This window comes from Mirounga leonina, unplaced genomic scaffold, assembly GCF_011800145.1.
Source record: "Mirounga leonina isolate KUSES-001 unplaced genomic scaffold, KU_Mleo_1.0 Mir_174, whole genome shotgun sequence".
NCBI classification, from domain to species: Eukaryota; Metazoa; Chordata; class Mammalia; order Carnivora; family Phocidae; genus Mirounga; species Mirounga leonina.
Window position 1 is genome coordinate 24,994,693 of NW_023270451.1, and position 134,817 is coordinate 25,129,509.

Consider the following 134,817-nt stretch of genomic DNA (forward strand, 5'->3'; position numbering starts at 1 on the left):
ACAATCAACTGACTTTAAGTGAAGCAGATTACACTTGACAGTGTGAATGGGCCTCATGCCATTAACTGAAGGCCTTAAAAGCAAAAACTGAGGTTTTCTGGAGAAGAGTTCTGCCTCAAGAAATGTAGCATAGATATCCTGAGTTTCCAGTATGCTAACCTGCCCTAGATTTCAGACTTGTCAGCTCCATATAATCACAAGTTAACTCCTTAGAATAAATCTCTTTTCTCTCCCTCTCTCCCTGGAGAACCCTGACTGATACAGGTATAATCACCATTCCCAGTCTCAAGAGTCCCTGGAAAACATGGAAAATGTAATATGGCTTTCATTTTAACTAATACCTAAGCCACACTCAACTAATTGAATTTGGCCTAGCCAGCCTCCTAACCTTCCACTTTCAGCTGCCAAGTGTATCTCCCTAATCATCTGTCCACCCAGTGCCCAAATGCAGCCAGGTGTTCTGCACACTCTTTTTAGACAGGTAGCCAATTACATGACTTGGCCACCTATCCAGCCCCCATGCCAAGAGCCAGTCATCACCTTCCTTCACACAACATGCTGTACCCCCAAACTACACTTTCCCCTTTACCATCTCCCAGGTGCCCCATTCTTCCTGGAACCACTGTCACAATCCAATGCTTAGCATACTTCCTGGCATATGGAGGTGCTCAGTAAAAACCTAATGAAGGAAAGGTGATCACTTAGCAAGCTCAGAAACAAGAGGGCTTTTGAGAAATCTTCTGATGGGTCAAAGAAAGTTGGAAAGTCCATCCACCCCTCCCCCAAGTGGTAGACCGGTGGCATCTCAATGGAATGCTATACTGTCAAGGTCAACTTTCTCCACCTGAGTGTACTCATTGGTGTGCAGGTCAAGATTCTACCATTCCTACTGAGGGGGAAGGGGGGATGGGTCTTAAATGGGAGCAGGTAAATGGCCAAGTACAACCATATGGTATCTTGGCAATCATCCTGTCCACCTCCTGCCCCTGTTCCAGCCTCCTCAGTGCCATTTCTTTGGCTATACACTCAAGCATCCTGGATTTTATCCTATGTTTGGCCAGTGCTCTCTACCCAATTTCATGTTCTCACAAGTTGTAATTTTGAGAATCTGCACTTTAGAATCAGAGATATTCATTTTGGAATCCTGGCATTATTACTTACAAGCTAGATGACATTAAGTCTCAGCTCCTTTACCTGTCAAATGAAAACCACCTAACAACCTTCCACAACTGTTGGGAGGTTTAGATGGAACCAGAGAATTAGGCAAATCTAACAGTACATTTGCCACACAGGAGTTTTTAAATGTCAGCTATTATCATTTGAATGAAAGTGAATATTTGACATCCAGACATCACCACAAGTATTAAAAACAAACAAACAAACAAACAAACAAACAAACAGATCTTACACCTGGGCCAGGATACCCTATCCATCCCACCAGACATGAGAATCTGAGCAGAACACTTCTGAACTACTCCCATAAGTTTCCCCACAAACTGAAGGAAGGTATTAAGAGCTGTTAAAAATGTTTGTATTTTGAAATTGCAATTTTCTTCGTCATTTATAATCTTTAAGCTTAACTTTACTGTATGTGAAAGGAGTTGGCTTGTCAGCTTTCCATCATCATAGCTCACAAAAACAACTTTTCAAGGAAAACGCTACAAAACTGAATTAACTCCTGTGCTTCTCAGTGCTCACTGCACATCATAAGAAACACCTGTATAGCTTTACAAAACGTGCTCAGACTCGCTTTGCAGCCAAGAGAGTTCTACTTCTGTGGGTTTGCTTGTGGCCTGGATGAGCCCATCTTTTCAAAGCCCCCTTGAAGATTCTGCTCACCAACCAGGGTTGAGCACTACTGACCTACTTGGATTACAAATAAGTCAAAATTGTACAAAAGACGTGATGCAAAAATAGAAGCAGATTCGTGCCAAGGGGGCTGTAGGCAGCCCTCAACGGTTTCAGCTTTCTCCCTACCCCACTCCTCCATGTTGTTTGTCTGGCTATATAAGTGTAGACCAGACGTCCCCTCTTTCTGCGGGGCCCCACCTACAAATGGGTGGAGCCTCTGCTGCTGCTAGGCAGATATTGCCTCAGACCAGAAGCCCAGGAAACGAAGGAACATGGGGGCAGGGGCGGTGACAGGACAGGAGGCAGCTGGGTGTGGAGGAGCCCGGAGTGGGCAAGGAGTAAAGCTCCATCTATGTGCCTGGCTGTCAGAAAAGAAATGTGACCCAACAACAGAGGCGGTTCACACAGAAAACGACGAGCCCCATCCCAGCTATTCAGGGGTTTTCGGGTTTACTGCACTGTAAATAATGCTGCTTCCGCTTTTGTTCACAGGTCTTTTAGAGAAAATTATCGCCTAGCGTTGTTTCTGTTTTCCTCTGCATCTTATTCTTGTCCCCACTTTGTGCACATTATCTGGTAGGTTAGTTCTCTTCCTATTCTCAGATCTAGTATCATGACATAGTAGTTGCCTGACACAGATTTGTGGCTCCAGAGATTGGTGTCCAATTAATGAATGGTGAGCTGGTAGACTGCCCTCCCCACACGCAGTGCCACAGATTCTAGATACTAATTCTATTTTGTTTCTAGACAAAATGCATCCTTCTTTCCTCTGGGTCTACAGCACTTGACATTTCACTTAAAATTATTCCAACCTAACCTGCTGTACAGATCTTGGGTTACATCCATGTTTCCACCAGGCTGCGAGCACCTCAGATAAAGTGATTGCTCTATCCCACCAGCTCCCAATACATCATTGAGCAGGCTCTTGAATGTCTGCTACATGCAAACCGGTTTTCTATCTCAGTATTACTTGTCTGGTGTCTGATTTCTTCATCACCAAGAATGCAATCAATGCTAAAAAGGGGAAAAACAGGGTGGGGCCTTGCTCTTATAACTCCTTTTAATGTAACTGCAGATAACCTAAGGCCTCTGAGTTTCTTTATCTATAAACCAAGTGGACTAAATCAGCTCTCAGGACCCTTCTAGTCAGAAATTAAAGCACGAAACATAAAGAAGTTGGAGGCATAAGGTGGTAGAAAAGCAAATGAACCTGTATAAATTCCCCACAGACCAACTTGACTTCATATAAACCTCACCACAACTCTGAAGTCTGGATTTTATTCCTATTTGAAGAAGAAAAAAAAAAAAGTCTCAGAGTTTTGATTTGTTGATGGTCAGATGTGTGCGTAGGATTTGAACCCAAATGTTTGAACCCACAGGCCACCGTCTCTAACCTCCACCACTACTTCTCCAGTGCGAGAATGGCCACACAAGACAGTGTGCTGGAGGATCCCGCTGAAATACCAATAGGCTTCTTTAGAATGAAAATAGTTTTCATCTCCCCTGTTATCACAGGACATAAAGACAGAGTTTCACAGCATGACATTACTGTTTTATTCAAAGATGTATTTTTCCTGCCTCTACCTTTATTCCCTGATTGGAGTCTATTAAAAGACCCAGGGGCATTTTAAAAGTATTTTACCTGAATTGAGAAAGAAATAAGATCTTTCCCTGCTTTTTACAGGTCTTAGGGCCAATATTGCTCCACCATCCTACCATACCATCCTCCTCGTCCTCTCTGCAAATATACATTAAAAAACAAATGTATTTGTCTAGGTACATCCTTGAACTTAGAGCCCATACCCTTTTACCAGCTTTGGCTAAGATAGTTACTTGCAATAATTAAACTCTAAAACCCAGAAAAAAATATTTCATGAAAATGGGATCTAGTCGGTTCCCATTATTTACATTGTAAGAATCCTTTTCCTACCAAACATAAAATCGCAATTTTTCATAATAGTTGTGTTTTTTAGTACCCATTGATTGAGAAAATGTGTGATAAAAAGTCAAAATGAATTCAAGTTTTGAAATGCTTTTATATTCTGCACTTCTACAGCATCTATATCCATCTGAAAAATAATCACTTGTGTATATGTGAAAAATAGCTGACTGTAGGATAGGCTAAGCCAATTGTCAAGGGCCTTGGTGGGGGGGAGGGGCATATGAAGGAGATTGGAATTTATTCTGTAGGCAAAAGGGCATCAAAAGAGGTTTTAAAGCAAACTGACAGGACTGGATTGATTTTTTTTTTTTTTCCTCAGAAGATAATTTTGGCAGCAGTGTAAAGAGCCAATTGTGAAATGGAAAGAATAGTGGCAGGAGTCTAAGAAGGACATAGGAGAGGATATCAGGAACCACAGTGGCACAGAGATACCTCTGAGCCCAACATTGGAGGACATGGTGAGCAATCTGAGGTGAGCAGCACGGAAGATGGAGGGCCCAAAGAGGTTTCCTACTTCAGAAACTTTCGGAGATTGTTTCCTTGAAAAGAATAGGAATGCCAAGGGAGGTATGTGTATTTTGGATGAGGTTGGGAAGGTGGAATGGTTGGTGAGACTGATGATACTGACATGGATTTATATATATATTAAGTTTGAAATGATAGGGTACATTTAGGTGATATCTCTTTAGCAATGCCATTGGATATTTAAGTCTGATAATGAGATCAGAGCTGTATCTTTAGTCAAAAGTAAACCTTAGTTGTTATGACAATAGCTTACAAGTTAGACAGGCCTTGGTTCAAATCCACTTATTAACTGGCTCAAGCAAAATTCCTGAACTTTACCAAGCCTCAGTTTCCCCATTTGAAAATGGAGATCCTTAACACCCACTTTAAGGGTTTCTTACAAAAGATTATAGGTTTTTTATTTTTTTAATGATTTATTTATTTATTTTTGAGGGAGCGGGAGAGAGAGAGAGAGAAAGAGAGAGAGAGAGAGATGTGGGAGGGGCAGAGGGAGAGGGAGAGAGAGTATCTTAAGCAGACTCCCCACTGAGTGTGGAGCCCAACACAGGGCTTGATCCCAAGTCCCTGAAATCATGACCCGAGCCAAAATTAAAAGTTGGACGCTTAACCAACTGAGCCACCCAGGTACCCCTTTAGGTTTTTTTAAGGTTATATATATTAATAAAATGCATGGCATGCAGTAGTTACTCAAAAAAATACCAGGTGCTATTATACAGATGCAAACAATCAGAGTATTGGTCCCATCCCCTGAGATAGTGGAACTTCTCATTCTCAAAGAGAAAAATAAAAGGTGGGGCCCTGGGGATGCAATGCTACAGAAGAACTGAAGGAAAGGCAGGCAAAAAAGGCAGAGAAGGAAAGAAATGAATCAGAAAAAGAGGGTGACCTGGCAGTCACAGGAGGAAAGAGCTTCAACAAGCAAAAGATGGGTTTGATTCCTGAGGACAGGACCTCCACATTAATCTTGACTTGATAAGGGAGTCATGATGCCCGAAGAGTGAGATTTGGGATGGGAACATATGAGCAGATTCCAATAAACCTGGGGACCTTGAACCCCCAAATTCTGCTGATCCTCCTTTGCCAGCAGAAGCAGCCCTTTGACCTCTGTCTGAAGAGTTTAGTCTTCCCCAGCCTGAAGAATCTATCATGTTTTCTCCTAAAGTAATTGCCTTGCAGGAAACCACCTATCTTCCTCAGGAGCTACCCACATGCCTCTCATTACTTCTGTACCTATAACTAGACTCAAGTCCCAGCTGGCCTCAGGAAGGACGCTATAAAGCAAGACTCATAAGGAGGTCAACACACACACACACAATTGCAAGATTTTGTCAATTTATATTGACACTTTGCACTAAATGGATTTGAGGTTTCATAACCTTCTCAGTATACTGATGAAACGATCCCAAGGCTTAAGTGATATGCTTCAGTAGATTTATTACGTAGTACCCTCTATGTTCCTCAGAATGGTCCCAAGGATAAACCTTTTACTAAGGTTTTGAGAAATACATTAGGGAAAGAAGCCCTAGCATCCATAAAGAGCTCTGTGGTGGCTGTTGTCTAAAGGTTAGAAATGAAAGGAAGAAATGCTGCCATCAAACGCGGGGGTTCTAATGGGGATGATGAGATCATGCGGTGGCAGGAGTTACTTGGTGGCATTTAATCACAAAAGATGAGGAAGGTGTTGTTACCATAATGGGCAACACAGCTGAAAGGCATCACAAAGGTCTGACCCATAGAGACCTTTGACATTCAAAAGTTGACCACGATGTCCCTAGAACTGAAATAAATGATCACCCTAGGAATGTCTCACTCGATTATAAGCAGTGTGGTGAAAAGAAGTCATACCCTATTTAGCAATAAAGAATTGTGGACCCTCAGCCAATTGCCAGATTTAAGCCAATTCAAAGACCCAAAGCCCCTCAAATGAAAGGAAAACAGTCTCCTTGAGGTACACTACTACTAGACAATTTAAAATTTATACTCTAAGTCTTCCTCGCAGCCATGGTTGAGGGGTCTTCCTCCTGGGGCAATCTTACCCTCTGGAGAATAGTTGTTAACGTCTGGAGACATTTTGGTTGGTCACAACTCGGAAAGTCCTTCTGGAATTTAATGAGTAGAGGCCAAGGATGCTACTAAACATTCTACAATGTATAGGATAGTCCCCACAACAGAGAATTACGTAGCCCAAAGTATCAAGAGTGTTAAGGTTGAGAAACCCTGGTTTTCCTAAAAGAATTGTGACCACTGAGTTTCAACAAGCAGAAAGTGGGTCAACCTCAATTTGCAGTGATTCAAGACCAAAACTAAATATTATGCTTGGATTTGACATATATAATAAATCTGGGAGTCAAAACACAGATTGAAGAGTGATGTGAGCTCTGAGTGATGTGAGCTCTGAAAGTTTAATTATCTAAAGCATTATATAATTGCAAGAGAGAGATTTTATTCTATCTGGAATAAAAATATAAAGAATATAATTAACCATATTAACAGGTTTTTAAAAACTTTGTTTAAACCAAAAATGCTAAGCAATCCTTTCTTTCACTTACCAAATCCAATTCCATCAGCAACTGCACTCCAAAAATTAGTCCAAATACAACTCTTCTTGTCTCTTCTACTTCTCTTCCGTTCCCCATCCTAGAGGAAGCCACCATCATGTCTCTCCTGGAAAGCTGCTTTAGCAACCTTTTTATTGTTCCTGGAGAATCTATTCTTGATATGCTGCTGCCAAGTGATCCTCTTAAAATGTATATTACTTGCAATGCTCCCGTGCAGCACAGAGTCCATGGGAGGATGTGGGCCATACTATGAGAAATGAAATTGGAGTCTTTTTCCTACCTTGAAGGGAAGCCCAGAGGTATGAGTAAAGAAAACACTGATCTAGTTTGCTCTGTTTGACAGAGCACATGTGGAAGGTCTCCCTGCTTCCATGCCTGGTCCTGCACCACTTACACACACACACTGACAGACTACCCTTCACAGGAACATCGTGATCCATTCAAACCATAAATCAGGTCACTCAGCATAAAACACACTCCCCCAAGAGCCTGCTGGAGCAAGCACCTAATCTAAATTGTCCTGAGTGGGACCTGAGGATCTTAGAGTTTTTAATCTCTCCAGGTGATTCTAATGTCTAGCCAATGCTGAGAACCACTAGCTTACAGCTGTGCTTCTTAAAAATCTAATGTGCATACAGACCACCTGGGAATCTTGTGAACTTCGCTTTCTGACCCCATGAAGCTGCGGTGGGGCCTGAGAAGCTGCAGTTCTAACAAGCTCCCAGCTGTGCTAATGCTGCCTTCTGAGGACCCCATTCTGGATAGCCAGAGCCTAGGAGGGTAAAGCATTGCTCCCCTCTATCCAACTTCCTTGTTCATAATTACTTGCAATCATATTTTTCACCCTCTACCAGTCCTCCAGTTTCCCAGCCTCCTGTACCTACTAATAACTCTGCATTCGGCCTGCTCAGGACTTCCCAACAAGGACCTTCAGGACAGACTTTTGTGCACAAAAGATTGATAGAACGATGGCGCCCACTATGAATAGGCCCAGAATATTTGAATGGGAAACACTATATTTTTTCCCAAGGTACAGTAAGGCTTTCATTCAGGTAAAATTTAGCAAAATTCATGTTCTATTGGAAAATGGATCTTCAGTGACAGGTGAAAACCTAATCATAGTACCCTCCTCTCTCTAATTGTATCTAGAGCAGTGTTTCTTAATTTTTTAGTTATTATCACCTCCCTAGGAGCATTATTAGACTTTTTCCCCTAATCACAACCCCTTCCCCCATGCAGTGTTAATACCACAACTCCTTCACCTGTCAAACAGCAGTTAAAAAAAAAAACACCCCCAGGGCTATTATGGGGGTTGGGACAATTAACACTCAGCAGAGAGCCTGGCTCCCATTTGGGGCCTCTGTAGTGAGAGACTGCCTTGCAAAGATGGTTGCCTTGGTGATGTTGCCTGAAGAATTGGTGGCTTCCCTGGGAAGGGAAATAGTTTCCAGTCTTCCTTCTTTATTTCAGGATTCAACTGATGACCAAGTTGTATCATATTACAGTACGAACTTATCACTAAAGGATTATATTACTTTTTCCTGACTTTAATCTCTTTCCAAATTAGATCCTACCATCAGTGCCAAAGGCCTCTTGAGATTCTACCACATAAGAAAAAAAAATTCTTTAAAATATTTAGTATTTCAACAAATAATTAAAAATAAGTATTTCATAAAAAAATAATTTTTAGCCATTTTCATCATTTAACCTTATTTCTTGAAAAGGAGAAGGGTAATGACTTATGATTTTCCTACTAAATCAGTATATAAAAAGAAATTTTAAATTGAAATTCTAAATCAGAAATGCATTTGACATTGTCATGGTTCTCATCCCTGATTGGTCTTCAAAATCACCTGTAAAAGATCTTAGAAAGAAAGATGGGTGGCTCAGTCGATTAAGCGTCCACCTCTTGGTTTTGGCTCAGGTCATGATCTCACTGGCCGTGGGGAGCTCTGCGCTCAGCAGGGGGTCTGCTTGAAGATTCTCTCCCTCTGCCCCTACCCCTACTCATGCCTGTACTCTCTCTCTCTCAAATAAATAAATCAATCTTAAAAAAAGAAAAAAAAGTTCTTTGGGGCCATAGCAAATGTGCCTCTAAGAACATCTCATACTCGTCTTTTGCTGCATGTATCTGTTTCTGTAGAGTATATATCAGAGAATAGAATTGCTAAATCATAGGATATGCATGTGATCAGCCCTTGTAGATACTCTCAAAGAGCTTCCCAAAGCAGTTATACAAATTAGTAATCACATCAACAGTGTCTGAGAATCCCCTTTATTCCATACCTTCACCATCACTTGGGATTTTGTCCTTTCTACTTCAACCATTTCAGTGATTGTTTTAATTTGCATATCCTGAAACACTAATGAAGTTGAACATACATTTATTGGTCATTTGCATATTTTCTTTTGAGATGTGTCAAAGTATTTTTTAATTGAGTTGTGTTTTTTTTACTTACTAATATGTTCTATATATGTATTATATTCAAGGTACAAGTTCTTTGTTTTATATATACATACATGTATTGAGGATATTTTCCTTTATATCTCATGCTATTAGTGGTGACCTTTGTTGATCAGAAGTTCTTAAATTAATATATCTCAATTATCAGTTGTTAGCCATCTAGATGCCCATGAATAGTAAAGTAGATAAATTATAGTTTATTTGCAGAATGAAATATTATATAGCAATAAGAATGAACAAATCTACACTATCTGCAATAATATGGATGAATCTCATATAACATTGAGGGAAAGAAGCTGAGTATACGTTGTTTTAATTCTATTTTTTTTTTAATTCCCCAAACTATACTAATCCATGATGTTAGAAGTCAGCATGTTGACAACTTTTGCTAGGCTACAATAACTGGAAAGGGGCTCAAATGGTTCTCTTGAATTGCTGGGGATAATCTGTTTCTTGATCTGCAGCTGGTTACCTGAGTTTGTTCAGTTTGTAAAAATTCACCTAGGTTCACATTTGTTATATGCTTACTTCAATAAAGAGTTAACAAAAATGGAGGTACACAAGCCTAAGCCCCAGCCCAAGAGGGCCCAAGAGTCCATGTTTCTTTGTGATTCAGATGGGTAGCCAGGGCTGAAGACTTTTGAACAACACTTTGATTATAAATATATACAGATGTAAGAAGGACTGGAAGCCCCATTTCTGAAAAAAATGTCTAGTTTATTGGACTCAGTAAAATGATAGGATTATGGAAGTGTTTTTTTCCCTTTATCATTGCCACTTTGTATTCTTGAAATATTGTTTTGTGTAATTATTAAAATCCTGTGGATTATACTTCTCTGTCCTCTCATTCATTTTTTTTTTATTGTTGTTGTTGATTCTCCAGCAAGAAACATGTGCTTGTAGGTCCAGATGTGCGGCACAAGGGAGGAGGGACAGAAGCCAGGAGGAAGTGAGAAGATAAACACGACCCTCCTGGTGTTGGCTTTCTCCATCTTTTGCAACTCTGATTAGTTCCAGCCCTCCACTAAGCAGCCTCCTCTGACCAGGTGTTGGGGGACAGTGGTGATGTACACGTCTCAGGAGGGCAGGGTCCAGAATGTATGGGGCTCTGCATATTGCTGGAGGAGAGTGAGGTCCTAAAGAACGGGAGACACAGAGGCGGCTGCAGCTGCTGGGCACGGCCCTTTCATGCCCTGCTTGGCAGTTTGAATGAAGACTAGTCATTTCATCATTTTTTGCAAGGGCCTATGAAAAGGGGCATGGACTCTGATGCAGCTAGGCAGATTCTCATTTAGATTAGAGGCTGGAGAATAGGGCAGGGGACATGAGAAGGACATGTTAACACTACATTCGTGAGCCTGGAAAGAAAGGTGACTCTGGATAATGGAGATGTTGGCCAATGGGGTCAGTTTTTCAGAGAGAGAGAAAGAGCCTTCATTTCCAGGCCTTTGGTGGTTGACTGTTTTGTTTTTGTTTTTTTTTTAAGATTTTATTTATTTATTTGAGAGAGAGAGAATGAGAGAGAGCACATGAGAGGGGGAAGGGTCAGAGGGAGAAGCAGACTCCCTGCCGAGCAGGGAGCCCGATGCGGGACTCAATCCAGGGACTCCAGGATCATGACCTGAGCCGAAGGCAGTAGCTTAACCAACTGAGCCACCCAGGCGCCCTTGACTGGTTTTTTTTTTTGCCCCCTGTCATAAGCCCTCCTTTTTATTCCCAGGCAAAACAAATCCCTCCTTCTCCTGCACTTGGCACTTCTGAATATACCAGCTCATCTGCACTATGCTTAGTGGGTTGAGATCCATGACTTGCTCTAGACCCCAGGTTCTCCGAGTGTGGTCCCTGGAGCACTTGTAAGACATGCACATTCTTGGAACCCAGCCCAAACCCACTAAATCAGAAACTCCAGGTATGGGGTCCAGTGATCTGGAGTAAGGAACAAGCAAGCCCTTCAGGTGATCCTAATGCAGGCTGGTGTGGCTCCCAAACTCTAGCAAGTGGACTTCCTTTTGGGGAGAGCACCTGTGAAGTACATCCTTGTACTTGGAGATCAACTGAATGTAGGAAGGTAGAGAAGCAGTAAAAGACAAAGACATTTCTAGTTTGGGAGATTTGATTGATTGGTTGGACCATGAAACCAAATAAGGAATACAAGGAGAGGAGATATTTCAGCCTGTTCCTATTTGTTTGTAGGGTTCACAGAAGGGAGGGAGCAGGTGAGAAGTTTGGTTTCATGCCTATTTTCAGGTGTGTGAGCGACATGCATGTGCTGTTCAGAAGGTGTCTCCAAGTACAGATCTGGAAATGCGAGGTCTGAGCTGGGGCTCCAGGCAGCAGCAAGCCCTGGCCTGGCTTTCAGTCCAAGCCCTGCCTTCTAATTCTTTGAGCTTGGGCAAGTCTTACACCTTCCTGAAACTTTGCTCCTTCATCTGACAATGAGAAAAGTCATACCTGCCCCCGGAGTTCAGGGAAGAATGAAATGAGAGAATGCGCTTAACTCAATTAGCAAAGTCCCTGGCTTATAGGAATGGCTGGTGCTGCTATGTTACAGATTGCGAGAGGCAGAATAGAGCTGGGAAATGCAGACAATGGAGTGGATCTGATGACCCAGGTGGTGCAAGAGGAGAAACACCCCTGAGCCTGGAGGCGCTGGGGCTGGGAGGGCCACACAGGAGCAGACAGAGATGGATGAGAAAGCACAGGTTGAGAGGCAGGAAGGGGCTCAGGAGAGAGTGGGTGGAGGGGACAGAGAGACAACTGCATATGTGCCAGGACTGGAATGGAGACACAGCCATTTTATTAGGCACTAAGAAAGTCAGCGATGACCTGGAAAACAGCACCTCCATGGAGCGGGGCACAAAGAGGTGGAAGCCCCCAGCAGTGTCAAGCAATCCTTAAATGCTCTAAGTTTGGTCATTAAAATGGATGCATCATTAGAAGAGAGAAAGGGAATGTAATCCACCTTAAAAATGAGAAGAGCCTAATTAACAGCATTAATACACATGATGGAGTAAGTTTGATTTGCTCAAATCAAAAAGGATGTAGGCATCATCCTCGATTCCTTTTTTTCCTTCACATCTCACGTCTAAGTCATCAGTTACCTCTGTTGGACCTATCACCAAAATAATTCCGGCATCCATCCACTTCTCTGCTCTACTGCTCCCGCCCTACACCAGCCTACTCTCATCTCCCTCCCGGGCAACTGCAGTAGCTGTAACTGTTTCCCTGCTACTGCTCCCGCCTCTCCGGATGGCCTCCCCACCCTGTTCTCTGCCCAGCAGCCCCAGAGATCTTTTCACAATCAATCACTGTAGTTTCCTACTCCAAACCCCCCACGAGAGGCTTCTCACCACACTTAGCCAACGATCCAAACTGCTTACTTCCATGGGCAAAGGCTCCCTGAGCTGTCCCTGCTTTCCCTCTGACCCCATATTGCCCAATACGGTAGCCACTAGCCACATGGTGGCTACTGAACATTTGAAATGCTAGTGAGAGTTATTAAATAAATACTTAAAAATATTTATATTCATGGAGCCACATGTGGCTAGTGTGATTAAAGGGCTGAATTTTAGATTTTATTTAATTACTATAACTTAAATAGCACATGTGGCTAGTGGTTACCATAGCGTATAGCACAGAGGTAGAACATTTCTGTTATAGAAAGTTCTACTGGATGGTGCTGCTCTGGCCCAATCTCCCACTATGATCCCCCTTTCTTATTGGACTTCAGCATCACTGGCCAACCTTCTGTTCCTCACCCACCTCAAGCTCCTTCCCCCAGAGCATTTTCATAAATTGTTCTCTCTGTCTAGACTTTGTGGCCCATTGATCTTCACATGACAGCCTTGTGTCAGCTTCAATGTTACATCCCTTTCCACCCAAATGAAAGTCTCCCTATTGTGTTAGCGTCAAAGCATTTCTGGCTAGGTAAAAATATTTTCTATATGGATTATTTGTTTATTGCCATACCCCCCCTTTTGGCATGTTTATTTTCCCAAGGGCAGGGACCTTGACTCTCCAAACTTGGAGAGGCAGAATTTCTACTTCTCGAGAACAAGAGAGCGGAAAGTGAGCACAGGTGCTTTCCTTGGAAGAAGAAAAATGCATCAAATATTATGCCTCATGATCTCTAAGTTCTTTAAAAAATAAGAGGCAAGGTCATCTGCTGAATGTGAGCCTCCTGGGGATGAAGCAATTTGAGAATCTGGGAAATCTAGTAAGGAACTGCTGAAAAGGACTTAACTAGTTACAACTGAGGGGGACAGGGAGCATCACTGAGGATCCAGAAGAAGGTGGCAGTTATAAGCAGTTTGCGGTACCATCTGTAGTATGATTTTTCTCCAAAAGAGGAACAGCCTGGATGTGCTTATCACATTTAATCCTTATAACAATCCCTGAGATACATGTTAAAGTATCCCCACTTTATAGGTCATTAAACTAAAAGGGAAGTTAAGTAACCTACCTAAGACCATGAAGCTAATAAGTGGAGGAGCTACAATTTGAGCCCTAGCATTCAGAATCCAGAGCCAGAACTCTTAGCCACATTGCCTCCCTCCTTATTAGAGCCACACAGAGTAGGTATTTCATGAAAAATGTAATAAATGTCCACTTTAGGGCTCTGAGACTTCCCATTCCTTCCAAAATGGCAAACCAGGCGTAAGAAACAGGATGGGGTAGAGAACTTAATAACATTTGCATCCATTTACATAAAACAAAACTTTTGCTCACAAACAATACACATTATGCAAGAATGCATACACAAAGACATTACATACTTTAGCATGGTTACATATGGGGGAATTCAGGATAAACAGGAAACTGATCAATAAAACAAGAGAAAGGCCTCGCATGGATGGATAGTGGAAATGCACCATGAACTGACAAAATTCAGCACTCTGCTCCTGAGACCAGGTAGCCTTAGGACTGCCCGGCCCATTTCTCTACACATGAGGACCAGGGGCAGATGCTTTCCTCCTTCCCACAGAGGTTTCCCACCATTCTAACCTCATGGGGCTTGGGGTAAAGCAGGAAAGATTTCAATGCATGTGGAAATGCTTATAAATATGTATTTTTTTTTACTCTTCCTAGCTTTTGTCACTCAAAAATATGAATACTTAGCAATTTTAGGTGAGGCAAAATGTGGGCCTTCAAATCAAAAGCCTATAAATATTAATGTTATATACTTTGATGATTCTCATCCTTCGAAATAACTCTCAAATACACTTCCATATATTAGGAATCTGCAGCTCTGCAGCAGAGCCCAGGGATCTGGAGTGGTGTGTGAGTCTTTTAAAAGCAGCCCCCAGATGACTGTCATGACCAGCCACTCGGTGAGTGCCAGTCTTCTAGTCAGACGTAGGAGAGAGGGACATTCCAGGCACGGAGAAGGACAATATAGCATGGAAAGTTCTGGTGGGTTCTGGAAAAAGGCATCTACTGGAGCTGGGGTTTGTGGAGATCCGTGGTGGAAGCTGCTGCAATGGGGTCTGACTCTAGAGTCTCTAGGAAGCAAAGCTGAGGGCCCTGCCCCTCGCTCTGGAGACAACAGGGCTTGGCACCAGTGTCTAAGCAGGCGGTGACCTGATTGGGCGTGCTGGTTGTTAGCATAACCGGTAGCCACGTGGACTGGACTGCAGGGCGGCGGGACTGGTGCACACGCTAAGTAAAAAGGGAAGAAGGAAGGCAGCAGCATGGGCTTTCTGCCCAAGAGATGAGGCAGGTTAAGCATGACTCTGATGTTTCTATCATCAGAGACTGAGTGGAAAGTGGCACGAATAACAGTAGGTCCCCCTGCTTAATTTACAAACTGAACATAGATAAAATCAGGAGGAACCAGGCAGCTGAGCCACCCTAGAAATAAATCCTCTTCTTTTTTGAGTCATGTAAACAAGAATGTTTATGTTTAAACTATCGTGTTCATTTAATCCTGACTCTACCCCTGGGGTGAAAGCCTGGGAGGAAAATAACTATTGCAGCTTATTTATTCTAAATGCTGTGCAGAAGAAGCTCCGCTTACTTGGTATCTTATGGTTGATAATCCAATTTAGCCTTCTGGCTCCCTAGGCCTGTCTGGCCTCCCCGGAATTAGTTAGCAAATCTGCCACCTCTTTTCGCCTTGAATCAGCCTGGCAAATACCACTGACCTATCAGACGATATTGTCTGTCATGCCGGTTTCAAGCATCTGTGTCCCTTTGTGTTTCAGTAGCGTTTCCCTCCTGCCCAGATCGTTCTCTTCTCAACTGCCTTGTTAGACTCTTTTTCTCTCTGCTTCAGTCTAGCTGGATAATTATAAAAGCAACAGTTACAGTTTCTTGTATAAAGTACTGTTCTAATAAGCATGTTACAGTTCAGCTCAGAATCCTCCACAGCAGCGGCTGAGGAAGTCCCACGGGGACTGCTTCTAGAGTCTAGAAGTATTCTAAATGCTGCTTCTGCACAGCATTTAGAATAAATAAGCTGCAATAGTTACTTTCCTCCCGCAAAGACAGGATGAGGACCTGCCTGAGGAGGGCTCAGGGAAATGGGAAAAGGGGAAGAGGCCAGAGAAGTCAGGTGGAGAAGGCAAATAAGTTTGTTGAAGGGAGAGACAAAAGATATGCCAAAGATTAGGGATCATGATTCAAGAAAAAAGATGTGATGAAACAAAAGATGAAAAAATAACCACTGGGAGCAGGGGGCGCCTGGGTGGCTCAGTCGGTTAAGTGTCTTCCTCCGGCTCAGGTCATGATCCCAGGATTCTGGGATCGAGCCCCGCATCGGGCTCCGTGCTCAGCGGGGATTCTGCTTCTCCCTTTGCCCCTCCCGCTCGCTTGTGCGCACACTCTCTCAAATACATACATACATACATACATACATACAAACCACTGGGAGCAGAGATGTAGGTAAAGCAGATATTCCCCCCCACCGATTCTAGTATGGTAGAACCAGGCAACATCTCAAAAACTTGGAAAGATTTAAAAAGAAACAACCTCTTGACAGTAGCAATTCAGCCTATCTTAACTTCTGTGAAGAATTTCACAAGCTGAGGTGACACCCGTCAGACTCCAGCTAAGTTGCCCCTGCTCTTTATTTAGGACCCAAATTGCCTGCCGCCCCCACCCCGCTAAGACATCGACCTCCTTGTTTCTTGCACCCCTGGTGGTTTCCAAAGACCACCCATCTTCCTTTCACACCCTCAGACTTGTTCATCAGTGAACTTCTCTTAAACTTTTTCAGGATACTATATCCTGCTAACTCATTTTTGGGGAGTTTATCATGTGTTGAGCAAAGCACTAAGTACCTTACAGAACTTTTCTAATTTAATGAACACAGGGAGACAGGCTGTTGAACAAGATGGGTCCATACCTGTGGTTTAGTATGTGGCAAAGGTATATGCCCATCATTAGAGAGGGCTTTGAACAGTCATGGAGTCTGGGTGCTTTATTTAGTAAACATTGTATAAGAACCTTGTATAAGTTCACAGACTTCAGAGCAGGCGGCCTTGATTATAAATGTAAGAAAAATAAATCTTCTAAATATCAGATAGGATCTGAATCTTTCAGGAACATAGTCACAAATTTTGCTATTATGACAGGTTGATAGGAAAAGGTGAGTCCCCTGAAGGAAGTTAAGTGATTTAATGATCAAATAAGACATAAAAGGATAAGCCAACTAGGAAGTCCAGGACAGGGCTTTTAAAAAGTGCTCCAGGGGCGCCAGGGTGGCTCAGTTAAGCGTCTGCCTTCGGCTCAGGTCATGATCCCCGGGTCCTGGGACGAAGCCCTACATCGGGCTCCCTGCTCAGCGGGGAGCCTCTTCTCCCTCTGCCCCTACCCCCCACTCATGCACTCTCTCTCAAATAAATAAATAAAATCTTAAAAAAAAACTAAAACAAAAAAAAAGTGCTCCAGGTGATCACAATGGTGAGTTTAGAGGCTCCTGCTTTGCTCTCCTGTAGCTCACTTTATACATCTCCCAAATGACAAGAACAGAACAAACCAACAGAATATTAATTTATGTTATATGCAAAAAATACGAAGTCTGGAATATAGCAATGGAAGAAGGAAAATGAAATCAATGAGGGTTAATGTCATTAGGGTTGATGCCAGACTCACAGAACTTTGTCCAAATGTAGCATTATTTTCTGCCACATTTTATTTAAAAGATTTTAGTTGATGCATCCATGTCCCCATCTAGGTTATGGAGGCTCACAGGCATATACTGCTTTCTATTTAATCTTTGTATCCCTAGCAACTGATGGTGTACCCAGCACAGAAAAGACTCTCAAAACATATCTGATAAATGAATGTGGTTGGTTTCCTTGACAAAATAATAAAGGAATTTCTCAGCTAGAAAGAAACTCATTCCAAGAATCATAACTGTAGAGACTTAAGGAAATCAGGGTCTGTACACTGAGTTCCTGTCTCTTTAAACAGAGCAGACCCACCCAAATATCCTTCCTACTATATTTGGCCTGTAAGATCCAATTGCAGAGAAAAATTATTCAGGAAATTTCCCTGGTGTACTCCCCACTCATATACATATCCACTACTGCTTCTGCCATGCTTTGGCTTTCCAGACTCAGGTTTAGATCTCCAACTCTGATAGATGGCTGCTTTGGGCTCCTTCAGGTTTGAGGACACCAAATGTCCCCCCTCTGGTTCATAAAAATCTCTGCTTCCCACCTGGCTCTTGTCCCTACTTGCTCCCCAATGATTATGATTTTATTAGGCTCCAGAAATACCCTCAGGATAATCAAATCAACCCTCAGAGTGCTAAGTGAAAATGGCAGTGAATATACCATGAAATGAATTAATAGAGACACCTGACACCTGACATCACTGGGGTAAGTGACACTCTTCAGTGGTTCTGTCTTGGCTGTTCCTGGAAATCTAAAACTACTGACCCCTAGTTCCCACTCCCATGGATTCTGATGTGATTGGTCTGTGGTGAGGTCTGGGCATCAGAACTTCTTAAAAGCTCCAGGTGATTCCTATGTAAGGTTTTCAAATCATTGCTTTAGGTTGAAAAACAAACTAGTACCATTTCCCCCCCCACATTGCAGAGAATAGACATTACTAAATGAAAATGAAACAGTTTCTTAGCTTTGTCTTCTGTTCTCTTGTCTGAGTATACCATAACATCTATTTAAGTATTTCTATATGAATGTAGGTTGACTTAGATGGCATACTTAAAATTGCCCTGCAAATAAAATGAGGTAAGTTCCGTGGATAGCTTTCAGACTTCTTAAAACAAACAAAAAGCCTCCAAAATGTTAATACCATAAGGATTGATTCTTCTGTCTAAAGTAAGAACTAGGGTTGAATGTTTTCCCCACTTCCTATCTTAACTGAACACTGCAATCTGTCAATCCTCTCAGGATGTGAGCCAATATCCCCCAACCCCACAAAATTAAGAATTGGCATTCTCTCACTGGACCCTCTCCCACCTGCAGATCATGTGCCCAGGCACTGGCTGTTTTTAGAAATTCTAGTCTGGAGAGACATGGGTCTTAGCTCTTAACTGAGGGGACAAATGCCAGCCTTTGGGTTGGACTCATGCCTAAGAAAAGCAAAGGGAGCCCAGGGGCATGCAGGTCTCTTACATTAGCTGTTCTTTAAAGAGCTGACGGGAGTGTGTCCCTTCCAGATGCAGTAGCTGAGGAACTGTGCCAACTGTGCCAACTCAGCCTCTGTTCCCCAGGCTTCAGAGATAAGGGTAGAGTACACCCTGGATGCTGGCATCTTCCGTCTTAACTCCTATGTGTCGTGTCTCTCTCTCTAGACATAAGGGCCAGCTCATACTTGGTACCAAAGCAAAGCTTCAGTTTCTGGGGGAAAAAGGGGGGGGGGCTTATTAGTCTGAATAGAGTTGTTAACAATGCCATGAAATTTATACTATGTGTAATTTAAATAAGCCACACACAGTGTATTTGTCTTCTTTTATTATGCCCATTATAGAGCTCTCTTGGGACGCTCCTCAGAATCCCCCACCTGGGTAGTCCAGGTCCGAGGCTCGTCTCAGGACAGAGCTGGGAGGAGAGCGGTCACTGTTCACAACTTGCACCATCCCTAACAGAGATCCCGAAGGGGTCCTGCCACAGTCCAGTTCTCACGGCCCCCACGGGGTGTGGCGCTGTCGTTTAGGAAGACTCCTGGCTTTTCTGTGAGGACGCATTTGGACCGACGTTGTGATCGCCTGCCTACTTGCTGGTGGAAGAGAGAGGGCTAGGTCATCCGTTACTGGCTGGCGCTACAACTTGCACAGAATGAGCCAAGCAAAAAGAAGCAGGCAGGCAGGGGACGCCCAGATAGTCTCCACTGCCAGGACCGTCCAAAAGCAAGAGAAAGCTCCCAGCGGGGCTTGCGTGGATTATGGAGAGGGCGAGCATAAACAGCTGACTCCCCGGTATCTTGAACAACAGGCCCCAGCCTGCCTGGTCTGTGGAGTCAGGGATGAACAGGTCTCCTTGGCAACAGAGGCCCTTGCTCTGCGGGGCTCTGCGGCAGGCGTCTGCAAGCCTGGAAGGCGTGCTGTTCCGGCCTTTCCAGACACGCGTCCTCCCACTCCCCTTCAGCGCTGTCATCGACTGCCTTCGGGTCACTCTCTGTCATTGAGGAAAATCCATCCGCCCCCCCCCCCCAAAACCTAAGAGATTGCAACCCCTTCAACAGCCAGGGAGCAGTTTCACTTCACAAGTCCTGAATCTCCTTGGCTGCACTGCACTTCAGTCCCCCGATGCAAGGAGCCCATCCAGGATCTTAACATCCTAGAATCCTAGAAATGCCCCAACGCAGGAATTCTAAACTCCAGCCGTCAGCGCGCAGATCGTCTCCTACCCTCTCCGCTTCCTCTGCCTTCATCCCCGTCGTACTTGTTCCCCCAAACTCTCGAATTCCTTCCTGGCAGACTAGCCGGACCCTCTCAGCCTCTCCTCTCCAGGACTCGGCCCCTTTGTTCTAAATTACCAGCTCGCCGGAAAAAGCCACACCCGCGGTCCACACCACCCGCTGCCTTCTCTGCCACTGGACTCCGGGCCCTGCTGCAGCATTTGCGCACAAGGGCACGCAGTGACTACGGAATCTCGTGCTTTGCCCTCAGTTGAGCCCTGAGCACCGTTTATCAGCCTTTCTGTTGGTGTTTGACAAGCTTCTTCAGGACGTCTTCTCAATGACTGTCAGGTGATTGCTCCACTTCCTACTTTATCCACAAAACTGGCTGCGGCAGAAGCAGCACCATCAATGCCCTACCTCGTTTCGCGCGTACACACTTCAGACGGGCTAGCCAACTGCGCCCGGGTCTCGGTGGGCAAGGTTCCCCACCCCCCCAACCACCCAGGGAAGGCTGGCCCCGTCTCCCACCTGCACCCTCTGGAAGTGGCGTCATTGGCCTTCCTCTTGTTTTCCTTGACTTTCAACATCTCCCTCCCCACTGGCCCCTCCTCTTGTGTCTGCAGACCTGCTCCGGTTCCTCTCAACCTCATGTTCCACCCGTTGGCCCAGCAGACCCCCTCTGGGGTTTGGCAAGCGAGGACCCGCAGGAAGCCTGTATTGGTGAACAAAATCTGAGTGGGATATCACCATGCGCATTTGTTTATATAGTGTCTACGGGGGCTTTTGCACTACAACAGCAGAGTGGTTGAGTAAGTTGTGAGAGAGATCATATGGCCCATGAAGCAAAAAAAATCTGCTCCATGGCCCTTTACAGAAAAATTTGTCTGCTCCTTCATATTCACCCCCCACCTTCCCTCCTCTCTACTCCTTGATCCACAGCCACTGGGATCTTACTTCCGTGCCTTACCATCTTCTTAATCTTACCTTACTCAGGCCACTCAGATGATGCATAATTTCCTAATTCCAAGGCAGGGGAGATTTTCTCATTCTTTTTTTTTTTTTTTTAAGATTTTATTTATTTATTTATTTATTTATTTATTTATTTATTGGGGAGAGGAGTAGGGGGAAAGGGACAAGCCTGCTCCATGCTGAGTGTGGAGCCTAACATGGGGCCCAATCCCGTGACTGAGATCATGACCCCAGCTGAAACCAAGAGTTGGAGGCCTACCTGACTGAGCCACCCAGGTGCCCCAGATTTTCTCATTTATTTATTCCTTTGCCACATTGGACATTTGTCTATCACACCCTTCTTGAAATTCTATAGAAAGATCCCAAATTCAAATGCCCAGAGGAGCCATGCAGACCATGTCAATGAATGAAGCAGGCCACACTGAGATATGAGTATGTGGGGACCTGGAGAGTCTGTCCCCATAGCAAAAAGGCAGCTCCATGAACTCCTGTAGGTCCCATATACCCAGCTTTTCCAGTGCTTCAAGGGAGGCTATAAATGCAGATTTTTTGTGACATCTCTCGACTCTAAAATGTTGGCAACTATTTAAAAAAATATGAACCCTGATGAGCCAAATAAAACAAAATTTTTGGCCAACCCGGTCTAAAGGCTGTGGATTAGGCTGCCTAGATTCCAAGTCCATGCCTGAATTTCCCTGGTTCTCTTGGAGAATCTCTGATTTTTGCTGCTGGAGGTTCTCTGTGAGACAAACTGCTTCTGCCTTCCCAGGTGGTCATCCCCAGCCCATGGGTTTTTTATTCGCTACACAGGCTCTCTAGGCAAAATCCCAAATTTATATCTCACCCTCACCTATGCCCTTGCTTCTGACTCTCATTTCCAGTACCTGCTAGATCGCTCCACCTGCAAATCCCATGGACACTTCAACATCCACATCAGCCCTCCACCATCCTCAACCCATACCCTTTGCCAAGCCAACACCTATTTATCATTTAAGACTCAGCTTCCCCCCACCCATGAAGCTGCCCTTCTTTCTATCTTTCCATGGAAGGATTGGGGCCCCTTTCTCTATGTCTTTATAATATTTGGTAACTATACTTTCTACAAAATATTATAATTATTTGTCTTTGTGTCTCTCTTAGCCCCCTAGAGTGTGACCTTTCAGTGGGCAGGGGCCATGTCTCATTAATCTCTATATTTCCAGCTTCTAATAGAGTGCAGGCATATAATAATTTCCTAATAAAGGTTTGGCAAATTAATATATGCACAAATAAATAAGAGAGAGATGCACTAAAAATTAAATTGCCAAATTTTCTATGTCTATAGAACACTTGTGCTAGTGTTATTTTGATTTTATGGTATCTTTGGTACGTAACTAGCATTACTGTTAACATTTTAGTATTTATCAGGAAAAGATGTAATTTTCTCTTATGATTGTTGAAAGCATTTGTTTTCATGTTACAGTAAAACTTTATTATGTCCAACAATAAAAAATAATAAAGTTTAGTAAATGGAAGTCAATGAATAAAGTAGGATTTGCCAAATAAATATATCTTTAAGCAAAACATAGTGGGGACACATATCTTTTAATATGTGTGAGATTTACTGGGAAAATTTACTTCTGTACAGAACAGAAAAAATAGCTTTTTGATCTTCGAATCTTGTCATGTGGAATGATAGTTGACAATGAAACAGGTTTCTCTCAAGCAAATGGCAATGATTCCAGCTTTCAGGAGGCACTTACAGTGCCCTACCATGTCTTTGGTTTTGTGGCATACTTTTAAGAATCCTATGAGCTTTATCTCTGGGGGAATCTGTGGGGGCACAGCAAGGTGAAAATGCTGAAGTAACATTCGTTTTATTTTTGTCCATGGTTAATTGCCTGAGACTCCCCATCATTATTACCACTTGCAGATTAAACATTAAGGTAAAGTTCTCTTTTTCTACCAATAGGTGGCAGTATTGCTTTGGGACAAACAACTTTTTTTTTTAAGACTTCTAGATCTGTTTTATCTTTATTTCATTCCTGGACTCTAGGCCTCAGAGTGCCCAATATGAATAACAATGGAATAAACAAGACACAAACATGATATCTGAAGAAAATTGAAGAAGGCTTACCAATAACACCTCTTCATTCATAACCTTGCTTTTGAAAGAAATGCCCACTAATTTCTCTCCCCCCAGGAAGGCTTCTTTCTCATCAAGTAAACCTAGAGTGACTATTAAGGCAGAAGAAATAGGTTCCATACTGCAAGTGGTAAATTTGCTATCATAGCAAATTGGGTTATATCCAATTCAGTAATCTACTCCCCAGCCTGGCAAGAATCTACTCTGAACATGTATTCACTAAGTCTCTTTCTTACATTGATTGTTAGCATAGGACTAGAGTCAGACTGACCAATTTGTCGATTCTCTCTTAATTATTTTTAAATTTATACATGTATATGTGCCCATGTAACGATCACACTGATTAAGATTAGAATACTACCAACATCTCAGAAGGCTGTCTATGCACTCTTAATTTTTAGAATCGGGAAAACATTTTATTTCTCAAATAATGTGTTTAAAACAAAAGGAAATAAACAAACAAATTCACGAGGCAGAAAATTTGGGGAGAGGAGTTGCCCTGCTTTATACATCAGGTCAGGGTCTCTGTGCAGCCTTGAATGGAAATTCTGCGATAGATGCTTTGGGGCGGATGTGCTCAATGCGAGGCTGGGATGGAACATACCAAGTTACAGTAAGGATGTAGAGCAACTGGAACTCTTGTGCATCAGAGGTAGTTTGATAAATAGGTATAATCACTTAGGACAACTGTTTGGTAGTATCTACATATGCGTACCCTATGACCCAAAACTCCACTCCTGCATACATATGCAACAAAAAGGCAAACATACTTTCACAAAAGACATCTACTAAACTGTTCCAAGAGCAAATGGCCTGTCAGTAGTAGGATGTGTAACCAGATTGTGGTATATTCATGCAATGTAACATCATATAGCCACAATGAGTAAATCGTCCACAAATACATAGAACGATATGAATGAATCTCACAAACATATCAGTATCAGCAGAAGGAATTTAGATACAAAAAAGTGCATATGTTATGATTCCACTTTTATGAAGTTCAAAATTAATGTACCCTCTGAAGTGTGGATGGTAGTTACCCCTGGGTAGGAGCAGTGATGGGAGAAAGATTCCTGGGGTGCTGGTAATGTTCTGATTCTTGGTTACACAAGTGTGTTCAGTTTGTGAAACTTCTTCAACCTGTACACTTACATTTAGGTAAGTATGTTAAGTATGGAAGGAAGTAGATATACTTCAGTTAAACTTCAATTAAAGTTTAAAAAATTAAACTCTAGCCAAGTATAGATAGAAGTCACTTCTACGTAAAATGACAGTGCAACTTGCCCTCAAAGATGGGCAAGTCTTCTGAAGTAGAGACTGAATCCCTGACCATTCTATAAAAAAGCAACGTAAAAAACTGTGATGGTACAAGCAAAAGCATAGAAGGGGGAATGAGTAAGGAACATTTGGAAAATGACAAAATTAACCAAAGAGTAAGGTTGATATAAAAAGCAGGAGAAACATCTCAAAACTAGTCTGAGTCTAAAGAACTTAGTCTTTATTTATTGGGCAACATGAAACTAGTGAAGTCTTTGGTTTTGGTTTTTTTGTTTTGTTTTTAAATGGGAAGCAAAATGATCAAATCTCTACTTCTCGAAGAAAAATGTGCAGGATGCAGTGAAGGAAGGAGAGTCCAGATTGGGTGGGGGTCACATTCAAGGGCACAAAACCTCTGTAATCCAGCCCCTGCCCACCCACCTCTTCAACCCAGTCCTTCACCTAGCCCCACCCAGCTACAAGCCAGTCATCTAACCACTCGCAGCTCCTCAACCAAACCAAGCCCTCCTGGCTTTGGACATCAGGCTCCATCTCCTGGGAAGACCCTTTCTCTGATCCCTCACTACACTTACACTGGAAAAGAGCCATCTCTCTCCCAGCAGCATGCCAAGAACCTCTGCCATAAAATAAATCAAAGTCTGCAAGTACAAAACTTGTCTTCAGGACCACATAAAGAACACAAGATACAAATAGTTTCTATGGCCAAATCACCTGCAAACTCTGAAGGAAAAAAAATCTATTGATTTTCAACATATTAATTTATAAACAATGACGTTTCATCCACTAGTTTCTCAGCACTCCTGAGTCTTACTAATTTCAGTAGTTTGACGGCGGTCTTGATAACCACAGGAACTTGTAGTAATATCTATAATGATAAACCACCAGGATCACCGCAGAATATAACTGCAGCCCAATTTTGTTTTGGTGCACCACACGCTGTCACTCCCCCTTGCCATACTAGCAACCAGAAAAACGCACCCTGCTTGTTGGCAAGAAATTAGAAATTGGGTATTGAGTCACTGGATTTACCAAAAAGGTTCAAATTGTGAAATGTTTGAAGAGAATGTATAAGGGCAAAAGAAAATTATCCGGACATTGTCCAAGGTTCAGAAGGAAATAGGAAAACTTAAGTAGTTCATATCCTGTACACCTTCTAAGCAAAACACACCATTTAACATTTGTCCATTACAAATGCAAATATTGGCAGTGACTCACATGCCAGGCAGCGTAAAATGTGAGGCACAAATATTTGTAGGGAGGCTGCAGTGCCAGGACCCAATCCTGGTGAAGAGGAAGAATGGAAGCCAGCCATTGCCCTCTTGAAACAAGAGGGGCAGCAGTGAGCAGTTCAAATGAAGTGAAGGGGCAGGAAGGATGTTGAGTTTGAGAGGTGCTTTATAGATTTTGGATACTAACCCTTTATCAGGTATGTCATTTGCAAATATCCTCTCCCATTCTGTAGGCTGCCTTTTAGTTTTATTGATTGTTTCCTTCACTGTGCAAAAGCTTTTTATCTTGATGGAAGTCCCAGTAGTTCATTTTTGCTTTTGTTTCCCTTGCTACACACAAAAAACAAATAATCCAGTTAAGAAGTGGGCAGAAGACATGAATAGACACTTTTCCAAAGAAGACATCTAGGTGGCTATCAGACACATGAAAAGATGCTCAAGATCACTCAGCATCAGGGAAATACAAAGCAAAACCATGAGATACCACCTCACACCAGTCAGAATGGCTAAAATTAACAACATGGGAAACAACAGATGTTGAAAAGGATGTGAAGAAAGGGGCGCTCTCTTGCACTGTTGGTGAAATGCAAACTGGTGCAGCCACTCTGGAAGACAGTATGGAGGTTCCTTAAAAAGTTGAAACTAAAACTACCCTACAATCCAGCAATTGCACTACTGGTTATTTACCCAAAGGTTGCAAAAATACAGATTCGAAGGGGTTGCATGCACCCCGATGTTTATAGCAGCATTATCAACAATAGCCAAACTATGGAAAGAGCCCAAATGTTCATTGACTGATGAATAAATAAAGAAGATGTAGTATATATACGTGATGGAATATTACTCAGCCATCAAAAAGAATGAAATTTTGCCGTTCACAATGATCTGGATGGGGCTAGAGTGTATTATGGTAAATGAAATAAGTCAGTCAGAGAAAGACAAATACCATATGATTTCACTCATATGTGGAACTTAAGAAACAAAACAGATGAACATATGGGAGGGGGGAAAAGGGGAGGGAACAAACCATAAGAGACTCTTAAAGATAGAGAACAAACAGAGGGTTCATGGAAGGAGGTGGGTGAGGGATGGGCTAGACAGGTGATGGGTATTAAGGAGAGCACTTATCATGTGAGCACTGGGTATTGTATGTAAGTGATGAACCACTGAATTCCATTCCTGAAACCAAGATTGTGCTGTATGTTAACTAACTAGAATTTAAATAAAATTTTGAAGAAAAAAAGGGAGGGGGCAGGAAGGGAATTGCTCATCTTAGCACAAAGGTCTTAGCTGAAGATCAGGATACTAAAATCTTAAAAATACTGATCCTCAGCCCCTACCCTCAGATTAAATTTGTCTAGGGAGGGTCCCAGATATGGAGATTTTCCAGGTGATCCTAAGGTGTAGCAAAGTTTACAAACCACTGCAAAAGCAGAAAGGCAATAGAGTCAGACCTATGGGAAAAGTTCAGGTTGTATTACTTCCTTGATGAGAACTCATTCTGTTACTCACTCACCCCACCGCTTTCCACCATACCTCACCTCACCGCACCCACACTCACCTTACAAACACCAGCTGGGTTTTGACCTCTCTCAAATCAGGTCCCTGGGAGTTTCCATCTTTCTCTCCCGAACCCCCAACCCTCACCCAGCACAACTTTCTCAATCAATCAATCAATCAATCAATCAATCACCAAGTTCTGTCTTTTTCTGCATCCTAATTCTCAAATCTACCCTTTCTTCCCCATCTCTATAGTTTCTACCTTACTCTGGGCATTTGTTTGTTCAACAAATAATTATGAGTGCCTACTACTCTGTAGGTGTAGGTATGTATACTGTTTGGGTGAATAAAACAGACATAGCCCCTGCCTTGAAAGGCTTACAGTCTAATGGAGGAGAAAGACCATAACCAAGTAAGTTAACAAATTAATTTAAGATTATAAATGTAAGTACTGAGGAGGAAACAAGCAGGGTGTGGTGAAGGAGACTAGGGGAGGTGGAGGGAATCTGACTGGACAGGGAGGGCAGAAAGGACTTCTAGGAGAGTCACCTAATTTCCTTCTAAACTCTCAGCATTCTAAATAATCCCCAGCAACCACCAGAGTGATTTTTGTAAAAGTCCAGACATTTTAATAAGACTCACAGCCTCTTAGAGACCTAGCTCCCCGCTACCAATCCAGGCTCACATGCCCATGGGGCTCCAACTGCTTCAGGCCACCAGCAGCTGCTAGTGCCCTCTCTCTTTTTTTTGTTTTATAATGTTAAGTTAGTCACCATACAGTACATCATTAGTTTTTGATGTAGTGTTCCACGATTCATTGTTTGCATATAACACCCAGTGCTCCATGCAATACGTGCCCTCCTTAATATCCATCACCGGGCTAATCCATCCCCCCACCCCCCTCCCCTCTGAAACACTCCGTTTGTTTCCCCGAGTCCATAGTCTCTCATGGTTCGTCTCCCCCTCTGATTTCTCCCCCTTCATTTTTCCCTTCCTTCTAATGTCCTCCATGCTATTCTTTATGTTCCACATATAAGTGAAACCATTTGATAATTGTCTTTCTCTGCTTGACTTATTTCACTTAGCATAATCCCCTCCAGTTCCGTCCATGTTGATGCAAATGGTGGGTATTCATCCTTTCCAATGGCTAAGTACTATTCCATTGTATACATGGACTACATCTTCTAGTGCTGTCTTTCAAAGTCAGTGTATACACACTGCCCTCCCTCCAGTGCCCTTTCATGTCTTCCATCTGGCTTATTCCTATTTCTCCTTCAGAACACATCTTATGTTGCCTCCTATGAGAAGCCTCATTGGACCCTCCCTTTCAGCTGGTCCCGGTAAGTCTTAAAGGAAAACAGGGTGATGTTTTCTCATAAGCACTAAAGCCAGGGGTTAAAGCCAACTTCTATCAACAAAGCCCATATTTCTTTCCCTTAATGATGTCACAATTTTCTCTACACTGTTTTTAAAATCATTGATACTATCTACATTGCATAGCTACTTAATACATGGTCACATTATAAAACTTTGAAAAATACAGAGAAATAAAAAGAAAAAAGCCACTCAAATGTCATCTCTAACCATAATCACTATTAACCTCAGGGTGGGTATTCTTCCAGACATTGTCCCACACAAAGCCATCATATACAAACATGTACATTTTGTGACCAGGCTTACAGGTATATGTGCGCAGACATTGTTCTCTCCTATAGTTTCAAGGTTATGACTACAGTTGTTTTTTTTTTTTATCAGAAGAGACTATTCCTTGCTCAGAATTCAAAAGCTGGGATTCAAAAACAGTTGTGCTGGTTGGTTGTTTTGTTTTGTTAGTTTGTTTGTTACACTTCAACATTTGCTTAGAACAGGACATGTTGCTTTTGGACCATGTGCTCTATTCCTTTATTATATCCTCAGTTTTTCAAGCCACTGCAGTCTTATTCTGAGCAATTTCTCTCTGGGGTCCTCCATCCTTCTGCTCCAGTGTAGGCTGGGTGCCCTGTAGCCTGACGCTCAGCAATGATCCTGTGCCCCACACCCCCCTCTTTCTTAGCTCTCTGTCTTTTATGGGTGAAATCCATCCTCAAGTAACTTTTAAAAAGGTATTTTAGAGAAAAAATTCTAATCCTTAGATATTTGAAAATGTCCCCTTCCTCCACCCTCACTCCAACTTAATTCATAGTTTGGCTGAGCATAGCAATCTAAATCTACAGTTATTTTCCCCAAACTTTGAAAGTCTCCATGTTTTTCTCAGCATCTCATGAAGCTGATAAGAAGTTTGATGCAATTAATGGTAATTGTCCTTTGCAAATTTTCTGCTTTTTCTCTCTTAGATTTTAAGGTGTGGGAGTTGTGTTTATGTATGTAATTGTTGGGTAAAAGGAAATGTATATTTTATTGAGTCAGACAGAATAATGCTCCCACCCCCTCAAAGATGTACATGCCCTAAACCTCAGAACGTATGAATATGTTCTTTTCCATAGCAAAAGGGACCTGGCAGACATGATTAAGGTTACCAACCTAGAGCTGGGGAGATTATACTGGAATACCTGGGTGGGCCCAACCTAATCACATGAGTCCTCAAAAGCAGAGTGCCTTTTCTGACTGGGTCGGACCTGGGACAGGAGGAGGAAGAGATGTCAAGTGTGAGAGAGACTTGAACTCTGTCACTGCTGGCTTTGAAGATGGAAGAAAGGGGCCATGAGCCAAAGTTTGCAGGTGGACTCTAGGAGCTGGATCTGCCCTCAGCTGACAGCCAGCGAGAAAAATGAGGAACTCAGATTAAACAACTGCAAGGAACTGAATCTGCCAACAAGGGGAATAAGCTAGAAACGGATTCTCCCCTCAAGCCTCCAGAAAGGGACACAGCCCTGATGACACCTCGATTTTAATCCAGTGAGACCGATACTAGACCATGACCTTCAGACCTTAAGTTAATAAGTGTGTGTGTGTGTGTGTGTGTGTGTTTTAAATATGTATTGTTCAAAGCCACTGAAGTTTGTGGGAATTTGTTACAGCAGCAACAGAAAACCAATACATTTATATTTTGGTAAATGCTGCCAAAACTTCATCCCAAAAGGCTGGATTTATTTATACATACACCTATAGTTGTTGAACAAACTTTCTCAAAACCTTCACTAACAGGGCATATTTTTAATATCTTAATTTTTCCAAGCTGATCCTGAAAAATATTTCATTTTTATTTTCATTTATAGTCCTCTAATGTTTTTTTATTTTTTTATTTTTTAAAGATTTTATTTATTTGACAGAGAGAGATACACAGTGAGAGAGGGAACACAAGCAGGGGGAGTGGGAGAGGGAGAAGCAGGCTTCCCACGGAGCAGGGAGCCCGATGCGGAGCTCGATCCCAGGACTCTGGGATCATGACCTGAGCCAAAGGCAGACGCTTAACGACTGAGCCACCCAGGCGCCACCTCCTCTAATGTTTTAAACAAGGTCAACCATCTTTTATATATTTGTTAAACATGTTTTGTTTTGTTTGAAATTGTACTTTTTTTATCCTTAAATTGCTAACATTTCAACCCTGGCAATCAATGGGGTGACAGATGTCGCAGCCAGATCGCCCTCACATCCAGATTGCTAACATTTCAAATTGTTATGACTATGTGTATAAAAATGTATCCTGTTAGGTGTTTTTAGGTACTTTTAATTTAATAATTTGTATCTCCTTTCTGCTCTAGAAGCTACATTGCATATTAAACCATGTGCAGAACCTGCTAGCTGCCCCTCAAAGAATCCTTGTCTTTATCTGATCCTATTGCTGCTGAGAATGAAGGACTACAGGTCTTAGCTTTTCTTGCAACTAGGTTTGACAAAAGTGATGTAAGCAAAATTATGAGAAACCTGCTTAAAGATAGTTGCCACAGCTTGGAAGACCTTTTCTTTCTTTTACTTTCTTTCTTTTACCCTTCTTTCCTCCCTCCCTTCCCTCCCTTCCTTCCTTCCTCCCTCCATTCCTCCTTCCTTCCTTCCTTCCCTCTCTCCCTTCATTCCTTCCTTCTTTCTCTTCTTCTTTTCCTTTCATTATTCTTTGGCTTCTCTTGGGTTTTCCTTTTCATATTGGAGACTTTCATCTGATATCTATTAATTCTTGGTTGCTGTTCACATTAAGAATGAGGCAATAACGGGACAAATTAACATCATATGCCTCCTGATAAGATGCACTAAGAAAAACACCTACTTGTGTGGTATTCTGCCAAAAGTGTATAACCTGAATTTAATCATGAGGGAAAACCTGACAGACCCAAGCTGAATTTCTACAAAATAATTAAAGAGTAGTCATAAATGTCAATGTCATGAAACACAAATTGGTGTTTGGTGATTAGCCCTCACTGAAAAAGATTAAAAAAGACATGGCAGCTGAATGCAACATGATCTAGTCATTTCTTTTGCTAAAAAGAAATGTTAAAAAATAATTGGCAAAATTTGATTAAGATCTACAATTAGATAATAGTACTATGTCAATGTTAACTTTCTGATTTTGGTAATTTTTCTATCCTTGCATAAGAGAGTGTTTCAAAGAAATAAATATACACTGAAGTATTTAAGTACATGTCTATAACTGTCTCTAAAATGGTTCAGCAAAAAATAAAATATATATATATATATATATATATATATATATATATATATATATACATATACACACACACAGGTGTACCTGTTCATTAAGAAAGAGAGAAAGGGATAAAGTAAATATGTTAAAATGACAATATTACAGGAACTTAGGCATTGTGTATATAGAAATTCTTTGTACTTCTCCAACTCTTCTATAAATCTAAAAGTATGCCAAAATTAGAATAAATTTGTGCCAAAATTTTTTTTAAAAAAAGCTTTTAAAAAAAAAAAAAGAATATGGCAATAGTAAGACTCTCTGGAAGCTGCATGTACATGGGCTGATTGATGGTAGGCTTCAATAGAGTCCATACAGGCATGAAGCCAGCTGTGACTCTGGGAACCCTTAAATGCCAGAATAAGGAGGCATTTACCCTGGGGGTGTTTCCCGTAGTCATCTGCTCTAGTCTTTCTTTGGCAATTTCTCAGGATTATTTAAACCTTCCGATTTTTGTCCTGGCCTAAATGGCTGTCTGCAAATCCTTTCAGTCCAATGTCTCAGTCTCATCCCCTATTACATCTGCTGTGTTAAATTCTAGGGCCTGTCTGGGGCTCTACCAGACAGTCAGCTCCATGGTGTGTTTTCGGCTAAGGCTTCCTCTATTCTGCTTCATCAAACAACACTCACGAATCTGTTTTGTATCTTCCAGAAATTTGTTGAAATCTTTAATTTGCTCAAACTTTTGTCTACCAACAAGCCCTCTCATTCCTTTCATTTGTGTTACTTTTGTTTTCATTTTTTATATATTTTTATTCCTGAGCATGTACTTCATCAGCCATCCTAAATCAGAATTTAGACAATTTAATGTTAATTTTAATCTGTAACTTATTACTCAAGGAACACATCTTTTTTCTTTTCTTTTTTTTTTTTTTGCATATCTGACAATCCATCAGCTTTTCAAAATTCCATGTTATCATAAGCTTTCTCAGCTCACTATAGGTCACACTGAATTTTTAGACCTTCATATTTTTTTGTCATACTATTTATTTGGTCACCTGGTAAAGTTATATTATTTAATTATTTCATGTGTATTGTCTTCTACAGCTTCACTTTATAGATTTGGGCTTGTCAAGGCCAACCTCAATTTATTCCTTTCTTTATACTTTATCTGAAGTAAGGATATGCCCAGAAGAATGGGGTAGCCCAGCACATCACATGTTACCTCTCCTTCACCCAGCCATGGCTGATCAAACCAGGTATCTGCCCCAAATGGGCAGCCAATCCATTGGTTGATCAGAGACCTTTGATTGGTGTGGCTTGACTAGAACAGATACCTAGACTAATCAGATCCCCTCCACTATGAGTTCAAATTATAAAATACAGAGATTGTTGCTGGTCAGGGGTGGGCATTGAAATGGCAAAGTCATGTCAGCTTAGTGATTGAGGCAGCCATTTACAAACAAATGAAACTGATCTTCAGAGAGATGAAAATGTTATAATTGTGGAAAAAAGCTGCGATTACGTGAGAAAGAGAATTTATCTTGGTTCTGAACAGCTCTCTAGTTTGTGTGAGGCCCAATTGCACAGAATTCTGTGAAATATCTGTAACATTGAAACAAAACTCCCTTCTTAATAATGAAGCTAATTTGGGTGGGTATCTATTCCTTGCAACCAAAAAATAAAAAGCCTTAACTTTATTATCTTCATTCCCTGGTTCTTGTTTTTGAAAACAGAAAGAACTATTTGTTAACAAAGCTATTCATAAAAATTAACAACTGTATCAATTGGTACACAACTTAAAATGTCATAAGAATTAGGAGGGGGTTTTTTTAATCCTCTGATAGAATGTGGGATCTTTTTCCCTAATGCTTGACTCTTTTTAGTCAATTTAATCTAATCCCACCACTAGAGTAAAAATTTCTTCAGGGCGAATTCAGGTTTGTTGTTTCAAGAGTCAGGATTAGGCATGAATTTTCCATTGTGAACTCTCCTATAAGATTTCCTGCCAACAACACATTAAGGAAACCTAATGCTTCCTCTGCTCCCTTTATTTGTCCTTCATCTTCCTCCAGAAGTAGTAAGGAAAAAACTCGATGACTTCAATATGCTTCCATATTTGCTATTGTGAAATTATGTCTTAATCCAGTACTATCCTCTCTATGCATCTTGACCTTTGAAGCTACAATTTCTTCTTGTTTTTATATCAAATGGATCAGATATATCATGGGTTTTGGAGAATGAATGCATAGATTTATAAGAATATCCAGCCAGAATAAAATTATTTAAACACACTTAAACAAATCCTACTTTCAAAAGAGTTATAAAAGAGTTCTACAATAGTCTTCTAAAGTGAGTTCCTGAATTCAGAGACCATGTTCTTTAATTTCTTCTACATTCCCTCCAAAAAAACAAAAGATTCAGAACTATGTAACTTTCAGCTATCCAATTAATGTGGTTGAATCGAATCATTTCAATTACCAGAAGAAAATTTTATTAAACTTTAGTGCCAAGTTTTAAAATGAAAATACGTTTAAAACAAAGTTAGGAAATGACATTAAAATTTTTAAATTGCAAAAGTCAGCAGTTAAGAGTAATGTTCCAAAATAAGCACTGCCCATCTTCTGTGAATAAGCAGTTTATTTTGGCAAGTGCAGAAGTTTGTCTTGGGTGGATTCATAATGATCCATGCCATTGCTGTTCTCTTCCAGACCAGCTAGAGATTTACTTCTTGATTCAGCTATCTGATTGCTACAGCTAATACAAATGTGGTTCATATCATCTTCAAACAACAATTTTCTTTCAATTTAAAATAGTTTGTTCATAAAAGAAAATTCTGAAAAAGTATAACAAAATTGGAAAAATAAATTATCCAGAGTTCCACTATCCAAACAGATCCAAACAGATCTGCTCTTAATATATTCTTCTAGTTACTTTCTGTTCATAAACCAAAGAAATATATGTTCATTGCTTTTTGCATAGGATAATAAGCTAATCTGTATGACATGCTGAGGAATTTATGATCTAAATTGTAATGTACCATTTGTCCATGAATTCTCCCAGATTTACTTTTGTGCTCTACGTCAAAGTTGCCCTGCTGGAAGGAATGCTTTGCCCCCAGTGACAGTATGTTCAGGTGCATGAATGTTGAGGAGGGAGAAGGAAGCTTTCAAAAACATTGCTTCTCAAACTTCACGGTGCATAGGAATCATCTGTTACTCTTGTTAAAATGTAGAGTCAGTTGGCATTTTTAACAAGCTCACAGGTGATGTAGGAGCTACTTTCCATGAACACACTTTTAGCAGCAAAATCCTAATATAACCTGAACATAAGAGAATTTGATGGAAGAAATTTTTGCCTTTACACATCCATCCACCATTAAGCCATTGCCATGTTTCTGACCCATTTCTGGGAAGACATGGGACTATTTCTCACACTTGGAAAGTTTGCCACAGGCTGAGGGTGGAGCAAGGATTTATTTATTGCAACGCAAGTGAAAATATTGAGCAACTATATTGAGTCTCCCCTCTGCAAAAAAAGCCTTGCAGAATTCACAAAGTATCTGTTCATCTCTTCTTCTTTGGTAGCAATATCTATGACATCTGGGCACAGGGTCTCCTAGAATAAAGGCTACCTTTCCCAGCCTCCTTTGAAGCTGAATGTGGTCAGGTTACCAACTTCCAGCCAATGGGATCTAAGCAGCAGTATATGTGCAAGCCATGTTTTGAGGATGGCAATTAAATTAAATCATTTTATTTGTCCTAGTTAGGATAAGCTGCAACCCAGGTGCAGTCAGCTAAAAGTTTAACTGAAAGTGTATACCCCAGAGGTTGTCCCTGATGTTCCAGTCAAAAAACCCATAGCCTACAAGTGACTAAGTGTTTCTGTCATCAATATCTGGATCAACACCAGACTCACTGCTAATGCTTTCAGTGAATTCCAGAAATGGGGTTTTAAGGGTGAAATTAGCAGTCTACTAACTAGTATAATGAATGCTAGAAAGGAACTCTCATTGGTTAATTTAAAGATACGTAAGATATAAGGTTGACTAAACCCTTTTACAGACACTTCCCACCCTTGCATGAATAGAGTAAAAGAATCCAGTGAGGCCTGCAGCCTATACTTTTAGGAATGGTGCCCGAGGTTTGATCTCTAATGATCCTTGGTTTTAGGCTACCTAATGTTGACCACATAGATAACAGATTCCTGCTTCTGGAGTGTTGTCATGCCTGCCTTGATAGAAGTTTTCACTCCAGGTAAGACTGGAGATTGGAATTGAGACTTCATTGAATTGAAAAACTAGATACTATAAACTATTCTTATGCTTGCTTATAAATAAATGTTTTTTTAATAAATATTTGCTTTTGTGGCAGAATTTTTTCTGAGACTTACTTATCACCTGGTACCAAGGTTGGGGAAGCACTTTGAATCTACTGTTATCTACCAAAAAGACCCTAAGAACTGTGTGGGACCTGGTTGGCTGGTGTCAGCTCATGGTAAAGAGAAAGAGGGATAGAAGGAACTGGATTTCCTGAAATCCAATGGAGCAAACATAGAGCTCTGGACTTCTTTCCTCCAGATGTGTTTTCATGTCAGAGAGAAATAAGTGTCCAAGTTATGTCAGACATTATCACCTTACACTTTCTGTTACTCACAGCAGAACCTATCCTGATAGTCAGGGATGCCCCAGTCACCATCCCAGGAAAACCATTCCATGCACAGCTTTTATGATTTCACCTCCCGTTCTCATTCTTATTATCTTCTGTATTAAGGATTCTCTTCTACCACCACCCTCCTCCCTCTACTTTCAGATACTTTGGACCCCCCCTTCAATCCTTTCTTATCAGAAATATCTACTCTCCCAAGGAAGGCTCATCTATGACATTGCTGCCTTGGTCCCCACCAAGGGTTGATCACTTATCCTGACTATTTCAAGGAAAAACAGTTGCTAACCTAACTATTTTCCAATGATAGATGTATCAGAAGTCAGGCATTTTATCCTTAGACTTCACATCTTAGCATATATGATTTTAAAAATAAAAATGATCAATTGTTCAAGATCAAATATAATCCAAAGCCAATATAACATGCTATGGAACTTCTCACCATTTTTCATTTATTTTCTTTATCTCATCCTTTGCATTCATTTCACAGATTTTTTTCAAAGCGGTTTTTCAAGATTACAAATGCCTCAAGATTATATAACGTTCACAATTACATACATGGCCTTGACAGTTAGAATGCCTTTCAGGCTTATTATCATTCTTTATCCTTCTCTTCATGCTTTCCTTCCCGCTTCTTCAATAAGGTAGAAAATGGAACTAAATAAAGGGCTTTGGATTCCTCAGACCTCTCTTTTTGTACAGCAGAGTACCATAATTTGGATTTGGGGAGATTTCCTCTTCATGCAAAGTGCAGTCCATGAGGAAAGTGGTAGTCTGGGTGCCTGGGTGGCTCAATTGGTTAAGCATCTGCCTTTGGCTCAGATCATGATCCCAAGGGTCCTGGGATCGAGCCCCGCATCGGGCTCCCTGCTCAGCAGGTCTGTTTCTCCCTCTCCTTCCACCCCTCCCCCTGCTTGTGCTTGTGCACTCATGCATGTGTTCTCTCTCTCTTTCTCCCTCTCAAATAAATAAATACAATCTTAAAAAAAAAAAAAGAAAGCAGTCGAGTGAAATGATCTAGCATACGCTCTAGAGTCAGTCTGAGTTTAAATCCTGGCACGAGCTATGCGTCCTTAGGCAGGTAACGTAATTACTCTGTGCCTTAGTTTCCTCATCTAAAAAAAATGGCAATAATAATAAAGCCTCCCTCCCAAGGTTGTTGTAAGAATTAAACAACATAATCAATGTAAAGAGCTTAGTGTAGTGCTTGACATGCAGTAAACGTAATAGCATTCATTTATTCAACAGGTAATTACTTGCTATGTGCTATAAGCAAAGTACTACTTAACACTGTAGCAATTTGAAAGCTGAGGCACAGTGAGTTCCTTCCCTTAAGAAACTTACAGTTCATTGGGAGAAATAAAACAGCAAAGTAGATTACCACAATAGAGATGGATATATGTCAAGATATTCCAAAAAATTATTTATTGCACTATATAGTTGCAATATAGATAGTTGCAAACTCTTTATTATTCCCGACATGGAGTCTAGTTCCTTCTCTTTGAATTTAGGATGCCTTTTGTAACTTGCTTAACTAACAATGTAACAGAAGTGATATTCCAGGACTTTCACCCAGGTCAGCTTTAGAACACTCTCACTCTCAGGGAAGCCAGCCTTCGCACAAGAAGTCCAAGCCTGTGGAATCATCATGCTGTAAGGAAGCCCAAAATATCCACCTAGCGAGTCTGCATAGACAGAGCACAAGGTATGGCTGTTTCAGCCATCCCAGCCCAGGAATCAAACCTGAGTGAATCAGCTGTCCTGGCAGCATCTCGGCAGCCCCAGGAAATGCAATGTGGAGAAGAACCAAGGACCCAAATAAAAGCCACGACTGAGTCTGAAGATCTACAGTCCTAGGTCAAGCCATCCCAACCAACTAACTAGATAGGACTTTAGATAAGCCATGTAAACCATCCTTGCTACAGGTTACTTATTTCAAATGGGTTTATGATAGATAGCTGTCTTTCTTATGTCTCTATATGTGCTGGAATAAAGAAAATAGTATGTGCAGAAAAGAGTTAGCTGAGCAGTCTTGAGACTGCTAGCCTTACAAAGGTTTACTTGCAAAATTGGCCCTGGGCTGGCATCTGGGACCTTGGCTGCTAAACAGTTCCCTACACTGGTATAAAACTTTCCCTATAGGATCAAGGTGGCTCTCTATGGCTAGACTGCTTCTACAAACGGTATGCTTTATGCTGAGCACCTGCTTTACTTCTAGAAGTCTGGGGTTGGGGTATGTAGTGAGCAAAGAGTGCTTCTTTGACCACCCTTGATATAAACCTTGAGCACCAAGTCACTAATGAGATGTCCCATGTGTTGTCACTGCTAATTGCTGAAGGAATTAAGCTACCCCACTGTAAAAGGGCTCTTCAAACCTTGAACCTGAGGTTGCCCCCAACTTCACCCTATGCACCTTTTTCTTTTTTTTCTTTTTTTTTTTTTTAAGATTTTATTTATTTATTTGAGAGAGAGAGTGAGAGAGAGAGAGCACAAGAGGGGGGAGCCGGAGAAAGAGAAGCAGACTCCCCGCCAAGCAGGGAGCCCGATGCGGGACTCGATCCCAGGACTCCAGGATCATGACCTGAGCCGAAGGCAGTCGCTTAACCAACTGAGCCACCCAGGCGCCCCTATGGTAATAAATCTTAACCATGAGTACAAACAGATGCTGAGTTCTGTGGGACCTTTTCTATCAAATCACTGGACCTGGGGGGTGACCTTGGGGACCCCCGATACACAGCATTTTAAAAATTGTGTGAGAAATATTGGAAAGTTCAACTTTCTTTTCTTAAAACGTGGTATCCCTCTTTTTTTTTAAAAAAAGATTTTATTTATTTATTTGAGAGAGAGTGAGAGAGAGAAAGAGCACAAGAGGGGGAGCAGGAGAGGGAGAAGCAGACTCCCTGTTGAGCAGGGAGCCCGATGCGGGACTCGATCCCGGGACTCCAGGATCATGACCTGAGCCAAAGGCAGTCGCTTAACCAACTGAGCCACCCAGGCGCCCCAAACGTGGTATCCCTCTTAACTTTCTCATGTTCTTCCTCGTATCCCGCCTCCCAGAATATGCATATTGAACTTCCTTCCCACCTAAATCCAAAGGGGCATGTGGACATAAACACACTGCTGGTGATCACACTTGGTTCTTCAGGCCTAGAGCAGCTGTGTAACTACTATCTCTCATAAATACAGAACCATGATTGCCTGTGTTTTATTCTTTATCCTATTGTGTTTTGCCTTGTGTGGGTGTAGTATAGGAGCTTTTACCTCATTGGGCTAAAGGTATCATTGAAGTTCTTTTTACAATATTTACCCTAAGACTAAACTGGTGCTAAAAAGTATTTTCTTTGCAATAGTATATCAAGACTTTCTAAACTTACGGCTAGTCACAAAAGAACTGGCACCACAACATCGGCAAGAATCTAGATCTCCCTCATAAAATTTATGTGGCATATCCGGCTATGCAGCGTATCTGTCTCACATTGCGTAATATGCATGACTTATTTTCAGATGGTTTTCCTGATAAACTTTATGATTTTACTTGGACAGGGCTGAATATCATTTCTTTAATCTCAGAGAATGACAAGAGCTGAGGCACTATGACAAGCAAAGTCCTTGGATTTGGCTCTAGAAATCCACTGAGCACAGTATATTTTAAGAATTCACACAATAAGCGAGCAAACTGAATATTATGTGCTAAGCACTTAAAATCATACTGTAGGGCGCCTGGGTGGCTCAGCTGGTTAAGCGACTGCCTTCGGCTCAGGTCATGATCCTGGAGTCCCGGGATCAAGTCCCGCATTGGGCTCCCTGTTCAGCAGGGAGTCTGCTTCTCCCTCTGACCCTCCCCCCTCTCATGCTCTCTATCTCATTCTCTCTCTCAAATAAATAAATAAAATCTTTAAAAAAATAAATAAATAAAATAAAATCATACTGTAGACCCAGGACTGAGACTTAGGAGACCAAGTCCTAACCCAATCTATGTTCTAAAAACATGACCTTGATAAATAATTTATTCTTACTGGATCTCTATCACATCAGCTGTAAAATGAGAGCATTCACATGAACAATTTTTTCAATCTCAAACATTCTATGACTCAATGATAATATGAAGTGTGGGAAGGTAAGTGCCAAATAAGAGAGTGCAAGTTTATTTTGTGGAAGGGAGAGGTTCCTGGAGATTAGAATAAGAAAACTTAATTGGCCAGAAAAGAAAGAGAGGGGCACTCCTCTCAGAGGAAGGAACTTGGTTAAAGGTATACAGAAAGAAAATTTTCAATATAAAATAACAATGATAATAATAGCCAACCATTGTTGGGTATTTAGTAAGGTATTATATATCATCTTATTTAATTTCTGTAACTATCCTAGGTATTGTTATTATCCTGTTTTACAGAAGAGAAAACTGAGGCACAGAAAGATTCAGAATTTTCACGAGGTCACATAGCAAGTGGTAGAACCCAGATATGAAGCAATCTGACACTCTAGAGAATAGCTCTAATTGCTATTATGGCAGTCATGTGTGAAAGTCAGCAATAAAACTATCCTCTGAAGCATTGTAGCTTAGATACAATTGACTGGAAAATTAACATAAGCAGAAAATAATAGGCCATCATCAAGAAGAATCATGATAGTTACTTTTCATGGAGTGCCATTTATGAGCTTTTCATTTATGAGCTCTAACCTCTGCAGATGTTTTTTGTTTTTATTTTTGTTTTAAATTACCATTTTACAGTTAGGAAATTTGGGCCCAGGAAGTTCAACTTGTAATAGGTCAAGAGCTGTTAGGTGGGAGAGTTGGGATCCAACCCTGAGTTTGTCTGACTTCAGAGACCCTACGTATTCTACTATGCCATGCTAGATTCTTGGCAAGAAAAAGAAAACTATTTGCAAATATTAAAAACAGCTGTATCCTACTGCATGCTTTTATTTACATGAAACTCTAGAATAGGGAAAAGTAGTCTACAGAGATAGAAAGCAGACCAGTGGTTGCTTGGGGCAAGGGGGATGAGGAGATTGACTGCAAAGAAATATAAAGGAAGTTTTTTTGAATGATGGAAAAATTTTATATCTTGATTATGGTGTTGATTACATTTATACCATATTTGCCCAAACTCATTGAACTGTATTCTTAAAATAGGTGCAGTTTATTATATGCAAATTATACCTTGATAAAGTTGATTTTTTTTAAATGCAACTGAGGGGCACCTGGGTGGCTCAGTTGGTTAAGCGTCTTCCTTCAGCTCAGGTCATGATCTCAGGGACCTGGGATTCAAGCCCCACCTCTGGCTCCCTGCTCAGCAGGGAGTCTGCTTCTCCCTCTCCCTCTGATCCTCCTCCCCACTTGTGTGAGCTCTCTCTCTCTGTCTCAAATAAAAAAAATAAAAATAAAAATCCAACTGAATCCAGTACTTGGTCCTCTAGACATAAACTTGGACCACTGGCATTATGTGTCTTTTCATATGCATGGATCACCATGGTGGATATGAAATACTGGTTCTTAGCAACCATTCTGAACTCTTCTATGGCTCCTTCTTGTATTGCCATGGCTGAAAAGCTCGAAATCACATTTCTCTGACTCTTTCACAGCTGATGTTCAGACTGTGAGTTAAATACACTCAAGAGACTTGAAAGGAAGGAGTGAGACCAGGGCCATCTCCCTGCTCTGTTATTTGTTGCTACTGGCAAGTAAGATAATGCAGACATTGAGTCTTTTGGCAACCACATTCCAAACATCCAGTGTCTAGCTTCGTGAGGATTAGAAGTTAGTGGCTGCAAGGGTGACAGGGTTTTCATGATCCTCAGATTGCAACTATACAGTGTCTACAAGTTTCAAAAGCTTCCCCCAAAGACGCTTGACTTCACATCTTTGACTCTGGCAGGAGCAAGAGCTCCCCTGGGAAATCAGATGAATAGTTACCTCCTGGGAGTTACTTCCGTCATTGCAGTTTAGAAACTGCTCCTCCAGCTCTCCAATGATTTTGCAAGCACCTAACTACCTGTATTAAATTTCTTTCTACTTATAATTGCCGGAATGGTTTCTGTTTCCCTAGAACTCTACACTGACATTCCTAGGAAAGATGGTGTGGATTTGTTGGTCAGAATGGCAACTAAAATAGCAGAGCAATAGCAACTTTTTCTGAGTACTGACTTTCTCCCACATGAACTCACTAAGGTCCATGCAGGGCACAGTTTTCTTCTTTTCTCCATCCTACTCAAACTCTGTGGATAGATTTGTCCACTCCTCCTTCCTTTTTCAGTCACTCTCAGATCATAAAAATCCTCCCGTTCATTGCAGTCCTCCAAGTCAACTCATTTCAGTCCTTAAAATGTCCAGTCCAGGGCCATTAGCATATAACCCGAAGCTCTCATCTAGTTTAAAGCGTATTTATGCCCTCAGCTTGAGGTTCCTTTGGGCTGGAAAGTCTGGCATTTCTGAGGACGAGAACACGGTTGGTTTCTGCTCCATTTCTCCATAAAATATTTGTTTCCCTTCTCCTCCCCGTGTCCCCTGCCCACTAGGCTGCTTCAGGATCTTCTGAGGTTTGAATGTGGTTGGGAAGAGGTAAAACTAGTCTCTAAAAAAGTCTCTCAACTGGTCTGAATACAACCTGGCATGTGAGCCCTCTGGGTATGGCAGATTTCCAGCGCTGATACTTTTCTGCTGGAATGCTGACATAGCTTCCTTAAAGAAATCCCACTGCTGCCTTCCAACCTCCAACCTGCATCTTTCCAGACTGCACAGTCAGGCATCCTCCTCATTTCTGTATAGGATGGTATACTCCAACTTCCTTTTGCTGACGTCCAGTTTGGCACAAAGCCTTCTTAGGCAGTCTTTCCAAAATGACTCCCAGTGAGCTCCATCCTGCCAGCCCACTAGGCACACAAGAAAATTCCCCACCTCCCCGCTCTGCTGTCGGTGAGGGAGCATCTGGGTCTCTGCAGCCACCAGGCAGGCAGCTACACCATGGTCTTCCACATTTAATTTCCCAAGGCACGAGTCAAATATCAGTTCCTACTTCTGTCCAGGTCTGAAGGGTCCCTGTCACCTGACTTGAGGTGAGAGGGAAGCACTCCTCTCCCCTCCCACATGAGGAGGAGGAGAACAACTCTCTAAAAATACATTTCTTTGTAGCCTTGTCAGTCTTGGCTCCTTTATCAGTAGAAGGTGGGTGATTGCATATGCCAGCTCAAGCAGTCTCATAGTCTGTGAGCATGTCTTACATCGGTGGTCCAGCAGCTCACTTTAGAATGCGGAGGCACTTTGTAATTGTTTACTTTGTTTTTGGTCTTAAAGCCATGAAATTTTGGTCTTCATGGCCAAAATTGAGACCGATTGTTGTTGAATTATCACAACCACCCTAAAAGGTAATGACTAATGCTCCCATTTTAGAGACAAAGAAACTGAGGTTCGAAGGGCAGAAAATGAGATTTCAACACAAATGAGTATGACTTTAAGGCCTTTGCTGTTAAACATTATGATTATATATTTGACAATGCAAATGCTAATGACTGCTATGGGTTGAATTATGTCCCCCAAAACTCATATATTGAAGTCTTAAGCTCCGGTGCCTCGGAACGTGACCTTATTTGGGTATAGTGTTGTTGCCGATGTCATTCATTAAAATGAGGTCATATTGGAGGGGGGTAGGCCTCTACTCCAATATGATTGGTGTCTGTATTAAAAGGGTAAAATCTGGACACAGACATGCACACAGGGAGAAAGTCATGTAAAGATGAGTTAAGCTGCCACAAGCCACGGGACTGCCAGGAGCTAGGAGAGAGTTCTAGAACAATCCTTCTCTGGTAACTTCAGAGGGACCATGGCCCTGCTAATACCCTGATCATGGACTGTGAGCCTCCAGGCTGTGAAACAATAAATTTCTGTTTCTCAAGCCATTCAGTTTGTGGTACTTTGTTAAGGCAGTTCTAGAAAACTCATAAAACAACAGTGTGGCAGCCAGGGAGGTACTGAAATTTTAACTGAAATAAGCATTGTGTGAGAGAACCAAGCTGCTAGGAGAAGAAAAGGTATTGAAGGAGCCAGAGTGGGGCCTGCTATTTGTTCATGTTGGATGACAGAAAATTGGGCTGGTCATTAGGAGCCTTTGAATAGGTTATTAAGTAGAAAGCTTCCAAACAAATTTTACTTCCCTAGGAACAGAGAATGATTACAATACTCACCTTGAAAAACTTTAAGAAAACAAAGCTCAAGCCAGGATTTTGCATGATTGTTTCTGGGAAAGCCTGAAGAAATTTGAAAGTAGGCCAGCAGGAAGTTATACCTGTATCTGAATATACAGAACCAGGAATAAGTAAGTGAAAGGGCAACACAGTAGAAGCTTATATTTCATATTTCATACTCCTGACGGCTTTGAGAATAGGAGTACTAAGAGACTAGAATACCTTAATAAAATTTGCTTATACATTAATGGGACCTCAAAACATATAAATTATAAAGATTTTCAAATTGTAATCGTGCAGAATGTGAAGACACATCTGCATGTCCTAAGCAACACACACACACGCAATATTGTTTAGAGATTTTAAGTTTTAGATTTTAATTTCCAAAAATGTTGGTCCAAGTAGCATAGGTATACAATTAAATATTAATAAAAATACCTCAAAAACTATTAATAAAAATATCTCAAAATTTCAATGGCTTGTCACAATAAAGTTGGCTTTTGGGGTTTTTTTTCACTACCATCGCAGTCCAGTGTGAGTCAGGTGGCCCTCCTGAAGCTTGTAGCTCTGCCATCCGGAATGCCTGGCCTCCACTGAGGGGAAGGGAGCGATAGAAAAGGCACACTGGTTCTTAATTGTCTTGGTCTAGAAGAAACACACACCACTTCTGCCCATAGATCATTGGTGAGAACAAGTCACATGACCCAACCTAACTGCAAATGAGGCTGGGTAACATTGGAGAACACCTGGAATATTTAGGGAACAATAATTATCTCTGCCATAAAACTATACAGGGAATAAGTGTATAAAAGGCGCTGACCCCAAAAGTGAGATGTTTGTTAGATGATAAATCCAATGAGAATCTGATCTCATTAATCTTAATGAGGGGCACTCTGATGCCTTCCTATCTATATGCAAATTACTATGGCCTGGTAATTTGACTGTTCAAATTTAGTGCTGCTCAAGAGCTCCCTGTTACTTCTGATAAATCCCAGAAGAGTGCCTCACATGTAACCCCCAAACTGAATTGCTTCATATATAAAACAAAAGGAAGCAAGGATTTGGGAGGGGTCAGTGAAGGGAGAGAGCAGTGAGAGTCCCAGGACTTGGAAGAGATGTGAAAAGATTGAGGAGAAGATCTAAGCAGAGGGAGGGAGGCCGAGTCAGATGGCAACTGGCAGGAGGTCTGGAGCAAAGGGTAGCTAGTGTACATCCCCCATGTCAGGACAGTGATACCCAATATTCAAGTTTCTTTTTTTTTTTCCTATTTATTTATTTTTTGCTGTAGTGTTCCATGATTCATTGTTGGCGTATAACACCCAGTGCTCCATTCAAATACGTGCCCTCTTTAATACCCATCACCAGGATAACCCATCCCCCCACCCCCCTCCCCTCTAGAACCCTCAGTTTGTTTCTCAGAGTCCATAGTCTCTCATGGTTCGTCTCCCCCTCCGATTCCCCCCCTTCATTTTTTTCCCTTCCTACTATCTTTTTTTTTTTTTTTTAAACATATAATGTATTATTTGTTTCAGAGGTACAGGTCTGTGATTCATCAGTCTTACACAATTCACAGTGCTCACCATAGCACATACCCTCCCCAATATCTATCACCCAGCCACCCATCCCACCCACTCCCCACCACTCCAGCAACCCTCAGTTTGTTTCCTGAGATTAAGAATTCCTCATATCAATGAGATCATATGATACATGTCTTTCTCTGATTGACTTATTTCGCTCAGGATAATACCCACTAGTCACTTAGCATAATACCCTCTAGTTCCATCCACATTGTTGCAAATGGCAAGACTCCGGGGTTTTTTGATGGCTGCATAATATTCTATTGTAGATATATATATATATATATCTACATATCACATCTTCTTTATCCATTCATCTGTTGATGGACATCTTGACTCTTTCCATAGTTTGGCTATTGTAGACATTGCTGCTATAAACATTGGGGTGCATGTACCCCTTCGGATCACTACATTTGTATCTTTGGGGTAAATACCCAGTAGTGCAATGGTCGTAGGGTAGCTCTATTTTCAACTTTTTGAGGAAGCTCCATACTGTTTTCCAGAGTGGCTGCACCAGCTTGCATTCCCACCAACAGTGTGGGGGTTTCCCTTCCTCCGCATCATCGCCAACATCCGTTGTTTCCTGACTTGTTAATTTTAGCCATTCTGACTGGTGTGAGGTGGTATCTCATTGAGGTTTTCATTTGGATATCCCTGATGCCAAGCGATGTTGAGCACTTTTTCATGTGTCTATTGGCCATTTGGATGTCTTCTTTGGAAAAATGTCTGTTTATGTCTTCTGCCCATTTCGTGATTAGATTCTTTGTTCTTTGGGTGTTGAGTTTGATAAGTTCTTTATAGATTTTGGATACTAGCCCTTTATCTGATATGTCATTTGCAAATATCTTCTCCCATTCTGTCGGTTGTCTTTTGGTTTTGTTGACTATTTCCTTTGCTTTGCAAAAGCTTTTTATCTGATGAAGTCCCAATAGTTCATTTTTGCCCTTGCTTCCCTTGCCTTTGGTGATGTTTCTAGGAAGAAGTTGCTTCAGCTGAGGTCAAAGAGGTTGCTGCCTGTGTTCTCCTCTAGGATTTTGATGGATTCCTGCCTCACATTTAGGTCTTTCATCCATCTTGAGTCTACTTTTGTGTGTGGTGTAAGGAAATGGTCCAGTTTCATTTTCCTGCATGTGGCTGTCCAATTTTCCCAACACCATTTATTGAAGAGATGGTCTTTTTTCCACTGGACATTCTTTCCTGCTTTGTCAGAGATTAGTTGACCATAGAGTTGAGGGTCCATTTCTGGGCTCTCTATTCTGTTCCATTGATCGATGTGTCTGTTTTTGTGCCAGTACCATAATGTCTTGATGATGACAGCTTTGTAATAGAGCTGGAAGCCTGGAATTGTGACGCCACCAGCTTTGCTTTTCTTTTTCAACATTCCTCTGGCTATGCAGGGTCTTTTCTGGTTCCATACAAATTTTAGGATTATTTGTTCCATTTCTTTGAAAAAAGTTGACGGTATTCTGATAGGGATTGCATTAAATGTGTAGATTGCTCTAGGTAGCACTGACATCCTCACAATATTTGTTCTTCCAATCCGTGAGTATGGAATGTTTTTCCATTTCTTTGTGTCTTCCTCAATTTCTTTCATGAGTATTTTATAGTTTTCTGAGTACAGATCCTTTGCCTCTTTGGTTAGATTTATTCCTAGGTATCTTATGGTTTTGGGTGCAATTGTAAATGGGATCGACTCCTTAATTTCTCTTTCTTCTGTCTTGTTGTTGGTGTATAGAAATGCAACTGATTTCTGTGCATTGATTTTATATCCCGCCACTTTACTGAATTCTTGTATGAGTTCTAGCAGTTTTGGGGTGGAGTCTTTTGGGTTTTCCACATAAAGTATCATATCTTCTGCAAAGAGTGAGAGTTTGACTTCTTCTTTGCCGATTCGCGTGCCTTTTATTTCTTTTTGTTGTCTGATTGCTGTGGCTAGGACTTCTAGTACTATGTTGAATAGCAGTGGTGATAGTGGACATCCCTGCCATGTTCCTTACCTTAGGGGGAAAGCTCTCAGTTTTTCCCCATTGAGAAAGATATCTCTGTGGGTTTTTCATAGATGGCTTTTATGATATTGAGGTATGTACCCTTTATCCCCTATACTCTGAAGAGTTTTGATCAAGAAAGGATGCTGTACTTTGTCAAATGCTTTTTCTGCATCTATTGAGAGGATCATATGGTTCTTGTTCTTTCTTTTATTAATGTATTGTATCACGTTGATTGATTTGCGGATGTTGAACCAAACTTGCAGCCCAGGGATAAATCCCACTTGGTCGTGGTGAATAAACCTTTTAGTGTACTGTTGGATCCTATTGACTAGTATTTTGGTGAGAATTTTTGCATCCATGTTCATCAGGGATATTGGTCTGTAATTCTCCTTTTTGATGGGGTCTTTGTCTGATTTTGGGATCAAGGTAATGCTGTCCTCATAAAATGAGTTTGGAAGTTTTTCTTCCATTCCTATTTTTTGGAACAGTTTCAGAAGAATAGGTATTAATTCTTCTTTAAATGTTTAGTAGAATTCCCCTGGGAAGCCATCTGGCCCTGGGTTCTTGTTTGTTGGGAGATTTTTGATTACTGCTCCAATTTCCTTACTGGTTATGGGTCTGTTTAGGTTTTCTATTTCTTCCTGGTTCAGTTTTGGTAGTTGATACATCTCTAGGAATGCATCCATTTCTTCCAGATTATCTAATTTGCTGGTATACAGTTGCTCATAATATGTTCTTATAATTGTTTGTATTTCTTTGGTGTTGGTTGTGATCTCTCCCCTTTCATTCAGGATTTTGTTGATTTGGGTCCTTTCTCTTTTCTTTTTGATAAGTCTGGCCAGGGGTTTATCAATCTTGTTAATTCTTTCAAAGAACCAGCTCCTAGTTTTGTTGATCTGTTCTACTGTTCTTTTGGTTTCTATTTCATTGATTTCTCCTCTGATCTTTATTATTTCTCTTCTCCTGCTGGGTTTAGGCTTTATTTGCTGTTCTTTCTCCAGCTCCTTTAGGTGTAGGGTTAGGTTGTGTACTTGAGACCTTTCTTGTTTCTTGAGAAAGGCTTGTATTGCTATATACTTTCCTCTTAGGACTGCCTTTGCTGCGTCCCAGAGATTTTGTACAGTTGTGTTTTCACTTTCATTGGTTTCCATGAATTTTTAAAATTCTTCTTTAATTTCCTGGTTGACCCATTCATTCTTTTTTTAAAGATTTTATTTATTTATTTGTCAGAGAGAGAGACAGAACACAAGCAAGGGGAGAGGCAGAAGAGGGAGAAGCAGGCTCCCTGCTGAGCAAGGAGCCCGATGTGGGACTCGATCCCAGGACCCTGGGATCATGACCTGAGCTGAAGGCAGCCACTTAACCAACTGAGCCACCCAGGTGTCCCGACCCATTCATTCTTTTTTTTTTTTTTTAAAGATTTATTTATTTTGAGAGAGAGAGAATGAGAGAGAACACATGAGAGGGGATAGGGTCAGAGGGCAAAGCAGACTCCCTGCCGAGCAGGGAGCCCGATGCGGGACTCGATCCCGGGACTCCAGGATCATGACCCGAGCCGAAGGCAGTCGCTCAACCAACTGAGCCACCCAGGCGCCCCCGCCTCATTCATTCTTTAGTAGGATGCTCTTTAGCCTCCATGTATCTGAGTTCTTTCCGACTTTCGTCTTGTGATTTGAGTTCTAGTTTCAAAGCATTGTGGTCCGAAAATATGCAGGGAATGATCCCAATCTTTTGGTACTGGTGGAGACCTGATTTATGACCTAGGATGTGATCTATTCTAGAGAATGTGCAGTGGGCACTAGAGAAGAATGTGTAATCTGTTGCTTTGGGATGGAATGTTCTGAATATATCTGTGAAGTCCATTTGGTCCAGCGTGTCATTTAAAGTCTTTATTTCCTTGTTGATCTTTTGCTTAGATGATCTGTCCATTTCAGTGAGGGGGGTGTTAAAGTCCCCCACTATTATTGTATTGTTGTCAATGTGTTTCTTTGCTTTTGTTATTAATTGCCTTATATAATTGGCTGCTCCCATGTTAGGGGCATCGATATTTACAATTGTTAGATCTTCTTGTTGGATAGACCCTTTAAGTATGATATAGTGTCCTTCCTCATCTCTTATTATAGTCTTTGCTTTAAAATCTAATTTGTCTGATATAAGGATTACCACCCCAGCTTTCTTTTGATGTCCATTAGCATGGTAAATTGTTTTCCACCCCTTCACTTTCAGTCTGGAGGTGTCTTTGCATCTGAAATGAGACAGCATATCAATGGGTCTTATTTTTTTATCCAATCTGATACTTTGTGTCTTTTGATTAGGGCATTTAGCCCATTTACATTCAGGGTAACTATTGAAAGACAGGAATTTAGTGCCATTGTATTGCCTATAAGTTGACTGTTACTGTATATTGTCTCTGTTCCTTTCTGGCCAATGTTACTTGTAGACTCTCTCTTTGCTTAGAGGACCCCATTCAATATTTCTTGTAGGGCTGGTTTCGTGTTTGCAAATTCTTTTAGTTTTTGTTTGTCCTGGAAGGTTTTTATCTCTCCTTCTTTTTTCAGTGACAGCCTAGCTGGATATAGTATTCTTGGCTGCATATTTTTCTCGTTTATTTCTCTGAATATATCATGCCAGTCCTTTCTGGTCTACCAGGTCTCTGTGGATAGGTCTGCTGTCAATCTAATGTTTCTACCATTGTAGGTTACAGATCTCTTGTCCCAAGCTGCTTTCAGGATTTTCCTTTTGTCTCTGAGACTTGTAAATTTTACTACTAGATGTCAGGGTGTTGACCTATTTTTATTGATTTTGAGGGGGGTCCTCTGTGCCTCCTGGACTTTGATGTCTGTTTCCTTCCCCAAATTAGGGAAGTTCTCTGCTATAATTTGCCCCAATATACCTTCTGCTCCTTTCTCTCTTTCTTCTTCTTCTGGGATCCCAATTATTCTAATATTGTTTTGTCTTATGGTATCGCTTATCTCTCAAATTCTGCCCTCATGTTCCAGTAGTTGTTTATCTCTCTTTTTCTCAGTTTCTTTATTCTCCATCATTTGGTCTTCTATATCACTAATTCTCTCTTCTGCCTAATTTATCCTAGCAGTTAGAGCCTCCATTTTTTATTGCACCTCATTAATAGCCTTTTTGATTTCGACTTGGTTAGATTTTAGTTCTTTTATTTCTCCTGAAAGGGTTTCTCTAGTATCTTCCATGCTTTTTTCAAGCCCAGCTAGTATCTTTATAATCGTCATTCTGAACTCTAGTTCCGACATCTTACTAATGTACGTATTGATTAGGCCCTGGCAGTCGGTACTGCCTCTTGCTCTTTTTTTTGAGGTGATTTTTTCCCTCTTGTCATTTTGTCCAGAGGAGAATAGATGAATGAGAGAACAAAATGCTAACAGGGTAACAATGACCCCAGAAAAATATACACTAAACAAATCAGAAGAGACCTGAAACTGGGGGAAAAGAAAGGGAAAGAAAGGAAAAAGAAAGGAAAAAGAAAAAAAGGATATAATCAGTTATGATCAGGCTAGTGAATAGATCAGTGCCACACACTAGATTTTGGGCATATTTTGGTCTGTTAGAAGAAACTGCCTCCCAAAATTTTAAAGAAAGAAAAACTTACATATGTACAAAAATAAGGGTAAATACGATGAAGGGATGGAATATGACTGTAAAGATGAAAATTATAAAAGATTTATAAAAGGAATTGATAAAATAAGAAGTTGGTTGAAAAAAGAAAGAAGAGAAATTTTTAAAAAAATGGAGAGAATGTGATCAGGCAGGAGACTAGAACAAAGCTATATACTACAGATTTAGGGTATATTTTGGTCTGTTAGAAGAAACTGTATCCCAAAATTTTAAAGAGAGAACAACTTATATATACCAAAAATAAGGTTAACTACAATGAAGGGATAGAATATGACTCTAAAAATGAAAAATAAAAAAGATTTTAAAAAAGGGATTGATAAGATGTTGGTTGAAAAAGGGAAAAAGAAAAATTCAAAAAAAAAGAAAAAGAATGTTAAAAAAAATTAACTTTGAAAGACTAAAGAATCATGTTAAAAAAGCCATGGATTCTATGTGCATTATTCCCCTAGTGCTGGAGTTCTGCCATTCTCATTGATCAGTAAACTTGGTCTTGGCTGGCTGTTCTTGCTGATCTTCTGGGGGAGGGGCCTGTCATCGTGGTTCTCAATGTCTTTGCCAGAGGCGGAATTGCCGCGTCCTTGCCAGGGGCCTGGCTAAGTAATCTGCTCTGGTTTGCTCTCGGGAGCTTTTGTTCCCTGCAAGCTTTCCCTACAGCTTTGGAGGATGAGAGTGAAAATGGCAGCCTCCCAATCTCTGCCCTGGAGGAGCCAAGAACTCAGGCCCCACTCCTCAGTGCGCCCCCAGAGAAAAGAAGTCAATCAGTCCCATCTCCCCAGTCTCTGGGTGCACTCCGTGCTCACCCGGCCTGTGCCCGATCATTTCTATCTCTGGCACATGACCCCATGTGGAGTCTCCAAACCCAGCAGATCCCTGTGGTGAGCTCCCGTGCCGCTCCTCCTGGGGGAGGAAGGGGGGTCTCCCTGGATCTGCCACTTCTTGGGTCCCTGCTGGAAAAGCAGTGGCCCTACTGTGCTGCAGATCACAGTTTATGGCAACCCTGAGCTGAGAGCCCACTACTCTGCTCCATCTCTGCAGCCCGCTTCCCCACTCCCATACGTGGGAGCTCTGCCGCACTCAGGCACTCCCGGTCTTTCTGTGACTCCAAGGGTCCTGAGACCACACTGTCCCAGCAAGGGTCCATCCCCAGCTTAGCCACTGGAGCAATGTCCCTCAGCGGAGTCGACTTCTAAAAGTTCCAATTTTATCACTTGCTGGTAGTGGCTGACGGAGGCTCCATACCCCCATGGTCTATCTTCCCGTATATCACCTCGGATTCACTTCTCTGCACATCCTACCTTCCAGAAAATGGTTCCTTTTCTGTTCAGAGAGTTGCTGCTATTCTTTTCTTCAATCTCCTGTTGAGTTCGTAGGTGTTCAGAATGGTTTGATCCCTATCTAGCTGAATTCCTGGGACCAGACGAAATTTAGGTTTCCTACTCCTCTGCCATCTTGCTCCTCCCCTAATATTCAAGTTTAAATTATTTTCAATTCTTTCCTGAGCTGTCAGCCTAACTACTACTAAAAGACTGCTATTCCAGAGGAGCCTGGCCTTCAGTATTAAGGAGGGTTGGAATAACTATAGAGATGTTGGTCCCACATTTTCTAGTGCAAACCCATGATCTGGACCCATATTTTACACAAATTCACTTCTTAGACCATGTGCCCCAAGTTTTGTTTTCAAAAAATATTGTCACTGTGTGAATCATCCCTGTAGGAAAATGGAAAAGAAAGGATTTTTCTGGGCAGGGGTAAGGCCCCGCTGAGAGCAGATGACAGCACAGATTTGAAAGTGGGTCCAGGCAGCCTATTTTCATAGCTTTTGCCAGCAATGTTCAGCACGAAAAAAAAAGCTTTCTATATTTGCATTGTGTTATATTTGCATAAGTAAATCCTAGAGGGATACCAAAAAAAGCTAATAAAATAGCTACTTGGGGTGGGAAATGGGGAGAAATAGAACAGACAAGTGCAGGGGCAGGAGTGAGAATTTTCACTAGGTACCCTCCTGTATAATTTGATTTTTAAACCATGCAAATATATTATCTATTCAAAACTGTAAACACAACTGGGGGAGAAAAGTCTTCCAACCACCCCAGCCTTGTGTTCAAGCTACTTTGGGAGAACAAAAGACTTGAAGCAAAATCAAGAGTAAAGCAGTGTGAAGTAGCCACTGGAAGAATGACACTGTGAGCACAAGCAGGAAATAGGAGGAACCGGTAACTAAGGGAGCAAAGAGCCCCTGATTCTACTCCTCATTCCTTAAAGCTCCTGAGATATTTGGGGGGAAAACCCAAGGAAGAGGAGGGTGATGGTGGGCTCTCTGTACAGTGTGGAATGCAAGGTAAACACTTTGTCATTTTGAATATGAGAGGGTGGGCCGAGAAGGGGAGGACGTGGGGACATCCAGGTAGCAGACACTTGGATTATAATTAGCATGACATTCAAGGCTCTTGACGATTTTGACCCACTTCTTTACTGGAGCACTTCTCTCATTAAGGACCAGCCCAGGCTAAGTGTTAGTGTTTTATTCATCCAGCAATGAATAAAAAATTAAGAAGCTCACAGTCGGGTTGATAAAAACTGACTTAAAAACAACCAGGTATTACTTGTGCTCTGCTAGGAAAGTGTACAGTTTCCATGGGGCCATGAGTGAGGAGTGGACAACTGTGCCTGGAGGAGACCAGGTCATGAGGCTTCATGGTCAAGGTAAACCTTGAGTTAAGTCCTGGAGGGCGAACGGATATGCTGGGAGGTGGGGGAGGCAAGGAGGGCATTCCTGGCCCAGCCATCTGTGCATAAGCTCAGACAGAGGACACAAAATGGGGTTTTGGATCTGTGCTGTGCAAGCAACTCCACATGGCAAAAAGATAAATGAAGGTGCGAAGAGCTGCAGCTGGAGAAGCAGGAAGAGAGACTTTGTATGCCATGGGCTTTTATCCTATAGACAGCCAGGTGTTAATAAGGGTGAACCAAAGAGCCCACAGTCATCTGATAACACTGGCTTCACTAGTGAGAACTGATTGGATCCACTGGAGGGATGTGAGACTGAAGCTGGTGAGATGCAGGAGCGACCACTGCCATAGAAAGAGGAAAATTGGAGAAAGCCTGAAATGAGGCATTTGCCCTCCACCTGACCATCCTGCAATGACTGTGCTCCCCATGAGGCCTTGAGCAAGTTACTTAACATCTCTGCAGTTTAGCTTTCTCATCTGCCAAATTACCTGCCATACAGGGTTACCGTGGGGGTTAAATAAAACAAAACAATGGGGCGCCTGGGTGGCTCAGTGGGTTAAGCGACTGCCTTCGGCTCAGGTCATGATCCTGGAGTCCCAGGATCGAGTCCCGCATCGGGCTCCCTGCTCGGCGGGGAGCCTGCTTCTCCCTCTGACCCTCTCCCCTCTCGTGCTCTCTGTCTCTCATTCTCTCTCTCAAATAAATAAATAAAATCTTAAAAAAAAAAAAACAAAAACAATGTATGTAAAGTACCATGCACATAGAAATACTTGATTATGGGTAAAAATGAATATTCCCTAATATGCCTTTAGCCCAGGACTTCGATACTCTCACCTCTAGGAAGCCATGGTGCACCGTGGGTGTTTGAGTTACCTATGGCTACATAGTAATAAATTATCCCAAAATATAGTGGCTTCAAACAACCACCACGATTCTGTTGATCTTTTTGGGGCTCCCTCATAGGGCTGCACATAGCTGGTGGCAAAGCTATCCTAGGAGGCCTAAGGAGGTGGCTTTACCCATAAGCCTGGGGCCTTGGCAGAAATGACTGGAAGACTGGGACTGAACTTTCTCCACATGGTCTCTCATTATTCCATTATGTAACCCAAGCTTTATATATGGTGGCTGACTTCCAAGATGGTGACAATGGAAGCTGCAAGCCCTCTTTTGTTCCAGGGATTTAATTCTATGAAACAAACCATCCCAAACAACCCCAACCATTTATTTGATTTATTTGCTTATGATTCTGCAACTTGGGCAGATTGGCAACTTAACTCTGTCCACATGGTATTGGCTGGGGCAGCTCAACAAAAGCCAAAGGATCCAGGGTGCCAGGCTTCACCCACATGACTGACACCCAGCTGAGGTAACTGAAATGGTAGCAGACTGGCTGGGCTTCTCTCTCTCCACTCCCCGTCTCATCATTCAGTAATCCAGCCTCAGCTGCCTTACATGGAGGCCACATCCCGAAAGGGCAATAATGAAATCTGCAAGGCCTCCTAAGGTCAGGGTGTGTAAGTCATGCCACATCATTTTCACCGCATTCTGTTGGTCAAAGCCAGTCATGGGGCTAGTCTAAATTCAAGGTAAAGGAAATAGACTCCATCTCTTGATGGGAGGATTGGAAAAGTAATATTGCAAAAAGGTGAGTGGAATGGGAGTGGTTAGCTGGCTTTCAGTTAGGAAGCACTGGTGTGGGAGGGAGATCCTCATTCCACCACTCAGTAACCATTTTCTCTCAAATTTACTAAACTTAGATTGACCATCCAGTATCTAGATTGTCTTTTTAAATATGGGGTATCCCCCCTTCTGAGCACAATCTTTTATGATCCACCACTAGATGTGAATACATTAAAGGAAAGATTCTCTGGTAATCGTCTCTCTACATTCAGAGTTTTTCATGGTGCCTGGCACTTAGTAACAGTACAGTGCTCAGTAAGTACATGTGTTGAACTACTAAATAAGTAATAAATAAATAAATAAGCACCAATATTAGCTCTTTACTGGGCACTTCCCATATACCAAGAACTGTTCTAAACACATCACATGTATTGATGATTCATTTAAATAGTAAAACCCTAGGAGGTAGGCACTATCATTCCCTGTGTTCAGATCAGGAATCCGAGGCATGAAAGGCCATGGAGTCCACCCAAAACTATACAGCTAGTATGTGGTGGCTCTGGATCTGGACCCACTTGACCTGGCTCCAGAGTCTGGCTCTGAACCACCAGGCTTTGCTGCCTTTGTAAAAGTATAAACAATTGCAAGGAAGACAGGATTGAAAACTGAGGAAACAATGGACTTGGAAAGGGATAATTATGCAAGGCATGAATCATTCTAGAAGCATTATAGCATGCTGGTGAAGTGTATACAGTCTTGAGTCAGACAGATACTGATTCCAAGTGCAGCTCCACTGAGTACTACTCTCTTACTTTGGATGGGATACTCCCCAAGTCTCACTTTTCTCACCTGAAAAATAAGTCTAAGAATAATACCTATCTCAGAGGGCTGTGGTGAGGCTCCAAAGAGAGAGGGCAGGTGCAGTCCTTACTTCAGTGTTCATACGTAAATATTCCCACAGACAGGGAACAGGGAAATGACATGGTATGGCAATGCAAAAAAGAAAAAAATTAGGGTCAGATGCAGGTACATGTACACTCCCAAAAAAGTTTCCTTTTAACTTGTACTTAATACAAGAAAATAGAAGAAGTTGGAAAAGGAAAAACAATTAAGAGTCTTCATTAGAAAGTTAAGAGGGGCGCCTGGCTCAGTTGATTGAGCATCCAAGCCTTGATTTTGGCTCAGGTCATGATCTCTGGGTTGTAAAACTGAGCCTCCTGAGGGGCTCCATGCTGAGTGTGGAGCCTGCTTAAGATTCTATCTTTCCCTCTCCCTCTGCCAACCCCCCCATCTAAAAAAAAGATAAAAGGAAAAGAAAGTCAAGAGAAGTTTGAACATTAAAAATGTCATTTTTTAAATCCAGAATGCTATGTTGACCTTTTGGTAGAGGTAGATTATATCGATAGTTTTTAAAGGGCTACTATAAGCAGAAAGAAAAGGCTAGGTAAAATAGTAAAGCATTATAAATCTTGAGTCAAGGGGACTACCCAAAAGAGCAAAACACAGAAAATGATTGATCTCTATAAGAAAAGAAAGAAAACTCCAGCATGCTAAAAGCTAATGCCAGTTTTCAAATTGTTTCAAGAACACCATAAAGAAAATCAATATGTAAACGCCAAGTGATGAAAGGTTTGCAACCTATTGGCCCAGGTTTTATTAAAAGATCATGCTAGCTAAGTTGAATAAGTCTGTGATTGATATCTGATGAAAGAAAAGTCACAGACATGGTCACCAGGGTTGTCTAAATAATTTTTTTTTTTGGCACATCAATGAAGCCTTTATTAGAAAATTAGCAGGCAACTGCTGTAGAAATAGAAAATGATGCATCTTAAATTTCACTGGCAAAGATGACAGTTGAGAGAATCCTCCTGTCCTCAGGCGAGGGAGGTCAGTGGGAAGAAGAATCTGAGTGACAACAGTGATGGTGGGGAGGAGGTGGGTTGAAGCTTCTGAGCCTACTCCTTCCTTGCTTCTACCACACATAACAACAACCAAGGGTTTGTTTTTCATGCATAAACTAGATCTCTTTTTCGTTTCAAATTATAAATACAAGTTGAACTAGATGATTATAAAACTGCAATAGATCTTTCATAAGAAGACTTTCATAAAAGAATTGGCTCTGCAAAGCTCTGGAAAACTAGAGACTCTACAAGGTATACAGTGTTCCTTTTTTACTTCACCTGTTCATTATTTAGCTCCATAGACTATAAATGATCCAGCATAAGCATTTTTTGGAAAAGAGGCAGAAAAGACAATATTTACTTTAGGTATAAAAGCATAAGAGTATTTTAGAAAGAGAAGATAAAATAATATACAAGGCTGCTTGACTTTCATGGACTAAAACAATGGGATTCATTCAATCATTTATGCAGCAAATATTTGTCAAATACATAATATGTGCCAGGCACTGTTCTAGAAACTGGGGAGACAGCAATAAACAAGACAAAATTTCTGCTCTCTTGGGCCTTGCATTCTAACAGTAAAACAGACAATAAACAAAGAGACATATAAAAAGTGATTGGGGCACCTGGCTGGCTCAATCGGAAGAGCATGTGACTCTTGATCTTGGGGTCATGAGTTTGAGCCCCATATTGGGTATAGAGATTATTAAAAAAAATTAATAAACTTAAAAAAAATTTTTAAGTGACTGAGTTCTATGAAGAAACTTAATTCAGAGTAAAAACATGAGGGGAGAGGTTGTGAACCTTTTTGGGTTTTGCCCTCCCCCTTTCAAAGGTCTAACCCCACACCAAGATTCTGGCATATGGTAATCTTTGAATAACCTTTGAAGATCCTGGCATATAGAAATTTTTGTTGAATGACTACCAGGGCTATCAGTGGTCCCTGGTGAGCACAAGTCTCCAGGGTATTTGCTTGTGAGCATGTTAGAGCCCCATGACAAGTCACAGAGACCAGGGGGATTGAAGAACCTACAAAGGAAACATAAACTGTCTGGGGTCTTTTTCATGCAGTTCCTGTCTGATGAAGACATCTTTCTACCTCCATAAGTGACCCTAAGAACACAGGGCTGGGCAGGCTTCCTCATCTGGCCACCACATGAAATTTCTGTGAGTACTCACAGAAATTTCTTTCATTGTGCACAAATCCTGACACTTCCTGGGCCTCAACTAATCCCCACGACACCCCACCCCCTCTCCTTTAGACCCTAAGGCACAAAAGATCTCCTATTTCCCTAAAACAGAATTACACTACCTTTGAGAAAGGGCTCAGAACTGAGAAAAGCCAGTTTATCCTCCCTGAGAAGTAAAAAGGGCCAAAATTTAGAAGCTTTGAAGGACAGAGTTTCTTTTACTCTCTCCCAACACTGAGTGTGAGTGTAAGTGTGAGTGTGTCTGAGTGACTGTGTGTGCATACCTACTGATCCTCTCCTTCAGTCACCTACCTGTTCCTCCCTTCTGTAGTGAGCCATCACCTTGCTAATCCTATTATTTGAACACTGGGGGCAACTGAAACGGTACTGGAAGTCATAGTGACATAACTGAATTAGGTTTTTTCATATAAACAATAATGAGGAAAAGATTTGGTTTTTGACCAAGGGCCTATGGAATGACCAGGAAGACCAATTGTTTAATCAATTATAAATTATAGAGCTATGTCAAAGGAGTATATATACCTAGATAGAGGCTTTTAGTAATAAATCTAATATGTTGGTTTCTTGAACTTTTGTGTTAAAGGCTACAACATAAATGGCTCTTTACCAGTTGAAGAATCAATCATGTTTATTTTTTAAAAGATACTATTATTAAAATGTTCATTGCAGGCGCCTGGGTGGTTCAGTCGGTTAAGCGACTGCCTTCGGCTCAGGTCATGATCCTGGAGTCCCTGGATCGAGTCCCACGTCGGGCTCCCTGCTCGGCAGGGAGTCTGCTTCTCCCTCTGACCCTCCTCCTTCTCATGCTCTCTCTCTATCATTCTCTCTCTCTCAATAAATAAATAAAATATTAAAAAAAAAAATTTAAAAAAAATAAAAAAAAATAAAATAAAATGTTCATTGCATTAAAACACATTTTTAATTGACGTTTCTTCTGAAAGAAATATGGAGACAGAAGTACCGCATTTATTATTATTAAAAAGAAAACCTCAAGCCCAAAATGGTGTCATTTAGGTTAAGGCCACAAGCCAGTAACTGGGGCTTAATACCTAATCTAATTGTAATTTCAACCTCTCGCATAAAGATGAGTCTTACCCAGATCAGTCAGGAATTTTCTGATAAGCACCAATGAGGTAATCTGCCTGGACTTTCTCTATCCCCCACAAAGAAACATGAGGTCATCTGCATAATAAGATCTCCTGTCCTTCCCCCTAAATGAAGGTGATCTTATCTGAAACAATCTTCCTCTATTTTGCTTATAACTTTCTTACTTCACCCTCCTTCCTAGGAAAACCTTCCATTTTGTACAACTCCTCTGAGAGCCCCTCTACTTGCCAAACAGGACGCTGCCTGATTCATGAATCATTTAAAAAAGCCAATTACATCTTCAAATTTACTCAGTTGAATTTTTTTTTAACATTATAAAGGGCAAAATGAGTTGACTGAATTGTTACACTCAGCAAAGGTGGTACTTGGCCAACCAAGAAACAAGGGCATTTCCATGTTGAGGAACCAGTACAACTTAATTAAAGGTAATCGAACAAGCTAATGGTTATGTCAAGTAATAAATAAATCAGAAAGTGAGTCAAGGTCAAGTACATAGAAACAAATGGCTCCAAGAAAAGCAACTGCCTAAGGAGGAATACAAAATGAGATAACGGGCTCACCTATGTAATAGCGATATTCTAATGCTAGAAAATAATCATCTCTGCCATTCAAATATGACAATAAAACAAATTTGAAATCATTGTTATTCCTGTCTCTTTTGCAACCTTTGAACTGCAATAGTGAAAGAGAAAGAAGGATGCAAAGGTGTAAACCTAAACTCATGCAAATATAAATATACAAAATAAAGATGGAAACTAACATTTCAGAGTATCTACTTTTTACCAGGCATATCCATTATCCTATTTCATCCTCCTCAAAACTGAGGAGATTGGGCATTAACTTATCCATTTTACACATGCTAAAACTGTCACAGAGACGTCTTGTAATGGATCTAAGTAATAAAACTAGCAATCAATCAATCTAGCAAATAGTGGTACTGGAATTTGAACCCAGGTCTGCCTACTTCCAAAACACTTGTTTATCCTGCTCCATGGACCCAGCCTCTTTTCTGATCCCAACTAAATAGGTCCTGGTAAGTGAGATGTCAGCACAGGTTCTGGGAGCCTGAGTCTGGAGTGGAACAGGACTGAACTTTGGGCCTCAGAGCCAAGAACCAGATACCAAATAACAAAAACAACAACAATAATGATAATAATATACCAGACACTGAGTCAGAATAAAGAGCCAAGAAGACAGCCACAAAATCTATCAGAAAGATACCAACTAGTGTTTCAAGAAATACTGGGCTCTTGTTGGACAGTCATCCTTTCAAAACAACCCATGAAAAAAAAAAGGAATCTTTAAGACCCAGAGGTATGAGATGGTGTAGAAGGGAAAGCTACCATCACCTGTAAGATTGGACAGTGACAAAACCCAAATAACCACAGGAAGCCAAGGGCAGGAGAGAACTGGGGCATTCACATCTCTCAGATGAGACGACGGTAGTAGTAAGAATACCAACCACAGCAGGAACAACAGCAGCTCATGGAATAGAGAGGAGGCCCAAGTAGGGATTGCAGAACCTTCCTACCCATTGCACTGGGCAGTACAGGCACAGTGACCAGGCTCACAAGCATTTCAAGGGTCTGAAAAATGGTTTTATGCCTGAAGAAGAAAAGAAAGTATTGGGCCCACAATACAAAAGAAGAAAAAAATGGAAAAATTAGAATTAACAAATATTGAATTAAATATCTAAGGGTAATATCAAGTCAAGTGGTCAAATGCTGCTAAACCTTCACTTGGTTATATGGGAATGTCTTTGATGAGAAATGGCTGCCCTTTAATATGTTTGATGACACTGGGTGGAACCAACAAAGGAAGAGGGGCTGAGTGGTGCTCCACTCCCAGTCTCCAGGATGCAAGCTGGGGCTGCCCTCTGTAGCTTCTCCAGACTTCTTCAGCACTAGGCCATATACAGGAGGTCTCTTTCTTCCCCAGAGCCACATCTAATTATGGCATCTCCATAAGAGGCCTGATCAAAATGGCAAAACATATTTACTTCCAGTTTATCACTCACGGCTACTTTTCCCTCAGCATATAGTAGTTCTCTCCACTTCTTGACTCCTCTCTTTTTCCCCACCAAAGGAAAAATCCCATCTGATGACATTGACTCCAGGTTTCAGGAGGACCTAAGGACCTGTAACTTATCAGCTTGGCAAGTTTAAGATCTATGTCAACTAAATATAAAGGGAGAATATAAATTAGGGACAAAAGTTACACTACTTATAAATGACATCAAATGAATTGAAATTATACACTACTCAGGAAAAGAAAACATAAGGTAAACATTAGAATGGACATTTCTACTGATGTAAGATCCATTTTAAAGTATTTTTCCTGTGTTTAGTTCTATATTTTTTTTTGATTCATTAAAATATTTATTGAGCAGCTAGGGAGATACAAAAGTGATTAAAACATTGTCAAAGAGGTGAGGCAAATGCACACATCATAGAAAGCCAAGTGTAAGGGGTCACTGAATCACAGCAGTCAAAAGAAAAGTGCTTTAGGAGATCAAGAATGAGATTGCTTCCAGTGTTTAGTTCTATATTTGATCATGAAAGATGATCATGACTGATATATCAGGTATGTCATGAAAAAGACTATAAAACAATATGACCATATAATTCTAGTTCTGTTTTAAACACCATGTGTGTTTGTTCAAAGAATGAAAAAGTCTAAAAAAGTGAAAACAAAAATGTTTGTAACTGATAAGAGTTTTGTTTGGGTGACAGGATTATAAGTAAAGTTTTTTTTCTAATTTTTCTATAATAAACATATTGTTGCTGTAAAAGTTAATGAAAGGAAAAGTTATGACCTAGTCTTCAAGAAACATTTTACTATGGGATACAGAGAACAGGATGAGTTTATTTTGGCGGGAAAATGAATGATGCTATTTAAAAATTTATACTTTGTCAGCAAATGAGTTTTTAAAGAGAAATTCAATAAGTTTCAGAAAACTCTGGATCCATTTCCTGGCTCATCCATGGGCCATTTGTGCATCTTGGGCAAATCACTCTGAGACAGTTTATTCATCTTGATCTAAAATTTCCCCAGAACTAACATTCTTTGACTTCACATTGCTAGCTCTCTGGTAACTAGTAATATGGATAGCTCTTTCCTTTTCCCTACCAGGTATAGCCTGAAAACCACAAATTTATTCTTTAAATGTATCCATACATCTATCCATCTGTTCAACTAACATTTATTGGCAAGCTATTATGCTCCTAGAACTCAGTTGAAGAATCTCATGATTACTTGATTGCCTGAATCTTGTTTTCTAGGTAGATTTTTCAGGGAAAAATATTCCATGAGTTCTTGCATGTTCACAACTGCTTTGTTGTACTATAGTTTATACTTAAAAGCAACTTTGCACGTGTATAAAAATCACTGTTTCATGTGTTCTTTCCTTGAGTCTCTTAAATATGTTGCTCTATTATCTTATGTTGTGGATAAATCTGATGAAAATATGATTTTATTTTTTCTTTATAAGTAACTTTGTCTTTATGCTCAGATGTCCAAAAAGTGCTTTCTTTACTGTCCAGTTTTAATAGACTATGTCTTCGTGTTTACAATTCTGAGTTCATTTGCCAGGGTTAATTGGGTGATCTTTCAATGTAGATGTTCCAATTTTTTTTTTAAAGAAAATCTTCTTGCATTATGGATTTTTGTATTTGTTTTGTTCTATTGCTTTCATCTTCTTCTTATGCTTATGTTGGATCTTCTTTTCCTATCTTCTATAGCTCTCATTTTTCTCTTGCTTTCTCTCTCTCTCTCTCCTTTTCTTTCTTTCTAGCTCCTCTTCTTTCTCTCTTTCCTTCCTTCCTTCCTTTTCCTCCTTTATAAACTATATTTTCCAATTTCTATTTCTGACAATGGTGGACTAGATTGTCTTAGAACAATGTGAAGGTATTTGAAGAATCCTCATTCAGGCAGTGAGGATATATGGGGACTTAATCCAGAAAATGAGGGAATCTGAGAAGAGTAACTGAAAAGATGAGAATTTGAGCAAAAATTTTCATAGATTCAAGTTATAGGGAGAAAATTAGAGTTCAGAACCATGCAGGAAAGGGGAATCTATAAATTTCAATTAGGACCAAAAAGGGACACAGTTTATAAGTAAGGGTAAGCTGGAAATGGGGCCAGCCTTCACATGACTTGAGCCCAGTTCTGAATGTTACCAATCCCCAATCGATGTTTAGCCACCTCATTTCCAGTTTCCTAATTATAATGTATGCTGTTCTTTCAGTTTTTTTGTTTTTAATTTTTTTAATTTTATTTATTTATTTGACAGAGAGAGAGACAGTGAGAGAGGGAACACAAGCAGGGGGAGTGGGAGAGGGAGAAGCAGGCTTCCCGCCGAGCAGGGAGCCCGATGTGGGGCTCGATCCCAGGACCCTGGGACCATGACCTGAGCTGAAGGCAGACACTTAACAACTGAGCCACCCAGGTGCCCCTGCTGTTCTTTCAGTTTTTATTTATTGTTTCCTTAAGTTCTTTTAGATAATTGTATTATTTAGTTTTCATCTGCTTTTTGTTGTATATTTTCTAGAATACATTAATTATCCAGTTTCATCTTGTAGCCCATTTTTTCTTAAAGATTTTATTTATTTATTTGACAGAGAGAGAGAGCACAACCAGGGGGAGCAGTAGAGGCAGAGGGAGAAGCAGGCTCCCCGCCAAGCAAGGAGCCTGATGTGGGACTCGATCCCAGGACCAAAGGCAGATGTTTAATCGACTAAGCCACCCTGTAGCCCATTTTTTTAAATACTAGTATATTTAGTGCTTGACAATATTCTTTTCCATTGTTCATGTATAAATAAGCCCAAGTGTTCCATGTCTTTAGAAAAATGATTCCCTTGTAGGGGATTAAGATGCACTATGATAGCTTTCCTACCTCCACTGCTTCAGAGCTTTCTCCTGTATTGTTATTACAAAGACTATAGGTAGATAGATAAAGATACAACAAACAAAGATATAAATAGCCTCTCTGTGTAGTCATACCCACTTTCTGAGATCTGCCATCTTTGGAATCCTACCTTCCCCCAAAGTGTTTGATCCTTTTCTCCCATCTGCCCTAAGAGTTCCTGTCCTGCTCAATTTGAATTCTCTTCACAGGAGCATTTTCCTTAGGACAGGAATTTTATTAGATATTTTTGAGTTCTTTGAGCATTTGAGCCACAGCATACCTTCTTATCTCTCCATAGTGCCTGAGTGTGTAGCTGTGCTCTTCTCATTCCACTCACCCATAACTGGAGCCTGGAGTCTTCTCCTTTCCACTGTTATTCTCACAATATTCAATTTCTGAGAATTCCATTCCAGGAGGGACTCTCTCTCCTTTGGAGTATATCTTGGCAATCGCTGTAGTTTTCCCCTCACAATCTGATAGTAGAATGTTCCCATGAAAGCTTTCATAAACCAAAATGCCATAAAGTGAGGAAGTAGTTATCATAACTTATATGGAAAACTTTTTAGAGTTCCCAGACCCCCCCAGAAAAAAAATAACCTCTCTTAGGCTTTTCTGATACCTTACGACACATCTTGCTAACAAATGCACAAAATAAATTGAGATAAAGCACAGATGCTCATGGATAGAATTCAAAGCTATGGCAGCTGGATGCTGAGATGCTAAGTGTAGCTCCCAGGGAAGGAGCTTCAGGGTGCCACTTTCACTGCTCTGGGTTCTCACTTCACCTATAAACACTGAACACTATTTTTGCTTTTTACCTTTCTTCATAAAAGTGAAAACCCTCTTTGGATTTCTTTTGGTTAGCAAAAATAGGTACTAATGTGGGTCTTTTGTACAAGTGAAATGGCCTAACATGAACTTTCTAAAAGCAGAGGAAATTTGTATTCCAGTGTTCATAGAACAATTAAAACTCTCTTTCTCTCCCCTCCACTACCTCTGCATAGCTGCTAGGCCTAGACATGTCCTGTATGGGTCCTGCATTGTTTGTGGTTTGGGTAAGGCAAGCCATAATCTGAAAGGGTATTCTGAGATCCATGGGATGTTTTGTTAGTTGAAGATGTTGTGAGGATGTTGTAAATAGAATTTTTCTTTTGCTATTCTAGTTATTTAGTATGTTTTTAGAAAGGAGAATTGGAGAAATTTAAAAATTATGCATCATGAACTTGCCTTGACCTGAAGTCAATATGGGCTTATTTTTAAATCATGAATACTATCAAGCAAGGGAACATAATCACTGATTCTTCATTATTTCACTGTCTTGACTGGCTTCTAAGATGACAGTTACTTCTGAAGTACTTTCTGCTCAACTTTGTTAAGTGTTTATTAGCTTCCCTAAAAGTATTCTTTGGAAATATAACCAGCCTCTATCTGAGAGTTGTCCACATTCTGATATTGCTTTCATTTTCCTCATCAACTTCTCTTCAAATTATGGCTTCCATCATTAGCTAGCCTCAGATTGAGTACATATAAATACATTCTGAACAATTTATTAAATCAATGATATTCTTTTTCCTTTAAAATCAGACTTCATTTGAGAACTTCCTTAGGCTCCAATTGCTGTATTTTCCTCCTAGGCATGTTTCAAATTGTTCTTTATATTTCAGGAGCTTCAGTCAGAATGCCTTCTTTAATGTTCAGAGGACTTACTAAATCAAAAATGGCTTCCTCAAGTTAATATTGTATTAACTTCGCAGTAATTCCTTCCAAATGAAAATTGGCACATTCAAGCCCATTACCCTCACACTGCCAGAACTGACATATTCCTCTGATGAACAGAAGAAAATTACTATATTTCTCTGCAATTTTGTAGATTCTCTATACTCTTCAGAACTTGTTAAAATGCCCCCTTCCTTTTCTCTAAAGAAATGAAATTAAATGGTGAATAGGAGTGGGGAGAGTGGCCTCAAGCCTCCAATGATCTACTGCAGGGTTCTGTACTTTACTGTTTGATTTAATTCAATCAACACCCCAACCTTCCATGAATACCTCCAATGTGCTAAGTTTTATGTTCAACAGAAAAGATAAGTAAGAAATTATCTTCCAAGGGAGCCTTAGAGTTAGATGTGGGTTAGAATCCTTATCTATATCTACTAATTGGTGGCTTGAGTTAGCTATTTGATCTCTCTGAGCCCCAATTTCCTTATCTCAATGTAAATCCTACATGATACAGCTGTTGTGAAAATTTAACATGTATATAACATTTTATATTATTATACTTTATATATTACATACACACATATATTTGTATATATGTGTACATATATAATTTTTATAGCAGCTGTATCATGTAGGAATTTTATATATAGGTATGTTTGTGGTCAGCAGTGCTCAATAAATGTTTGTTCCTTTTGGATGATGTTACAATCTACTTATAATTTGATAACATTTCTTCCCCATTTACCTCTCCAACCACACAAAATGGCTGCTATATAGCCTATTGATTTTCTTAACAAAATGAATTAAAATTGATTATGTTCTATGATGTTTTACGATTCTTCCTATATCAAATTGAGTGACATTTGTGAAATGTATTGCAACAACCGGCAGGGTTCTTGATCTGAGGTCATACACTCCTAAGGGGTTCAGGGAGTTTTTGAACATTCTGAAATTGCATACAAATCGATTATGCCCATTATGCCCATGACTTAGGCATTTTTGGAAGGAGGCAGTTCGTTGCTACCACCAGATTTTTAATGGGACTAAAAAACAGACAAACTCAAAGCCAAGAATCATGACGGTGTTATAAAACCACAGTCTACACTGTATACTTCAGATGTCAGACACTGTCTATGCAATTTCCTTTTTATAATGCTTAGCACAGATCCAGAAAGGGCAAAGAACTTAAACTTTTCTTTTAATCAAAGTAATAATGACATCCCTTTCTCTACTAGGAGGGGCAGATATAAAAGATATAAAAACAAGAACTGAAAAATAAAAAGAAAGAGACTGAAAGGAGACAGACCAAACACTGAGGACAGTGAAAGAGCAGGAAGCAAAGAAAAAGAAAAGAAAAACAACCCCTGCCACCTTACCTTCCCCCATCCCCCAAACACATGCAAATGAAAACAGAAGGAGAGGAAAAGGGAGAGGAGGAGGAAAGAGATAGATGGAAAGAGAAGTAGAAATGCAAAGCAGTTGAGAGAGAAAGGAAAAGAAAGTGATCTTTCTGTCAAACTGTGGTTAGTTTGTTCCGTTCCCGACTCCATCCCCCTCCACCAATACTGTCTTCGAGGCAAAGGCTCCCCAGAGATCCGGTAGAAAAAGAAGTTTCACAGATTGAATGAAGGTGCATGAAATTCTAATTTTAGTTCAATTTGATCATAATGCCTTTCGCAAGTCACTGTTTTACCTGAATTTTCCTTATCTGCAACATCTAGATAGTTAACATTAGTAAACTAGAAAAAGTCTCCTGTCTCCATGTGAGCTGTATCCCAAAAATTCATTTTAAGGTGATCCAATTTGAAGAATGCACTTTCCTACAGAAATAGTGTTAAAACATTATCTAACAGTTCACAAAAACATATTTAACATAGAGTGGAAGAAAAGGGAATTGGCCTTTCAGTCATCAGCTGGATAAACTGGAGTACAACATCTCTCCTCGTTTCCTTTCTCACACTCTAGGGAGCTTTATACATGCCCATGTTGCTAAGTTGGGGGATATGTCTTCACTTAAAAGATAAAAGGCAGCAATACTATAAAAGACCACTGATACAAGAGAAGCAAACCAGCTAAATTTCCTGCTGCTTATTCCTTCCTTCAACTCCTTTCTGCCCCACATGTGTCTTTCTTGCCCCTATTATCTTTGTGTGGGGGGGGAAGGGGGTGTGGAAAGCATCTTTCTTTTTTTATTTAAATTCAATTAGCCAACATAAGTACATCGTCAGTTTCAGATGTAGTGTTCAATGATTCTTTAGTTGCGTATAACACCCAGTGCTCATCACATCACCTGCTCTCTTTAAGGCCCATCACCCGGTTACCCCATCCCCCTCACCCACCATCCCTTCTGCAACCCTCAGTTTGTTTCCTGGAGTCCAGAGTCTCTCATGGTTTTTCTCCCTCTCTGATTTCTTCCCATTCAGTTTTCCCTCCCTTCCCCTATGATCCTCTGAACTATTTCTTATATTCGGCATGAGTGAAACCACATGATAATTGTCTTTCTCTGATTGACTTATTTCACTCAGCCTAATATTACCCTCCAGTTCCATCCATGTCGATGTAAATGGTAGGTATTCATCCTTTCTGATGGCTGAGTAATATTCCATTGTATATATAAACCACATCTTCTTTATCCATTCATCTGCTGAAGGACATGTCGGCTCCTTCCACAGTTTGGCTATTGTGGACATTGCTGCTATGAATATTAGGGTGCAGGTGCCCCTTCGTTTCACTATATCTGTATCTTTGGGGTAAATACCCAATAGTGCAACTGCTGGGTCATAGGGCAGCTCTATGCGTAGAGTAGACAGTGTAGGAGGGTTCCAACAGTGTAGGAGGGTTCCCCTTTCTCCACATCGTCGCCAACATTTGTTGTTTTCTGTCTTGTTAATTTTAGCCACTCTAACTGGTGTAAGGTGGTATCTCATTGTGGTTTTGATTTGTATTTCCCTGATGACAAGTGATGTGGAGCATATTTTCATGTTTCTGCTGGCCATTTGCATGTCTTCTTTGGAGGAATGTCTGTTCATGTCTTCTGCCCATTTCTTGACTGGATTATTTGTTTTTTGGGTGTTGAGTTTTCTTTATGGATCTTGGATACCAGCCCTTTAACTGTAGTGCCATTTGTAAATATCTTCTCCCATTCAGTGGATTGCCTTTTAGTTTCGTTGACTGTTTCCCTTGCTGTGCAGAAGCTTTTTATCTTGATGAAGTCCCAATAGTTCTTTTTGCTTTTGTTTCCCTTGCCTTATAGACATGTCTTGCAAGAAGCTGCTGCAGCCGAGGTCAGAGAGGTTGCTGCCTGTGTTCTCCTCTAGGATTTTGATGGATTCCTGTCTCACACTTAGGTCTTTCATCCATTTTGAGTTTATCTTTGTGTATGGTGTAAGAGAATGGTCCAGTTTCATTCTTCTGCATGTGGCTGTCCAGTTTTCCCAGCACCATTTATTTGAAGAGACTGTCTTTTTTCCATTGGATATTCTTTCCTGCTTTGTCGAAGATCAGTTAACCATAGAGTTGACAGTCCATTTCTGAGCTCTCTATTCTGTTCCATTGACCTATGTGTCTGTTTTTGTGCCAGTACCACGCTGTCTTGATGATCACAGCTTTGTAATAGAGCTCGAAGTCAGGCATTGTGATGCCCCAGCTTTGGTTTTCTTTTTCAATATTCCCCTGGCTATTCAGCGTCTTTTCTGGTTCCATACACATTTTAGGATTGTTTGTTCCAGCTCTGTGAAAAATGTGGATGGTATTTTTTTTTTTAAGATTTTATTTATTCATTTGAGAGAGAGAGAGAGAGCACAAGCAGGGGGAGAGGCAGAGAGAGAAGCAGACTCCCTGCTGAGCTGGAAGCCCGATATGGGGCTTGATCCCAGGGCCTGGAGATCACAACTTGAGCTGAAGAGACGCCTAACCATCCGAGGTTGGTTAAGCGCCCCGGTATTTTGATAGGGATTGCATTGGATGTGTAGATTGCTCTGGGTAGCATAGACATTTTAACAATGTTTATTCTTCCAATCCATGAGCATGGAATATTTTTCCATCTCTTCGTGTCTTCCTCAATTTCTTTCGTAAAAGTTCTCTTGGTTTTAGAGTACAGATCTTTTACCTCTTTGGTTAGGTTTATTCCTAGTTATCTTACGGTTTTGGGTACAAATGTAATTTCTCTTTCTTCAGTCACATAGAAATGCAACTAATTTCTGTGCATTGATTTTGTTTCCTGCCACATTGCTGAATTGTTGTATGAGTTCTAACAATTTTGGGGTGGAGTCTTTTGGGTTTTCCACATAAAGTATCATGTCATCTGCGAAGAGTGAGACTTTGACTTCTTCACCAATTTGAATGTCTTTTCTTTTTATTATCTTATTGCTGAGGCTAGAACTTCTAGTACTATGTTGAACAATAGTGGTGAGAGTGGGCATCCCTGTCATTTTCCTGACCTTAAAGCTCTCAGTTTTTCCCCACTGAGAATGATATTCGCTGTGGGCTTTTCATAGATGGCCTTTATGATATTGAGGTATGTTCCCTCTATCCCTACACTTTGAAGGGTTTTAATCAAGAAAAGATGCTATATTTTGTCAAATGCTTTTTGGGCATCAATTGAGAGGACCATATGGTTCTTGTCTTTTATCAATGTGATCTATCATACTGATTGATTTGCAAATGTTGAACCACCCTTGCATCCCAGGAATAAATCCCACTTGGTTGTGGTGAATAATCCTTTTAATGTACTGTTGGATCCTATTGGCTAGTATCTTGGTGAATATTTTGGTATCCATGTTTGTCAGGGATACTGGTCTATAATTCTCCTTTTTGATGGGGTCTTTGTCCGGTTTGGGGATCACGGTAATGCTGGCCTCATAGAACAAGTTTGGACGTTTTCCTTCCATTTCTATTTTTTGAAACAACTTCAGTAGAATAGGTATAATTTCTTCTTTAAATGTTTGGTAGAATTCCCCTGGGAAGCCATTCGGCCCTGGACTCTTGTTTTTTTGGGAGGTTTTTTATTTTTTATTTTTTAAAGATTTTATTTATTTATTTGACAGAGAAAGACACAGCGAGAGAGGGAACACAAGCAGGGGAGTGGGAGAGGGAGAAGCAGGCTTCCCGCGGAGCAGGGAGCCTGATGCAGGGCTTGATCCGAGGACCCTGGGATCATGACCTGAGCCGAAGGCAGACACTTAACGACTGAGCCACCCAGGTGCCCCTGGGAGGTTTTTTATTATTGCTTCAATTTCCTTGCTGGTTATTGGTCTGTTCAGATTTTCTATTTCTTCCTGTTTCAGTTTTGGTAGTTTCTAAGTTTCCAGGAATGCTTCCATTTCTTCCAGATTGCCTAATTTGTTGGCATACAGTTGTTCATAATATGTTCTTAAAATTGTCTGTTATTTTCTTGGTGTTGGTCGTATCTCTCCCCTTTCATTCATGATTTTATTAATTCAGGCCCTTTCTCTTTCTTTTGGATAAGTCTGGCTAGAGGTTTATCGATCTTATTCTTTCAAAGAGCCAGCTTCTAGTTTTGTTTATCTGTTCTACTATTCTTCTGGTTTCTATTTCATTGATTTCTGCTCTAATCTTTATTATTTCTTTTTTTTTTAACCTTTTTTTTTAACATTTTATTTATTTATTTGACAGAGAGAGAATGAGAGAGAGTGAGCACATGAGAGGGGGGAGGGTCAGAGGGAGAAGCAGACTCCCCGCTGAGCAGGGAGCCCGATGCGGGATTCGATCCCGGGACTCCAGGATCATGACCTGAGCCGAAGGCAGTCACTTAACCAACTGAGCCACCCAGGCGCCCATAATCTTTATTATTTCTCTTCTCCTGCTTGGTTTAGGCTTTATTTGCTGTTCTTCCTCCAGGTCCTTTAGGTGTAAGGCTAGCTTGTGTATTTGAGATTTTTCTAATTTTTTGAGAGAGGCTTGTATTGCAATGTACTTCCCTCTTAGGACTGCCTTTGCTGTATCCCAAAGGTTTTGAACAGATGTGTTTTCATTCTTATTAGTTTTCATGAATTTTTTTAAATTCTTCTTTAATTTCCTGGTTGGCCCATTCATTCTTTAGCAGGATACTCTTTAGTCTCCAAGTGTTTGAATTCCTTCCAAATTTCCTCTTGTGATTGAGTTCAACTTACAAAGCATTGTGGTCTGAAAATATGCAGGAGATAATCCCAATCTTTTGGTATTGGTTGAGACATGATTTGTGACCCAGTATGTGATCTATTCTGGAGAAAGTTCCATGTGCGCTCGAGAAGAATGAGTATTCTGTTGCTTTAGGATGGAATGTTGTATATATATCTGTGAAGTCTATCTGGTCCAGTGTGTCATTCAAAGCCCTTATTTCTTTGTTGATCTTCTGCTTAGATGATCTGTCCATTGCTGTGAGTGGGGTATTGAAGTCCCCTACTATTAATGTATTATTATCAATGTGTTTCTTTACTTCGGTTATTAATTGGTTTATATAATTGGCTGCTCACATGTTGGGGGCATAAATATTTGCAACTGTTAGATCTTCTTGTTAGATAAACCCTTTAAGTATAATATAGTGTCCCTCTTCATCTCTTACTACTGTCTGGTTTAAAATCTAATTTATCTGATGTGAGGATTGCTACCCCAGCTTTCTTTTGAGGTCCATTAGCATGGTAAATGGATCTCCACCCCCTCACTTTCAGTCTGGAGGTGTCTTTAGGTCTAAAATGAGTCTCTTGTAGACAGCATATGGATGGGTCTTACTTTTTTATCCAATCTGATACTCTGTGCCTTTTGATTGGGACATTTAGCCCATTTACATTCAGAGTAACTATTGAAAGATATTAATTTAGTTCCATTGTATTGCATGTAAATGTAAAGTCCCTGTTTCTGTAGGTTGTCTCTATTTCTTTCTTGTCTATGTTACTCTTGGAGTCTCTCTTTGCTTACAGTATTTCCTTTAATATTTTTGCAGGGCTGGCTTGGTGGTCACATATTCTTTCTGCTTCTGTCTGTCCTGGAAGCTCTTTATCTCTCCTTCCATTCTGAATGACAGCCTTCCTGGATAAAGTATTCTTGGCTGCATCTTCTTCTCATTTAGTTCCCTGAATGTATCATGCCAGCCCTTTCTGGCCTGCCAGGTTTCTGTGACTAGGTCTGATGTTAGTCTGATGTTCCTTCCTCTGTAGGTAAGGAGGCTTGCTTGAGCTGCTTTCAGGGATTTTCTCTTTTTCTTTAAAATTTGCAAGCTTCACTATTTTATGTCGGGGTGTTGATCTATTTTTATTGATTTTGGGAGGGGTCCTCTCTGCCTCTTGGACATGAATGCTTATTTCCTTCCCTAGATTAGGGAAGTTCTCAACTATGATTTGCTCAAATATACCTTGTGGCCCTCTCTCTTCTCTTTTCACCCTCAGGCACCACAATAATTCTGCCATTGGTACATTTCATGGCATCATTAATTTCTTGAAGCCTTTCCTCCTGGGCTATTAGTTGTTTTTCTCTCTTTTCCTCAACTTCCTTCCTTTCTATCAGCATGTCTTCTAGATCACTTATTCTCTCTTCTGCCTCATTCACCCTAGCTGTTAGAGCATCCAATTTAGACTGCACCTCAGTTATAGCATTTTGAAGTTCAGCCTAATTAGATCTCATTTCTGTACTAAGAGATTCTCTAGTGTCTTTTATGCTTTTTTCAAGCCCAGCAATTAACTTTATAATTGTTATCCTGAATTCCATATCTGACATCTTACTTATATCTATATTGATTAGATCTGTGGCAGAGAACATTACATCTGGTTTTTCTTTTGTTGTGAACTCCTCCTTCTACTCATTTTGCCCAGAGAAGAATGGATGAGTGAGTGAGCAGAATCAAAAATATCAACCACGACCCAAGCAAAATACACACTGGACGAATCCGAAGTGGTCAGTAACCAAAACAGAAAAGCAAACAAAAACAAAACAAAAGGGGCGTGGGTAGAGAGAATATAACCTCACAGGGTCAACAAAACAGGGTGATCCACTCGTTCCTGAGTGAATTTTGATCTGTGTGTTACAGACACTAACTCCCAAAATCGCAAAGAAAGCAAAACTTATATATATACAAAAATAAAATTATTCAAGAGAAAAAAGGCCAAAAATGAAGCATGTCTATAAAATGTAGATGTAAAAAATAAAAGTAAAAAAGTGACTTAAAAACAAAGAGTTGATAAAATAAGAAACTAGTTGAAAAGGAAAATAAAAGGAAAAAAAGAAATGGGAAATTTTAGACTGAAAGATAAATGAATCATGAGAAAAAAAACCTCGAGTTCTATATACTATTTTCCCCTAGCTCTGGAGTTTTATAGTCTTGTGGGATCCATAAACTAGTTGTGCACCTGTTCTTCCAGTTGGTCTTCTGGGGTAGGAGCCTGCTGTGCTGCTTCTCAGGCATCTTTGCCTTGGCAGACTTGCACCACCCCTTGCCAGGGGGCTGGGCTCAGTGTGGCTTTTGTTCCCTGAAGGCTTTCTGTGCTTTAGAGGATCAAAATAAAAATGGCCATGCCCCAATCTCCAGCCCCAGAGCAGAAAGATCGTGATCCCCTCTCTTCACTAAACCCTCTGGGACAAACAGTCTTCACTTTCCTGTGTGCCAAACTCTGCAGACTCCTGTAGTGCGTGCCCACAGCGATTCTCCTGGGGGGAGCGCAAGGGTCCTGCATTACTGCCCTTTGTAGTGCCCTGGGGCTGAGAGCAGTCGCAGGCTTGTGCACATACCCACTCAGCAGCTCCCAGGGTAGAGCTGAGTGTCACCGTACTGTCCTTTATGGGGCTGCCACCCTGAGAGCTATTGCCTGGTTGTGGCACACCCATTCCAACCCTCCTGGGCAATGGCAGATGGTCCACGTGTTCCAGTCCTTTCAGTGTTTCCAGGCGGAGAGCAGTCACCTGATGGGCCTGGCTGGTGCTTTATGGTGACCTTAACGGAGAGTCACACCCTGGGCTTATTAACCATAACCAGTTTCCCTGCTCCAGTGCTTGGGCACTTTACCGGCTCAGGCACCCCAGTTAGTTCTGTGACTCCTGGGATCTTGAGACCACACTGACCCACCTAGAATTCTGCCCTTTTCATCCCCTGAGCCCCTTTCAGACAGGGATGTCTCTCACTGGAGCAGATTTCCAATGGTTCTAATTTTGCCTTCTGGGGCTATATCCTTTTCTGGTAGCCAGCTTATGGAAGCTCCCTCCTCACTCTGTTTATCTTCCAATATCTCCCCTCAGATTTACATCTCCGCAATTCCTACATTGCAAAAAGCAGTCACTTTTCTACTTGTAAAGTTCCAGATATTTTTTTCTTACAGTTCAGGCTGAATTCATGGGTGTTTAGAATGGCTTGATAGTTATCTAGCTACATTCACGGCACTAGATGAAATGAGGTCCCCTACTCTACCACTATCTTGCCTCTGACCCTGCCCCCATTGTCTTTCCACATTTTATATTGGGCACAAATTCTATTCTCCTCATAGAACTAGAGTTCTGATTCTCCTGAACTCTGAAGTTTCTATTGTTTCTGTATACCACCTTCACCTTTCATTTAGATCTGTCAAGCTTCAACTATAAAGTGTTACTCAGCCTCTACCTTCCACCCTCAACCCCTGGCCTCTGCCATTTTCTTCCATTATTTATATCCTTGGCAAAAGTTCAATGTATAAGGGGGTAGGTAATGTTATCTTGATTGGCAATGTTCTAGTACTTATATTAGATGGTTGAAGTAGGGTGAAGTAGGGTGAAGTAGGGTAGGGAGAGAGACAAAATGCTACCCTATTTCCTGTGAGAAAGCAGGTCAGACTCCTCTTCTTAGGCAGAAAGTAAAAAGATGGATGTAGAGATAGATATTTAGAAAGGGAGGAAAATAAAGATCGTCTTATGTGTCTGCTAGCCTGGACCCACTCAGTAAGAGAAGACAAGTCCAACTCAAAGTAGAGGTAAGGCTTGACTGTAAATTGTTTCTAGAGGATGGACATATGTATACAACTCATTCCAGAGACAAAAGATGAAATGGGGGGTGGGGGCCACATGCCCTAGGACATGTCCAAAGATGTAAGGTAGCTGCAGGAACTGTATCAGAGAAACTAGTCCCTGGGGGAACCCTGTTAACAGATGACAGAGGGAAAGCTAAACCCTTCCCTTCTGTTCCCTTCTGTTTATACACAGAACTGCCTCTGTGTATAAATTCACTAATCAGCAGAAGGAATTAGTATTGAGAGAAAAATAATGAGCCATAATATATAATCAATTTAAATAGAGTTTAAGCAACTGTAAGGCTAGGGATAAATACTGGAAAGGTACTTCCATTTTTATAATAATGTAATCACTACTGACTGCTTCTATACTGACAGGTATTTTGTACACACAATGGTATAACAGATTGAGAGTCTGAATTATTTGCAAAAAAGACTATTAGTCAAGGAGACTTAGAACTAAAGTTCTGTTGACATGCAGCCACCCTCAACAGAGAGAGCTTCAAATCCCAGAAATAGTTGCTTCTATTTTTGGAGGGTCATCCTAATCCATAGACTCTTGAGGCTGTAAGCACTGAAAAAAGACTTAGAAATCATTTATTCCAATTCCTTTTCTTTAGAGATAATTGCTTCTTAGATGAAGATCATTTATGCACATTTCAGTATAGAGATCTTTATAGTGAACATCTTTATCAATTAATATTTGATACTAGGAGTCTAAAAATGTGGCAATAAATCGAAATATTTTTTGAAAAGGTATTTCCTTTTAAAATTTTTAGCCAATCCACTTGTCATTATTATACTTGTTTATAAAAATAGCTACCATTATATCACATGCCCTCTTTAATTCCCATCACCCAGTTAGCACTGGGTGTTATATTCAACTAATGAATCATTAAACATTATATCAAAAACTAATGATGTACTCTACCTTGGCTAATTGAATTTAAATTTTAAAAAATTAAGTAAAAATAAATAGCTACCATTTATCGAAAACTTGAATGTGGTAGGTCCTTTGCAAATATCCTCTCATTTAACCAACACAATCACTCTAAAAGATGGGCATCATTACCTCTCCTTTATAGGTAAGAACGACGAGGCTCAAAAAACAGCTAGTGAGTGACAGAGCAAGGATTAGAACACATTTTGTCCAATATCTACTACTCTATCGGGTGTATCACCATGGAAACATTTTAAAAATATACCAGAAAAAACAGGAAAACTGTCTCTAATATGTAATCTTTCAAGTGTCCCTAAAATATGTGTACAAGTGAATATTTTATTGAGGTTTACCCTAAGGCAAATATGGTTATAAAGAGGGCTGACATACTGGAAGTATTTCAAAATTCTACCTCTGATTAAATGTGAAAATTTTAAAAACCAGTAATTATCTAAATCAACATTGAACAGCATGGTAAAACGACTAAGCTCATTTGTGGACAGAGAACAAGACTGACGGGTTCACTGGTTCTATTTCTCTTCATTTCTCATGTGGAACACTGGTGTCAGTGCATGAAGAACTAGCTCTAGGTAGGGAGAAGTCACTCAAAATTATATCACCTATTGACCTTCGATACTTAGAAAAGAGCTTGGATTTCGAGGGGGTTGAGAAATAGCTCTCCTCTTGCTTTAGGTGTTGTCATTGGTGGAACTCCCCAGAAAACAGACTCTGAAACAGAGATCAGCATGCATAAAGATTATTAGGAAGTGCTTTTGAGGTCGATGCCTGTGAAAGAGAAGAGGAGGAAGCAGGATTGTAGAGAGGAAGAAGTTGGGCTATGTGTAGTCTTTCTATGGGGAACTCTGATGTTGGAATGGCCCTAGGGAATACCACAGGTTGAAGCTGGGAGGCTGAGTTTCTATATCCTTATGTTGATCAGTCCTTGTGTGTGGGTGCCCTGAAAGGAGGCATGACCTTGAGTTAAGTCAGGTGTTTGCACCTGAGGCAGTTCCCTGAGAGGGCAGGCAGCTGTGGGTTGTCTGCTGCCAGCACTCCCAACAGCTAGGGGAATAAATCTTTCAGTCCTAAAGGGGGGGATCAGAACAATGCATCACAGCGTCCACCTCAGGTTTGCTGCCTTTCATCACATGTACAGTTTCATTTTTATTATTTAAGATGTCTGGGGTGAGTCATCATAAAATGTCCCAAGAATGCCCAAGCCTGGTGAAGATTAACCTTGCCTATCAATTTATTTCCTTTAGACCCTGAGACCCTCAAAAGAAGGACAGAACGGTGTCTAGTTAGTTAGAATTTCAAGAGTCAGGCTTGTAGTTTTCTGTGAGCAAGACAAGAAATCACAGAAGTCAGTGAGAGAAAATGGTCAGATAACTGAAAAACAGGAGGCAGGTTAGGAAGTAGCTCAGACCAGGTTGTGCCCACCCATTTGTGTGAGAGGATGTGATTCTTGTACAAGCAGGTCTGGGACTAAATAAAGCTCTTTTGTGGGCTGGATTTAGCCCAAAGGCTGTAGTTTGCTGACGTTTGATTTTTAAAATTAGCATTAGAATTGCAGGTCCAGGAATCTATTTGGTTCCATTTGCATTTAGTACTATAAGATTTCTATCTGTGTGACCTTGGGCAATATCCCAGAGCCCTGTCTGTCTCAATATCCATATCTGTTAAGTGGGTGTAATAATAGTACTGGCCTTCCAGGGTTATTTAGAGAAGGAGACAGTCCCAGTTAAACATCCAGCAGGTAGTCTGGCACTTATCAGGTATTCAGTAAACAACTTTTGGAATTGTTATTGTTGTTATATTTGTTATCATACTGAGTTAATTGAGTATTTTCTGCCAAAGCCACTATTAGCCTAAATTTTGGAGGCAAGAGAATAAGAGAATAGTTTAAATGAGTTGTTAAAGTTGTAAAGTAATAATCAAGGAAAAGGTTGTGTCAAGACTCTTTATACTATTCCTGCAACTTTCCTGTAAAATCTGAAATTGTCAAAATAATAACTGAAAGTTAAAAAAAAGAAAAAAAAAAACCAAAGCTCTTTGACTTACTTTGCTGGGATTATTTGGGAGAGAAGCATGCTCTGGAACTCTTGACTATTTCTACACTGTTTGGTTTTATATACTTATGCCCTTTTAATTTATCCTTTAATTTTTGTGAAAACATCATTCTATTTCAGCCATGGTATGAGAATAAGAAAAAGAATTTGTGTCCATATTTGGATTAGAGAGAAAAGGGGAACATCATCTCCATGAGGTGCAGACAAGATGTAAGCAGGAGAAATTAAATCAAGCAATCTGCAAGAATGAGATGAAACTGCAGGAAGAAAGACTCAAGAAAGGCATATACTGCTATATTTTTTTCTCTTTTCCTTCCTGGAGATATTTCTTTCCTGGAGAATATGACTATTTATAAGCACCAACTGTATGCCAGGCACAGTACTAGGTGCTTTCACATGTTATCTCACTAATAACGATCCTGTTGGGAAAAATATTATTGCCATTTTTACGATGAGAAAAACTGAGGCTCAGAGAGAATAGTTAGGTTTCCCAAGACCACACAGTATGTGAAGGAGCTGGGGAAAGAGTGTGGCATGGGTTTAGGGTCAGAAACAACTGGGTTAATTGTCCATCAGCAAGTGAATGGATACACAAATTGTGGTATATCCTTATAATGGAACACTACTCAGCAATAACAAGGAATAAACTATTGATGAACAAAACAACATGGTTTAATTTCAATGTAATTATACTGAGTGAAAAAAAGCCAGATAAAAAAAGAGCACACATTGTGTGATTCCATTTATAGAACTCTAGAAAATGCAAACTAATCTATAGAGACAGAAATCAGGTCAGTGGTTGTTTAGATATGGGGAGGGGTCAGGAGCAGCAGGAGAAAACTTTGGAGGGGGAGCAATAGATATGTTCAATATCTTGATTGTGGTTATGTTTACATATGTCAAAACATCATATCATATATCTTACATACACCTTATTGCATATCAATTATACCTTAATAAAGCAAAAAAAAAAAAACAGAGTGGAATCCCTTTTACTATTTACAAGGGCTTAATCTCTGAGACTAGTTTATTAGTTGGTAATGCCTCCTCAGAGAGTCGGTGTGAAGATGAAAATAAATCAGTGAGGAAAGTGTTTAATATAGTGCCTAATATGATAGTAAGTGAGCAGCAGAAGTTATGTAAGTCCTAGACTCTGAGTTCTTCCTTCTTAGAGCTTTCTCTACTTCAATTAGTAATGCTAGTCATTGTTATTTTTATTTATAGCTATAATTCAAGCACATCAATCTTAATCCAAAGCACAACATCTTTCCACTAAACCACACCAAACCATGCCATATTTTATGATTTGAGTTCAGAGACATCATCTCCTGATGGGGGACCAGGCCAGAATCTTCTGCAAAAAAGCTGTTTTGTCTTAGAGCCAATAGTTTGTCCAAGCTGTTGCTATCATACTCTTCAGTCCCAGAATTTTTCTTTTGTTCCTTTTTATAATTCTATTTCTTTATAGATATTCTAATTTTGTTCATACATCATTTTCCTCATTTCCTTTAGTTCTCTGTCCATTTTATTCTATTGGTTCTTTGAGCATATTTAAGACAGTTATTTTAAGATCTGTCTAGTAACTTCAATGTCTGGACTTCCTCACAGACGGTTTCATTCCTTTGAATGAGCCATTCTTTGTTTCTTTGTATGTCTTGTAATTTATTTATTTATTTTTTTTTTGGTTAGAACTGACATTTGGCTATTATAATGTCATAACTAGAAGTCAAATTCTTCCTCTTTCACAGGGTTCACTATTTTTTGGTTGTTGGAAGGCTGTAGCAATCAGTTGATTTAATGTCCTTGCCAAACTATTATTGCAAAGACTGTATTCCTTGTCACATGTGGTCACTGCAGTCTCTGCTCCTTAGCTTGTGTTCAGCAAGGATTGTGATAGAAATATTCTTGAATGCTAGGAACTCCCAGTCTTTGCAAACTGGCTCTGAGCCAGGGCCCTCCTTCAACTTGCCAGCTTTCAATGTACCAAGGGATGAGGCCAAGGTGAAAGCATAGGGTCTTCTTGAGTGTTTGAGTATGTGTCTTGCCCTGAGCATGCACATGGCTTTCTAAATTCCCCCATTTACATAGTTGCTTTTGAATGTCTTAATTTCCCAAAGAAACTCTACCCAGCTTTTGTCTTAGGCAGTCTGTTGTATGTTTCAGCCATAATCTCTGCCTCAGGTGTTTGAGGATTGTTAATTCGGTTTTCAGCATTTTCAAGCTTTTTTCACCTGAGTTCTGAATTAGGCAAAATAGGGCAGAACATCTTGCATCAGAGCCTGCCCCATATTAGTCTGCTTGGGATGCCATATCAAAATATCACAGCCTGGATGGTTTAGACACAAGAAATTTATTTCTCACAGTTTGGGAGGATAGAACAGCCAAAATCAAGGCACCCACCAATTCAGTTTCAGATGAGGATTATTTCTGGTTTGCAGACAGCTGCCTTCTCACTGTGTCCTCACACGATAGAGAGAATGAGCTTTGGTGTCTATTCTTTTTTTTTTTTTTTTAAGATTTTATTTATTTATTTGAGAGAGAGAGCATGAGAGGGGTGAGGGTCAGAGGGAGAAGCAGACTCCCTGCTGAGCAGGGAGCCTGATGCGGGACTCAATCCCGGGACTCCAGGATCATGACCTGAGCCGAAGGCAGTCGCTTAACCAACTGAGCCACCCAGGCGCCCTTTGGTGTCTATTCTTACAAGGGCACTAGCTCTACTAGATGAGGGTCTTATCCTTACGGCCTCATTTAACTTTTATCACCTCTTTATAAGCCCTAAAATTACACTGGGGTTAAGGCCTGAACATATGAATTTTGAGAGACACAATTATCTATAGCAGCCCCAGATAGATTAGAACAGACATCGTAGTAATCTCTGAACAAGGTCAGTTTGCTCCCTTCAGAACCAGGGAAACAGCACACATTTAAATACAACTTAAAAGGAATGAGGGGAAAAAAGATGTCACAACATGCAGCTAAGATTTGTAAGTCAGTTAGTTCTTTACAATAAAAGAAGTAGCATACACATTTATAATTTACTGCTTAGGGATTTTAAACTAAAGCCAGCTTCACCTATTCCATTTAAAACAAATGCTTTCTGCTCTTGTTGAACCACGAGGGAAAACAATTAAGGAATATTTTGATTCATATTCTAGGAAACTAGAGAAAGTCAGGGTAAGTAATCCCAGAGAGCCCAATCTCATAAATTGAGAATCTTTCTCTAGAAGACACAAGTTCCTCAGTGCAACCGTGGCAGTCTCTGCTTTCAAGCTAATATGTTGTGAGTCATGCTGAGTCCTCTTCCCTTGAGGTTAAAAGTATTTCCTAAACTTTCTTTTTTTTTTCCTTATCTTCTCCTCTCCTCCGTTCTCTACCTTCATCCCCTTTACATGTCTATCAACTTAGAAAATAACATTAGCCTTTCCAACTGTTTCAAATCTTGGTAGATTTTGTGAAGATGCAGGTGTAAGGAATAAAAACTGTTTGGAAATGCTCTTTTAGTTTCTGTAGGATGAAAGTACTTTATCTTGGCAGGTATTTTCAATATGAAATGAGAAGCCCTGCTTGAAAAGCACACCATCACCAGAAAAGAAAGCTCTGTCCTTTTTTCTAGAATTCTTCTACTTCCTATTCAAGTTAGTAAAGATGGTAGGTAGCGGGGGTCATCTACAACTACAAATAACCTGATGTTTAGTTAAGCCAGTAGTTAAAATCGATGTGGAGTCATACTGGATACCAGAAAGCAAGAAAGAACAATACAATAAAACCAGGGAATTTGGATAATTCACCCACTACATATTTTCTTGCTGTTGGGTGCAATTTTGCTTTAGGATAAACTCTTAGACTCAGACCAACTTATTGGTTAAATGTATATTTATTACTAAGTATGCTTAACTACCACTATTACCACAAAGAGGGGCACACACCCAACCGCAATTACAAATTAATTCATGGAAAGGAAAAGGAGGCAGTTATAATTATGTATTCTTTTTAAAGTGCAATAAATTTTCAACAGGCTAATAAAATGAGATCTGACATATAATAACCTACCATCCTGCCATACTCTTAAATCTTAACTGCTCACTATGAATGATGCTAATATTTTACAAAGGTACACAGTAAAATCAGTAATAAGTTATCACCTCTTGAAAGAAAACTCTTCATAGTATACACATCTAAAATATTTAATACTTAATTGCTTAAACATACAATAGGATCTCATGAGCCTAATGTAATTAAAAGAACGTCCATGCTTTTCAATTACACTGTCACATATAATCTGATTAACCACCTTTTGAGGTAGGTTGGGATTATTTTCCACAATTTACAGATATGAAAATTGAGATTTAGAAGGTTTAGATGACTTGCCATGGGCCACTCAGCTAATCAGTGATAATAGCGGGAACACTATACAGGTCTCAAGGGTTCCACTGCTCTATTCACTATATGTTTCCTCCAGGATTGTCAATGTTTAGATTTCAGTAAGATCCACAATTGATTTCTCTATGATCACATCAGAAAACCCTTATATAACACAGGTGTCAGGGAGCAAAGATAATACCAGCCTTGTATGCTATCCTTTAAAGTGAAAAAATATATATTCTACTTCACTGAATTGTTTGTTAATTCAAACAACAAATCATTAAACACCTACATATGTGCCAGCCATTGTGCTAGGCTCTATTATACCCAGCTGTATTATTTTCTTTGCTGCATGACAAATTATCCCAAAATTTAATGGCTTGAAACAACAAACATGTATTATCTTACAGTTTCTGTGGGCCAGGAATTTGGGAGCACCTTAATGGAGTGGTTCTGGCTCAGGATCTCTCCTAAAGTCAATAAAGATGTTGATGAGGGAGGCAGTCATCTGAAGGCTTGACTAGGACTGGAGCAGCTGCTTCCAAGTTCACTTACATGGCTGTTGTCAAGAGTCTTTGGTTCCTTACTGACTGTTGGCAGGAAGCCTTAATTACTGATAATGTGGGCCTCTCTATAAAGTTGCCTGAGAGTCCTTAAGACTTGACAACCATCTTTCCCTAGTAAGAAGTCCCAGAGAGAGAAGAAGAAAAAAACTCGTGTAGGTTTTATTTTTTGGCATATGTTTTATAATCTCCTCTAAGAAGTCACACAAGTCTATTCATGAGAACAAGTCACTAAACACAGTCCAAACTCAAGGTGAGAGGAATTAAGTCCCACCGTTTGAAGGAAGAAGCATCAAAGAACTTGTGGACATATTTTAAAACCACTGTATCAGTGAATATAATTTAACTTACAGAATTTAATCAAATTATTATAAAATGATTTGTTAATCTCATTGTAACATTTGGGTATTTAAAGAGAAACTAAGTGTATTGAGAGTGGTTTGTGTGTGTGTGTGTGTGTGTGGTTGTTGCTTATTTGTTTCCATTTTGTGTCCCCATTTTTATTTTGCCCTATTAAAAAATTCTACATACAATGCTAAATAAATGCTGACTTGTCCTATCTTGTTCTATCATTAGGAATTGCATTCACTGCTTATAAGAGAAAACCCAAATAACAAAACCTTAAATAGCAGGTATTTATTTTCCCTTACATAACAACAAATCCAGAAATGGGTGGGTCCAAAGCTAATAAGCTAGCCCTCTAACGCAATCACAAAGCCTGGCACCTCTGGCTTCCTACACTGTTAATACTATGTGGGGCTTTGGTTATTATGGTTGAAATATGGCTGCTCCACCTCCAGCATTGTATCATTGTTCCAGGTAAGAAAAAAAAAAATGGGTACAGGTCCAATGGCTAAAAGGACATTTCTTCCATAAAGCTTTGAGCCTCTCCTAACAATATCCATTTTCATTTTATTGATCAGTCACACAGCCAGCCATGGCTTACAGAAATCTGGAGAAGTAAATATTTTTAACTAGACACACTGTCACCCTGAAAAAAATCAGAGTTCTGCTAGTAAGGAAGAAAGGATTTGGGCTTAAACAACTAGCAATGTCTACCAACCTGTTCCAAGGAGCCTCACCACACATTACTCTGCTCCACCAAGCTTCGACACACATTATTGAAATACCACACCAGACAGACAAACGTACTGCCCAAGATTTATGTGTGTTTCAAATGGGAGAATTTAGTCCTTGAGTCCCATATATAAAGTATATTTTTCAAAGTAACTACAACTTTCTTTTTTCTAGTTGATAACATTGAAGAATTGGCTGACATTAATGTCACATAAGGGAGTTTATCAGAGTTGTTTATTATATTAAAAATTTGGAAAAAAAACAAATAGCAATAGAATATTGGTTAGACAAATGATAGTACATCCATTTATCTTTTAAAAATGATGTTAATCATGATATATTGTTCAGTGAGAAAAGAACTATATCCATAATAAAATCCAGTTTATGAAATATTGTGTTTATATGTCTTTATGTGTTTTTTATTCTTTATATCTGGAAGACTACAACATACACTTTAAAAAATGGTTACCTGTAGATTATGGGATTTGGATAAATTTTTGTTGTTGTTGTTTGAATAACTATGTATTGTTTTCATGAAAATAAAAGCTATTTTCAAATACCCAAAATGATGGGAGGGACTTACTTGATCTGGTTTTGTTCGTATCAATAGTGTTTCCTGCCAGTAATTTTCTGAGACCTGCTATGGCTGAACCTATCTTTGGAAGGGTTTCTTATCTTTGCTCAATGGAAAAAACAAAGTTATTCCTTATTCATTAAAAATTTCAATAAAATTAAAATGAGGTAAGGGATCTTGCAATTTTGTTTGTTTTGCTTTCTATTTGGAACACTGTGACCTCTGCAAGGGTCTCCTTTTCCTGTTACAGTGGTTGTGGAAGGGAAGGGGATGAGGCTGGGCAATTAACTATACACAAATTAGAAAAGAAAGAAGAGAATATAAGTAAGGATGTAAGGGAGAGAAGTCTGGAGGTATGGGCCAGGAAAAGAGCACTAACCTGAACATCAGGATACTTGCACTTCTAGCTTGGGCCCATCAGTTTATCTTTCTGACCTGTTTTCTCAACTGAAAAATAAAAGGTTTAAATAAGAATCATTAGATGTGCTTAAATTCTTTTGGAAGATTCTCTTGGATCTATTAATGGCATATCATGGCAAACTACACTAGAGCTGAATCTAAACAAAGGAAAAAGAACAATAATAACTTACATACATTGTTCATTATTTCTCTCAGGCACATTAAGTAACTTGCCAAGGTTGCACAGCAAATAGGTGGAGGAACCAAGATTCCAGCCCAGAGCCCACACTCCTAAGGGCTATGCTTAAAGGCACTAAAGAACTGACAGAGAGGGGCTTTTAAAAGAAGCTGGATAGTTTTCTCACCCTCAAGCTAAGGCATTGTAGATGATGTTAAAGCCAAGACCTTATCCCCACCTCCTGACTGCTGTTGGGTTGCCTCAGTGGCTCACAGGCTCCTCCCTCTAACCAAAAACACTTTCTGATTCAAAGTCCTTTAGCCAACTAAAAGGAAGATGATTTTTGGAAAACCCTAAGGAAGGTCTTCCTGTTATTGCCTGACAGAAGCGAAGTAACGACAGACCAAACCACGTGTGATACGGAAGGCTTTGTGGTACCACTGTTTTCAACCCTTTCGGGTTCATGTATCTGGTTACCCAGCACCCGTTTGCATACCTCATCTTGCTGTATTTATTTAGGCCAGAGAGATACTGACTACAGAGTACGGGGGGGGGGGGGGGGGGGGAGGGGGGGTCAGGAGAAAAAAGAACGGGAAGCAGGCTAGAGGCCAAAAGACTTCTGCAGGGTTAGAGCCTGTCCCTCACACGGAGGTCCTCAGGTACCTCTAGCCTCAGTCCCTGTAGTTTCACTGCTTTAGTTTCTCTTCAAAGTCCGGAAGCTAATGCAAAACCCTACAGCAGAACCAGGAAGGAGAAGGCCAACAGCGAGAAGCCGCAAGTGGGCTGCGACTATTGCTCGCAGAACACCCGACTTCCCAGACCGCTTCGCAGAAGGGCGGGGCGTGAGCTGGGCGGCCAATCCCCACGTCCGCACGTCACCATAGCCCCGCCCCACCCTGCCCCCTCTCGCTCCGCCCTTCCCTGGGGCTGGTGCGGCGGCGGAGACGTCAGCGCTAGGAGACCCCTGGGTGGCGGCTGCGCCGTCGGCGGGCCGCGGCCTGGACGCGCTGCGGGGGAAGGGGCGGAGCGAGCGAACGAACGAGCGGGCGGGGGGGAGGGAGGGTGAGCTGGGTCCGCCTCGGCCGCCGCCAGGGAATGATCTGGGCGGCAGCGGGCGGCCCCAACCAGCGGCTGCGAGCCACTTCTGCGGGTACCGGGAGGAGCTAAGGTTGCCGGTCTCGAGTCGTCCCCCTCTCCGCCCCCCAGGAGGGGCGAGAGGGAGCCGCAGCTGATGTCAGGTACGGCCGGCGGAGGCGCCCTCAGGCTGCGGGTCCAAGGTCTCGGTTCCCCTTGTCCTCACCGCTCGGAGTGTGTGTTTGCGGGAGCGTAGAGGGTGGAACCAAACCTGGGCGCAGCCAAACAGGTGTCTCGGGGTCGCCGCGGGGGCCGGGGACTTGCGGGCTCCTGAGGGAGGCGTGGAGCACTCCTGCCCCCGGCGCCTCTGTGAACTGCCATTGGGGCCGTCTGCCCATCGGGCCGCTAGTTTGTTGACGAATAGCCTCCTCTTCGTGGTGGGTTCTTCCTTTCTGCCCCCGGGTGCCCCTCACCTCTTCCTCGAGCCTCTGTCCTCCTTTTCGCGCGCTGCCCGCGGGCGGGCGGCGGCCGTGAGGCGCGGGGCTGCGGCGGGTCGCGTTCTGACCACTTAGAGGTCCTGCCCGCCGGGCCCCCGCGCCCCCGGACCTGTGGGTCAGGCGAGACGCAGGGCTCAGGTGTGGGCACCTTCCGCGAGAGCCGCCGGGCTGCGGGGCAGCGGGAGTGCCGGGCGAGTGGGCGTCTACCACAAATGCCGGGGGACTTCCTCGGGGCTTTCTTGGATCATCAGGTTTGTCTGTGGCTGATGTATTTTTTTAAATTTCACTGCATCTGGCAGAATGAGCAAGCCAGGTGTGTTTGACTCACTTGCTGCGTTGAGGGGGAAAAGAGTTTCCCCCCCCCACCCCCCCCGCGAGTGTGATGTGAGTAGTAGGTGCTGACAAGTTGGCCATACAGCTTTGAATTTGGAGAAATTGTATACTCTAACAGAAGAACGTAATTTGGGAATGGGGATTTATTCTTCCCTAGCTCGTACTCTCTTATTTTTAAAAATAATAAACAAGCACCACATGCTCTGGAAAAGTTGATTGGCTTTATAATCTTGTTCTCTAAGTTCGTTATAGATATTGTAGTATATGTTTTTAACGCTTTTCAATTTGGAAACTATTATGCTAACCATGAATTGACTTCATTATGAATTAGAAAGTTATAAAGGTAGAACTTTAACGCATTAAAGTGAATAATTAGGCCAGTGTGATTGGGACAGAAATATGTTCATTTACTGAAAGTTAGGCACAGAATATAGGTAGGTCGGCCTGGGTGCCAGGAAAAAGCGTTGTGCATGATTTCAACTTGTTTAATTTGGGTGTAGGTTTAGACAGTGGGAACCTGAATTTTTAGGAGATATTTAGACAGCTCTCCATACCTTTAGCGGATAAATGTCAGGTGAACCTTATGCACATGATGTTGTGTGTTCTAAGTATTGTATAAAGTAAACTATATATACTTATTTTCCACTAGCCTTAGTATATATTGATGTGCACTTTAAGTGAATATAAAGTTTCAAGTTACCAAACAGTTAACTCTTTTCACCATATGTTAAGTAAAACAGTGATTTAGTAAGGAAAGTATGACTCATTTAAAATTCTTCATAGGAAAAGAGCATGGTTTTTCAGTATTCGTGGAGAACTATTAAATATCTCTCTTAAATTTGCCTGTAATTTGTGTTTTTCTGTATCTTTTTATTTAGGCTTCCTCATTTTAAAAATATTTTGTGATTAATACCCATTGAGGGATAGATATGGTTTGTTGTTTTTTTTTAAAGATTTTATTTATTTGACAGAGAGCGAGAGAGGGAACACAAGCAGGGGGAGTGTGAGAGGGAGAAGCAGGCTCCCCGCTGAGCAGGGAGCCCGATTTGGCGCTCAATCCCAGGATGCTGGGATCATGACCTGAGTCGAAGGCAGACGCTTAATGACTGAGCCACCCAGGCGCCCCTTGATATGGTTTTTCTTAAATATGCTATTTTAGGGGGCATAGGTTAGTAGTACGTACAGTGGATTAATTTTAATTTTCACCCAGTCATAGAAATACAAAACTGTGTCATTTAGGCATATGCAGTTTACTATTTGTATATTGATTTGTGCTAAGATAAAAATTGCATCTTACAGCTTATAAACCTTGTAAACCATGGTAATTTAAAATAGAGTCTCTGGGGACGCCTGGGTGGCTCAGTCGGTTAAGCGACTGCCTTCGGCTCAGGTCATGATCCTGGAGTCCCGGGATCGAGTCCCGCATTGGGCTCCCTGCTCAGCGGGGAGTCTGCTTCTCCCTCTGACCCTCCCCCCTCTCATGCTCTCTCTATCTCATTCTCTCTCTCAAATAAATAAATAAAATAAATAAATAAATAAATAAATAAATAAATAAAATAGAGTGTGATGAAATTATTGATCGGAATTCTTGTGACATCGCAGCAGTAAACAAACGTTAAATGGAAAGGGGAAAATTTGATGAAATTAATTTCAGATTCATTTAAAATTTTAAGCTTCCCAATACAACCATGTTACTTTTAGAAGATTTGTTGAGATTGGAATAAAGACACTAGTGTACAAACTGTAACAAGATGGCAAGAAAAGTATGACAAAATTTTTTTGCTCAAAATTTTTTAGGATTAAGGTCATTACTTGAAGGAAGGAAGAAAAGGAAAAAAAAAAAAGACTTGTTCTCTAAAAGAGAAGATAGCATTTTATGTTAAATCTAAATGTATATCTAATGTGTACTTAAATTTTCACTTTGCAACTAATTCAAATAGCTAAGGGGAAAATATATACCGGAATGTATAATGTGTGAAAAGTGTTCCTTGAAGAAAAAATAAATAAATAAATTGATATTAGTGAAATAGGGACACATGTAAGAAGGTAGGAGAAACAAACAAAAAAACTGAATAAACTATCTAGAACCTGTAATATGAACTGCCTTGCACATTGAAGGCAGGGAGAGACAAGTTAAGTTGGAGAGATTCTGAAACAGGCAACCTGATTAGTTTACAACTAAAGCTGTATGGCTTTATGGAGGGAAGATAGTGTTGTATAGACAGAGAAAACAGTAGGAATAGGGGAGCCCACTACATTGGGATATTTAGTGAACTATAGATAGTTCACGATTGCTGAAGAGTAAGTAATAAGGCATGGAGAGTATCTTGGTCCTTCTATTGGTTTCCTAGGGCTGCCATAATAAAGTACAGCAAACTGGGTAATTTAAAACAACAAATTTATCATCTCAGTTTTGGAGGCTAGAATTCTGAAATCAAGGTGTTGGCAGGGCCATGGTCTCTAGGTTCTAGGGGAGAATCTATCTGTTCATGTCTCTTAGCTTTTCGTGTCACTGGCAGTCCTTGGTATTCCTTGACTTGCAGCTTTACCACTCTAGTCCGTTCTGTGTCTCATCATATGGCATTCTCCCTTTTTTATAAGGACACCAGTCATATTGGATTAGGGTCCACCCTGATGATTTCGTCTTAACTTGATTACATCTGCAAAGACCCTATTTCCAAATAAGGTCCCATTTATAGGTACTGGGGTTAGGACTTCAACCTCAGTCTTTTGGGCGGGGGGGGAACACAACTTAACCCATCACAGTCATATGATTTATCTTATACAGTGTTCGGCAAATTTTTAGCACTATATGGCAGGCCAAATCAGGGGGGTGTGGTAGGAACAGAGAAGGGAACATCTATATATACTTATTTGTCATTTACTTATCTTAGTGCTTACTCTGAACCAGGTTGCAGAGTGAAAGCAAACAGGCAGACAAAAATCTCTGTCCTGGAGGAGCTTGTATTCTAAAACATTGGTTCTCAGAATGTGGTCCCTGGATTTGCAGTATCCACATCATCCTGGAACTTGTTAGGAATCCAGACCTCTTGATTCAGAAACTATTTTTAAAAAAAACTTTCAGGTGATTCTGATGCAGACTCAGGTTTGAGAACCAATGAACAAGATGGAGAAAAGAGACAATAAACAAGATGAGGAAGTAAAATATGTAATATATTAGATGTTAATAGGTGCTGTGGGTAAGAATAGGGTGACCAGGGAAGACCCCCTGAGAAGTAAAGGCCTGAAGGAGTTGGGGAGTAAGCCATGTGAGTATGTAGGTGAGTTGTGTTCCCAGCAGAGAACAGCAGATGCAAAGAGCCTCAGGTGTTTGAGAAACAACAAGGAATCCAGAGAGAACACAGCAAGGGAAACAGTAATAGGTTCAGTTTATGAAATTTCTGTTTGTTCCTTTTTGACCTATAAAAACCAAATACTAGGAGGAGAGATCAGAAAAAGAGTGGGGATAGGATGGCAGACCATTGAGGTTCATCTTAAGGCTTTTGCTTTGTCTCTGAGTGAGATTGGGAAGACACTGGAGGATTTTGAGCAACTAAGTGATACAATCTTTTTAAAAGGATCACCGGTGAAATGGGTAAAAATGGATTGAAGAAAGAAGGATGTAAAGGGAAAAGTTGATTAGGAATCGGTTATGATAGTTGAGGAAGGGAGAGGAAAAGAGAGAAAAGGAGGTGACTTGGACTAGGACAGTAGCAATGGAGAGGTTAGAAGAGAGGTACAAGATCAAAAGCATATGAGATGGTAGTGAAAAATAAGGATTTTTTCCCCTCCTACTCTAGTTACTTCAGTTACCTAGTTGCCTGCCTCAAAAGCAACTGATGTTATAATTAGTCTTTGTATATTCTTCCTGAGATACTTTATGTATATATGATAAACTAGGTTTTAACAGTTTAGTAGAGTGGTTCTTAACTGGAGCTGAGTTTGTCCCTCGGGACATTTGACAGTGTCTAGAGAGGTTTTTCGTTGTCACAACCTGGGGGAATACTGCTGGCATCTAGTTAGTGGAGGCCACAAATGCTACTAAACATCCTACGGTGAACAGGACAGCCAATCACAAGAGCGAATTATCCAGCTCAATATGTCATTGGCTTAATGGGAGTTACAGAGGTTGAGGCATAGATGGTGGAGGGAAGATAGTGTTGTATAGTCAGAGAAAACAGTAGGAATAGGGGAGCCCACTACATTGGGATATTTAGTGAACTATAGATAGTTCACGATTGCTGAAGAGTAAGTAATAAGGCATGGAGTATCGAAATATGAGGCTGAAAATTTGGACAGAGTCTAGGTGAAGGAGAATCTATATATATCATGTTAATTAAAGATGCTTAGTTTTTGTCTTATAGGCAGTAGGACTCCATGGAGGATTCATGGAGTGACTTGGTCAGCTTTTCATTTCAGATTGGTCGTTCTGGTGGCAGAATGGGGATGAGTTGAGGAGAGATAGCACTTGAGTGAGGGAGACAGATTAAATATTGCAGTTGCTTAGGGGAGAGAGGAGGGTCTGAAATAGAGATGATGAATAAATAGATGAATAAATGGAGATGAGAGGATGGATTAAAAAAAAATTAGGAAATAAAATTGGCCAGATTTGGTAATTGGATATGGGGTAAGGGGAGTGAGGAGTGTTAGAGAGACACTCTGATTTCTAGTTTAGATAAACAGATGGCTCCTGGTAAAATAGGAACCCATTGGTGAGTAATTTAGATGATCGCCAGTAATTTTAGTTAAGATGAGCATGTAAGAAGGAAATTAAAGGAGGAAGGTAATGAGTCACTTTTGGACATGTTGAATTTGAGATGCCTATAGTCAAGGTGGAAATGTTTAATGTATATGTGAGTCAAACTTCGAGAAGTCTGAAAAGGATCCCCAAGTGTGGGGATTTTAGTGCACTTTGTTTTTCCTAGATTATCTCTATAGATGAAGTAGCCTACCTTTATTTAATTTTTGTGATTATACTATACAGACTGTAGTAGTTTGTCTTAAAAAATAAATCTTTTATCTTACACAGTTTTAATGAATGAAGTTGTGTTATGGAAGAAAATAAAGGAAAAGGGTAAAGTGAAGACTAACAGATATAGCATCATCTCTTTGATTAAAGTAAAAGATGCAAATACACAGAGAAATGGGGAAGAAAACATACTCTTTTCTGTATGTACATATTTTTTATCTATGGTTTCAGTTTTGGTTTTTTCATTTGTTTTCTTTACGTTTTTCTGATTTAAAAAGTAGCCACTACACCTTACTAGCAAAAAGTCATAATTGCCAAATATGCAGAGATTTTCCTTATTAGCACATATAGATCATTGTTTTGACAGCTGCAGAGTATTCTGTGGTATGGATGTATCATGTTTGTTTATTTAGCTAGCTCCTTATCAACAAGCAAACATCTGTGGCAGTGGCTGCCATGAATATCTTTGCAGACTTCTATGTTCGTGTCCATAGAGAAATTTCTGATGATGAAATGATGGGTCACGTCATACTCATTTAAAAATTTTAAAATATATTGCCAAATTGCCCTTCCAAAAGACAGTAAATATGTATATTGTGAGAAAGAATGCATGAGTGCCAGTTTCTTTTTCCATGTCATTACTGGGTGTTACTAAACATTTTTTGCTAGTATGTTAGGTTAAAAATAGTATTTCTGCATTTGAATTACTTTAATGTGAAATTTGAACATCCTTGGCCATTGTATTTTCTTCTTCTGCAAATCCTTTATTTCATCTGTTTTTATATTAGATTGATCTTTTGTCTTTTTCATTATGATATTTTTTGGCATTTTTTGCTGTACAGATTTTTTTTTTAACATTTTATACAGAAACATCTCTGAACCAGCAGTTTCACTGCCAGTTTAGCCAATGAATAATTTCATACAATTTTCCTATAGTCATAGCTTCTGAGTTTTGAGAAGATGTCAATTCATGTTATAAAAATATAAAAAGATATTTTCATCTAGTTTTGTTATAATTTCATTTTTTTTAATATTGAAATCTTAGAAACATTTGGAATTTGAAAGAGAAAGGTAGGAATCCAGCTGGCTGATTTTTATCTTTTTCCCAAAAGATTATTTCAGTATCATTACTTGAATAAACCATCTTTTTCTTGATTTGAAATGCTATGTATATTATGTATTAAATTTCCATATGTACTTGTTTTTTTAATAGACTCTTTATTTCAGTCTGGTAAAGACCACCAGGGATATGTATCTTTAGGCTGACAAAGGTTAATTAACTTGCTGCTGTGAGGAAGACCACACACCAGAGGAACTGCCAGCATTTTACTAAATAAAGAAAGGACAGGGTTATTATAGGATTTTGGAGAAGGGTGGAGTTTAGACAAAATTTAAACGAAGCAATATTTGATAGGTTTGAAGTACAGCAAGGCTGTGTGTCAAGGGGTTAATTAACATCAGGCCTGGGCTGAGAGGCAAACTCGAAGTCCTGTTTCCTTAGAGACTACACAGTTAAGATAAATGTGGAATGTTGTGTCTGGGAAACCCTATCTGAAACTCTGAGTTGGAAATTAAGGCTGCTGCTGTTGATGAACGATCCATCATCCATGCAAGAATGGGATGTTCCAGTCTCACTGATACACTTTGAGATAGCTTAGTTCTGATGGCATGGTTGTAGAGAAAAAGTTTCTCAGCATTATGTCTGTAGTATTAATTAAAAGCATTAAAAATGTTTTTTAACTGATTCATAAATAAATTGATATGCCTGTTTGGCCTGAATATCAAATTGTTATAATTACTATACCACTGTTTATTGTAGGTAACATTTTAATCTCTGGTAGGCTTAATCTACCCTCTAACCTGCAGTGCTCCTTTCAGGTTATACTCATATTTATTTTCCAAACAACATTAAGAATAATTTTTTACTACATTACTTAATTTTTAAAAATCTTGTATTTTAATTGGGTCCATTAGACTTAGTCTACCCCCACACTCCTTTCCAGAATTTCCCAGGTATACTCACATACTTATTTTTACAAATCTTTTGAATGCTTTTACTGAGTTATTTAACTTTCTAAAATCTTTTTGTATTTAAAAATAATAAATAAAAATAAAATCTTGTATTTTAGTTTGGATAATGTTACATATGTAGATTAATTTGGAGAATATCAACATTGTTATTCTTTTTTTCCAATTTTTTATTGTAAAATACACATAAAATTTACCAGTCTAATCATTTTTAAGTGTACATTTCAGTGATACTAAATACATTTATATTGTGCAACTGTTACCACCTTCTATCTCCAGAACTCTTTGTCTTACAAAACTGAAACTCTATACACATTAAACAGTAATTTCCCATTCCCCTCTGGCAACCACCATTCTGCTTTCTGTCTCTCTGATTTTAACTGAGTGTCTCCTGTCTCTGGCAACCCCCAGTGTCTGGCAACCACCATTCTACTTTCTGTCTCTATGGTTTTAACCGAGTATCTCCTGTAAGTGGAATTATATAGTCTTTGTCTTTTTGTGCCTGGCTTATTTCATTTAGCATAATGTCAGAGTTCATCCAAGTTATAGCACACATCAGAATTTCCTTTCTTAAATTTTAAAGGCTGAATAATATTCCATTGTATGCACATAACACATTTTGCTTATCCGTTCATCCATTGATGGACACTTGGATTATTTCCACATTTTAGCTATTGTGAATAATGCTATAAACATGGGTATACAGATAACTCTTTGAGACCCTGCTTCCAATTCTTTTGGTCATATACCCAGAAGTGGAAGTACTAGATCCTATGGTAACTGTAAATTTTTTTTTTTTTTTTAAAGATTTCATTTATTTATTTGACAGAGAGAACAAGTAGGCAGAGAGGCAGGGAGAGGGAGAAGCAGGCTCCCCGCCGAGCAGGGAGCCCGATGCGGGGCGGTAACTGTAAATTTTTAATTTTTTGTGAACTACCATACTATTTTCCACAGTGGCAGTACATTTTATGTTTCTGTACATTTTACATTACAATGCACAAGTGTTTGCATTTCTCCACATCCTTGCCAACACTTACCATTTTGATAGTGGCTATCCTAATAGTTGTGAGGTGGTGGTATCTCATTGTAGTTTTGATTAGCATTTCCCTGAATTTCAGTGATGCTGAGCATCTTTTCATCCTCAACATGTTCATGCTTATCAGCCAGTAGTATATCTTGTTTGGAGAAATGTCTTTTCAAGTCCTTTGCCCATTTTACTGGTTTTGTTAAGTTTTAGGAGTTCTTTATATATTCTGGACATTAATCCCCTATCAGATAGATGACTTGCAAATATTTCTTCCATTCTGTGGGTTGCCTTTTTACTTTGTTTATAGTGTTTTTTGATACACAAAATTTTAAAATTTTCATGAAGTCCAATTTGACTAATTTTCTTTTGTTGCTTGTGCCTTTGATGTCCTATCAAAGAAACCATTGCCAATTCCAATATCAGGAAGTTTTCATCTTATGTTTTCTTCTAAGAGTTTTATAGTTTTATATTTATATTTTATATTTATATTTATATTATAAATATATAGTTAAATATATTTATATTTATTTATATTTATATTTGATCTATTTTCAGTTGATTTCTGTATATGATGTTAGATAAGGGTCCAGTTTCATTCTTTAGCATGTGGGTATCCTGTTTTCCCAGCACCTTTGTTGAAAGATTGTCCTCTGCTCATTGAATGCATGTGGCCAATTTGTTGAAAATATTTTGCCCGTAAATGCATGGGCTTATTTCTGAGCTCTCTACTCTATTCCATTGGTCTATATGCCTGTCTTTATACCAGTGCCACTGTTTTGATTACTATAGCCTTTGTAGTAAGTTTTAAAATTAAGAACTGTGAGTCCTCTGGTTTTATTCCTCTTTTTCAAGATTTTTTTTTTTTTTGGCTCCTTGGGGTCCCTTGACAATTCCATATGAATTTTATGATGGATATTTCTATTTCTGCAAAAAAATCATTAGATTTTGATAGAGATTGCATTAAGTTTGTAGATCACTTTGGGTAGTATTGATATCTTAACAATATTCTTCCAATCCATGAACGTGGGATGTCTTTCCATTTATTTATGTCTTCTCTAATTTCTGTTGAGGATGTAAAAAAATATTTATGTTCTCATGGAACAGTAACAAAAGGTATTCTCACTTTTGATTTTCTGTATCTGAAATTGTGGGAATATTTTTAAAAATAGAATTATAGCTCGAGACAATACAATTTGATTTTAACTTGGTTGTGAACTGTTACATAATTTTTGGAAGGTTATTAATTTGTTTCTTATCCTACATTTTCAGGATTCATAAAATTCTGCGGTCTTTTCTATGCTAAGGTTGTGTAACTGTAATGCTTATAAAATACTTCAGGGTCATTAGGTGATAGCTGTGTGTTAATTTTTTCTATTTCTATCATTTTAATAAATTAGTAATAGAAGATGCTTTTAGTCTTTCTGTCTCAGAATTAATATGTACTTGTATTATACTTCATATGAGTTGAATACACACCAAAAGAAATAATATATAGGTCATATTATATATCTATTTTAAGCTTTTGGGTTAAAGAAGTGTAAAAGCTTCAAATGGTGGAACCATACATGATTTTTTTACTTAGTAAATTAGGTGGTATAAGTATAGATCTCTGTTTGCAAAACTCATTTCAACTCTGTTCCCCCTTTCAGTAAAACAAATACACAAACATTTGAGTGCATTATATAAGCCAGGCAGTGTGTTAGGTGCTAGAGATATAGAGATAAGAGCCATAGCCACTTTTCCTGAGGAACTCATAGTCTAGTGGGAAAAAGATGCACATACTTATTATTATGCAGTATGACATATACATAGTAGGAAGTGTGAGTAAAGGCACAAGGAAACATTCAAGGGAGCGCAGTTAATTTGACCATGGGCAGTAGGGAAGAGTGGTCATGGAAAGTACTGAAACTAAAGTAACCTTGAAAGAATTATGTATCTGCCCAGTAGACGAAATTGGGGAAGGCACACCCAGCAAAAAGAATAGAATGGCCAAAGTCATCCATATGAAAGGTCATGGCAAACTTGGAGAATGGCTGAATGGTCTTTGCAGTAAGGGAGTATGAGAAATAAGAAAGCAGGAAGGTGAACTAGAGCCAGTCTTGGGTACCAAGTAAGCGATATGGATTTGATCCTTGGATAGTTTGGCTGTGTCTAAAATTCTAGGTTGGAAATAATTTTTCCTCAGAATTTTGAAGGATTTTATCCATTGCCTTCTAGCTTTCAGTGTTGCTGTTTGAAAGTCTAAAACCATTTAATTCTTGGGGTGCCTCAGTGGCTCAGTTGATTAAGTGTCTGCCTTAGGCTCAGGTCATGATCCCGGGCTCCTGGGATCAAGCCCCGTGTGGTGTTGGGCTCCCTGCTCAACGGGGAGTCTGCTTCTCCCCTCTGCCTCTGCCCCTCCCCCTCTGCTCATGCTCTGTCTCTCACTTTCTCTCTCAAGTAATAAAATCTTTTTAAAAAATTAAAATTAAAAAAAAACCATTTAATTCTTGTCTCTGCCTCTTTCCCTTTCTCTGCAAGCTTGCAGAATGGTTTCTTTGGCCAAATTGTTCTGAAATTACCTGATACTGTATCTTTGTGGGTCTGTTTTTGTTCAGAATATTAGCTGTCATTGGAGCCTTTCAATCTGGAAATGTCTTTGAAGTATTTGATTGTAGATTTCCTTCACTCTTTTTTATCTGTACCAGTAAACTGATCTTTAGTTATCAATTTTCTCTCTTTATTTTCCATCACCTTATCTTTTTGTTTTGCTTACTTTGAGGGTAACTTCCTTAACTTTATCCTGCGGCTGTTCTATTCAGGTTTTTTATTTTCTTAAGTTTAATTTGTTGTGGAGTTCTTTTTGTCCTCATAATTTTTTTAAAGCTATTAACTTATTTCATGAATAAAATGGCATGACATTTTTTAATCTCTCAGGATATCAATGATTGGGATTTTCTTAGTTTTCATCTCATTATATCATCTCTTCCAAGTTGCTTTAAATTGGACTTTGTTGATTTTTTTCTTTCGTATTAGAGGCTTCCCTTAAAATACCTGGTGATTCTTAAGTGGCTATTTATATTTTAGAGTAGATACTAAAAAGCTAATTAAAATTTCTATACGCATTGTTAGGCTGTGCAGTATTCTTCACTATACAATGATTGAACTAGAATGATTGATTGCTGAACCTTTTGGGGATTCCATAGAGCAAAACCAAACCAAGTGATTTTTAACTTTCCAAATCATAAAGTTGCTGTAGCAGATGATGCTAATACTTTGTCCAAGGGCCTGTATCTCCTTTCTGTTCACAGGCTCCTAATGTATATTCATTCCCATTATCTATTTCCTAAGGTTCTTTGTTGCTGGGCTGCCCTCACACTGCCAGAGCCAGTTTTGCCAATGTACAAGCTATGAGAGTGTCTGGAAAGCTTATTTCCTAAGAACAGCCCTTAACCAATGTTTAATTATGTGAGTACAACTCTGAGATGCGGCTTGCATTGCCTCTAAAACTACCGTAGGGGATGGAGCTAAAATTACTTCCCATGGAACTTTGCATGACTTCTTTCCTTCCCTGTCCTACTTCCCTAGAAGTTTTTCCAGGGAATACTTTTTTTTTAATTCTTTTTTTTAAGATTTTATTTTATTTATTTGCCAGAGAGAGAGAGCACGCACAAGCAGGGGAAGCAGCAGACAGAGGGAGAAGCAGGTTCCCCACTGAGCAAAGAGCCTGATGTGGGACTCCCTCCCAGGACCCTGGGATCATGACCTGAACCAAAAGCAGATGCTTAACTGACTGAGCCACCCAGGTGTCCCCAGGGAATATTTTCTAATAAAACACTTTCACACAAAGGCCTCATTTCATGGTTTCCTTTCTGAGGACCCAACTTAAGATAACCATTAATGTTTGGGCTGCATTCCCTTTGATGATGTATTATTTTGGAGTGAGATTAGACTGATTTTTTTTTTTAATTCTATCTATATTTTGGGCTCTGTCAGAGATTGGTATCAAACTTTTACATAAAAGAAGGATTTAAGTTCTGCTTAACTTCCTGAATGATTCATATAGTACAGGAATACCTCAGAAATATTGCGAGTTCAGTTCCAGACCACTGCAGTAAAGCAAATATCACAGTAAAGCAAGTCAGATGAATTTTTGGTTTCCCCATGCATATAAAAGTTATGTTTATACTGTAGTGTAGTGTGTTAAGGATGCAGTAGCATTATATCTTAAGAAACAATGTACATACCTTAATTTACCTTATTAAAATATACTTTATTGCTAAAAAATGCTAACCATCATCTGAGCTTTCAGTGAGTCATAATCTTTTTGCTAGTGGTGGGTCTTGCCTTCATGTTGATAGCTGCTGACTGATCAGGGTGGTGGTGGTTGAAGGTTGGAGTGGGGGAGAGTATATATGTGCTGATTTCCACATTTCTCACAGCAAGAAGTTAATAGGAACTATCTAAAATTGAAATAGGTAGTTTTAAAAAAGGGCCTCAGATTGCTTTATATTTTTCATAGTCTTTTTCTTGTCTTTAGAAGGATCATTTAGAGGAGAGGAGTCATATTAAAAATGCTTAGCTGACTTTCAGAGTTCATTTAGATTCATTTAATTTCCGTTTTTTCCTATACATTCAAGTAAATCTAACTTACGTTAAATCTTTAAAATAGCATGAACTAACATTCATTCCAATTCTGTAAAACTACTGTAAAATGGTTAAGAATCTGAATTCTTGATTCATATTGCTAGTGTGACCCTGGGAAGTTTACAAACCTTTCTGTCTGAGTTTGTAAAATGAGATTGATAGTCCCTCGTTTATGGTTTACAGTTAACCCACATAAAGCTCTTAATACAGGGCTCAACTGTTAGCCACAGTTATCTCCTTCCATCTCTGTTATTTATAAAGATGTTATTCATATCTATAATATTACTAAATGTTAATGATAGTTGTTTCTGAGTGATGGGATTTGGGGTGATTTTTATCTTTTTCACATTGTTCTATATTGCTTGATTTCTTTTTTACAATGAATAACACAAAGCTGTCCCTTAAAAAATAAAGTAAAAAATACAAATTTTAGTTGTCCCAGACCTTCTTTTGCAAATGAAATCTCAATTGTGATGCCTGAAAATCTATATTTTTAAAATGCTCCTCAGATAATTCTGATTACATACCAGGTTTGGAGAACAGTTGGCAATGAGAACTTCCCTCCTCTTAATTTTAATATCTTAGAAGCCCCTGTAATGTGCAACTTAGTTACACAAGGTCTTCCTGTCTGGCCTATTTCAGCACTCTTGTTAAGAATCTGAAGAGTTGAGGGTGCTGATTTTTGTCAAAAATCAGAGTAAGGTTTTGGGTGCGTTGTACCCATTTGAGATGGCTATTTTATCCCAGGAACAAGAAAGAAAAATCAGAGTAAACAGAAATTTAGTCTAAAGGCAAGAGTCTTTGAAATTGGAAGAGTATGGACTAAAGCAACAGGGATGAGCCAGCATATGCAGGTTGATAATGCTCTGGAGGAGGAGGGGTAAGAGGATGGTAGCCATCCAATAGCATCACAAGATATTTTTTAATTAAAAACAAAATTTTAACATCAGGAAGTCAATTTTCCCTCCACTCACCCCATAACAGGTGTGTTGCTAAAAAAGTGCCACCTCAGCTAAGAAAACCGTATCCATAAATATGTCACTAGTTTACTACAAACAATAAATCCTCCATGCTGCAGAAGTAGACTTGTTCTGAAACTCAATGTCTTTTGGAAAATGGTGGGGTGGCAGGTTAGTTTTCATAGTTACTGGAGCTGGATCAGCACTTATTTGATATAGTCACTGTCTCGCAGTGCTTCTCCTTCTCAGTCACAGTGCTCTGTGTGACTGTTGCTTCTGTAGCAGTGGAGAATTCATTTGGACTGTGCCCTTCTGAGACTGTGAAGTGATTGTATCTGGTATTAAGGTGAGGAAAGTCACGGCCAGTACAAAAAGAAAATCAAAACCAGTGTGCTAGAAGGCAGAGTGTCAGAGAATCAGATGTGGGAAATTACACAGTGTGGCTCTTAGATGATATCTCAGTTTAAGTGTCTGCTAATGTTACCTTAATAGCCTTCCTTCAGGGTTATTGCTTCAGTCTTACTCTGCTAATCTTTTTACATTTACCATAAGAAAATTGGCATTATGACACCTTTCATTCACTTCTCTTGGCTTCATGTTTGCAATTTATGGAATTTTCAAATTACCTCTCTTGTGGGTAAATTCTTAGTAATATACACTCTTACTTTAAAGAATTCCAGGTTCTTGAATAGTTCTCTTCAGCTTTTCTTTCTTATATAATGATTCAACAATTCTATACATTACTCAGTACTCATCACAATAAGTGTACTCTTAGTTTCCTTTATCTGTTTCACCCATCCCCCCCACCTCTTTTCTGCCAACCACCAATTCTCTGTATTTAAGGCTCTGTTTCTTGTCTCTTTTTTTCTTTGCTTGTTTTGTTTCTTAAATTACACATATGGGTGAAACCATATGGTATTTGTCTTTCTCTGACTTATTTCATTTAGCATTATACCCTCTAGATCTACTCATGTTGTTGGAAATGGGCAGACCTCATTCTTTTTCACTGCTGAGTAATATTCGTGTGTGTGTCCGTGTGTCCCCGTCCATCTGTCCATCCCACATCTTCTTTATCTTGTCATCTATGGATGGGCACTTGGGTTGCTTTCATATCTTGGCTATTATAAATAATGCTTCCGTATACATAGGGGTGCACATATCTTTTCCTACTAGTATTTTTTATTTTCTTTGGATAAATATCCAGTAAGTGGAATTACTGGATCATATGGTAATTCTATTTTTAATTCTTTGAGGAACATCCATACTATTTTCCACAGTGGCTGCACCAGCAGTATACAAGGGTTCCTTTTTCTCCGTATCCTGACCAACACTTGTTATTTCTTGCCTTTTGATTCTGGCCATTCTAACAGGTGTGAGGTGATCTCTCATTGTGGTTTTGACTTGCATTTCCCTGATGATTAATGATGTTTAGCATCTTTTCATGTATCTGTTGACTATTTATATATCTTCTTTGGAAAAATATCCCTTCAGGTCCTCTGCGCATTTTTAATCAGATTATATGGAGTTTTTTGATGTGGAGTTGTAGAAGTTATTTCTATATTTCAGATATTGACCCTTTATCAGATTATATCATTTGCAAATAATCTTCAGGTTTTTAGAGTTTCAAAAGAATCACTTAAACCAGGAGGGATATTTTCCCTGGAATTGCAGATTACACCTTTTGTGTATAAGGATTTCACTAAAAACCAATCTAAGTGGGGAAAAGAAGACAGTAGCAAAGGAGAATTTGAGACCTCCTCTCAGGGAAAATAGCAGCAAGACTGGGTAATCTTGTTTCTGCTTTTCCTCTGGGAAATTTTATATAGGGGAGTTGGTGGAACATACATAGTCTTCACCCATGAAGGCCTACCTTTCTGAACCTTAGAATGCAAGTTAATAGAGCAAAGGAAGTAAGTAAACAAGTGCCTGCCAGTTTCATGTGGGTAATTTACATCTCCTGTATTACTGAGCAACTTTGCTCATACTCTGTCTCCTTTACCTTGGCTTCCCCCTGGGGTCATCCTTCTCAAACTTGAAAAACTATTCAAGAGAGAGCCTGAGATCCGAGATATAAGATGAGCATGGTGTAGTTCCATGACATGACAATTTTACTTATAGATTTGAGGATAAATATATTTGCATTAAATATACATATATTAAACATGTATTAAAAGGGATAAAGTAAAAGGTCACATGAAGGTATTTTTATATAAATTTTTTACTATAGTATATATTAATACAAAAAAGTATGTAAATAAAAAATGTAAAGCTTGGTGAATATCAGGAAGATAAACTATGTAACCACTAATTTATTTTGATAACTGCATACTTTATTTTTGTAAGTGATCTTTTCCCATTCTTTTGCTCTTAACTTTCTGAATATACTTAATGTGTCTCCTATTAGCAACATGTAGTTGGGTTTATTTTTTTTCTGTAGTCTGGCTGGCCATCTTTATCTTTTACATATATTTGCGTTAAAATCAATCATATCACTATTTGTTTTCTATTTATTTCATCTATTCTTTATATACTGCTCTTTTTTCCTTGTCTTGCTTTTGATTATTTTATTATTTCATTTTTTTCTGTTTTAGTTATATATTCATTTACTATTTATTGTAATGATTATACTAGCAATTACATTATACATCCTTAGTCTTTTAAAGTTTAACATTAGTACTTTCACCACTTCTGGACAACAAAATGATTTTAGAACACAAACTCTCTGTGTCCTCCTCACAATTTTGTACCACTTATGTCATTTGTTTTAATGATAATAGTAATATCTTGTGGGATATTATATCATACATATTAATTTATATATAATATATACCATATAATATAAAAGAGAAAAAAGGTAAATTTAAGTATTTTGACAGCAAAAAAGAAAAAGAACATGGAAAGCAGGCTTGGGTTCACAGAGGATTTTGATGGGAAGAAGAGGAAATTCTGTGTGTAAATACTGACCTATTTACCCATGCCCCACCTACAATGATTCTCCAACTTATTACTCATCTATTTTATTGAATTGTCCACAAGGTGTGCTTTAGCATCAACTAAAGGGATAAAAGTTAAATATTCTCAGAAATGTTCTCCTATATGGAAGGAATTAACTTTCCCATATGGCTCAAAGTTATCAACTTGTTTTTTTGTGTGTTTTTTGTGGTTTTTTTTTTTAAGTTATCAAGTTTTTTACTCATGGTATGTATATTTGCTTTATAATTTATAACATGCTGCTAATTTTTTTCTTACAGAAATACACTTTCGGGAAATGGCCTCTAAATCTTGGCTGAATTTTTTAACCTTCCTTTGTGGATCAGCAATTGGATTTGTTTTATGTTCTCAGCTATTTAGTATTTTGTTGGGAGAACAGGGTGATACCCAGCCTAATATTCTTCATAATGATCCTCATGCTAGGCACTCAGATGATAATGGACAAAATCATCTAGAAGGACAGATGAACTTCAATGAAGATTCTAGCCAACATAAAGGTATGGTTCACTTTATTAAGGAGTAAACAAATAGTATTTTTCAGTCTGTGTGTTCTGAGAATTGGAAAAAGCTATTTATGTGAATTTTGTTGTACACAATATTTTTTGATGAAAATGAGCTTAATTCCCAATATTTAATGACAGCTCTTGGTTTGCCTCAGGAAGGAAATTGCTAAAACCCAGATTTATTTAGGGAGTAAGATATTAATTTTGAATTTATTTTTAAATAGAGACAGTTCAGAAACTGTAATTTGGGGGAAGGCAAAACTTTTCAGATTAGATTTTTTTTGAAAATACTTATTTAGTCTGATTTTGTTGTCATGGTTTATATCTGTGTCTTTAGTGTTTTTACTATTGTCTTGTTTTGGTCTTAGTTTTTGCTTAGTCTTGTTCTAGAGAAACTCAAGAGGTATATATAAATCTCAATTTATATTTTTTCAACTTATATTTTTATCAGTAACTAATATAACTAGTCTTTTCACCTTTTAAGAGGCATAAAAATCTAGGGAGGTAGAAACTAAGGATATGTTATAATGACTTCATTTTCTTTTGGTTACCTACCTCTAACCGGATGTTCTCAATTGCGTCCCCTACGTGCCAACATTTAAATGTTGGTTTTCTCCAAGTTTCTGTCCCTTAGCTGTCTCTTTGCTTGTGTGATATCATCAATTCCCATAGTTTTGGCTTCCATCTATTCTTTACTGTCTTTATCTTAGCCCAGTTCCAAACACTGTGAAAAAACATTAACGTAATTCAAAGATCTCTACAAATGTTATTTATTTGACAATAAAGAATACAGCAGCTTGGAAACAATTGGAATTCTGAGTTGCAGAGGGTCGCTCCATTAAGAATTGTTTCTTTTATCTTTTTGGTAGTAAATACCAAGCAGAGGCTGAGGGATGAAGTGTACTACATCCTGGTTGAGTTATATGAACTAGCAAGCACATGCATACTATTACAAATTATGTCATGTTATATAAATGTTTATATAACTGATTCAGCTCTGAGTAGGTGCTCTGTGTTCTTATCATAGAGCAGTTCGATCACTGGACACTTGCTCTATAGCCTTGCTCTGGATTGTTAAAGGATTGGCGCCATGCTTCTCTACCAGTAGGGTGTGTCAGGTCAGTGCAGGCACATTTATTAGGTCCCTACTTGTCCTGCGTAATGGTCCACATCTGTCTAAGCTAGAAACTATGAAGTCATGGTAGGTATTTTCCTTCACTTACCATATCAATCCCATTTGTCATAAGTTCCAGCATTCTGCCTCTTTACCATTTTTCAAATTTCCTCTCTCAGTTCATTTCCCCTAGTTCAGGCCTTCAGTTATACCCATGTACCTGCACTCAACCAAACTTCACTATACCTTTTGTCCTTTCTTACTGTGTAAAATGTAAAATGAGCTTCTGCTCATTTAAAGACCTATTTTCTGCATCATCTCTGTTTTCCCTGATTTTACTTTATCTCTTCTCTGTTCCAGCCAAGTTCCCGTTTCATTGCTCTATAGGATTTATCAGCCACTGCTTTCTTTTTCTGCAGCACATTGAATCCTTTTACATACCTCTATTTTAGCATGCCAAGGTCCACTACAAGACTGAGTTCTTCTGTAGCAGGACATGTGTCGTACTCATCTTTTCATCTCCTGAGCCAGCACATGCCTACAAAGTAATTAATGAAGGAATAATTACAGAATGAGAAAGAATATCTACCAGATCCCAGCAGTGGGGAGAAGGTTGTCTTGTTCAAATTGAAACATTGAGAATTCCTGAATCTACCATTTTCCCTCTGCATCCAGTATTTAGTTTATCTATAGCCAGGAGATTGGGCTCCTCAAGTACATGAAATGTGAATGCTCTCTGACTGAAGGGTGGTGATTCTGTCTGTTTTTGAATTGTGAATTATTGATTTTCAGAAGGATATGAGAATATTTTCGAAAATTCCATGCCCAACCTCACCCAACCATCAGTTAACTAGAAATTTATGCCTCCAGTTGCTAATTTTTCACAGGACTAAGTTTTTGTAACTCACTGGTTGACTTTAACTTTAAGGATATGCTTCCTTAGGATTCTGCCTACAGCATTACTACAAAAAGTGTGGTTTTGCAGACTCGTGCTGGTCCACAACTACATAAGTATTGAAAATGGGACTACACAGAAACTTTCAGGGTAATTTAACAGAGTAATTTTGTCTAAATCAAAACATAAGAATTAGGATTTGTATTTTATATTTCTTTTTTTAGTTTTGTTTTTCTAGTAATTCATTTTTAGCATATTTATAAAAGTATAGGTCTCTAACTATTAGAAATAAAAATTGATCCTTCACCAAGCACTGATCTAGAATCTTAAAATTGGACTCTTCCTTTAAACCAGTGATACTCAATATGTGATCCTGGCCTGATGGTCTGAATTGTTTGTTACCAGTCTGCACCCAGATAAGGAGCTTGCACCAGGATGTAGCTCATTTAAGCTCACTGCTTAGTTAAGTGGACTTTTTTGGAGGAAGAAGTAATATGTGCTTTATATTCTGGCATGGCTCCCTATTTCTTTACAAAGGAGTACTTTGAAAAACACTGCTCTAGACAATCTTGGAAATACTATTGCTACCTGTTCTGTTTCTGACTGATGGATTTGCATGTTAGAATGAAATATGTTACTATCAAAAGTAACCTCAATGCTGCATTAACTCCTCTTCTTCAAACTGGGGTAGTCATGAGAGCCTTTTTTAAAGCCACCTAAAGATACTTGTATAAATTCGTAATAGTGAATCTTGTGGACTCCAAAATGAATTATTTCAGCAGCATGTCTTTTCTGTCCTTCAGAAGTTTATTTAGAGGTGCAAGAAATTCCTGTCAGTGTTCTGTTGAGAACTAGTTGAAGCTTTCTTTGTCGAATGAAGTGAAAAGCAGATACTGTGTAAGACCGTGCTTTATATGTATACCAATCTCCAGGAGAACTTGTTAAAATGCAAATTCAAATCGAGTAGGTCTAGGGTGGGGCCTGAGATGTTGCATTTCTAACAAGCTCCCAAGTGATGCTGATGCTGTTTGGTCAATGAACCACAGTTCAAATAGTAAGAATTTAAGTTATAGTGGCAATTCTTGTTAACTGCAATGGATCTCCTGGATAAAACTGACATGAAACCAATAAATCAGAATGTCAGTTCATATAAGGTTGAGTTTTACTTTGTTTCAGCTAAATTACTGATGGTAGAAAGGTGAACAGGAGGGGGTTTTTGAAATTGTTTAAGAAAATTTTTCTTCAATATAATTTATTTGAATTTTACATCTATGTAAATATAACTCTAAAAATTTTTTGTTTAATAGATGAGAATACAGACATCGCTGAAAACCTCTATCGAAAGGTTAAAATTCTTTGCTGGGTTATGACAGGGCCTCAAAATCTAGAGAAAAAGGCCAAACACGTCAAAGCTACATGGGCCCAGCGTTGTAATAAAGTGTTGTTTATGAGTTCAGAAGAAGATAAAGACTTCCCTGCTGTGGGATTAAAAACCAGGGAAGGCAGAGACCAACTATACTGGAAAACAATTAAAGCTTTTCAGTATGTTCATGATCATTATTTAGAAGATGCTGATTGGTTTATGAAAGCAGATGATGATACATATGTTATACTGGATAATTTGAGATGGCTACTCTCAAAATATAATCCTGAAGAACCCATTTACTTTGGGAGAAGATTTAAGCCCTATGTAAAGCAGGGCTACATGAGTGGAGGAGCAGGATATGTACTGAGCAAAGAAGCGTTGAAGAGATTTGTTGATGCATTTAAAACAGAGAAATGTACACATAGTTCCTCCATCGAAGACTTAGCATTGGGCAAGTGCATGGAAATTATAAATGTAGAAGCGGGAGATTCCAGAGATACCATTGGAAAAGAAACTTTTCATCCCTTTGTACCAGAACACCACTTAATCAAGGGTTATCTACCTAGAACCTTTTGGTATTGGAATTATAACTATTATCCTCCTGTAGAGGTAAGTTTAAAAATTTTATTACTGTATAAATACTTAGACTAACTTTTGTTTACTTAAAAAAAAAAACTAGAAAATAATGTGTTTCTTTGGTACCAAAAACTAAGAATCTCCTTTACTCCTTTTATATAGAGTGGCGATGTATAACAAAATAGATGAGAACATGAGTGTCAGCACTAGTAACTCAGTAAATATTGCTACTGTTACCTACTATTTATTGCCTATGTCACGCATTAAAAACATAGCAATAAATATGGCCAAGTTCCAGTTCTTGTGAACCTTATAACAGTATATTATGAATCTACATTCTGGATACAGAGACATACAGTAAACAGGCAGACTAATAAAGATAAAATATGATTTGAGGTAGTGATAAGTGTCCTAAGGTAAAATAAAGCCAAGTGAGGGGATAGAGAATGACCCAGAGTGGAGTGGGGCACCCTAGTTTGGGTGATTAAAGAAGGTGTCTCTAAGAGGTGACTTCTGAACAGAAATCTGAGTGAGGTTAGAGAGTAGGCTGTGTGAAGAGCCTCCTGGGCTTTAGGAACAATATGTGAAAAGACTTTGAGGTTTAGAAAGACCTAGATTCAAGTTTTCTCCCGCTTAATAGTTCAGTGACCTTCGATGGACAGAATTTGCCCAATTTCTGAGCCTGAGTTGCCTCATTTGTAAAATGGACCAGATTTACCTGTTTCATTCAGTTGTGATTACAGTATAATACAGTGCCTATCACACTGTAAGCATGTAATAAGCCTTACCTCTCATTTGACACCTTAGCCTCCATTCCTGAGGATTTTATCTAAAATACATTATTTTATTAAATATCTCAGCTAAATGTTTAAGAAGAATTAATATCTTATACCCACCAACTAGCTTTACCATATGTTAATCTTTTGCCACATTTGCTTCCTTTTTTAAAAGAAAAAGGTATAGGGGCGCCTGAGTGGCTCAGTCGTTAAGCATCTGCCTTCGGCTCAGGTCATAATCCCAGGGTCCTGGGATCGAGCCCCGCATTGGGCTCCCTGCTCCGCGGGAAGCCTGCTTCTCCCTCTCCCCCTGCTTGGGTTCCCTCTCGCTGTGTCTGTCTCTGTCAAATAAATAAAATCTTTAAAAAAAAAGAGAAGGTTATAGATACAGTTGAGGCCTGTGTATACCTCCCCAATCTAGTTTTCTTATCTTCTTCCTCAGTGCTAACCACTATCATGAATTTAATATTCGTCATCACCATGTACGTTTGTATCTTTTTTCATACATGTTTATGTATCCGTAAGTAATATATAGTATTGTTTTTTAGGTTTTTAAATAAATAGAATTAATCCATAAATATCCTTGAACATTTGCCCTTTTCATACAACATTAAAATGTATCCACATTATTATATGTATGTGCTTCATTAATTTAGGCTGCTCTGTAATCTAACATGAGCATATGTAATTTATCCATTCACCTACTGATACACATTTAGTAGATTGTTTCCCATTCATCACTGTTAGGAGCATTGCAGCAGTGAGTGACTGACTGAAGGACATCAGGAATCACGAAACCTAGCTTTTAGATTCAGATCTGTTATTGATTAATAATGCATATAGGCAAGTCATTAGTACTCTATGCCACCTTTTTTCTGGCCCTAAGATACAAATAATACACTTCATGCTAGCATTTTCATTTTCACAAGCCAGTGTTTTCAAATCATTATCTAGGACAGTGCTTCTCAACTGCAGGCTTTTTTGCCTCCCAGAGCACATTTGGCAAATTCTGGAGACATTTTTGGTTGTTAACTGGGAGACTGGCATTGGGTGGAGGTTGCTACTGGCATCTAGTGGGTAGAAACCCACAAGATTGTAAACCCACTAGATGCCAAACATCTCACAATGCACAGGATGGCTCCCCACAATAAAGAATTATCTGGACTAAAATGTCAGTAACACTGAGGTTAAGAAACTTTGACCTAGAACATTTGACCCAATCTTTAGACAATCAGCTTTAAAAGGAAATGTTGAAGCAAATCACTACTGCAATTACCAGTATGTTCTTGGTACTTACACAGACACAGTAATTCCTAACAGTAGTTCTGCATTTAATAGGTGACAGAACTGAGGATCAGAAAAGTCAAGTAGTTTGTCCTGAAAAATAGTCTAGGCAATATTACAAACCATGCTGATTATAAACTCTTGTGATTTCATCATGAGTTCCCCTCCATGATTAATATGTGCCCCAAAGGGTTGGGGGGTGGGGCTGAGGGATGTTAGAATAAATATTCTGCTGTTGGGATAAAATTCCACTTTAATAAATAGTTTAAAGTTCAGTTCTACGTAATGAATCTGTTTGAAACCTTATGCTAGCATTTTATTGCTCTTGTGGATGCAACAGTTTCCTAGACTGTAAAACAGATGTATTCCTAAGTCTGGTCTGTGATAGTCTATTTTTGTTTTGTTCTAGTGAGGTACTACTTTGATTTTTTTTTTAAAGATTTTATTTATTTGAGAGAGAAGGAGAGAGAGCATAAGCGAGAGAGAGCACAGCGGGGGCGGGGGGAGTGGCAGAGGGAGAGGGAAAAGGAGGAGCAGACTCCCTACTGAGCAGGGAGCCCAACGCGGGGCTTGATTCCAGAACCCTGGGATCATGACCAGAGCCAAAGGCAGATGCTTAACCGACTGAGCTACCCAGATGCCCCTGAATTTTTTTTTTTGATGTAAACTTTTCTTAGTATAATCTGACCATTCCAAGATTACTTGACCTCTTCCCTTCTTAATGCTGTACCCTTTCCCACATAAAAATATATCCAAATTTAAGAACATTACAAATAGATATAACAAAGACACCTAAATGCACATTTTACTGAGAGTATCTGCTACATACAGTAATAGCAAAGGGACATGATAATTGTCACTATTTTGTAACCAGTAAAATATCCTTCTTTCCTTTAAGAGTGCTACACACAGTTCCCACCTACAGATAGAGTATACCTAACAATATACTTTATATGAACAAAATAAATATTTCTATGGTGCATCTTTTATTTAAATTGTAGTGGTTTTTAAAATGGATGCAAAATTTTATGTTCTTTCTATAAAAATTTATTCAGTTATATAGAAGACAATAAAATAGACTTGGAAGGACCAAAATTGACCCAGCTTTCTAATGTTGCCTCTTCTCTCCCAGGAGGTTCAATACAAACACATGTGAAATCCAACTTCTATTAATACTTATCCATCATTTAATAAATTTTGTTTTCCATAAGTAAGTTACTATTTTCAGAGTTATTCTAAATTTCATACATACACTTTTGCTCTGTAGTAATCATGGAAAACACAGTGTGGAAAATTTTTATTTTAGCAAGTCAGTGTGTGAGATATACAGCTGATCAAAGAGTTATGTTCTTAAATTGGTTGTTTAGAACTTACTCTTCATGCAGTTCCCTTTTCACACCACCTTCTCACTTCCCTAGAAGTGAGTTTATTCCCTAGGACTAAAGTCTGCTCCCTTCATCAGAGAATTTATAATCAGTCTTAATACAGAGGATTTAAAATAGTGTATATGTGTGTAATAGTCTTCATGTAATAGTGTGTATATATATATACACACACACATATACACACATGTACACATACACACATATGTACATATGCCCCTATATGTGAAATTGCCTTTTTTATAGGTCAGAAATGATCAAATAGGGTTTATTCTGTTCCTCAGTTCTAACTACATTAACTATAACCCATCTGAAACTTACTGATATATGGTTAAGGTTGAGAGCTCCTGATTTTTCCAAATTGTTAACTGATTTTTCCAGTACCATTTTTTAACCAAATCTTATTTTCAGTAGTGATTTAAAATAATCCCCTTTATCATATACTATAGTGTTACTTAACAGTAGTAGGATTGGTGTCTGGTATTACAGTTCTGTTCTGTCATCCTATTTGGTTTTGCCTCAGCACCATATCGTCTTAAACCTTGTAGCTTTACAGAATTTTGAAATTATTACTCTAAGAGTGTATATTCCTATACTTTATATCTCTTTTTCTTTCAAATTGTCTTGGTAACACTCATGCCTTTATGTTTATGTATTAATTTTTCAATTTAGGGACAATACCTTTGCCTGGGATTTTTAAAATTTATTTTAGGTCTTTTAGTAACTTTATAGATTTCTCCAGATTTTATTTCTTCTTAAGTATCTTATGTTTTTAATATTTTCACTACTGTTCTACTTGGGCTCCTTTGTAATTAACTAGTATATATATAAAAGCTGTTGTTTCTTAAAAGCATCTTTAAAATCTGGCTCTGTTCCTGGATTCTCTATATCTGATGATTTTTTACTTGACTCTCTTGAGTTTAGGTAGTAGCCATTATTATATGCAAAGAACTGTTTTGTTTCTAATAGTTATAGCTGTTTTCTTTTATTGTGTTTTTATTGCTTATAAATCGTAGTAACAGTATCCTCGTCATCTAGTAAAAAAAACAGTAATGCAATAGAATGAAACATAATGCAGTAAATCTTACCAAAAATATTATTATAGTGTTTCAGGGTCATATAAAGTTGCTTTCAGAGAGGATCAGCAATTTAAAATTCACTGCTATTGGTCTAGTCTTTTTAGTTTAATATGTACTGGCCAGTATAGTAGCCAGTAGCCAGGTGTGACTGTTGCGTACTTGAAATGTGGCTAGACCAAATTAAGATGTGCTGTCAGTATAAAATTCATTCCTGATTTCAAGAACCTAGCACAAATAAAAAGAATGATTTCATTAATAATTTTTAAGATATTGATTGCATATTGAAAAAGAATAATAGGATTTATTCATTTGAAATATATTCAAATTAATTCCTTTTTTTTTCTTTTTAAATCTGGCTTCTAGATTTTGAACTGCATCATGTGGCTCACGTATATCTATTGGACAGAGCTGGTTTGATGATCACAAGTTGACTTATCATTTTACTTTTCAGATTTGTTCCTATCCTTACATTGCCTAACGGCGTTAAGAAGTAGGCACCAAATAATATTCTAGTGCCTACGTGGTTGTCCAGAAACTCCACATATCCGGTGTTTGTTTCAAAGGAAAGTTCAGAGAGAAAGCCAGAGAAAATACAGTGGACAATTCCCTGATAATTTATACTGCATCGTAAGCTACCTACTTCCAGACATGAATTATTAAATGTTCAGTATGAATCTTCTCTGGGAACTTGCCAGAATATCTTTCTTCTTAGGTCCTTGCAAAGACACTAGATAGAGTCTGAAGTTTTGTTGGAATCACCTGGGTGAAACATTTTCTAGATACCAAAATAATCTTTTTTTTTTTTTTTAAGATTTTATTTATTTATTTGACAGAGAGAGAATGAGAGAGAGAACACATGAGAGGGGATAGGGTCAGAGGACAAAGCAGACTCCCCACCGAGCAGGGAGTCTGACGCGGGACTCGATCCGGGGACTCCAGGATCATGACCTGAGCCGAAGGCAGTCGCTTAACCAACTGAGCCACCCAGGAGCCCCTAGATACCAAAATAATCTTACAACTGTTTAATTCTGGGGCCAGTTTTGTTTTTTGTTTTGTTTTTGTTATGTTCTTGCCTTTTTTTATGTTGTATTTTTTTTATTATCTTGTTTTTGTCTTTTTTAGACCTGTTCTCATACCAACTCTGTTAGGAATCTATATCTGGACAAATGTTTAACTTTGACCTACTTACTGAGGACCACCTAAATGTGATTATTTTGTCAATAATGTCAACATTTATTGAGAATTTACTATAGGCCAAGCTGATTCCAAGCATTTTATATACATTATCTCCTTTAAGTAACCATCTTTTGCAGATGGGGAAATTGAAGCTTATAGAGATTAAGTAACTTGCCCAAGGTCATACACTAGTAGGCAGAATTTGACCCTAGTAGACAAACTTTGAATTCAAACTTAGATTTGACTCAGTACTTCCTCTCTTAAATATTGTACTGTTTGGGTTGATGTGCAGATGAAGTATTAGTTTCAGACACATAATGGGCAAGGGTTTTGTAGTCATTGAATGCTCCAAAGGTGTCTTTGTGAGGTTGAGCCACGCAAAAAGTTAGGGTGAGAACATGTGAAGTTTGAAAGCAAAACTTGGAAATAGAGCTTCATCCTTTGTATAGCTGCCCCTTTCATTTGAGGAAGTCTCAAGATTTTTTTCAGTGAAAACACTATAGAATATGAAAGAATATTATTTCAGGTCGATATATTTTAGTGGTTTTCATGTTTAGTTTTAAATCATTAAGAACTCTAAAAACTCTTGGTTTCTTCCACAGGTCTAATAAATAAGGTGCCTCTGCTTTACCTTGCCAACTTTAATGCTTGGATTCTGTTAAAATTAATGTTTCCTTTATCAGTATGTGAATATTGTGTGTTAATTATGTACTGTTTCTTAATAATGCCTGTTTCTGCTACTTTTTTAGGGTCCTGGTTGCTGTTCTGATCTTGCAGTTTCTTTTCACTATGTTGATCCTACAACTATGTATGAGTTAGAATACCTCGTTTATCATCTTCGTCCATATGGTTATTTATACAGATATCAACCTGCCTTACCTGAGAATATACTAAAAGAAATAAGTCGAGCATACAAAAATGAAGACCCAAAAGTAAAATGAGAACTCTTGAAAGAAAAACATAAATGAAGAGGTAAAATGTCTAGCATTGCACTGAAGAACTTCTACATTTCTGATACAGAACACTGGAATCCCAGTGAGGAATTCTTTCTAAGTGAACATTCCATATTAGAAATCTTTCATATGAATGACTGTAAACTGAAGCTTTAAGTGAGCTGTGAAGTCTGTTAAAATGTGTTTTGATACAGTAATATATAAATATATCTGAAAAACTTGTGTTTTTAAAATGTGGCCAGGCAGAGGGACTAGAAACAAGATTTTTGTTTTCTCTTCTTGACCACATGTATTATTTTCACTGAGAAACTAGAACATTTAAATTTTCTAAAACTACACTGCACATATTAATAACACAGATGATGCTAAATAGATCTGCCTTAAAGAAAATTTTAGAAGGAAACAGTGTTGCTTAATGTTATTTATAAACTCAAGACATGAGCAGTATGATATAAATGAACAAAACCCTCCCCACACACACTCATACATGCAGGTTTTGTCTAATGAAAATTTCCTGTGACTGTAATTGGCAGTATTTCTTCCAGACAAGGTAAAATAAGAATGGCACTTATCCTAAAGTGCATTAATAAAACCACATTTTGAAATTATATGGTCCTTGACTGTATTATATACTTGGTTCTAATTAGTAGTTAATGTTTTACTGAGTCCCCGTTGTCTCTCTTCTAAATATGTTTATTTTGAATACAATTTTAATTATTAATATTTATTTACTCAAAGTATTAATAGCATTCTATAAACATGCATTTTAAAATATTTTGTTCCCAAATTTACCCATTGTTAATTGTGGGTAATTAATAAATAGTAAATTTAATGCTATTTGGGGATGCTTTTCTTAGATCAGTTCCACTCTCAGGAATTACTAAGTGACATTTTAAATTGATTATTTAAAACTCTTTCCAACTACATAATTATAGTTCCGTTTGTTATCATCCTGTTGAGAGATGAGAATTTGTTTGTGCCTTTAATAACTTATTTAAAGCAAAGTTTAGACATTCATTTTTAGGCTCTGAGGTGGCTATTAGTTACACTGGCAAAATAATTTGAATGTACAATTTTGACGAGAGTTGACTAAAAACATTAGAAAAACAGAGTGCTTAAGGAAACTGAAATATGCCAGATATTAAAAGACCAAATACTTAATTCATGCATAACTGCCTGAATTTTGATGCTGACTTATTATTTGGGGTGGTTTTTTGTTTGTTTGTTTGGGGTTTTTTTTGGTGTTTGGTTTTGCCAGTGGATAATTCTAACAGCAGAATACCCAATTCAACACTGTCATCAAAAATATATTCATAAATATTTCATTCTAATTTTAGTGACTTTCTATTTAAAGAATTTCTGGAAGGAAAGAAAATTTTAAGTTTTGTTTTCTTTAGCAATATTATCTGAGTATATCATACAAGAATATTTTGCAGACTTTCTGTAAGATTATCTTAAATGTTACAAATGATTTACATTGTTTATGTTTATCATTATGCTAATTTTACATGGTTGTCATGCCATTGAATCTGCTGCTTAGCTAAAGAGTTTATATTTATTGTGCCAAAACATGTCAAAATCGTCATCTCTTTGGGTGGTATATTGAAAGGATGTTCATCTTGGTGACAATTAGTGGTAATTATGGATTACTCTGTCCACACAGTGAAAAGTCACACCAGTTTTTACCTTAAATTGTCTTTTGTTGTTTTCATGACACTATCACCTGCCAGAATTTCAAGGCATTCATTCTATTCTTTGAACAACTCTTCACCTTGGTGTGGATATGAATTTTACAGTCCATGTATACTACTTTCTATAAAAACCTTAAAATTTACTCATAGGAAGTTAACATTGTGATGAATCCTGGGGTCTGGAGTCAGACTGCCTGGGTTTAAATTCTTGATCTATCACTTACTAGTTTTGTAACCTTGAGCAATTTACTTAATCTCTCTCTGTGCCTCAATTTTCTCATCTTAAGGGACAGTAATACTATCTACCTCACAGGATTTTTATGAGGATTAAATGAGTGAATATATGTACAACTTTTAGAATACTTGTCTGGCCCAGACTATGGAGCAATAAGTATAAGGTTTTATTATTCTGTTACCTTAGAGTGTAAATATTTGTTCTAAATGAATGAAAAAAATCTGCTTTAATCAAATTAGATATTGAAGGACTTATTTCATACATTTCTTATAATAAGTAATAGCTAGTTTTTATCTAATGCCTACTGTGTGCCACGTAGTGTGCTTTAGATATTCTGTGTACATTAGTGTTAATCTTCACAAATTGGGTGTTCTTCCTGTATCGTAGATGAGAAAACTGAGGCTCAAAGAATTAAAGTAATTTTTCCACTGTCACAGAGCAAGTAAGTAACAGAGCCAGGATTTATGCTGAAAGCCTGTGTATTCTTTGTACCATGTCAGCCTTGAGGTTAGTCATTTAGCACTATTTCTTTCCATTTTTACTTATTAACATGTGTGATCTCATACATCAGCCAGTAATAGACAAATTAACCAGCCAGATTGTCATAGTGACTCTCAAATTGTGGTTCTTCTACTCTTCCCTGGGAACTTGTTAAAATGCAGATTTCAAGACTCCAGTCCCAGAAATTCTGATTCTAGCATGAGGCCCATTAGTATGCATTCTTACCAGATTCCTTTGGTCAGTGGTTCTCAAAGTGTTGTTCCCAACTAGTAGTATTTGCATCATCTGGGAACTTGCAAATGCAACCTCTCCTGGGCCCCACCCCAGACCTTCTGAGTCAGAAGCTCCAGGGGTAGAGGCTAGCAGCTGTCTTTTAAACAAGCCCTCCAGGTGAGTCCTATTCATTCTAGTTTGGGAACCAATCTGATGCAAATTGATTGTTGGAATGTGCTAAAGATTTATTGCCCCACAAGTAGGGTATCTTTCAAAGATTTAGATGAAGGATGTTTTAAATCTGTGTCCTCCCAAGATCACACCATATTAAATGTGAGAGACTTTAAAGATAACTTAAAGGGTCCGTGGATCATTCATTTTTTGACAAAATTCTTTAGCTTTTTCAGATTGACTAATACCAGGGCCCACAGTAACATATGTAATTCTCCAAGTTTAGTAATTTAACAATTGGGGCAGGAAGAGTTTAAGTACTGTACGTAATTCTTTAAAAGCATACCTAAATGAGTGTCCTCACTTGTTAGTAAAAAAAACTTTCCAATTGTTAGTAAAAAACTTTAAATGGAGGTAGCAAAATACTGCTTTATAATATGCAGAATGTTTTTCTGCTAATTCAATATGATCAAAATTTCATCACTTTCAAGAGTCAGTTGACTGTCCTAATACAGCAAAAAATTATCCAAGTATTCAGTAGAGAACATACAAGCAGATTTCATGATGGTAACTTACCATCTTTTAAATTAAGATCTTTGTCATTTGGATAAATTATTTTAGTGTGGTCTCAAAACATAAGGCTTTTGCTATCTTTATGTTTCCCAGTAACAGTAAACTTATATTTCAAGTGAGAAGTTCATAGATGATACAAAGCAGATTTTTGTCCCAGAGTTCAATTATTTGTTTTTAAATATCTTAAATTTCAGAGGAATTTTTGTTACTGTAAGAATTCAAAATAAATTACTGGCCAGTTTTTAGTATTTTTTGAAATACGGTAATTGCATTTGAGCATTAAATTTGTTAACTGATTATTTTCATAATTGTTTCTTGAGTATGAATTTTTCACTTCCTTGAGCCTATCGAACTATAGTATTTCCAGATTGAGACTTGAAAAAAAATGCCTCACTTTATTGATTAGATCAAGTCTATCCTTTTGTTCTTCATTTGATTCAGTTCATTAGAGTATTCTGTCTTTGACAATTTCTTCTTCTTTGTATTTGTTGCCCTTTATTTTCTTTACAACTAATTTCCATTTCCTAACTACCCCTAATGCTGCTTTTGCAAGGTTAATTTGGCTGTAATTAGTGATTAGAATTTGTATCACTTACTAATAATTTTATACCTATTAACTTTAGATTTCCCTAGGAGATTGGAAATAAAAAGTCTAAGAATAATGCCTGCTGGCTCTAAGGATATTTGCCCTACTTAAAAGTCTACAGTTTTAAACTAATTCTAGATAAATGATTACTAAATGAACTAAAGTTATTTGGATTCCATTTCCTCTACACCCTTTTCTCAAAAACAAACCAAAAAAACTCATTTGCCTCATTTCTCTACTTTATTGTAGGGCTGACAGAAACATTCTTAAGCAATCTGGGGAACAACCTGTGGTTTATTTTATGCTAAATATAACCTCTATTGATTTAAGAATATGACTACGTTTATATATTGGAGTTGAAATAGAAGTTTTAATACAGATTTTAAAAACTTTACAAATTCTGTCTAGAGAAACCAACTCTAAAACTAGTTTCAGAAGTGAATAGTGCTCTGTCTCAACTCCTTTTACCTCTAGTTTTTAGTTTATATCAGTTCAGTTTAAATAACTTTGCAGAGCCCTACCAATTAATATTCCATATACAGTATTTATTAGAGGGAAACTAATCTTACTGCTAAGCAGTGTGTTACATTACACAGTGAATATTTGTGTTTTGGAATTTAAAAGTTATGTAAGGTAGTAGTGTTATGAATGGTTTAAAAATGTGTGGTGACTTGCTTATTTTAAGTGATCCACCAATAAATCAGAAAAGATGTATTTTTAAATATGTTTTTTAAAGTGCCTTTTGAACATTTTTAAACAATGGATTTAAACAACTGCATAAAATAAATTACCATGTTTAAAGCTGTTTTATCTGATTATTTTTAACTGATATAAGAGTTATGGGAGACACTAAGGGGTAGTTTTGGGGTTATTTTACCAAAAATATTAATTTAAAGTATTTTCCCATCAAAGTTACTCAATTTGAATAGACTTAAGTAATTTTTACTGCAATATATATCATTTGTCTTTAAAGCAGCAAAATATTCCACCTCTGATTTAGAATAATAACCTTAAAAAAATTAGAAACACTATGTCATCCAGGTAAGTGTGTGTATGTGTACATGGTGGGGGATGCTTTTCTATCTCTTGGTATATTTTGATATATCATATACACTGGAATTCATTTATTCAACTGATTATTCAAATAATATTCAAATAATGCCTAGCATCTACTAGAAATACAGTGGTGAGCAATACCTATAGGATTTCTGTTTTCACAGAGCCTTAACTCTATAGCTAGACAATAAACAAGTTAATAGATGAATGAACAAGATATTTCAGAGAATGGTGTTAGGAAAAGAAAACAATGATTCATTCAGTAGAACAGTTTTCTGGGTAGGGTGTCAAGGAAGATCTCTAAGGAGGTAGTATTTGAACTGAGACCTGATGACAGACATTTTATATACTTCAAAAGTTATTTATATTTATGAGGCTCTTTGCCCCTACTGTGTAAAAAAAATAATAATAACTTTCCACCTTTGCTTAATTATGCTCTGGGCATATGTAAAGACTCAGTGAAATGCATTTTATGGGCCAAAAACTTTGTGGTTTTAGGTATATTTCATCCAGAGCTCAGGTCTATCTATTGATACTAGATCAGTCTGGTACTTTTAAGATAGAAATAAAAATTGACCTACCTCTTCCTTAAGCAGATGATTGCAGATGTTCATAAGGTCCTTGAGTCTAGCCTGTCTGCCTCAATTTTCAGTAACATGCCACCCAATATGTTCCTTATTAGTGCATATGTACATGTATGTGTGTATATGTGTATATATATACACACTGTCATTTGGATTCACCAGCTTTAGAAAAGTTGAGGAAATGAATGCCACTTTATATTGTTTTAGTAGTGGAGTTGTACAATTTAATTTATTCAGATAACCCTATGTTTTTATAGTTGTACTGCTAATTGAGAAGTCATTTGAGAGGAAACTGATTTACCTAAATACATACATATTTACTATTACCTATTTTAAGTTTTCCAAAGGTATAATCCTGGAAAGAATACAGAATTATTGCTTAATTTATCTTCTTACTAAAGGGAGGGACTCTACCTCAAACATATTTTACTTCAGATTATCCAAATAGAAATTCCTATAGTGTTTAAGACTGAATGAACATTTAACAACCAAAGTTCGGCAACATCGACATTCTCCAGATAAATCTATCAGAATTAGTAAGACATGGAAGTAAACTGTTTTGCCATGAGTTTGTTACTCATTATTGAATTTAGTATTGCTATCTAGAACTTTAACTATTTTAGTTCTTAAAACTATCTTTGTGTTGCATCATTTCTTCTGCCTAAAGAACCACCAGGTGTTTAGTAGTGCTCCTCATTCTGTTACTGATAGCTCTTTTTTTTCCGGGACTGAAAATTTGTGCAGGGCATTTCTACCCTTTCTGTATTGTATATTGCCTCTGTATAGTGCACTAGAATACAACCACTTTTCTCCCAATAATGAAATATTCATTGTCTTTTTTTATGAAATTCAGTCCTAGGACTTCAGCTATTTGGGTTTTCTAATGAATGTCTAGTGACAGATTAACAGTACTTCCTCATTTGTAGAACAGCTAGGTGATATGCCATCTTAAAACTAATTTGAGTAGCAATGTCTTAGTCTTAACAAGTCATGAAGTTTTGACTTTTGTCAGCTTCAAATCTTTTTTCATAGAACTCTAAACCACATTGTCTTTCCTCTTTCTATTTCTAGACTACCAGAATTATACTCCTGGTAGCATTTAGGTTGAATTTCACTTTCTCTTCATTTTGTTGTTAGACTGTAGAAAGTTGGTGATAAAATCCAGAAAGTAGTTTGAAAAAGAATAATGATCCACTCTTACCTTTAGTTCTATACAAGGCTATCTTCCATGTATTTGCCCTGTTCAGTGCTGTGTGTGTCAGAGATACAGGAATAGTAAGGTATGGTATGGTTATCTTAATACTTGGATTTTTCTTTAATCAAAATACTAAACCTTAATTTTTCATGCTAATTAGGTGTATATAATAAGTAATTTTATTCAAAAAAAGTGATTTTATTCTCTGAGGTGAAGGTAACTATGTGCTTAGACTAGTAAGACATAAAAATGATTTATTGTTTATAAAAAGTAATTTTTACAGGGGCACCTGGGTGGCTCAGTTAAGCCTCTGACTCTTGGTTTGGGCTCAGGTTATGATCTCTGGGTTGTGGGATCAAGTCCCACCTTAGCTACCCGCTCAGCTGGGAGTCTGCTTGAGATTCTCACCCTCTCCCTTGGCCCCTCCCCCCCTGCTTATGTGTGTGCGCATGCATGTGCGCACACGCTCTCTCTCAAATAAATCTTTTATTTAAGATTTTATTTATTTATTTATTTGACAGAGTTAGACACAGCGAGAGAGAGAACACAAGCAGGGGGAGTGGGAGAGGGAGAAGCAGGCTCCCCGCTGAGCAAGGAGCCCAATGCGGGGCTGGATCCCAGGACCCTGGTATCATGACCTGAGCCAAAGGCAGACGCTTAACAACTGAGCCACCCAGGCGCCCCATAAATAAATCTTTTAAAAACATTTTTTAAAATAATTTTTACAGACCTATTTGCCTGGTTACAAAAGCAGAAAAAAAAGGGAAATAATTGAATCACCTATATTTTCTTAATGATCCTAAATTAGACATGTAGCTAGCTATTTCTGAGATCCTAAAGTAATCATGCTATTTGGTGTTTTTTTCTCATCTGAAAGTTTCAACCTTTACCAGGTTACACCTTCATTTTATGTTTTATTGTCTTTAGACCCTCTTAGACTGCTAAATCCTCAGATTTACCAAATGGAAAACTGGTGTTCAGAAGTCGAATGACTCAGAACAAGTGAAGCAGAACAGTGGTGAGATTGAACCTGAGTCTGAAGTTTGAAAATACGTCAAGATCCAGTCTTCTTTATAATATACTGACTTAGAGGGTAGAAAGACAAAAAACTGGGTGCACATAATTTTAATTTAAGATCACCAATGACTTTATTTAGGGCTATTCACTTACCTCATAATAATGTAAAATAGTGCTCATTAAAGAATATTAATAGAATTTTTGCTGTATATTAAATAGTAGAAATTTGTCTTACTAATTCAGTAGTCATTACAAATTCTAAACTTACAGTGTATTTTCTAAATTTACTCTTTGGTAACTCTAGATTACTGCCTAGCATTACTTAAAACTCACTTTGTCAGGGTGTCTTTAAAAGGGTTTTCTTTTTTCCTCTTTGCATCTAAAACTTTTGATGTAAAATTACCCAAACTTCCTGTTACTACTAAAACTGAAATAAATGAAACAAGAGAAATAGATATGAAAATGTGAAGCAGGCACTTTACCCAAAAGCATAGTTATTTACGTCAGTGAGATTATTTTTTTAAAGAAGTTAAAGTAGGTTGGTTTCCTTTGACACCCGTTTTTCTCCAGACTCCACCTTATGTGACAGGATGGTAGTGGTTTCCTCCCTAAGTTGTTATTCTTACACCTAAGAATTAAATATTAGCCTCACTCCCTGACATATCATGTTAAAATTAGGAGTTGTCTTGTTTACTTCTTTCACCTCTCCCACAGGTAATTTTTCCTAAGATTCCACCCACGCTTTGTACACAAAAGGTCAGCAAACATTTGATTTATTTCATTGACTTATTAAATATATCAAAATCACACCCAGGATCTCAGAGTGTGGTACTACAGACGTCAAATCTCTTCCTACCCTAATTCTAAACCAGTCAGTGCACACCCTTTTTCATATGAGAAATAATGACAGAAACAATCTGACAAGTAACAATGGGGCTTCTAGAGCCAAGCGCACATGCAGTTAAATTAAATCTTCACTGTTCTTGACACTTCAGAGCTATCTTCTAGGAATACTTGCCCTCCCTTGTTAACAAAACAGGGAACAAAACTCCTTCTTCAGGGACCTCACTTTTCATTTAGTTCAGCAGTTGGTACTGGGAGCTGTACCTTGAGGCAACACAAGTATTTGAGTGACCCCGTTTTCCACTTAATGGATTGCACACAGGAAAGGTCAGTAATTTGATTCACCACTTTTTTTGCTTCAGTATTTTAGTCTTGAGTCTTGAGTAATTAAAGAGTAATTTTACTTCACTTATGTATTGTGATCCCACAGTGTCCTTCCCACTGAATAAAATTTAGCTCTCTGCTAAACATGTAAGATGGGCGAAGGGTTACCATTAAGAGAAATGGGAACAGATCAGCCCCCTGCTCCATACCACCAGTCAGGACTTTGGCAGACTTCCCACTTTTTATGATTCTAACAGAAAAATCAATACCTTTCCATAATGAGAGGAGGATCACGCTCTCTATCACTGTGAAGGGAGGACTGGCCAGGAGAGGGAAGCTTGAGCTAGGCTTCTGCCTTGAGAGGAAAAGCAGCTTCCAAGTGGTGTGTAGTTCAGCCCTTTGCCTAGGTCTTGTTTTTTCCAAGTCTCTCAGTAGCCCTTCCTTCATTTTCCTTCTACTCTTCAAGTCCAATTCTTGGATTCAGAGGAGTGACTATTTTTACCCCCAGGTAGTTTGCTGGCCCTAGGGTTGCAGAGAGGAAAAGATACAGTCTTGCCCCCGGGGAACTGAATGTTTAGGGAACACTCCTCTAACTTAATGTAACAGAGCCAACGACAGTCTTCAAATATGTCAAAGCAAAATGGGCAATGAAGGGCTTAAAGAGCAAAACTCAGACAACAGATGCCTGTTCACGGAAATAAAGCCCTGCCAGGTGCACTGTCCAGGGCAAAGAAAGTTGCCTTTTGGAGATTAAGCTTTTTATGAGATTAGAATTTGAGAGAGGTCTCCCAGTGACTTCTCTAATAAGTTTTGTTGGTAGTATTGGCTCACTATTAAGCCCATCTATTGAGTTCTTGGTTTCATTTATCAAATATTTCAGTTCTAGAATTTCCATTTGTTTATATTGTATAATTAACTATAATTAATAATCCAGGTCTCTGCAAATGTTCTCAGTCTTATTTTTTTACATCCTTAAACATATTAAGTATAGATGTTATGGAGTATATGTCTGCTACCCCCATTATCTGGACCACCACCACCACCACCATGGGTCTATTTCTATCAGTCCCTTCTTTTGGTATTCAGTTACATTTTCTTATTTATTTTTTAATACCGTCTTTGGTAGGAACATCACACTTCTTGGTAGTCTTTTGAATAGGACAAATGAACCTGTGTCTCACCTTATAGAAACCATAAAATCTGTGCTATCCCAAAGTCTGTGTAACCATCAACCCAAGCACCCCACTGACCTGCTGACTGGCCTCCTAGTGAAGTGAAGAAGTTACACAGAGAGGTCAGCCAACGATTCCCCTCAGAGAACCAAATGAGAGAGGAGCCTACTCTGATTCCTGTGATGTGTATAATACCCACATTGTACTAACTAGGATTCAGCCTAAGCAAATCTCTTCATTTTAGACAATCAAGGATGAGCAAAACCCGCATGGTCTTAAAGGATAAACTTGCGTTTAATGCCTTAACAGTCATACTTCAGTGAGGGCTCCATGAACTCAAATTTAGGCCAAGTAGCTTACATTTCTTCAGCATTATTGAGTCTTAGAAGCAACCCACACACGGCAGGCCTAGCTGACCTAAATTCATTAAAAGCCAGATTTGGAGAAACTTCTAGGTATTCATCTAGATAGTAAAAGCTAAGGGTTGGATCCTGTGCACTTCTGAACAGATACTGTCTCAGCTCTAAAGGAGTTTCTAAAGTTAAACATATCCTTAGAAGGCTGCAAGTTCTCAAATTTTAAAGTCAAGTCTTAAAATACAGAATACCCTCCAGGTCCGGGCTTTTCTTGCTGGAGTTAGAACCTTGATGTTGGGGCCGCCTGGGTGGCTCAGTCGTTAAGCGCTGCCTTCGGCTCGGGTCATGATCCCAGGATCCTGGGATCGAGCCCCTCATCGGGCTCCCCGCTCAGCGGGAAGCCTGCTTCTCCCTCTCCCACTGCCCCCTGCTTGTGTTTCCTCTCTCGCTGTCTCTCTCTCTCTGTCAAATAAATAAATAAAATCTTAAAAAAAAAAAAAAAAAACCTTGATGTTGTATCTCTAAGGACTCCCTGAAACAGTTAATAGGCTGAGACACCCTCACACCAACAAATCGATAGTAATGTATGACATACTGCACTTGGGGAATAAGCACAGACCCTTTGACTGTATTAACTTTGATTTTGTATGTTAAAGCCACATGCCTGATAACATTTCAGTCTGATAGCAGGGTAGGTTGGAATTACTGCTATTCACCAACTCATCTGTTCACCATCCTGGTCTTGATCTTAGAGTAGGGAGATAAATTGAGAGCAAAAAGTAAAATTACTAGTTGAATTTTACGAGCATTATATTAAATGACATCCAAGAGACAATCTTACATGAAGAGATATTAAGAATAAAAACAGATTTGGGGAAAGGTTGAATTACATATTTAGTTGAAAATTAGACGACATTTTAGATTCACAGAGAGCAAGAATTATGTCTCATTTATCTTTGTATCTTCCAGAGATTTGCAGAGAGTAGGTCATTCAAACTAAGAGGATCTCAGATTTTCATTAAGTTTTATATCGTAGCATATCCATGTGCCTTGGTCACAGTCCAAGGGGTTTGGGCTAGATTTATCTTTGAAGACTTCTCTAGCCCTAAAGCTAATCATCCTATTATGCCAGTTTTTCTTACATTTCAGTGTGCCCAGGAATCACCTAGTGCGCTAGTTACAGCTCAGAATCCTAGGCCAAGTAGGTCAGGAGTGGGGCCCAGGAATCTGAATTTTCAAAGTCATTCCAGATAACTCTAATGCAGGCAATATGAAGCCTCACTTCAGAAGCATTGAATTATACTGTATAGTCTCATGTTTCCAGTGTTTGCTTAAAATGTAGCAATTTATTATCACTCTAAAGAATATAATTTTTAACCTCGGATGATTCTCTCTAAAAATGTACATTTTATATTTTTAAATATCTTTTGAAGCCAAATTTTTACCCAGGATTAATAGCACAGGACCCAGAATCTTTCACGCACCTCTTACCCACAGATAGCCTTCTTGATTTCCCACCACACTTAAGAGCACTTTGCGCTCTCACTCTTTAACGTTGGGTTAAGAAGTGCTCTTTTCAGATTATCCCAATTTCCACAAAAACCAAAGGTATCAGATGACCTAGAAAATGTTTATAGAATTGTCTACTTTGGAGCATGAAATAGACATTTAGATACATGAATCTGACCTATGTCTTAACATCCAGACTGATTCTACCTTACCCTATTCTTAGATAACTGTTATTCTCTCTAGGGAAGTTTTCAGATACTAGCTCAGCATCAGTGTCAGTTCCAGCCAAATTAATACTCTAAAAGATGCAGAATGGAGGTCCATGGGTCAAGGCTCTGGCTGCTCTCCAGAAGAGCCCATTCTTACCCTCAGGAGTAGCTCTTCCAGCAGGGCTGCCTCTCAAGGCCATGTTCCCACCTCCCACTGCAGACCCTACAGAAAAACTAAGAGATGAATTTTGGGAGAATAATTTCCTTGAATCATTTTTCTAAAGATGATGGAATATTCTTAAATGTTGCTAATTTGAACTTTGAAATGGTTCCATTATTTTGTAAGTACCATATCCTGGATAGTTAACTATGGCTGACAATCCACCCCTTGTCTTGACTGCACCCAAATCGTGTCTAGTGCATCAGAGAAGGAAATGAATTTGATGCACTTACTGTCTCTCTGAATTTTTCACTTTTCTATCGTTAGCTTTTATAACTCTTCTTGGCAGATGAAATTGAGACTTGAAGAAAGGAAAATTAAAGCTCATGATGAAATTTGAAAATCCAGTAAATTTCTTTTCTGGTCATATTTTAAACTGCTAGATCATTTGCTCATTCTTTATTTCTCAAGCTAAACACCAGAACACACAGATACACCCTATGCAGGCATAAAGACAGACACATCCTCAAGGTTGATGGGACTAATTAGAATCTTCTGCCGGCCTGAGATGAGCATGCAGGAAAGTGGTCGGGAAGTGGCTGTGGAATTCACGCCTCTGGGGAGGTAGAGGGACAGCTTTGTGCTGAGGCAGGCATTGAACTGTAAGGTGGCCCTAACAGAGGCTTACACTGGTCTCAGGGAAACTCTGGAACTGGGATGGCCCTTCATTCTTGTCCTGCTTGGGGCAAGGCTGCCTGGCCTTCATATACCAATATTTACCCATCACTGGATGAGGACTGCCCAGGGAGGAGGCATGATCTTGCACAAGGTAGCTCTCATCAGCCAAAGGTAATTCGGAGAGGAACTTGGCTGAGAGCCCTCAGCTGCCAACCCTCCCAGCAGCTGGGGCATGGGTGCCTCAGACTTGAAGGAAGGACTGGACCACACCCCACAGTGTCCACTACGGAACCACAGTAAAAATGTGGATATGAAAGCTCACCTCTGGCAGCTGTCTTCAGGCCTTTATTTTTTTATTTTGTTTTGGTTTTTCAAGACTATCCAGACTTTCCTCCTCTCTCCACTCTTTACACTTTGATTTTCAGTACTTTTAAGTTTTCCCAAGCTAATGATTAAAAATCAAGCTAAAACAATACTTGGCCTGAGACTCCTAAAAAATACTCTGGGTAACTAAGAGGTGGTAGGCTTTGCTCCAAAGGAGTCATTTTCTGAATCAATTTGGGCTTCTGAAAAAAGTTAATTGAGTTTAGGAGGCAGGGAAGGTGGGGGCTGCCTGTGCTATGTGATTGGAATGGTCATGGAAAGATTGCCCAGGTCCTGCAGCTCTGAAGTAGTCTCCGTTTATAACTAGCTCTGAACCCCCATGGTGCTTACTGTCAGTGTCCCTCACCTGGCCCTTGGAATGAACTGTCTCCTCTTGTTTATCACTTTGTGTCTAACTGGAATTCTCAGGCGTGACTGCCTGGTGCCTCCAACCCCTCGAGGTCAGGCCAGACTCCTAATTCTCCATGTCCATGCCCAGGGCATACATGACATGTGAAGCTGACATCACTCCTATCCTGGTTTTTGCCTAATATGGGAAATAAGTTATACCTAATCGAGCTTCAGTAAAATACCTAACAGGTACTAACAGTTCACCTGGAGATGGCTAAATACTGGCTGATAGCAAGATTGAAGGATGGGTGAGAGCCCTTAGGATAAAGGGTGCTTGAACCAGGGAAGTAGATGGGCAGCTGTGGTAGGCAGAATTTCTAAAGTAGTTCCCCTCCCCAAAGATATCCCATCCTAATCCCCAGAACCTGTGACTATGACAAAGTATCACTTCCATGATTCTGTTGTGATAAAGCACAGTTTACATACAATAAAGGGATCATCCTGCATTATCCAGAGGGGCCCAATGAAATCACAGAAGCCTCTACAAATGGAGAGCTTTCTCCAACTGGAGCAGAAAAGGAAGGCAGAGAGCATGGAAGAATGTGCCTCACTGTTGTTGCCTTGAAGATGGAGGGGACCACGTGAGAAAAAATGTGAATGGCTTCTGAGAACAGAGAGAGAACCCCAGCTGACATCCAGCAAGAAAACGGCGCCTCAGTCCTACAGCTGCAAGGGACTGAATTTTGCCAACCCCCTCAATGAGCTTGGAAGTGTGTTCTTTACCCAAGCCTCCAGATAGGAGCCCAGCCCAGGCAACTCCCTAAATTTGGCCTGAGACCCTGAGCATGGGACGCAGCCTAGCCTGCCTGGACTTCTAACCCACAGAACTGAGATAATACGTTGGTGTTTTAAGCTACGGAATTTGTAGTAATCGGTTACTACAGCAATAGAGAACTAGTACAGTAGCCAAGATAACAAGTCTACTCAGTATTTTGAAAAGTGCTGTTTCTCTGGGGAAAATGAGAATTTTTTTTTTTTTAAGATTCCACGTGTAAGTGATACCATTCAACATGTTGCTTTGGCTTATTTCACTTAGCATAATGCCCTCCAGATTTATTCATGTTGTTGCAAGTGGCAAGATGTTCTTTTTTATAATGGCTGAATAATAGTCCTATATATGTTATATATATTCTTCTCTCTCTGTATATTCCTATATAGAGACATTTCAATATATATATTCCTATATATTATAGTGTGTGTGAACACACACACACACACACACCACATTTTCTTTATCCATTCATCTGTCAATGTCTACTTCGGTTGTTCCCATGTCTTGGCTGTGGTAAATAATGCTTCTATGAACAGGGGTGTGCAGATACCTCTTCAAAATAGTGATTTCAGTTACTTTGCATATATACCCGGGAGTGGGAATGCTAAATTATGTGGTAGTTTAACTTTTTGAGAAACTGCCATATTATTTCCATGACATTCTCCCTGGGAAAAAAGAGCGAAAACAACTATGTTAACTCTGATGATGATGAGGTGAAGTGAGGCAAGGGATGTGTTAATTATCTCGACTTTGGTAATCATTCTACAGTATATATGTATACCAAATCATCACATTGTACACTTCAAATATATATGATTATATTCATCAGTTATCCCTCGATAAAGTTATAAATAAATACTTTAGAGAAAGAAAAGAAAAAGGAAACTAGAATCTGCCTCTAAAACCAATCTGGTGGAAGATGGGGAGGGGTAGAGTAAGATCCAAAGCTTACGACGCGCACCTATTATGTGCTGGCTTGAGCTTCGACTTTATAGATGCCTACCCATTTATTTCTAATACTTATCCTATGTGGCAAATACTATTGTTAACCTAATATTATAGCCATAGGCTGCCAACTGGTGTTCAGAGAAATTAACTGATTGGTCCAATGAGTTCTTAATCCTAGCTGCACACCAGAATCACCTAATGAGCTTTTAAAAAAAAAAAATCCAGATGTTCAGGCCTTACCTCTGACCCACTCAATCAGTGGAATCCAGGCCTCTGGCACTTTTTAAAGCTCCTTGGATGCTTCTGATGTAACCCAGATGATGTTTGGCAACCATCTGTTTAAAGTGTGGTCCATGGAATCCCCTCGGGGCTAGGGAAGACACCAGTGGTGGTCTCCTGACAGCCATCCCCTTCTTCCTTTACAACAGAACTCCAGTTATGTTCAGGTGGCAAAGTGCCTAGCCTTAAGGGATACATCACAGTTGTCTGAATTTTACACTCTAGTCAATCTCACCTTTCACTTTCCCAAATACTTCCCATCTCTCCGTAGCTCGAGGCAACCAGTAACAGTCTGACCAAAAACATCTAAGGAGACCCTGCCGGGAATGGGGAATTTCTGGGAAGGATTTTACTTCTGAAAAGGGATGCAAGTGCCCAAGGAGAGCTGCCTGGTACCATTCCTTGGGCATGGTAGTGAGAGGATGTGCTACTGGGAGCAGCAGTCCCCTGTGGCCATGAGGTGAGCCGTCTAACATGAAAAGCTAACATGCTGAGAAGTTAAAGCAGGAAGAAAGCCCGGGGCTCTGATGACACCACTGAGCCTCAAAAACCCTAGAACAATTATTAGGAGACTTCATACCATGTGAGATAATTAGATTATGCAGTATTTTGTTATTACAGTGAAAAGCCTTTCCAAACACACACAGGACTAATTTAGAATACAAATCAGAATTTCTGCTAATGGGGCCTAGATTACTGCACAATCACCCAATTCACTGTGCCCTGAAGTAAACGCACGGATCCAGGATCACCTACCCAGAAAGTGATGAAGCTCCTTCTAACTGGCCTGTTTTTTCCACTTTACTATGCTGCAAATGAATGGAAAACATCTGTATTCTTGTTACTACAGTCCCCATGGGAATGTTGGTCTTAGTTATATCAGAAAATAAGAAGTAAGGAAATAACCCGAAGAAAACACATCTACAAGTTTTTTGTTAAAGAAAAAGTCTGTAAAACCCATGTTTGCACATGAACTGGGAAGTAATGGGTATGTGGGGAGGGATGGTAGAGGTTGGGGAGGGGAGTGAAGACAGGGCTCACTTTTCATATTAATTACAAAGGACCTGCTGAAGGCCAGTAGCTTCCAGAATCTCTGAAAATCCGCACAGTAATCAGTTTATATGACTTTTCTTTTTTTTTTAAGATTTTTATTTATTCGTTTGAGAGAGAGCGAGAGAGAGTATGAGCAGGGGTAGGGGCAGAGGGAGAAGCAGACTCCCCGCTGAGTGCAGAGCCTGAAGCAGGGCTAGATGCCAGCACCCTGGGATCATGACCTGAGTTGAAGGCAGATGTCTAACTGAGCCACCCAGGCACCGCTATACAACTTTTCATAAATATGTTGACTCTGCATATCAGAGTACACCCTAATAACCTAGATATATAGAGAGACACAATCTCCTTATCTAAAATTGCTTCCAGACTTCTCATTTAGAGTGTCTTTGTATCTTCATCATGACCCCTAGAATTGTCTCTGATATTTCTTGTTTGGAAATTATTTCCTGCGTAGTAAGTTGTGTGTGTGCTCCTGAAGTGAGTAGCCGTCTCCCTTTTGTTCCCTGTCCTATCCATAGTCTAAAGCATAATGCTTTGAACATAGTAGGAGGTATTCAGCCATTGTCAACTGCAAGATCTCAAAAGATCCAGCAGGTGGACACCTTCTAAGAACTGGTGTTTTGTGAGGCATCTGGAACATATCATTAGATTATTCTCTCAGATGAGGCCAAAAGCAAAGCACTGTCCTAAAGGTCACAGAGCTAAGCAGCTGCAGAGCCAGCTATCTGAATTTATTCCTGTGCTCTTTCTCCGGGTTCATTCCTCAAAATGCCCAAATCATACTATTATTATTAAGTTGTGTACTTGAACCAATCAGCTCTATGCTGGAAAACAGCAAATTAGAATGAACCACACTCTAGTTTCTTATATTTTCATTCTCAAGATTTAACCCTAAGCTAAGCCATCTCAGCCCTCATCCATGTGACTGGAGTTTTATTTCTCCAGAAAATGGGGCCCAAGGATCTTACTTGCCACTATAAGTGATCATGTTATAACATTTTGCTCAGTCTCTGAATCATGATCAAGTTGCAAAGACATCTACTCATAGTATTAAGAAAGAAAGAAGGAAGGAAGGAAGGAAGGAAGGAAGGAAGGAAGGAAGGAAGGAAGGAAGGAA

At 39.2% G+C, this 134,817-nt stretch overlaps 1 protein-coding gene and 1 long non-coding RNA gene across 3 annotated transcripts; one reads left to right on the forward strand and one right to left on the reverse strand.

Annotated features, from left to right (window-relative positions):
* Positions 1 to 65,193: 65,193 nt before the first annotated feature.
* LOC118020796 lies at positions 65,194 to 88,013 on the reverse strand. 2 transcript variants are annotated; one of them, XR_004682013.1, is made up of 3 exons: positions 87,857 to 88,013; positions 86,996 to 87,063; positions 65,194 to 65,826 (listed from the first exon to the last, which is right to left on the reverse strand). It is a non-coding gene; the product is annotated as an uncharacterized LOC118020796 (long non-coding RNA). The 2 variants fall into 2 exon arrangements; XR_004682012.1 differs by having other exon boundaries at positions 65,194 to 65,852.
* Positions 88,014 to 88,206: 193 nt separating this feature from the next.
* Positions 88,207 to 121,567, forward strand: C1GALT1 (core 1 synthase, glycoprotein-N-acetylgalactosamine 3-beta-galactosyltransferase 1). The gene is made up of 4 exons (XM_035020612.1): positions 88,207 to 88,431; positions 105,958 to 106,194; positions 109,517 to 110,184; positions 116,598 to 121,567. Exons 1-4 carry the CDS (start codon positions 88,425 to 88,427, stop codon positions 116,787 to 116,789), a joined length of 1,104 nt encoding a protein of 367 aa, XP_034876503.1. The 5' UTR covers positions 88,207 to 88,424; the 3' UTR covers positions 116,790 to 121,567.
* Positions 121,568 to 134,817: the final 13,250 nt, after the last annotated feature.

Excerpts from the sequence above, each read along its gene's own strand:
- C1GALT1 (XM_035020612.1), top strand. Across the intron at positions 106,195-109,516 it reads AGATTCTAGCCAACATAAAG|ATGAGAATACAGACATCGCT; the intron begins GTATGGTTCACT and ends TTTGTTTAATAG. Across the intron at positions 110,185-116,597 it reads ACTATTATCCTCCTGTAGAG|GGTCCTGGTTGCTGTTCTGA; the intron begins GTAAGTTTAAAA and ends CTACTTTTTTAG.